This window comes from Lemur catta, chromosome 6 (assembly GCF_020740605.2).
Source record: "Lemur catta isolate mLemCat1 chromosome 6, mLemCat1.pri, whole genome shotgun sequence".
In the NCBI taxonomy this organism is placed as follows: domain Eukaryota; kingdom Metazoa; phylum Chordata; class Mammalia; order Primates; family Lemuridae; genus Lemur; species Lemur catta.
In genome coordinates this window covers 96,873,508-96,995,403 of record NC_059133.1, presented here as the reverse complement: position 1 = coordinate 96,995,403, position 121,896 = coordinate 96,873,508, and the positions used below count along the sequence as shown (strand labels likewise).

Here is a 121,896-nt window from a genome sequence, read left to right as displayed (position 1 = left end):
TAACAACCTGTTCATGATATATTTATTCAGCAATGTTTATGGAGCATATCTGATGCACTCAACTAGCTACCTCTGGCGAGGAGGACACTAAGATGAATACGGTTGCAGTTTTGTAGGAGTGTTTAAGCACACACACACACACACACACACACACACACATATCTATAATTCAAAGTAGAAAGTGATAAATAAATACCATGGAAGAAGTAATAGAATATGCTATGAGATTGGAAGAGAAATAAATATAGAGTTAACAATAGTAATCATCCTTTATTGAGCATTTGCCATGTGCTTGGCACAGTTAGCTTAATCATGATTCTTAATTTTCAGGATTTTGCATCATAAGATAGACAAAAATTCAACTGATAACTTACTAAGTACTGTATGCATCAATGGGTAAAGCATTGTGTTTGGCACTCTCTCAGATGCAAAGATGATTAAGACAAGCCTTATCCTCTACAAACTCTTAATATAAATAGGAAAATATATGAATAGGTGGCCAGCAGAACAAATTGCTGCGTAGATAAGGAAAAATCTGTTCTCATTCTCTCCTGGCCAGAGATAGGCACCTCTTGGGAGTGAAAGGGAAGGTAAACCTCTACTTGTGCTTGGAACCTTCCAGTCATGGCGTCTGGTCACAGCAGCACTACTCTAGGTAGTAGTGTCTGGAGGAGAAACTATGGCCTTGTCTGCGGTGACTTGGTGCCTGGAGGTCAGGTGCCTGAGGAAAGTGGCAGAGAAGGAGAAGCAGGGGTTACACCCTCAGCATGAAATAGCCCCAGGTGGGGAATTGTGCAGTGACACCAAGGAAAAACCACCACGCAGCCCACCCCGCAGTGGGGCGAGGGGAGTGGAGGAAGGGTTGATGAAAGTGACAAAATGTGTAAAGAGGGGCTCTTAACAAGGCCAGGCTCGTTCTCCCCCGCCGCGCCAACGAGGGGGTGGGTAGGGCAATTCCCTGCCCTTCCAGGTTGTGTGGCCGCAGAGAGGCGGCGCTACTGCTGGGCAAGAGGCCGCGGGAACCCTGATGTTGGGACTTAAAAATCGGAAGGGAGGGGGGGAGAGGTTTGAAAACACTGGCGGAGGGGGAGGTGCGCTGAGACTAGCAAAAACAGGCACAGACGAGCAGGGAGCGCCCGCCGCGTCTCAGGAGCTGTGCGCGCGCCGTCGCACCTGACTCCCGGCGGCGGGTGGGCTCGTGGGAGGACCCGGCTTCCGGGCGGACCTGCTCCCGCGCCAGCCAGCCCCGCGGGCCCGGGCCGCCCGGCCGCCTCCCGGGTTGAGGGTGGCTGCAGTCGGCTGAGCCCCACCGAGGCCTTTCCCGCCGGGCCAACTGGTGATGGCGGCGGCGGAGAGCGAAAGTTTGGGGAGGCATGAACAATTTGTCTCCGCGTTTGTATGTCGCTTTCCCGGGCAGATGGAGTTGTGAAGCCTGATCTCACAGGGCGTGCGCTGAGAACCCGTGCACGCGCGCTCCGGCGACAGCGTCGCTCCCCGGCCGGCGCCAAGGAAACCCGCCGCGTGCGCCCGCCGCAGGGGGGCACCGGGAAGACGCGCGCCCGAGACCGGAGCTGCCGGTGGGCGGGGACGAGCCATTGTGACCTGCCGGGTCCCTCCCCTCCCCGGCACTGTGATGCTGCAGGGCAGCTGCTGGCCCAGCATGTCTGTCCCCGGCCCCCTCCCTCCCAGCGTGTCACAACAGCGGAGGCGGCTGTATCTGGAGCAGTTGGGGTGGGCAGGCCCGGCGGCGAGGCGAGCGGGCGAGGAGAGCGGCCGCGATGGTGAGGCTTCCCGGGTCGGGCCGGGGCGGGGACGCGCGCCCAGCGGAGGGCGCGTCTACGCGGGGGGCGAGCCGATCCCCCGCTCGGGTGCCGCAGAGCTGGAAGTCTCCGGGGGCGGGGCGCAGGGGTGGCAGTGCAGGGTCAAGAGGTCCGCACCCTCGTGCGGGGAACACCTGCTGCCAGTACCCTCTAACGCAAGGGGAAAGTAGAGACCGGGGCGAGTCGCCCCTTAAAGGGACCCGAGGGGGATCTGCGCACGCCAGCGAGGGGAGGCCGGCACGGGGGCCGGTGGAGAAGCGGGCGAGATGCCGAGGCTCCCCAGGGGGGCAGCTTGTGGGCCGGAGTGGGAAGAAGGGGGGAGTCCAAGGATTCCAGTCGGTGGTCTGTGCCGGGTTGGATCCCTTGAGCTCCGGGGTCCGGGACCAGCCTGAGCAAGAGCGAGACGCCGTCTCTAAGAAAAACAAGAGAAGGGCCTGGTGAGTTCCAGTGGGAACCTCCAAGCTCGGGTCAGGCCTGTGCAGAGCTGGCGGTGGGACTGGGGTTAATGCTGTTGTTGAGGTGTCCTTTCTGAGCGGCTCCTGAGTGGCCCTCAAAGGGAGACGAAAAGTTAAAAATAATTTTTGAGGAGGAAATAGGGGGTGGATGCAAGGCCAGCGAGGGCGGTTGGGTGGGAGGATGTGCCCCTCCGGGAGGGGGGGACGGGAAGCGCCTGCTCCTTCACGTGGCCCAGGGGACCCACTGTCCTATCTGTGGCCTTTGTGGCTGGCATTTCCCCTGTCAGTGTCTTCCTGTTAGAATTTCTCCCCGATGATAAGCTGTGGAAGAGAACAGGAAACGGAGCAGGCCCTGTGTGCGTGGGATTAAACTCAGCTCTCTCCAGCACCCACCCCCAGTGTCAGCCATAGCCCAAAGCCTTTTGACAATACAGCTCTGTCACACCGGGAGCCTCCTCACCAGACAGACACCCCAGCATTCCCAGAGTCGGTCCTATGTGAACCCCATGGCTGCCCTAACTGCAGCACCTGTCATGGGGCCCTTTCCTGGGTGACCTTCACTGGCTAATGTTGATGTAGGTCGACGCTTTATTTTTGCTGTTCTGGCTTGCTCCCTCGTCCTTGTCTGAGCGATTCCAAATGTGTATGCCCTCCTGCTGAAGGCTTCCGAGCAGAGCTAATGTGAGATAAGGCAAACAACCTCCCGTGAATCACGTTTGTTCTTACTTTAATTACCCCTCTGTAACACTGGGTCTGCTGTTCACTTGCCACCCCTGACCTAGACGTGTGATGTATTATTTCAGCCTGACAGCTAGAAATAATCTGGTGTAATAATATGCTTCCTGAAAGCAACTGTGTGGCATTTGAGTACACAGGGAGCAAGGGAACGTGGACCGGTCTCAGGCTTTCACACAGGGTACGCTGTGGCCTGCGCCACCTCCTTTCTTAGTAACACGCCAGTTTTACTGTCTTGTGAGACTTCAAAATAATTTTTTTTAATAGAGACAGGGTCTTGCTCTGTCACCCAGGCTGGAGTGCAGTGGCATGATCATAGCTCACTGTAGCCTTGAACTCTTGGGCTCAAGTGACCCTCTTACCTCAGCCTCCTGAATAGCTGGGATTATAGGCTTGTGCCACCACACCTGGCTGATTTTTTAATTTTTAATTTTGTAGAGACAGGGTCTTGCTATGTTGCCCTGGCTGGCCTTGAACTCCTGGCATTGAGTGATCCTCCTGCCTCAGCCTCCCAAAGTGCTGGGATTACAGATGTGAATCACTGTGCCTGGCCTGAAATGATGTTTAAAGCTTCAAAGCCTCCTTTCTACTGAGGGTAGTGATTGGCTTATCTTGGTCCTCTGAGAACAAAGCAAAAGGAAATGACTAATATAAAAATAGAAAGAATATAAGATTGACATAAGAAAGGGTTTCTTGAAGTGGAACTACAAAAGGGCTGTAAAGTTCTAGAATGTCCTTTTTTGATCTTCTGCAAAACATAGGCTGTCCTTCCCAGGGAGGATGGCCACAGGGGGCCTGGAGGTCTCGTCCTTCCTGCCCTTTGTGAGCCTACACTCCAGACAAACCTGGCAGTTTGTGGGACCTGCCCCAAATTTTCCTGCTTCTTGTTCACACTGCTCCTACGTCCACCTACAGTGCCCCCAGGTCATCTTGGCATGTCTACGTTCTTCAGGGTCCCTGTGAGTATTCCTCTTTTAGGAAGCCAACCTAGAAGTTGTCTTCTTCCTTTGAACTCCCATTGCATTTGATCCTACACTTTCGGCCCTGGCCCCATCCTTGCTGAGTGGCCTGCGAGCCCCTCGGGGAGGGTTCTCATTCTCATCATTGCTGTATGTACTGGGCGCCTGCCTCATTCAAGCCTGGGCTCGGTGCTGAGTGTTCAGTGAGGAACAAAGGTTCCTTTCCCTCCCAGAGCCTATGTTCTCTACTAGGAAGGTAGAAAACTGAACAAGTAACTTTAATTCGGTGCAATAAATGCAATGATTGGGGTGAAGGGGACTATGGAAGCAGACGGCAGGGGCCCTCGGCTGGCTTGGGGTTCTCCAGGTTCCCTGTAGGAAGTGACGTCTAACTTGAGAGCCGAAGGATTGAGTAGCAATTAGTCCAGTACCTCTCAATGCCTTCTTGCACATAATAATTCCAAAAATCTTTGTTATGGGAAAAAAACAGAGTAGGCAACCTTGGTATTCATCTCAGCACAAGGTCTGTGTGACGGGTGTCATACTGATCTTAAGGAAAGGAACTCCCAGGTCTCTCCATCTCCCTCATCCTCACCCCCTAGACAGTTGGGCAGTGAGGCTTCAGCAGCACATGGGGGACCCCTCACACCTCACAGGACCCAGGAGAACAGAAATGGTCTGAGCTCCTCAAGCCCAGATTCAAAATAGAACTGAGAGACAGAAACAGTGTGAGAGAGAAAGCATGAGCTCTGGTTGGCTAGAGAGGGGAATCTGAAATATGAGTTTGGAACAAACGTAGGACTTAAATATCCTCTGCTGGGTCAGTTTACCCTTTGCCCCAACCCCCCAGCCCCACCCCCAGCTGCACACGCTGGTCCTGAGAAACAGACTCCTGGTTCTATCAGAGAAGCATGACCCATTTTCAAAGAGCCATGAGCCATTCACAGCTTCCCTCTGCCCTGGAGCTCTTACCTGTTTGGAGTTTTGCTGTATAAGGTTGGTCTTGCGCTGATGTAGATGTGGGCACACCCAGGGCCTTAGAAGTGCAGGAGCAAGTGGGGCAGGAAGTTGTGTCGTGTGAGGAAAGAGCTCAGGCCAGGGTCAGAAGCCCTGGATTCCAGTGCAGGCTCTTTTGCTACAGAGCTGTGGAATCTTGAATTTGTCCCTTAACCTCTCTGAGCCTCAGCTTTTTCATCTGTAAAATAATGGAGAGGGAATCCTATTAGGTGATCCCTGTGGCCAGTCCAGCTCTAGTATCCTGAATATTTGGAGCCAATGTATTAGAACATCCCTGGCTGTGATATGATAGATGGATGGCCTTTCCTAGGGGCCCTGGGCCCACTCTGGGCTTGTCTGGGTGGGCCTTCCAGGCGGGAGGATGGGCATGGTGACCAGGCAGAGTGGCCGGAGAAGGCCAGCGCAGTGCCTGAGCCAGGGGAGCTCCACAGAGGAGCTTCGGGCTGCGCCTAGTTCCCTCCAGGAGCAGGTGCAAAAGGCCCAGCCAGTGCTGCAGACGTGCGCACACCTCAGAGCTCCATGAGGCCTCATGTCACTTTTAATTTCACTGTGCTTTTTTTTTTTTTTTTTTTTACCCCACACCCCTTCACTGTGCTTTGTTCATGTAACTTTAAAATCCTTACTTGCCCTCACAAATTAGGTGCTTAGTAAATGATAGTTGAATAAGTGACTACACGCACTGGGCCCTTGAGAAAAGACAATTACGCTGCGTGGGGTCCCTGCTCCTGCTCTGTTTTGTTATTATGTTTTGCTTTTTATGAAAAAAATTATGATAAATTTCAAACCTTTTGCAAAGTAGAGTAGTATAATGCTGCCCATATATCTATCACCCAGATTTAATATTATAGTAAGAATTTTTTCCCCATATTTACTTTGTGTGGTGGGAAAGTATCTTAAAGTACAGACATGACATTTTACCCCTAAATAGCTTCAGCTGCAACCCTAAAAAAAAAGATATTTTCATACTTAACCACATTTTTATAATGCTTAACAAAATCAATCAGTTTCTCTATTTGTCTCCGAAATATTTGGATTTGTTCAAACCAGAATTCAGTCAAGGTCCACATAACACACACGGCTGTTATGTGTCTCAGGTTTCTTTTGTTATGGAACAGCCCCTCTCACCACCTTTATGTTTCATGAATTAAACAGATTGGACCAGTTGCCCTGTAGAATGTCCCAGCTTCTGGATTTATTTTGTTTCTCTGATATCACTTATCTTATCCCTCTGATCCCTGTGTTTTCTGTGACATAGAAGCTAAATCTAAAGGGTTTAGTAGATTAAGCCTAAGTATTTTTGACAAGAATTCCTCCTGGGTGGTGGAGTGTGTGTCACATTGCATCACATCAGGAGGTCTTCCATGTCAGGTCGTCTCACTATTAGTGACGTTCAAATTGATCAGTGTCAGATACTTCCCCCTGCGGCTGGAACAGTGATTCCTGGGCTCTGAATATCCAGCTCCCTGTCAACCCTTCATCTGATGGTGTCGGCATCCTCCTCCAAATCAGTTACATGATTAGAAACTATAATATGGCAATTTTTCATAATCTACATCTACATTGATCAGCGGACCTTCTTCTGTTAAATAAAACAGATTTCCCTAATTAACAGGGCCTTTTGGATGGGGACAAATGGGTTTTTCTCTGGGGTTTTCTTTTAGGACTTGTGGATTTTTATATATATACATCCTGTTTCAATCATTACTGTCATCATTCTTTCTGATGCTCAGACTGTCTCATCTTTGGCAGCGAGAGCCTCTTCAAGTGGGCTTAGACATCATCCCGGTCTTTGTGAGCTTCTGTGCCTTCAGGCACTGTGAGATGTTCCAGGCTCATCTTGTACATTCCCTGCCCCAGACCTGGGAACTTCCGTTTCTCCAAGGAACCCTGGGTCCTGTTAGTGGGGAATGGTATTCAGAGACCTTCCTTTCTCTTGATTGTTGCAGCTGCATGCACAGAAGCGGTCTGGGTGGATGGATAACACGCTGGTTGTGGGGTGGCTGCTGGATGTAGGACGCTGCTTTTCTTAGGCCTGAATTGAGTCCTAAGATGGAGGCAGATAATAGACCCCACAATAAAGGAGAGAGGAATGGGGACCTAAGATCTTGAACTTCCTATGTGCACTTCTTCCCAGTGGAGAAAAAGGCTACGAGGTAGCATCATAATGAAAATGATAAATGGTAAAGGCAACAACAAAAACAATCGTGGCTAACTTATTATTTTCAGATGAGGGAGGTTAAGTAACTCCGCCAAGGTCACACAGCACAGCAAGTAAATGGAGAAGACAAGATTTGAACCCTGGGGTGGGGATAACTGTGGGAGTGAAGGCTTTTCCTGGCCACCAGGCTCACGCAGCTCAGCTGGGCTGCACTCCGTGTTGGGCTGTGTTACACACAGGCTGCGGTGCTTACCTGGGCTCCGTCCTCCCCGGAGACAAGGGCCATCGCTCAGCTCCAGCACAGAGACAGGCGTAGAGTAGGGCTCAGCTGTAAAACTGAATCAGGTTAGCAACAGGTCCTGATGCTTCTGACCCCTCGAGATGCTGCTCAGGGCAGCTGCCCTGCTCTCCATGCCTGGGGACTCTTCCCCGTTCCCAGGAGCCCTGCACTTTGATGTGGACTCTACTTGCTTCCGTGCCCGGCCATGCTCTCGGGAGGCTCTGCTCCTGGCTTGGGTTACCCAGAGCTGGAAAATGCCAAGTCAGCTCATGGATAAGAATAGAAGCCCACAGACCAGGCACATGCTTCCCTGCCGGGCTCTGGCGGGCACCACGGGCACAGAGCCACCTCATGGGGCCACTGCCTTGCACAGGCTGGGGGTGGGGTAAGGGTGATGGGGTCCATCTTCCCAGCAAAACTTCATGGTGGTCTTCTACACACACACACACACACACACACACACACACACACACACACAAACACACACACATGCATGTGCACTTACAGACACACACAACTCCCCATCTGGAGCTGTTAGCACTAGGATGAATCAGGTAATTGTGGCTTCGCATCAGAGTACTACAGAGATAAGGACACTCCAAGGGTTACCTTTATTTAACACTTGGCCGGACGTAGGCAAGAGGACAGGTTAAGGCAGCTAAAATTCCTCAGCATTCAGAAGGGCCTCATTTATACCCTCCTAATCCTCCCTTGACGATGTACCAATCCTTTCTCATGTCTACCTTAGTAGCCGTGACACTAGGGACATCCATGATGTGTACTTCCAAAGCACATTCTTTTCACAGGTGTTCCTCTGCTCTAGGATATTCTGACTCTGTGTGTGTGCGTGTGCATGTGTGTGTGATGTCTTGGAAAGTCAGAGTTTAGGAATGCATGTGAATGCTGCCCACTGTGTGTGGTGGTAAGTTGAGGGATAGATTCCGCCATTATCACGGGTTCTTCCTTGGTCCTTCTTCACCAGAACAGGAATGGCTTGGAATTAGCCCCTTGCTTCATCTCTGCAGATGCCCTTTTTTTTTGTTTTTCTGGTACAAAGGATTAACCCTGAGAAGCAATCGTTAAAGCAAACTGCAAAACAACTGTGTCTTCTTTGGAGCCAAGTCCTGGTTCCACTGTGATGGTGCCTAGGCACCTGCCACCTCGGAGCCTACCTGGTGATGGGGGTGGCATGGCTGGAGGGATAGAGGCCCTGCAAGGTGAATGCCAGTGAGACAAGCCCTCAGATGTGAGGGACACAGGGAAAGGCACGGCTGGGGCCCTGAGACGCTCTGACCTGGGTGCTGCCCTCTCCCCGCAGCGGGAATGCATATCTGTCCACGTGGGCCAGGCGGGAGTTCAGATTGGCAACGCCTGCTGGGAGCTCTTCTGCCTGGAGCACGGCATCCAAGCAGATGGCACCTTTGGCACCCAAGCCAGCAAGATCAATGATGACGACTCCTTTACCACCTTCTTCAGCGAGACTGGCAACGGCAAGCACGTGCCCCGGGCCGTCATGATAGACCTGGAGCCCACTGTAGTAGGTGAGTGCTGGCCGAGCCCCTCTCCACAGAAAACAACGCGGCACTGCAGGGGCTCTGGGTCCTGACGCTGAGGAGGCAGGGGGGCCTCACAGTCCAGTCAAGAATCTATGGTGGGCCGGGTGCGGTGGCTCATGCCTGTAATCCTAGCACTCTGGGAGGCTGAGGCGGGGGTGGGGGTGGGGGGGGATCATTTGAGCTCAGGAGTTCGAGAGCAGCCTGAGCAAGAGTGAGACCCCGTCTCTACTAAAAATAGAAAGAAATTACCTGGACAACTAAAAATATATAGAAAAAATTAGCCGGGCATGGTGGCGCATGCCTGTAGTCCCAGCTACTGGGGAGGCTGAGGCAGGAGGATCGCTTGAGCCCAGGAGTCTGAGGTTGCTGTGAGTGAGGCTGATGCCACGGCACTCTAGCTCAGGTGACAGAGTGAGACTCCGTCTTAAAAAATATATATAAAAAAAAAGAATCTGTGGTGAACAAATTGCCCCCTCCTTGAACCCCGTCAACCTGCTGAAACAGACCGAAATTGTTGATTGTTACTAAATACTAAGTATGAAAACCCCAAATGATTTTAGAAATTATTAGAAGCTCCTAAATAGTCATTTCCCCAAAGTGTAGGTTTCTGATTCTATAATGATTGCAATCTGTCCTCACCATCTGGCGTGACCTTGCGGTACCTCCCGCACAAAGCCGTGTAACAGCAGACACAATTCTCCACAGCAGGAGTGCTGGAATTCTAGAAGGAAGCTCTTTTGGGTCTAGGAGAACAGAGAAATTCTGACTTGTGTCAGGGCAGGTTCCTTAATGCTCAACCCCGTCTTCCTACCCCCTTCCCCCCATTCCCAGGAGTGCCACTTCCCCTGGGTCTGACCCTTGGGTCAGTTTTCTATTAGCCACCAGGATTTCCTCAGCTTCAAGCCTGGCCTGTCAAGCACAAAGGGGACAATCCCCGGGATGTCTGGGCAAATGACCGTAATGCCTGAACACTGATTTCCAGGGGCGACAGAGAGCAGCCTCTCCACAGCCAGGTGCTTTGTACAAATGCAAAGTGCAGGGTACCCTCCCAGGCCACTGCACACGTGGATGATTTCCCTGGGGGGAGTAGAGGAACCCCGAAGAGAAGAGGTGATGTAGTTGTGCTTGGTGCACCTTGATCTGCTCTATGTCCACTTTGGGTGGACCCCTGGAGGTGAGCAGAGCCCCCTTGGAAGCCTCTCTGGGACTCCTGCTCCTCTAGCACCTGGAACATAACTTTGCTTCCAAGTCATTCTAAAACATGTCCAAAGCCTGACATTTATCAATGCTACCTTGAGGTGGAGGTGAGGGGGTGAGACAATTACTGGGAGGACCTAGGATCTGGGCAGATCACCCTGACTCTCTTTCCGTGTCCCTAGAACATTCTAATGCAAATTAAGTTAAATTATTGGCATTAAGGATAACCTTGCAGCATGAAAGAAAAAACAAAAGGTTAGCTTTCAGGGGGCAAGGTGGAAGGAAGGGGCTGCAATCAACTTTGGTGTCTGGGGAGCTTTGTAAACCTAAGGTTTTTCAAGTTCCAGCCAGCACAGCAATTGCCTGCCTGAGCCACAGGCCCTGGCTCTGTCAGTACCTGCGTTACCCAGGAATGAATTCTCTTAGCCTTTTGCAGATTTATCATTGGGCTGTGTGGTTTTACCTCAGTGGGGTTTTATATTAATAGGTAGAGGAAACTAGAGGAGTATCACATGGTAATCTAATGGGGAGGTAGGCTTCCCCTTGGGGACCAGGTAGTAAGACCTAATGGCCTCCCTCTCTTGGCAGATGAGGTTCGGGCAGGAACCTACCGCCAGCTCTTCCATCCAGAGCAGCTGATCACAGGAAAGGAGGATGCAGCTAACAACTATGCCCGGGGCCACTATACAGTGGGCAAGGAGAGCATCGACCTGGTGCTGGACCGCATACGGAAGCTGGTAGGTGTAGGCAAGAGCAGGGGTTGGTGAGTCCAGGCAGAGTGGACAGGCATGGCCTCGCACCTCTTTAATGAGGATGGGTAGAGGTACATGACCTCTGACTACAGGATACAGCTCCAAAGGTTTGGGAATTTCCACTTAGGTTCTGTAAGACGCATTCACAGGGATGATGCCCATTCTCTACCCTGGCATCATGGACTATGCTACAGGCTGATGCCCTTTTAATACTTACTGTTACCCTAAGGCAGTATCTGGGGAAGATTCCAGGTATAAGGCGGGTCTTTGCTTGTTGGAAGCATAGGTTACCAAAGCATTTAACTTGGAAGCGGAGAGGGAGAGACTGTTGATACGTTTGAGCACTTAAAAATGCCATTACAAATGTCGAACACATTCCTTCATTTAGTCCTTAATAATGACACCAAGGAGGTCTCTTCCCTGTACTTTACAGATGAAGAAATCGAGCGCCAAAGTGGTTCAATACCTTAGCCTGGGTAGAAAAGGGCAAGTTAGGGTTTGAACCAGGTTGGTTTAATTTCAAAGCTCTGAGTGGTAGGCTGAGCGCTTTGTCTATTTAAGCTCCCACTTGCTTATCTGTACAATGGAAAAGGTTGTTCCTGATCTCACGTTCTTACTTGGGAGTTAAGAATGCCAAATTTTTGTATATGTTCACTTTTTCTGTCTAAAGGAGGGCTCATAGGAGTCATCAGTCTCAAAGCCATCTGTGGTCCCTAAATGTTTAAATCATACCTGATGGGAAAATTCTGTGAATTCTGACAAGACCTAGCATTGAGTGCTTGCTACACGCCTGGTCCTTGCTCAGCACGTTATTCTATCACATTTAATTACCACAATAACCTTGTAAGGTGAAGATTTTTTATGTCCCAACTTTAAATAAGAAGGAACATAAGTTTGGAAAGGTTCGATTACCTGCTCAAGTTTTTACAACTGGAAAATGGCAAGTTGATATTAAAACTCAGGTTCTCTGCTCCGTACCCCAAGTCACCTTCCAAGGCTGGGTTGAGATGTGTAGTAGCAGTTCCCACAAAGTCAAATGACAAGGGCAGGGGAAGCGGGCAAGGAGTTGGGGCTCTCAAAGGACAGTCACTAATGTGGCTCTGAAGCTCTCGTTCCTGGTCAGCCAGGCTGCGGGGCTGGAACCTTCCTGTACGGAGAGGCGAGAGGAGCGCAAGAGCAGTCCGCCAGCCCGTGTTCCCGCCACGCCCCCAAGATCAGTACAGCTCCTTTGTTTGTTCCTTACTCCTTCAAGGCTGTTTTGATTTCACCCCACGAAGTGTTGAGGGGCAGGGTAGGGCAGACAGAGCAGGGTGCCTGGCTTTGTCCACTTGGGGGTGTTCCCAGAGACTTGTCTGTCCTCATGGTTTCTTCTCCTGTCCTTCTCTCCCCAGACAGATGCTTGCTCTGGCTTGCAGGGCTTCCTGATTTTCCACAGTTTTGGTGGGGGCACTGGCTCTGGCTTCACTTCTCTGCTGATGGAACGCCTCTCTCTGGATTATGGCAAGAAGTCCAAGCTCGAGTTTGCTATCTACCCAGCCCCCCAGGTCTCCACAGCAGTGGTCGAGCCCTACAACTCTATCCTGACCACCCACACCACCCTGGAACATTCAGACTGTGCTTTCATGGTGGATAATGAAGCCATCTATGACATCTGCCGCAGGAACCTAGACATCGAGTGCCCCACCTACACCAACCTTAACCGCCTTATCAGCCAGATCGTGTCCTCAATCACTGCTTCTCTCCGCTTCGATGGGGCCCTCAACGTGGACCTCACTGAGTTCCAGACCAACCTGGTGCCCTACCCCCGCATCCACTTCCCACTGGTCACCTACGCACCCATCATCTCTGCCGAGAAAGCCTATCACGAACAGCTCTCCGTGGCTGAGATAACCAGCTCTTGCTTTGAGCCCAACAGCCAGATGGTGAAGTGTGACCCGAGACACGGCAAGTACATGGCCTGCTGCATGCTCTACCGGGGGGACGTGGTGCCCAAGGATGTGAATGTCGCCATTGCCGCCATCAAGACCAAGAGGAGCATCCAGTTTGTGGACTGGTGTCCCACAGGTTTCAAGGTAAGAGCTGATGACTCGAGGGGATAGAAAACTGGAGGAGCAGAGGGAGATTACCCACGACGGGGAGAACAATGTCCGGGACTGACCGACAATTCCATGGGTGCTTCTGGCTTGATGTGACGATGTGGGGAGAGGGACCTAAATTAAATTCACATTAATTTAATTCAGCTTTGGTTGAGACACAAAAGCTGTCATGTTTTGTCTGCTTAAGGCATTTTAGAAAATGTGTGATTTTGATGCTATTCTAAATTGGTTAACCACTTATGATTGTGTGTACTGAGGAATAAGTAATGACTGGGTATTGACTTGAATCTATTGGCCTGCATCACAGTGAGTTTCGGGTTCATAATTCAGTTCAATTTGCCTAAAGCTAGTTTTAATGGATATTTTACACTTCCTGATACATGATGGTTTTGTGGCCATGTAACTTTAGAGTTAACCAAATTATTCAAGTTGCCAGAGAAGTATAATTCCCTCCTCAAACAAAAGATTTGTGCTCCCAATTTATTTTGAAAAATTAAACGTCCTGCAAGTTTTAATTTGGAGCAACAGTAGGAGGATTTTATAGTTATCATATGATTGTGAGTCACATATACTGTGAAACCCTGATGTTTCCCGTTACCAGTAGCCAGGACTAAGTAAAAATCGAGGAAGCTGTCACAGTTTAGGTGTCTGCAGTCTGGAAGATGCCAGATCCTGAGAGTCGGTGGGGGGGTAACAGAATAGCCAGGGAAGACCCCCGGGTTCCAGGACCAGGCAATGTTGAAGCCACCCCTTCAACATTCTGGCCGGGCCCGCAGCCTGGCTGTGCGTGTGAACAGCGTGACCACATTGTCCTGTGTTCCCATGGTCTTTTGTCAGATTCCACCACCATTCACATTAGTACCCTCTTGTCATGCCTTTATTAAGCCAAAGGTTTACTGAGCGCCTGTTATGTACCAGGGGTCGTACCAGTTGCCGGAGACAGGGACAAGCATGTCTCAGTCCTTCCTTGGTGGCAATTACAAAAGTGAGGCACCGCAGGCTGGCCTTGTGGCTGGCTTATCCGCACGCGAGGCTTTGACCTAGCCGTTCTCCTGCGTAAGGCAGTGTGGCTTTCCTTCTTACTGCTCTACTCCTAGCTACATGTATTATCTTTTTTTCCCCAGACTATGCCTATTTTTATGTGGCAGTTTGGCAAAAACAGTCAAGGTCTTCCAAAAAATGGAGTTCTTTTTTCTTTTTCAAAAGAAACAAACAGCAAGCTAGTAGAATGAATGGGAAAAAAGAAAAGATGAGAGATGGCGGGGGAGGGGTGGAGAAATAAAAAAAAAAAAGAGATGCCCCTCATTCTCTCTCATTTATCTTAATCTGATGCTCTGGGGTTATGTCCAGAAAGATAAGTAAGGCAGTATTAGCATAAACTTCAGCTGCTTTTCAGAAAAGGCCACGCCATGGGAATGGGTGTGGCTAGACTTTGTCCTCTGGCATTCTCCCCAAGGGTATTGTCCCCACCTCACTCAGGTCAAGGGTTGTTTCTGTTTGGCAGACAGGAGAGTGGGCTCCAGGCACAAGATTTATGCTGCTCAGGGCCAGATGTAGCCAGATATGCAGGGTGGCAGAGTTCACATTCGTTCCTATCTCAGCATCGCCTCCACCACCACAATGCCACCTGTGTCTAAGAGGCGTGACAGACCACTGTGGGTTCACCTCAGGGTGACCCGCTTTCACTGCACAGCCCCCTGCACTCCCACCCTGCCCGTCAAGAGGACTCGCAGTTTGAAGCTATGAATCTAAGAGACTGGCAATTAAAGCATGGGGAGGAGAGGTGGTTTTGGACCTCACTGTGGTTCTCAGTGTCCCATAAATAATATCACAGTTTGTCACCTTGGACTTCTTCCAGTTTCCTACAGTTCCTGGGCTTGGCTTTGGTTTGGGATATGTGTGTGGGGAGAAGAGAGATTTCTAGGTCAGTAGCCCCACCATAAGACTGGGCTGAGATTAGATTGGAGGACCATGATATGTTACCAGAAGTTGGGGAGTTGGCTCATGCAGCCAAGGTCTTTAACTTTGATTGGAATCCCTGCTTTTCTTCTAAAAAGCCCCATTTCCCAGAAACTTAAAGCCCAGTTAACACTAACACCATCCCTCTGGACCTCTGATCTTTTTATTTACTGCTCTGGAATATCCCCGTGACCTCTTAAACAGCCCGTCACTCTTGACAGAGAAACTTCCCTAAATCCATTTGCAACCCAACTAAGGAACTTCAGATGACCATCTGGGAAGAATAAACTTTATAGTAACTTCAAGTTAGGGAATTGCTTTGCCTGTCAAAGGAAGTACATTTCTCTTTTAGGGACTAACATGAGCTAGACACTTCCCACCTGCTGATGATTCCGTTCATCACTCTCACATGCCTGCTCGCTACGCTCCACTAACAGGTCTCCCCGAAAGGCAGGAGCCCTGCTCTTTCCTTCTCCCGCCTCGATTCCCAGCCCTTCCCCTTGAGCTTGCCTGTCTCTGACCCCGCTGGCCTTCACCACCCCCTCAGCACTCAGCTCTCGCGGCCTGCCCGCTTCCCCAGCTCCTGGTTCCTGCCTATGCCTCCCTGCAGGCACGCTCCCACCCACAGCCGTGTCCCTAGGACGCCCAACTTGAGTTATCCTTTGGCTGACTTCCAGCTTCTTCTGTTGCCCCTCCTCTTTCTCTGTTCCGCAGGTGGGCATCAACTACCAGCCGCCCACTGTGGTGCCAGGAGGGGACCTGGCCAAAGTGCAGCGGGCCGTCTGCATGCTGAGCAACACCACGGCGATCGCGGAGGCCTGGGCCCGCCTCGACCACAAGTTTGACCTCATGTATGCCAAGCGGGCCTTTGTGCATTGGTATGTCGGAGAGGGAATGGAAGAAGGAGAATTTTCTGAGGCCAGGGAGGACCTGGCTGCCCTGGAGAAGGATTATGAAGAAGTGGGGACTGATTCATTTGAAGAAGAAAATGAAGGGGAGGAATTTTAAATATACACCTGCCCCTTGGCCGTGTCTCTTTATTTACGCCGCTTCACTCAAAGTACATTAATTGTTCAAGAGTAACAGACCCCAACCCAACCCCAGTCCCAACCCAGCCCGATTCCTGCCTTGCACAGGAGGGGCTGCCTGACGCCGGTACCCAGGGGTGACGTGACTAGGCCAAAAGTGGACGCTGAGCTCGGGTCAGAGCAGCTTCATGTCACTAAAGAAGATGAGTGTCACTGTCTCTGGGTGAGGGGAAGCCAAGTCACGTGTGAGGAGGCCTAATCAGGAGTTTTCCTTCTAGATCAGGCTGGGTCCAACCCCAAAACACGGCCTGATGTCTGGGGAATGGGGAAACACTGGAGAAAGAAAGATCTGGGCATTGGGGAGATTCCCGGGAGGGAGTGGGCAGAAGTTCCCATTAATGGGTCTGTAGCATGCTCCGGCATCACCGAGAATTATCACACACTCACCCATCCATCGAACGTCTGAACACACACTGGCTAAGAGCCAGACACATTTCCTGCCCCCATAAACACGTGAGTAAATGAACGAGATCTTGCTAGCGGGTGCTGACAGTGATGAGAGGAAGTATCTGCAACTGTCCTGGGCACGGGGTGCTCAGACCAGGCCTCACTTGGACCTGGACGACCTGAGGCTCTGGAGCAAGAGGATGCCAGGTGTGGGGACAAGCAAGTGCAAAAACACAGACGTGGGACGAGCTGGGGGCATCTGCAGAGCAGAAAGGAGATCGGCGTGCCTGGAGCATGGCGAGAGGTGCAAGATGAAGAGAGGTGGGTGCCCGAGTGCATCCAGCCTCACAGGCCGTGGGAAGGACTTTAGATTTGTTCTCAGTGAAGCAGGAGCATGGCAGGTTTTAAGCAAGATATGCACTAAACCGTGCCTCCATACACACACAGCGCTTACCTCCCATCCTCTCAGCAGTCTCAGCATGGACATTCTGCTCATTTCAGAGACGAGGAAATTGAGAGTTAGAGGGTTCAGGTGCTGGAGACAGTAAGAGATGGCCGGACCCACAAACTCTCGTCTGCCCTGCACTGTTGCCGCCCCTTGGTGTGTGCGCCATGCTCCAGTGGCTCCTCGTAAAATGATGGATGGGGAGAAAGAAAAGTCTGTATCATTTACAAAGGAGAGGATGAGTAAATGCATCTCTTCCCTGAAGTTGGCAGCTCTGGTAGAATTTCAGGAATCATCAAAAGGCTGCTCCTACTAACCAGCCAGTAAGACACCCAGGACTGGGCCTATGGTTCAACACACACCTCCTTACCTGTGGACTTGTCCTGAGTGTTTTCATCCTATATTCCTTGGAAGCCCTGAGAAAATAAAATAAAATATTCCAAGAAAGGGAGACTGCGTAGAAGGGATCCTAATCACTTCTAGAGGATTGTTTTCAGAGAGCCCTCACTCTCTTGCTCTTCTGTGAAGGAAATCATGGTGCCAAAAGGGGAGGTCAGATCTGTTGTCCATGGTGACCTCTCCTGCTGGAGATCACGGCTGCACCAAGTCCCACGGCACAGACTGAGCTGTGGCAGGGAACTGGGCCCGCACTGTCAGCCCCATCTCAGGAAGAGGCAAATTCTCTCTTGAAAAGGTGAGAGACCTACTCATGAATTTCAGACAAGCTTTAAGGACTTCCTGAGTGTAGGAGTATGACCTAATTAGGGACAGTATAACACACCCCTAGGCCAGGATTTAGGGCTGGGGCAAATAACATTTGATGTAATCCTTTCCTTGAGATTTATGTGAATTAGGTTAAAATAAACATGAATGGCAAACTCACAAAAGTGATGCCTAAGAGGTATGAGTACAGGGAGGTGGGCTTCAGGAAAGCGTGGGGGTGACGTATAAGGGCTTTGGACATATCCTCCCACACCGGCCAGTTTACCCTGTTCTATTTTTCCTCATTTGGGTGAGCCCCTGTGCAACCACGGCGGTGGGTTCCTCTAGCCCGGCTCAGCTTTCACAGCTCTGCTCACAAAGTAGGAGTATTGAGCTTTAGAACTGGAGATAAGGGTCCCTAGAAAGAGGGTGAGTAGAAAAGTGGGTGACCTACCGTTCCCCAGGATAGGTAGCTTGGTAAGTCTCTCCCCAGCACAGGTGCGGCTGGAGACCTCTCCCGACTGACCCTGAAGCGAGGCTGGCGAGCCATGGCCGAAGGCTGGCGTCGGAACAGAGCTGTGTGGCAGCCTTGGGCAGGTGGCTTGCTTAGCTCACTGGGCCGAACAGCTAGATAACCCAGTCTCTCCAATCCCAATGACAGCTCTCTTGAAGCGATGCCCCACGTCATATTTACTTGTCAGGAAAAAAGTTATTCTTACTTTTTTATACTTTACCCCTGGAATAAGAGAATCCATAGTTAACATAATATCCAGTGAAATCCTCTTTCAGATGTACTCGGTTCTCTCTTCTCTCTGGTCTGGGCCCATGGGTACTCCTCTGTACCCGCCACTGCCGTGTTTTCAGTCCTGAGTTCTTGGCCAGAGGGACACACCTCCAGCCTTTTGATAGAAATCAGCTTAGGTTCCACAATGAACCTACTGAGGGAGAAGACAGGATGTGTATTTTCTCTGAACTTGCTGGTTCTATCAGCAATTTGATCTAGCCCCACCATTGTGAGTTTTTAAGTGTCCCTGGGTTGAGTCCGGTGGCGCTGTCTTTCCTATTGCAATGCAAATTGAAAGGGCGGCCTCGCTGAAAGAACAGGAAAATATCTAATCCCGCAATTTTCAATTTTCTAACAACAGCTAAGATGTACCTATGAGCTCTCTCTCTCCCACACTGGCCGGCTCCCTGCAGGGACTCTGTTTTCACAAACATCTGAAAGGAGCCCAAAAGACAGAAAGGAAATGCAAGTCTTTCTCTTTACATTTGCCAGAAATTTGTTTCACAGCTTCCAGGTGTTCCTGAGAAGCTCCTGGATGGACAGCCTCAGGTTCCTGCCCAAAACCTTATCTCAGGGGCAAAATCACTTCCCTGCCATAAACCTGACTACATTTCAGAGATAACCAAGTCTCCAGGAACAGAGAGAAAGAAAGAAAGTTGGACAATCTGCCATCTCACACCTGCCTGCTAATTACTCCATCTGCGCTTCTGTTTCAACTGACAATAATCACTATTTTTTCCTTTCTCTTTCCGCATAAAATCAGCAAGCCACTTGGCCTCCTGCTGGCATCTGTTCTCTTTCTTTGGAATGCCAAGCTGTCTCTCTGCTTTCTCTCTCTTTCCTCTCTCTCTCATTCTCTCTGTCCTTCTAAAAGATAAAATAAACTTTTAAACTTTTATATCTTGATTTCTGTCTGAGAAATCTTTCCCCATCCACACCGTAATCACCTACCAGACTTTCCACCCTAACACAAATATGCTAAAGGGATTGAAAACTCCCCTTTTTGTATTGTGAGTCCAAACTGTCCACAATTTTTTAAAAAGTGCCATTATTAGCTTTTTTTAGGTTGTCGAGGGAAAAGAAGCCAAACTGTAAAATAATTTAAAGAGGTTTATTCTGAGTCAAATTTGAGGACCATGACAGAGAGCCACACCCAAGAAGCCTTGAGCAAGTGGATTCGCTGTGGCTGGGTTACTGTTTGGTTTTATACATTTTAGGGAGACAGGGGTTACAGGAAAAGTCATAAATCAATACGTGGGAGGAATACATTGGTTTGCCCAAAAAGGTGGGACATCTCAAAGTGGGGGGGGGTGGCTTACAGGTTATATATAGGTGGGTGTAAAGATTCTTTGACTTATAATTGGTTGAAGACATGAAGCTTTGTCTAAAGGCTTGGAATGCTTTAAGACAAGGAAGTCTGTTAATCAGAGACAAGCTACCAGACATATTTGTTGTGTAAACTGAGGACCTTCAGGTGTGTCTTGCATATGCTTAGGCCTGTTAATGGGTTACAAAGGATGTCCCCAAGAAGGGAGGGGCATGATGAGGCACATCTGACCTCCCTCCTCCTGGCAGGGAGTTTTAGGATATCCCCCTGGCCAGGGGCAGGTATAGTCTTCAGCCAGCAGGGAAGCCTTAAGATTTTATTTTAGTTCACAGGTCTTGTGGCAAATTTATGTTGGCCATTTAGGGATGATGGGAGTGAGTGGGGCAAAACGAGGGTCTGGCAATACTGAGAGTAATCAAAGTTTGCAGTGTTTAGAATAACCTTCTTCCCTTATGCAGCAGAATCTGCAAGGTTAAAGGTGAGTTCTCACATATTCAAATCTTTTTTTCATGAATATGCAGCATGGAACCCCTTATGGGACCTTCTATACACTGTATTTGAGGCTTAGAAACTGAAGTCTAAAATTAAGACTGCTTGTTAGGCTCATGGTTAATGAGACAGAACATGGTCTCTTTAAGCAGGTTCCATTATCCTGCAGTGGGGGGAAATAAAAATACATAACATGGTTCTCCTTATAAATGTCCATGCGAAAATCATTAGTAAAATGTTAACAAACAGAACCCATACCACATTGGAAAAATACAGCACAACCAAGAAGAATTTATTCTAGGAATTCAACCATGGTTCAATGTTTGAAATTCCATCTGTCTTAAAGCCACCATCTTAGTTGGAGAAATGCTAGAGACATCACTTTAAGGTCAGAATTAAGGCAAGGGTGAAAGATGCCTAGAATTTAAATACTACTATTTAAATTCTACTGGAAGTATTAGCTAATGCAATTACATAAAAAATAGTTAAAAGAATAATTAGAAACGAAAGTGAAAACCTATTTGTAGATGATGATCATATTCTATGGAATCAATGAGAAGACTAGAAGACAAACTCAAACAAAATATAGCCTTCGTTTTATACACATAATAACCAGTTAGGATGCGGTAGAAGAGAAAACCTCCATTAACAATAGCAACGAAAAAGTTAAATACTAAGGAATAACAATTGAGGAAATGTTAGAAGCCTTTACACTTCTAACTTTAAACTCAATGACACAAAAGTAGATGAACAAATTTAAAGACATTCCTTCTAACTGGATAGTATCTCTCAAGAAAATAAACATGTAATTCTCTCTAAGGTAATTTACAAATTTAATGCAACCCAGTAAAAATGCCCACAACTTTAAAAATCTCTCATTGTGGAATCATTATAGATCCATAGGAAGTTGCAAAAATAGAGAGATTGAGAGTACCCTTAGCCCAGTTTTCTCCAATGATTATATTTTATATATTACCAAAATCAAGAAAGTAACGTTGACACAATGTGTGTGTGTACCTCTGTGATGTTTTATCACATGTGAGGACTGAACTCTGATCTTTCTCTTTGCCCCTCTAATTCCTTTCTAAGAGGGCCTGGTGAATCATGCCTACAAATGATAAAATCTCAGTAAACAGGTTTTAACCATGTGGTTTACTTCCTGACCTGATTCCTGTATAGCATTACCTGAAGGATTTCCCTTATCTTAACTCAAGCATTCCCCTGGTCTTTGGACAAAGCCTAACTCTTTCAGGTAATTGTCAACTAAAGAATCCCAAAACCCACCTATGTCCTGTAAGCCCCAGCTTTGAGATGTCTCACCTTTTCGTGCCAAACCAATGTATGTATATCCTCCACATATTGATTTATGACTTTACCTGTAATCTCTGTCTCCCTAAAATGTATAAAACCAAACGGTAACCCAGCCACAGTGAGTCCACTTGCTCAAGGCTTCTTGGGCATGGCTCCGGGCCATCGTCCTTAAATTTGGCTCAGAATAAACCTGCTTAAATTATTTTACAGTTTATCTTATTTTCCATTGACACGTGTAGATTTGTGCAACCACTGCACCAGTCAAGACAAAGGTCTCCCTCTGCTGCCCCTCTGTATGCACACTCAGCATTCCCTCTCCTGCCATCCCTACCCAGTGGCAACCATTAATCTGTTTTCTATCTCCACAGTTTTGTCACTTTAAAAGTGTTATAAAGATGAAATCATACAATATATAAGTTACTCTCTATTCCTAGTTTTCCAAGAGTTTTAAATCATGAGCGGTAATGAATTTTTCCAGATGCTTTCTTTTCACATCAGTTGATATGATCATGTAATTTTCTTCTTTAGCCTGATAATACATTGGATTACACTGATTTTTGAATACTGAACCAGCCTTGCATCCTTGGAATAAACTCTACTTGTTCAAGGCGTATAATTCTTTTTACATATTGTTGAATTCTATTTGCTAAATTTTGTGAAGGATTTTTATGTCTATATTCATGAGGGATGTTGGTCTGTAGTTTCCTTTTTTGTATTGTCTCTGATTTTGGCATTAGGGTAATATTGGTGTCATAAAGTGAGTTGGGAAGTGTTCCTTCCTCTTCTGTTTTCTGAAAGTGTAGAATCGATGTTAATTCTTAAAGCATTTGTTAGAAATCTCCAGTGAAATCAACCGGACCTGGGAATTTCTTTTTTGGGAGTTTTAAAAATTAAAAGTTCAATTTCTATAATAGTTATAGCGCTATTCAAATGATCCTTTCATATTGGTAAGTTGTAGAAGTTTGTGCTTTTCAAGGAACTGGTCCAGTGCAAATAAGTTGTCAAATTTATGTGTGCAGAGTTATGTGTAGAATTTCTTTATTATGTTTTTGTGTCTACTGGGTCTGTAATACTAACCTGTTTTATCTCTGACACTGGTAATTTGTATCTTCTCTCTTTTCTTCTTTGTCAGTCTTGCTAGCTGGAGGTCTGTCAATTTTGCTGATCTTTTCAAAGAATAAGCTTTCTGTTTCATTTATTTTTCAATATTGTGTATCTGTTTTCAATTTCATTGATTTATGCTTTTATTTTTATTGTTTCCTTCCTTCTGCTTGCTTTGGGTTTATTTTGCTTTTTCTTAGAGTGGGAACTTAAACCATTGAGACTTTTTCTTTTCTAACATAAACATTTAGTGCTGTCAATCTGTAAATTTCTCAGCACTGCTTTAGCGATGCCAAATTTTGACATGTTGCATATCAGTGGTCTGATATGGTCTATCTTGGTAAACATTCTATGCATACTTGAAAAGAACATGTATCCTGCTGTTGCTGGATAAATTGTTGTATAAATATCAGTTATATCCTGTTGGTTGATGGCATTGTTGAATTCTCCTACTATCCTTGCTGATTTTTTGTCTAACTGGTCTATCAATTGTTGGGAGAAGGGTGTAGAACTCTCCAACTATAAATGTGGATTTGTCTATTTCTCCTTTTAGTTCTATCAGTTTTTGCTTCATCTATTTGGCATCGTGCTATCATAAACATTTATGACATTATGTACATATATTCTGTCTTCTTGGTGGATTGATACTTTTATCATTATATAATATCCTTTGCAATTTTCTTCTCTCTGAAATCTACTCTATCTCATACCAACACGGCCACTGCTCCTGGTTTTTGATTAATGCTTGATTGGCATATCTTTTTCCAGTTTTACCATAAACTTACCTCTATCTTTATATTTGAAGTTTCTTATAGACAGCTTATAGTTGGTTCTTTTTTTTGTAAATCCACTCTGCCAATCTGTCTTTTTATTAGCGTACTTAGACCTTTCACATTTAATGTAACTATTGGTATATTAAGGCTTAGGTCTGCTATGTAATTTTTTTGTTATCTCTTTGTTCCCTCTGTTCTTTGTTTCTGTTTTCTTTCCTGCCTTCTTTTCTTTCTGTTTTCTTTCTGTTCCTACCTTCCTTTGGGTTACTTGTACTTTTAGAATCCTGTTTTGATTGAGCTATAGTGATTTTGAGTGTATATCTCTTTGTGTAAATTCTTTAGTGGTTGTTCTGCATATTACATTATACTGATATCTTAGTCTACTGGTGTTGACCTTTACCAGTTTGACTGAAGTGTAGAAACATTACAATTCCATTATGTCTTTTTACCCTCCCTCACTTATAATTGTCTTAATAATTCTTCCACATACTTTGAGAATTACGTTAGACAATGTTACAATTTTTGCTTCAACAATCAAAGATACTCTGGAAAATTCAAGAAGAGAAGGAAAGTTTACTGTATTTACCTATATTTTTATTTTATCTATTTTTACCCTTCTTGTTGTTTTATGTTCCTCTCTGATGTTCTAAGGTTCTTTCTTTTATCATTTCCTTTCCATTTCAAGGACTTCTTTTAACCATTCTTCTAGGGAAGGTCTGCTGGTGACAAATTCTTAATTTTCCTTCATCTGAGAATGTCTTGATATCCCTTTCATTTCTGAAGGATATTTTCACCAGATAATAGAATTCTGGATTGATAGTACTTTTCTTGCTGCACTTGGAAAATACAGTGCCACTTCCTTCTGGCTTCTATAATTCTAGAGAAGAAGTATGCTGTCATTTTAAAATTGTTTTTCCCTTATAGATATAGTGTAAATTCTGTCTTGCTGTTTTCAGGATTTTTTTTGTTGCCTTTAGTTTTCAGAAGTTTGATTATGATGTATATTTCTTTGCACTTATCTTATTAGAAGTCCATTCAGCTTTTTGAATCTGTAGGTTTATGTCTTTTGCCACTTTTGGAAAATTTTGAGTCATCATATCTTCAAATATTTTTCAGCTTCACACTTTTTTTTTCTCTTTTTGTGATTTTGATGACATGATATTGTATCTTTCATTATCTTTTTTTTTTTTTTTTTTTGGAGACAGAGTCTCACTCTGTTGCCTGGGCTACAGTGCCGTGGCATCAGCCTAGCTCACAGCAACCTCAAACTCCTGGGCTCAAGCAATCCTTTTGCCTCAGCTTCCCGAGTAGCTGGGACTACAGGCATGCGCCACCATGACCTGCTAATTTTTTCTATATATTTTTAGTTGTCTAGTTAATTTCTTTCTATTTTTAGTAGAGAGGGGGTCTCGCTCTTGCTGAGGCTGGTCTTGAACTCCTGACCTCGAGCTATCCTCCCACCTCGGCCTCCCAGAGTGCTAGGATTACAGGTGTGAGCCACTGCGCCTGGCCTGGATCTTTCACTATAGTCCTACAAGTCACTGAGGGTCTGTTAATTTTTTTAGTCTATTTTCTCTCTGCTGTTAATATTGGGTAATTCCAATTGCTCAATTTTCAAGTTTACTGAATCTTTCTTCTGTTATTTCCATTCTGTCAACCTCACCTAGTAGTCTTTTTCCTCTTAAATCTTTGGCCTGACCTAACAACGTTTTCTTTTTTAATAAGCTTTTTTTGTGCTGGTTTTAAATACAGTTTTTATTTAGTACATTGCATTTTCCATTTACAATGCATTGCTAATAAATGGCAATCTTATTTCCTTTCCCTGTTCACATATTCTATATTCAAATAATGAGAATACCCAGTAATTTAATATAGTAGCTCAACTTTAAACTGTCACTGAATTTGCAATAAAGGAACAATTTTTTTTTTACTGTGGAACAATGCTAAGGTACCTATGCTGAGGTTGGCTTAGTTAACCTCTTCAGTGGTGGGCCCAGCAGAGGTACCACCAAATGGAGGACTCCATCACCTGGGAAGCCTCAGGTATTCTTCCTGGCATGCTGCCTGCACTCCAGTACAGCTCGATAATGATGAGTTACAGATTTTCTCCAGCTCTTTCTCTTGATGTTCAAATTCTTTTTTCTCTGCAATCTGATTCTTATTGAGCCAGTTGACAATTTCATTACACTTGTCAAGAATCTTCTAAACTTCTGCATAGCAAAGGAAACAATTAACAGAATGAAGAGACAACCTACAGAATGGGAGAAAATATCTGCAAACTATCCATCAAGGGATTCATAAGCAAAATATATAAAGAACTCAAACAACTCAATAGCAAGAAAACAAATAATCTGATTAAAAATGGGCAAATGATCTGAATAGGCATTTCTCAAAAGAAGACATACAAAGGGCCAAAGGTACACATATAAATGCTAAACATCACTAAGTATCAGGGAAATGCAAATCAAAATCACAATAAGCTGTCATCTCACCCCAGTTAAAATGGCTATTATCAAAAAGACAGAAAATAGCAAATGCTGATGAGGATGGGAAGAAAAGGGAACACCTGCACACTGCTGGAGGTAATGTAACTTAGTACAGTTATTATGGAAAACAGCATGAAGTTTCCTCAAAAAACTTAAAAACAGGACTAGCATATGATCTAGCAATCCCACAGCTGTGTATACATCCAAAAGAAAGAAAATCAATATGTGGAAGTGATAGCGTCACTCTGATGTTTACTGCAGCACTGTTCACAATAGCCAAGATACGGAATCAACCTAAGGGTCCATCAGTAGATGAATGGATAAAGCAAATGTGGTGTCTATACACAATAGAATATTATTCAGTCATGAAAAAAATAAAAGAAATTCTGTTTTTTGCTGCAACACAGATGAAACTAGAGGCCGTTATGTTAAGTGAAATAAACCAGGCATAGAAAGATACATATCCCATGTTCTTACTTATATGTGGGCACTAAAACACTTGATCTCATGGAGGCAGAGTAGAATGACAATTACCAGAGGCAGAGGAGAGTAACGAGGTTGGGGTGGAAATGAAAAGAGGTTGATTTTGTGTACAAATATATAGTTAGAAAGAATGCTGTTCAATAGTACAGTAGGGTGACAACAGCTAATAATAACTAATTTATTGTATACTTCAAAATAGCCAGAAGAGAAGACTTAGAGTGCTCCTGACACAAAGAAATGATAAATGTTTGAGGTGATGAAAATCTTAATGATCTTAATGACAATCATTACACATTGTATGCATGTATCAAAATATCATATGTACTCCATAAATATGTGCAATTATTATGTATTAATAAAATAAAATAAATTTTAAAAAAGAGAGGAAAAAGTTGCTGTAAAACAATATTGAGATGATTGGCAAAATTTAAATGTTGAGTGTATATATTAGAAAATTATATTGCATCAATATTAAATTTCTTGAATCTGATAATAATTGCACTGATGTTATATAAGAAAATATATTTGATCCTAGAAAATTCATATTGAATTATTTACAGCTGAAGAATCTTTTTTTTGGAGTCTCATTCTGTTGCCCGGGCTGGAGTGCCCTGGCGTCAGCCTAGCTCACAGCAACCTCAAACTCCTGGGCTCAAATGATCCTTCTGCCTCAGCCTCCCGAGTAGCTGGGACTACAAGGCATGCGCCACCATGCCTGGCTAATATTTTTATATATATTTTTTTCAGTTGTCCCGCTAATTTCTTTCTATTTTTAGTAGAGACGGGGTCTAGCTCTTGCTCTTGCTCAGGCTGGTCTCGAACTCCTGAGCTCAAACGATCTGCCCACCTCGGCCTCCCAGAGTGTTAGGATTACAGGCGTGAGCCACCGCGCCTGGCCAAGAGCTAAAGAATCTTGACCTCAGCAATTTACTCTCAGTCCAGCAAAAAGAAAAAAGTGATTGTGTACATATATATGTATCTATACACACATAGGGTACATCGGGTCATTGTAATATTTTTATAACTTTTCTCTATGTTTAAAATTTATTTTCTAAAATAAAACATTTAAATAAAAAAGGTCCCCCATTAAGGCAACAATTTGTTGGAAGATAGGGAATGACTGGGAAAGGTAACGGGTGCCAAGTCATAGTCCGTTTCAGTTGCACCCTTAAGACTACATCAGGAAAAAGAAATTGAGAGTTCTGTTTGCTTCGGTTTACCACCACCCTCTCCTTCTTAGGAGAACATGTTTACCCAAATGCATACTGTGAGGGAGATGCAATTTATGCATCTTAAAAACAAATTTATTACTTATTTTTAGAAGCATGCAAAATACACTAAAATTTCAAATAAAAAAAATCTTGACAAAATGCAGAGAGGAAAAAGCACTGTGGAGAGGGAATGAGCAAAGAAGTCACATGAAACCACATGTGTTTCTAGAGAACTGAGTTTTGCAAAGAAGTACTGATGCTTTATTAGTCATTGGTTCTTTTTTCCTTTCATTTCTTTTTTTTTTAAACATCACTTGCTCTTACCCAATGCAACAAACCTTATCCTTTCCCCAAAAAGAAAATTAGCATCAGTTTCTATAAATTGTTCCTCACATTGGGCAAATAGCTTTTTCCTAAAGTAGCTTTGCACTGTGGGAACTATTAATAGACGATTCCATTAAAGTCAGCCAACCTCTTCCTCTGTGACCAAGTTTGTGGGCAGAATTTTCAAGTGGTTAGGTGTGGCCTCTTGCCTCATAGTTTAAATTTTTTTTAAAAAAGGAAAAAAGTAAGACATTCAGCTGATGAGAATTTCAGTGACACTGAAAATATCCCAAGTTGGCAGCAATACTGTGCAAGCGATATAAAGTGTTTCTCTGGGCCCAAATTTTCTTCTGAAGTAAGTATTATGCAGTTTCAATTTAAACTCGTTCCTGTGTGGTTTTGAGAAATCTTTCAACCAGTGCTTCCAAAATGCACAATCTTGTAAATAGTCTTCAGAAAAAAACTACCACCCCATAATATTTTTTACATTTTAAAATTTTGAAACAATATTAAGCCTACAGAAAAGTCGCAAGTATAACAAAGAACCTTTTTCTTGAACTATTTGAGAGTAAGTTTTCCATGTAGCATTTCATTTCTTTCTAATACCTTAGTGTGAAGTTACTATTACCTCAGACCCCATTCAAGTTTCATCAGTTGTCCCAATATTGTCCTTTATAGCAAATGGATCACATTCAGGATTTCCTGTTGCATCTACTTATAAAGATCTCTTTGGTCTCTGCCATTCTGGAACAGTTCCTCAAACCTTTCTTTTATTTCCATGACCTTGACACTTTTGAAGGTTACCAGGCCAGCTATTTTGTAGAACGGCCCTCAGTTTGGGTCACTCAGCTGTTTCCTCATGAATGGGTTCAGGTTATTATTCATCTTTGACCGGAATATCACAGAAGTGATGCCGTGTTCTTTTCATTTTGACAATGTTCAACTGTCAGCATACAATTTCAATTTTTCCATCACTGATGATGTCCACTGCTACCATGAAGGTAATTATTTCTCCCTTTGTAATTAATATTTACATATTATTAGTAATTAATAAAGTGTTTTGTGGGAAAGTACTTTGAAACTGTATAAATATCCTATTCCTCATCAAACTTTTAATTTATTCAATTACTTACTTTCATTGGTATGAAGCATGTTTTCCTATTTTATTTAATGGGTTATACTGTTACTAGCATGATTTATTTTGATGCTCAAGTTTTCCAGATTTGGCCACTGGGAGCACCTTGGAGCTGGCTTCTGTGTCCTTTTGACACACATCCCCTTCGTTCTTTCAGCATTTCCTTCCTTTCTGTCAGAACAAGATGTCCTAGGCAGGCTCATCTTGTACTTTCTCTGCCCTAACCCTGGAAACTGCCATTTCTCTAAGCAACACTGGTTCCTTTTATTAGTGAATGGTAATTAGAAGCCAAGGTCTGGGTGCAAGATGTGCTGTTGGGGTGTCACTGCTCCCAGGTCCTCTCAGTGGACCAAGTTAGGGAACATATGCATGTGTATGTATGTTTGCCTCTATATGAACGTCTTTATCTATTTGTCTGTACACACTGAAAATCCTGGGTCCACACTCCAGTTCCAATTCAACACTGCAGGGTTCATTTTCTCTTTCCTTATCTGCAACTCCCTTCTCTGACAGTTTCAAACCTGGCTCTAATTATCCTTAATATAGTCACTTATTTGATCATACCCCTGTATGTGACCAATCTCTCTTCTCCACCAGCATCCTCCCCTCCATGGACACCTTTCTGACCTTGTCTGTGCTCCAACACCACACACTGTGCCAGCCTGACACATAAAAGCCATCCTCAAATCACCTGGGCTCTGATAGCCAGGCCAGCTGCACCTGCCCCGGTTTAGACTCTGACATCCGTGCTGGGCAGCCCTCCTCACCCTGCTCCAGGTCTAACACCCTGCCCAGGCCACTGTGGAACCCCAGTGCATAGATGCCCCCTTGCATAACACACCTCCCAGCGTTAGCACTGAATAGCTCAGGAAGCTAAGGCAAAGAAAGGGAGGGGAGGAAGAGCCCCCATAGTGCCTGCAATGGACCCCACAGTCTCCAGTCCCAGGCCTGGCCCTTCTGCACTCTGTGCCGGGCAGCTGTGCCCATTACTTTGCTCCACTTAACTACCAAGGTTCAAACAGGGTAAATGAAGTGCTCATAAATAGCTGTATGCTAATCATCACTGGAAGCAAATACATGTTGCTCCCTAGACTTCTACTTACTTGAAACATTTGGCAAACTGTCAAATTTTGTAACATCCTAATCTCATTTCCCTCACTGCAGAGTTTTGGAGGAGTTTCTCAACAAGGCTTAACACACACGTGAGCTAGCAAATATACCGAGGGCCTACTCTGTGCTTACCCTTGTGTCCTGTGTCAACAGTACGTTGTACACACTCACCAGTGTTCCAGAGAGAACGCGCTGTGCTGTGTACTACGCTGCCTTCCGTTCCAGTGGCAAAGAAGGGGAGTCTTAGCTTATCATAGACATACAGGTATAGCACTTGTATATACGTACATGTTTATGCTTCTAATGCACATCCACGAATATTATGCACACGTTTACATACCTTCATGCCATGGTATTTTGTACCTCACTGTAGACCCTACTGGTGCCTCAGTGAGGTCCCAGCAGCTCTGGGGTTTTGGAGCCCCTTACTCTCACATTTGTCCAGGGCTGGGTGGATGGATTTCAGAAAGAATGAGCACTTTCTTGGAGCTTTCATTCTGCTTTTCTGCGCAGATTCAGCAGCCAGAATTTGAGGCCCCTGCAGATAACCCTCTGCTCCCCCACCCCGTGAGTCTACAAGGATGGAATACATTCCTAAAGAGGTAACAAGCCCTCCACGCGTGCATGTTGTAGATCCTTTAGCCTTATGTGTAGACTGTGCCCGACTTACTGTAGTTACGTTTATGATTTTTTGGCTTTGTGGTGGCTTCATTGCCATGTAACCCCATCCTAAGTTGAGGGATATCTGTATCCGCATGCCTACCGGAGAGCCCCTAATTACATTGACCCCTTATTTAATGTGAAGGGGTGAAATTAAAGTCAGAGGTGGCGGCAGTGGCGGTTAAGACTGAAGGTTCTGGAGTCAGACCCCTTTTAGAATCTTGGCTGCACCACTTAGAATCCTGTGAACTTGGGCAGGTCACTCAACCTCCTCGAAATTTAAATATTAAAAACAGGACCTACCTCAAGGCACTGTTGTATAGATTAAATTAGGTTTAGAGGGTAATGGAGACACCAGCAGGGACCCAGCAAATGTCAGGCCCAGGAGTCAGACCTCACCGCGACAGACGCGGACGAGAAGGAACCGCTCACCACTCCGCTTCTGCTCCGCCACTCGCCACGTGGGCGCTCCTTTGGTGGCTCCGCAGAGCAGCAGAACAGCAGAATAATGATTTTACACCTATGTGTCATATTTAAACCAATCTACAAGCCACCGATTTTAAGATACACGACTTAAGAAATTATATTATAGCATTAAGAAAAACAATGCTGCCACGTATGCTACGAAACACCAAAAGACTGTAGGAAGCATGCTAATTGCCAGATCATAAAACGTCACCTAAAAAGACGCGTGCATTCTCGGAACCGACGACCAATGGCAGCGACTGAACACACGTGCACGTCTTAAAGTGCCGGGATGCGGTGTGCGGATGCCCAGTTCCGCTCGGGATCCGCGGGGGCGGCTCGGGCCGGTCCGGGCGCAGCCCCTCCCCCGGCTGAGTTTCGCTTTCCATTCGGAGAGAAACGAAAGCGGGTGCGCGGGCGGGGCGGCGCGGGCCCCTGCGGGCGGACGGCGGTGCCTGGCGCGCCCGCGCGGCCGCGACTCGCTCTGCAGCCTCCCCGGACGCGCTCGGGACCGCGGCGAAGCCAGCGGCGGACGCCTGTCGCCCGCGTGGCTCTGGAGGCAGGTTTGGTGCTAATTCTGGAAGTTTTGTTTCTAGGACTGACCTCGAACGGAGCTCTGCTCATAAGCCAGCTGGATAATTGAGGAATTTATCTGAGCTCTGCAAATTAGGGTAATGATCTGTGTTTGTTACATGCATATATTGGGCCAATAACATTTTTTTCTAAGCTGGTATATTTATTCGGACTTTTTGCACGACTTTGTGTTTAATTTAAAAAAAAATTATAGAAGTGTTGCAAGCTTGTAAGAAAAAATTTAAGCAACGCAAATGTGTCTCTCAGTCCTCCTCAGTATCACTTTTGTTTCTACCTTATCAGAAATTTTTCTGTGTACAAGTCTTTAAAATTGTTTTGTAACTTGATTTTTCCACGTCACAATATATTATGGACATCTTTTCATGGCGGGACATACAGACATGTTCATGGCGTTTTTAAAACTGATGCATAATATGGGAAGTACATTATCTGTTTAGACAATGCATGGACATTTAGGTTGTTTCCAGTTTTTGCTGGTATAGATGATACAGCAATGAATATCATTTTATGTACACGTTCATGCAAATATATAAATATTTGTGGAAAATTCCTAGTAGTGGAATTGCTGGGTCAGTGCACATATGTACTGAGCAATTTGAAAGATGTTCTTGTAACTGTGCAAACCAGAGTATTTTAGTCTTAACCCCTCTTCGCTCTCCCTCCTCTTTTTCCTGGAAGAAAGCTAAATTTAGACCTTTAAAGGTAAAACTTCATATTAAGATCCCTGAAAATCTGGGTTCAAAGTGTTTGAAAATTAAAGCAGAGGCTTTAATTTCGTACTTAACAATATTGAGGTAGTTATAGTTTGAAGATGTTCCAGAAAACAGGGCAAATAATTTTTTTGAAGTTTAAAACGTTTCATATAAAGTTTTCTTTCTGGTGTTATAGTGTGCAGAGCGAGGGTAAGTTAATGTAGGGTATCTAAAGTGTTTTCAGGAACAAAATGGGGAGGAGAGTATCACAGGTGTGCAGCTCCGCTTTAATTTATTAAAGTACTAAAAAAAGGCTTTTTTAGGGTTTTGGATTTTTCTTATTTACTTTAAAAAAAGTGTTGTGCAGCTTTGGCACTTTCACACAATGGTGGGCTTACAAAGGGGGAAATGTTTAAGGTAAACGTAGCCTCAGAGAAGGTAAGTCCTAAATCTTCCCCATGGGCTGTTCTTTTGGAGGGAGTAGCTCCAAGGTTCCTATTATTTGGAGTTTCATCTGAAGTGTTCTGATCTGTGTCTGGCATATTACCATTACTCAAGAAATGAAAGATAATGTGAACAAACCATTGAGAATGAAGTCTAAATTTGTTATCGTGGTGATGGTGACACTGCTTGAATCATGTTTCTGGCATGTTAATTTTGTTCCTCTCAGGGCATTTGAAGTTGGAGTCAGTTTTCCTCACAGTGAGTCTAGCTGTGAGTGAAGCGCAGGGCAGGGCCCCGGACCCTCCCAGATTTTCTGTCCCACGCCCTTGGCTCTTTTGCTGGTTCTCTGAAGACCGTGGCTGATTCTGTGGCCACTGTGGTGGTGGGCCTACGCCAGCCACTTCCATCATTCCCATCTGCCTCTCGTTTGAAAGATAAAAATTTCAGGAAGAGTGGGAGCTAAGTCACTTTAGTACCTTGGGGCCAATTTTTTGAGTCAAGGGTTGAGTCACCTTCTTTGGAACATGTCCGTGCTCTTTTCTCTGATGGGTGCTCAAAGCCACCGCTTACCTCAGCTCTGTCCTCTCTGCCCCCTCTTGTTCTGCATCCTCCTCAGCTAACTCAGCTTCACTTTCCTTTCCTTTGTTGCCCCACCTACTTGTCTCCCCTCTGTGGTCAGCCCTAAAAGGTTCCTGCGTGTTTCTGTCGCCCTTTGGGACCTGGAGTGCCAGCCTGCCCGAGTGATCTACTCCCCTGGGTTTTACTGCTGTGTTTTACTGAAGTCAGTCGGAGGTCTTGGCACAGTGCAGGACAGTGTCTCTGGAAAACGCAGGCTGGAACTTTCTACTCTGTTTCATCGCTTTCCCTCAATGATGATCTCAAAATCCTCTTTCCTGATAATGGAATTTTTTTTTTTTGTTTTTGAGACAGGGTCTCTCTCTGTCACCCAGGCGAGAGTGAAGTGGTGTCATCATAGTTCACTGCAACCTCCAACTCCTGGGCTTAAGTGATCCTCTTGCCTCAGCCTCCCAAGTAGCTGGAACTACAGGTGTGCACCACCACGCCTGGCTAATTTTTCGATTTTTTGTGAAGACAGGGTCTTGCTATGTTGTCCAGACTGGTCTCAAATTCCTGACTTCAAGTGATCCTCTGCCTTGGCCTCCCAAAGTGCTGGGATTACAGGTGTGAGCCACTGCGTCTGGCCTTGATAATGGAGTTAATTGCCTTCTGTCATCATTACTCTTTCAGTTTAACTTTCCTAGGCTGAGTCTCATAAGAGGAACAACTGTTTATAACCATTGAAAATAAATATTACTAGGAAAAAGAGGTTGCTTGTTATATGAGCTGTTTAACATGAATTTAATAATATATTCTACTCATATTTAGTTGTTTTCCAGCTTCGGATGTTTTCCTTTATTTCTGCCCTGTATTTCTGCTTAAAGTCAGGATGGTGTTCTTTCCTTTTCTTCTCATTTTGCAAGAGTTAAGAAAAAAACAAATGCTAACACTTCTTTATTTCAATTCATTAATTTTTTTGATCTCAGAATAGAACACTATTGCCAACAAAAGTTTCCTTAAGTTAGTTGCAATAGCTCACACCTATAATCCCAGCATTTTGGGAGACTGAGGTGGGAGGATCACTTGAGCCCAGGAGTTCAAGACCAGACTGAGCAACATAGCGAGACCCTGTCTCTAGAAAAAAACTTAAAACTTAGCCAGGCGTGTGGCACGTACTTGCAGTCCCAGCTACTCGGGAGGCTGGGGCAGGAGGATCGCTTGAGCCCAGGAGTTGGAGGTTGCAGTGAGCTATGATGCCACTGCACTCTAGCCTGGGCGACAGAGCAAGACCCTGTCACGAAAAACAGAAAACAAAAAAATAAAACCACAAAAGTTTTCTTAAAATATATTAAATCTATCTCCTAAATGAATTATTGCACATTTTAAAATTACATCTTAGTTACAGGAAATTTGGAAATTAAAAGAAATATTAAGAAAAAGGTAAAAATTATCTATAATCCCATCAAGAGTTACCCATTAATGACAATTTTAGTATATTTCCTCCCAGTTTTCCCCTGATCCCCGTACATATGAGTTATAAATATATTTATGTTTTATAAAGTAAGGTTCATACAATATGATTTCTTTATAATTTCTTTTTTATTCTGTAAAATAGCATTGTAATTTTCCCTGTCTTTATTAAACAGTCTAAAATGATTTTAATGCCACCATAGTTTTCCATTTTATAAATGTGTCAAAATTTTTTGAACCCTATTGTTGCATTTCCATTTTTTTTGCCATTATAAATATTACTACAGCTGAAATGATACTTTTTTGGGGTAGCTGATAACAACCAAAAAATCCCCTTAACAATCACCAAGTTTTTGGCCGGGTGCTGTGGTTCATGCCTATATAATCTTAGCATTCTGGGAGGCCAAGGTGGGAGGATCGCTTGAGGTCAGGACTTTGAGAGCAGCCTGAACAAGAGCAAGACCCTGTCTCTACTAAAAATAGAAAAAATTAGCTGGGTGTGGTGGTGCATACCTGCAGTCCCAGCTACTCAGAAGGCTGAGGCAAGGGGATCACTTGAGCCCAAGAGTTTGAGGTTGCAGTGAGCTATGATCATGCCATTGCACTCTAACCAGGAGGGACAGAGTGAGACTTTGTCTCAAAAAAAAAAATCACCAAGTTTTAAAAAAATACGTATATATTACTTTAATTGACAAATTATAATTGTATTACATCTATGGAGTACAATGTGATGTTTGATATGTGTAAACCAGCAGACAGAAAAAAGATTTGTGAACTGGGTAGCACTTAGAACCAAAGTGGTTCAGAAAACTCTGCTCTACAAGTGGGCAGAGAATATTTATATAGCCAGAAAAGGTAAGTGATTTACCTAAATAGTCTGATTGGTTACAGTTCTGCATTTGCCTTATTTGAACATGTTCTGGAAGTTTTCAGCTTGTGATTGACTGCAAGCTGAGCTGCTATGATTGGCCAAGATTTGGCTATTTATTACATACAGCAATATACTCTAAAATTAGGTTGTATTAATAGTTTGTTCACTTATTAGGTTATAGTGTGCTACAGATGGAGGCTAAATTTAATCTAACAGGACAACATGGAGTGATTAAATCAAGCTGATAACATACCCCCCATCATCTCACTTGACTTTTTTTTTGGTGTGATACATTTGAAATTTACTCTTCTTAGTTATCTTGAAATACACAATATATTACTATTGACGATAGTCACCCTGCTGTGCAAAAGATTTCAAAATGTAGTCCTCCTGTCTAGCTTAAGCTTTGTGCCTTTCAACCAGGAACCTGCCATTCCCTTGTACCCCAGCCTCTGGTAACCATCATTCTACTCTCTATTTCTATGAATTCAACTGTTTAAAGATTTCACATGAATCTTAAAGTGTGATTATGTGGATTTGTCTTTCTGTGCCTGGTTTATTCACTTAGTGTAATTCCTCTAGATTCATCCATGTTGTCCCAAATGACAGAATTTTTTTTTAAAGGCTGAATAGTATTCTAGTATGTATACATACCACATTTTCCTTATTCATTTATCTGTTGCTGGACACTTAGGTTGATTCTACATTTTGACTATTGTTAAACAGTACTGTAATGTGCTTGGGAGTACAGATATCCTTTGGACATATTGATTTTGATTCCTTTGGTTATATTCCCAGAGATAGGATTGCTGGCTTGTATGGTAGATCTATTTTTAGCTTTTTTTGAAGGAACCTCCATACTGTTTTCCATCATGACTGTACTAATTCACATTCCCACCAACAGTATACAAGGATTCCCCTCGCTCCACATCTTTGCCAACACTCTGCTTACTTACATCTTTTTGATAAAAGTCTTTCTTACAGGTGTGAGATGGTATCTCACCATGGTTTTATTTAATTTAATAAATGAATGAATGAATTTTTTTTGAAATGAGGTTGCCTAGGCTGGAATGCAATGGCGTGATCATAGCTCACTGCAGCCTGGAACTCCTGGGCTGACGTGATCCTCCTGCCTCAGCCTCCTGAAGGCTGGGACTACAGGCGCAGGCTACCACAAAATTAGCTACCACCTAGCTAATTTTTAAAACAATTTTTTGCAGAGATGGGTCTCGCTATGTTGCCCAGGCTGGTCTCAAACTGCTGGCTTCAAGTGATTCTCCCACCTCGGCCTCCCAAAGAGCTGGGATTACAGGCATGAGACACTGCACACCCTCCCTGTGGTTTTAATTTGCATTTTTTTAAAGATTAGTGATGCTGAGAATTTTTTTCTTGAACCTGTTGGCTTTTTGATGTCTTCTTTTGAGAAATGTCTGTTCAGTTTCCTTGCCAGTTCTTCAATTGCTTTTTTTCTTTTTTTGCTACTGAGTTGTTTGAGTTCCTTATGTATTTTTGATATTAGCCCCTTATCAGATATATGGTTTGCATATAGTTTCTCCCATGCTGTAGGTTGCTCTTCACTTTGTTGTTTGTTTCTTTTGCTGTGCAGAAGCTTTTTGGTTTGATACCATGCCATTTGTCTATTTTTGCTTTTATTGCCTGTGTTTTGGGGGACATATCCAAAAAATCATTGCCCAGACCAATGTCATGAAGCTTTTCCTCTGTGCTTTCTTCTAGTAGTTTTACAGGTTCAGGTCTTATGTTTGCATCTTTAATCTATTGTGAGTAGATTTTTGGGCATTCTGTGAGATAAGGGTCTAATTTCATTCTTTTGCAGGTGGATAACCAGTTTCCCCATCACCATTTATTGAATAGACTGTTTTTTTCCCTTTGTTTGTTATTTGTCCCTTTGTCAAAAGTCAAAAGATAATAAATCTGTGGGTTTATTTCTGGGCTTTCTATCCTGTTCCATTGGTCTATTTTATGCCAGTACCATGCTGTTTTGATTAAAATTACTTTATAATATATTTTGAAGTCAGTTAGTAGTATGCCTCCAGCTTTATTCTTTTTGCTTAACACAGTCTTGGCTATTCATGGTCTTTTGTAGTTCTATATGAATTTTAGGATTTTTAACAAATTTCTGTGAGGAATGCCATTGGTACTGTATTGAATCTGTAGATCACTTTGGGTAGCAAGGACATTTTAACAATATTAATTTTTCCAATCCATGAACAGGGGATATATCTTTCATTTATTTGTGTTTTCTTCAATTTCTTTCATCAGTGTTTTGTAGTTTTTGCTATACAAGGCTATCATCATCTCCTTAGTTAAATTTACACATAAACATTTAATATCTTTTGCTGCTATTGTAAATGGTATTGTTTTCTTAATTTCCTTTTTGGATAGCCTGTTATTAGTGTATGGAAATACTGATTTGTATGTTGATTTTGTATTCTGCAACTTTACTGAATTTTTTTATCAGTTCTAAGAATTTTTGGTAGAGTCTTTAGGATTTTCTATATATAAGATCACATTATCAGCAAACAGACAATTTCACTTCTTCCTTCCCAATTTGAATGCCTTGTTTTCCTTATGCCTAATTTCTCTGGGTAACACTTCTAGAACTATGTTGAAAAGAAGTGTTGAAAGTGGATATCTTTGTCTTGTTCCTATCTTAGAGGAAAAGCTTTCAACTTTTCCTCATTCAGTATGATGTTAGCTGTGCATTTGTTATATGTGGTTTTTATTATGTTGAGCTACAATCCCTCTGCACTTATTCTGTTGAGAGTTTTTTTTATCATAAAAGGGTATTGAGTTTTTTCAAATGCTTTTTTATGCATCTGTTGAGATAATCATATGACTTTTATTCTTAATTTTGTTAATGTGGTGGATTATATTTATTGATTTGCCTGATCTTGAACCATCCTTGCATCACTGGGATAAATCCCTCTTGATCACGGTGAATGTGAGTGATTCTTTTAATATGTTGTTGAATTCAGTTTATTAGTATTTTGTTGAGGATTTTTGCATCTATGTCATCAGAAATATTGACCTTAATTTTCTTTTCTTATAGTGTCCTTCTCTGCCTTTGATAGCAGGATAATGCTGGCCTCATAAAATGAATTTGGAAGTATTCTTTCTTTTCCAATTTTTTGGAACAATTTGAGAAGGATTGGTGTTAGTTATTCTTTAAATGTTTGGTAGAATTCAGCTGTGAAGCCATCTGGTCCTGGGCTCTTCTTTGATTAGAGACTATTACTGATTCAATTTCTTTACTCATTGTTGTGATCAGATTTTCTATTTCTTTATGATTCAGTTTTGGTAGGTTGTATTTGTGTAGAAGTTTATCTGTTTCTTCTAGATTATATAATTTTTTGGTATATAGCAGTTTCTTATGAACCTTTGTATTTCTGTGGTATCAGTTGTAACATCTCCATTTTAATTTCTGATTTTATTCATTTTCTCTTTTTTTCCCTAGTTAATCTACCTGAAGATTTGATTCTGTCCATCTTTAAAAAAAAATACAACTCTTAGTTTAATTGATATATTTCTATTTTTCAAGTCTCTTATTTATTTATGTTCTGGTCTTTGTTATTTCCTTCCTTCTGCTAACTTTCGGCTTACTGTGTTTCTTTTGTTCTAGTTCCTTGAGGTGTAACGTTTATTTCCAATCTTTCTTCTTCATTTTTTCTTTTAGTTTAAGTTCATATGTAGTAATTGTACATATTTGTAGGATACAGAGTGATATTTTGTATGTGCATACTATGTATAGTGAGAAAAAAGGATTATTAGCATATCCATCACCTCAAACATTTATCATTTCTTTATTTTCTTCCTTCCTTCCTTCCTTCCTTCCTTCCTTCCTTCCTTCCTTCCTTCCTTCCTTCCTTCCTTCCTTCCTTCCTCCCTCCCTCCCTCCCTTCCTTCCTTCCTTCCTTCCTTCCTTTTTTTTTGAGACAGAGTCTCGCTTTGTTGCCCGGGCTAGAGTGAGTGCCATGGCATCAGCCTAGCTCACAGCAACCTCAAACTCCTGGGCTCAAGCAATCCTACTGCCTCAGCCTCCCCAGTAGCTGGGACTATAGGCATGCACCACCATACCCGGCTAATTTTTTCTATATATATTTTTAGTTGACCAGATAATTTCTTTCTGTTTTTAGTAGAGACGGGGTCTCGCTCTTGCTCAGGCTGGTCTCGAACTCCTGAGCTCAAGCAATCCACCTGCCTCAGCCTCCCAGAGTGCTAGGATTACAGGTGTGAGCCACCGTGCCCGGCCTTATCATTTCTTTATGTTTTGAACATTTCTTTATGTTCTAGCTTTTGAAAAATATACACTAAATTATAGTTAACCTTATCCTGTAGTGCTATGGAACATCAGAACTAATTTCTCCTCTATAGCTGTAATTTTGTATCCATTATCCAACCTCTCCCGATCTCCCTCTCCCATTCCCATCTTCGAAACCCACAATTCTAGCTCTGCTTCTGTGAGCTTAAATGTTTTTTTAGGTTCCACATATGAGAACATACAGTAGTTATCTTTTTATGCCTGACTTATTTTACTTAACATAATGTCTTCCAGGCTCATCCATGTTGCCTCAAATGACAGGATTTCATTCTGTTTATGGCAGAATAATATTCCATTGTGTATATACCACATTTTCTTTTTTCTTTCATCCACTGATGGACACTTACCTTAGCTATTGTGAATAGTGCTGTAATAAACATGGGGGTGCAGATATCCCTTTGATATATTGATTTCCTTTCCCTTGGAATAAATAACAGGTAGTGGGATTCCTGGATAGAATGGTATACCTATTTGTAGGGTTTTTTTTTAAAGAATACTCCATACTGTTTTCCATAATGTCTATACTAATTTACATTCCTATCAGCAGCATATAAGAGTTCCCTTTTCTCTGTATCTTTGTTATTTTTTGTCTTTTTGATAATAACCATTCTAATTGGGGTAAGATGATATCTCGTTGTGGTTTTGATTTGCATTTCCCTGATAATTAGTGATGTTGAGCATTTTTTCATATACCTGTTGGCCATTAGTATGTCTTCTTTTGAGAAACATCTATTTATATCCTTACCCACTTTTTAATTGGATTTTTTTTTCTGTTGAGTTCAGTTACTTGTATATTCTGGATGTTAGTCTTTTGTCAGATGAATTATTTGCAAATATTTTCTCCCATTCCACAGGTTGTCTCCTTACTCTGTTAATTGTTTCCTTTGCTGTGCAGAAACTTTTTAGTTTGATGTAATGCCACTTGCCTATTTTTGTTTTAGTTGCCTGTGCTTTTGAAGCAAAATATTTGTCTAGACCAATGCCCTGAAGTGTTTCCTCTGTGTTTTCTCCCAGTAGTTTTATAGTTTCAGGTTTTATGTTTAAGGCTTTAATCCATTTTGAGGTGATTTTGTCTATGGTGAGAGAAGGGGGTCTAATTTCCTTCTCCCACGTATGGATGTCCTGTTTTCCCAGCAACATTTATTAAAGAGGGTGTCCTTTCCCCAATGTATGTTCTTGGCACCTTTGTTGAAAATCAGTTGGCTGTAAATGTGTGGATTTATTTCTTGGTTCTCTATTCTGTTCCATTGGTTTATGTATCTGTTTTTATGCCAGTACAATGCTGTTTTGATTACCATAATTTTGCAATATATTTTTAAGTTAGGTTGTGTGATGCCTCCAGCTTTGTTCTTTTTGCTAAGGATTGCTTTGGCTACTTGGAGTCTTTTGTGGTTCTATATGAATGTTAGGATTGTTTTTTCTATTTCTGTGAAGAATGTTGTTGGTATTTTGACAGGGATTGCATTGAATTTGTATATTGCTTTGGGTAGTAGGACCATTTTAATGATATATTAAGTCTTCTGATCCTTGAACATGGGGTGTCTTTCCATTTTTGGGGTGTTCTCTTCAGTTTCTTTCGTCGGTATTTTATATTGTTTATTGTAGAGATCTTTCAGCTGCTTGTTTGGTTTTATTCCTAGGTACAGTGTTTTTAGCTCTTACAGTAGAGATAAAATTGCTTTACATACCCCCAGTGTTAGAGTATTCTGAATATGACTATTTATTACTTATACCATTGAGATTTTTACCTTTGTATTTTAAAAACATTATTTTTTTTTTAGGGCTAAGATCTTGCTCTGTCGCCCAGTCTGGAGTGCAGTGGTGCTATCATATCTCATGGGGGCCTTAAAATCCAGGCCTCAGGCAATCTTCCCACCTCAGCCTCCCAAGTAGCCAGGACTATAGGTGTGTGTGATCATGCTGGCTAATTTAAAAAAATTTTTTGTAGAAACTGGGTCTCACTACATGTACATTTTTTTATGTTAATAGTCCACAGCATTTTATTTAAACTTAAAGACCTTGCTTTAGGCTCATGGTGGCTCACCCCTGTAATCCAAGCACTTTGGGAGGTTGAGGCAGGAGGATTGCTTGAGGTCAGGAGTTCAAGACTAGCCTGGTCAACACAGCAAGACCGTCTCTAAAAAATAAAATGAAATAAAACAATTAGGTGGGCATGGTGGTATACACCTGTAGTCCCAGCTATTTGGGAGGCTGAGGCAGGAAGATTGCTTGAGCCCAGGAGTTTGTGAGCTATGATTATGCGACTGCACTGCAGCCTGGGTGACAGAGTGAAACCCTGTCTCAAGAAAAGAAAAAAAGAAGAACTCGTTTTAGCAATTCCTGTAGAGTGGACCTAGTGGTGATAAGCATCTTTAGCTTTCATTTGTCTGGAAGAGTTTTAATTTCTCCCTCATTTCTGAAGGACAGATTTGATGGAGGTAAAGTATTCTTGATTGGCAGTTTTTTTCACCTCATCACTTTGAGCATATCATCCCACTCTTTCATGGCCTTCAAGGTTTCTGCTGAGAAATCCATTAATAGCCATTTTAAAACTCCCTTGAATGTGGTGTGTTTCTTATCTTTTGCCACTTTTAGTACTATTTCTTTGTCTTAGATTATTATTATTATTTTTTTTTTTGAGACAGAGTCTCGCTCTGTTGCCCAGGCTAGAGTGAGTGTGTCTTAGATTATTGATAATTTGATTATAATGTGTCTTGGTGAATTTATCTGTGGGTTGGAATTTGATTGGAGATTGCTCAGCTTCCTGTACCTAGATCTGGTCATATTTCCCAAGATTTGGGAAATTTTCAGCCATTCTATTATTACTTTAAATATGCTTCTGTGCCCTTCTCTCTCCCTGCTTCAGGAACTCCTATTATGCATAGGTTGGTCCTCTTGGTGGTGTCCCATAAATCTTGTAGGCCTTCTTTATTCTTTTTCATTCTTTTTGCTCCTCTGACTGGATAATTTCAAATGTCCTATCTTTGAGCATACTGATTCTTTCTTCTGGTTGATCAAGTCTGCTGTTGAAGCTTTGTATTGAATTTTCCATTTCAGTTACTGTATTCTTTATCTCTAGGATTTCTATTATTTGAAATTATTTTTGTTTCTCTGTTAAACTTCTAGTTTTGTTCATTGTTTTCCAAATTTCATTTAATTTTGTATCCATATTTTCTTATAGTTTCCTGAACTTCTATAAAACGATTATTCTGAATTCTTTGTTAGTCATTTCATAGGTCTCCAGTTCTTCAGGTCCATTATTGGAGCTTTATTAGTTTCTTTTGGTGCTGTCATATTTCCTTGATCTTTCATAATTGTTTTGCCCTTGCATTGATGCTTGTGCATTTGAGGGATGGGCAACTCCTCTAGCTTTTGCTGGTGTTCTTTGGCAGTGGTAGACCTTCATTATTTAGTCTAGCATGGAATTCTGGTTAGGGAAGTTGGTGGTGACCCTGGACAGGTATACCTTGCTGTCATGTTCTCTAGTTGGGGTGAGCTGTTAACTGTGCTCTGGGGTTGAGTGGAACTACTGGCTGTGCTCTGTGGTCTGATGAGACTACTGGCTGGACTCTGCAGTAAGGCAGAGCTGCTGGTTGGGCTCTGTGATCACCTCTGATAAAGCAATGTTGTAGGCTGTCATCTCCGGCCGGCCAGTTCTGCAGCTTGGGTTTTGTGGTTGTTCAGGACCATGTACTTGGCTCTGAGGCTGAGCAAGTTCTCTGGGGTTGCTGCTAAGCCACATGGGGTGAGCAGGGCCAGAGGCTATGCTCCACAGATATGCATGTACATGGGCTTGCCTCCCATCCTAGTGTAGCCTTAAGCAGAACACTGAGGCTTGGTGTATTAGCCATTTGGCAGCTGGGACTGTGTGGGGTCAGATACTTTATTTGTGGCACTAACCTGCCCCCTATCTCATAGCCTAGGGAAGTTTCAAGGAGAGCACCAGGGCTGGATGTGGAAGCCAGTGAGGAATTCAAGCCCGGGAAACCCGTTGACTGTACTTCCTGCAGAGTGATGCTGTTGGCTGGCCGCTCTGGTGGTGATCCTCTGCCGGAAAGAATGCAGATCAACTACTAAGGTCACTGTGAGCTACACCCGTGTTGTTTGTTTCTAATTGACCTTGGGTTGTCTAGCTCTGCAGATACCCGCAATGTTTCCTATGGGGTGAGACAAGAGAGCGCCTTGTGCGAAGGGTCCCAGACTAGTGGGAAAGGTGAATGTTCACCTTGAACTCTCTCCTCCCTCCATGAAAACCATGAGTCCTGGGGAATTCTCTGTGCGTGGTGCTATGCTGTCTTGGGGGAGGACTAACACAGTCAAAAGGAAACTGTTCCTCTTACCCATTGTTTGTGACTGTTCTGAGTTCTGTGGTCCCATGGAGTGTCTCAGGCTCACTGCCAAGTTCTGAGACATTCGTGAGGGTATTCTCATCTGTGGATAGTTGCTAGTTGGATTTCTGTGGTGGGGAATAGAGCCAGAGTATATTCTTACACCACCTTCTTGCTGATGTCACTCTCCCATCTAATGTTATTTAATTGGAGGAACAAAAGATCTTTAAAAGAATGAACATTTTAATATATGAGACTGGAATTATTTCATCACAAACTCCTAACTGCCATAATTTTTCTTATCAATATTCCATTTTACTTTGTTTGTAAAATACATGAAGAAAATAGGTCACCATAAAAATGAATTTTGGGCTGGGCGCGGTGGCCTGTAATCCTAGCCCTCTGGGAGGCCGAGGCGGGTGGATCGCTCGAGGTCAGGAGTTCGAGACCAGCCTGAGCAAGACCCCGTCTCTAGTAAAAATAGAAATAAATTATCTGGCCAACTAAAAAAATATATATAGAAAAAATTAGCTGGGCATGGTGGCACATGCCTGTAGTCCCAGCTACCCGGGAGGCTGAGGCAGTAGGATCGCTTAAGCCCAGGAGTTTGAGGTTGCTGTGAGCTAGGCTGATGCCATGGCACTCACTCTAGCCCGGGCAACAGAGTGAGACTCTGTCTCAAAAAAATAAAAAAATAAAAAATAATAATGAATTTTGGTAAACAATCTCTTATGTGGATCTTTGTGTATCCCTCTGATTATTTCCTTCAGATAGAGTCCTAGAAGTAGATTCGGGATTATCAGTATTCTTTCAGCTACAACTGATAGGAACCCATTTTGAACTAATTTTGAAAACAGGGAAGAGGACTGAATGGAGAAGTCTGGTGGGCAGGCAGCTGGAGGCACTGTTGGATGCAGACGTGGCCTCAGGATTCTCTTTCTGTCTTTCTCCATCTCTTGCCTCTGTTTCCTTTCTTTTTTTTTTTTTTTTTTGCCTGATGAGTTTTCTTCCTGTGGTGGAAAAGATGTTCTGATTTATATTCTTCCAGCTTAAAACCCCATCTAAGAAGTGTAGGGGCTGATTACAAGCAACCTTAATTGGGTCACATGCCCATTGCCAAAACAGTCACTGTGGACACTAAGAGGCCAATCCTGGGTCATGTAACCATTCCTCAATCCAGGGACTGGGTGTGGGGTTGAGCTCCACCCAATCCTCATGCTCTGAAAATGGCGGTTTCTGAAAAGAAAAGGTGAGTCTGTTCCCAAAAGGAGGGACACTGGGCTGGCAGAAATGACAGCTGTCCACTATGATTGTTTGCAGAGTTGACACATATTGTCAAATTGGCGTGCAGGTTGGCTGGAGCGGCGAGTACCCCCAGTGGCAGTGTGTGGGATGCTTGGACAGTGGGCTTAATAGGAGAAGCTGACTGCTGCTAACTAAACCTGGACAGAGAGATTTCTATCTTCCATAACTACACGAAGGAAGCAACGAGAAGTTTTCACTAATGATTTCCTTAAATGGAAATAAAACAACCAGGAAATCATGCACCTTTAGGGAGGCTAACACTGAGAGCAATCTTCATGAAACTAACTGAAGGTAGTTGCTCTGCATTAAAACTTACACGTCACTCGTCAGCCCTCAGCAGCTAGAGTTTCCTCGGTACTCTTTGTCTAGAATAGCTTCTCTAACTTTAATGTGCATATGGATCACCTAGGAATCTTGTCAAAACGTAGCTTCCAGTTCAGTAGGTTTGCAATGGGGCCTAATATTTTGCCTTTTTAACAAGCTCCCAGGTAATACAGTTGTGGCTGGTCCAATGAACTGCCTTTGTTACCAAGGTGTTAGACCAGTGCTTCCCAACCTTTTAGCAAAACAAAACAAAAAAATTCAGGACCCCATTCTCCTCAAGATAATGGTACTCTTAGTATGCATTAGTTGAGAAAACACTGAAAGTTACCATGCATTCAGAAAAGATTTTACATGAACTTTTGTTTTTATAGTTACGACAACATCTGTCTACATTTTGGCACCTTTTGCAGAATACCAAAGGGCTGAGTGTTAAAATCAATATTTAGTCCGCGTTGAGGCCCTCTGCCTCTCACTTTTCCTTACATGCATGCCAATTTCTGCATTTTCACCGGAATTGAAGGACAGGAGGGCCTCTACAGCAGGTACCACATGAGAAATATTTGGATTCTTAGAACGATTTTTAGTTTGTTTACTAAAACTTCTTCAGCAGGTTCCAGTGAATAAACTGCAGGTATTAAGTTCTGCAAATTATAGAATTAAGGCTTTTGTGGTTGTTACTGTTCGAGTACTCTTTTAAGCATACAATGTCTGCTCTTTCATAGTGTTTGAACATCTTGTAAAAGTACCTGACAAGGCAATTCCACAACCTCTTTGGTGTCATGTAGTGTGCTCTTGACTGATGAAGAATGATGGAACTGGCCCACTCTTTTTTCTGTGGTAGAGATTTCTGTTACATGCTATTGTGCTGTAATTACCTCCTGAATACATATCTGAAGAATGTGAACAAATTTCTCTATACAGGGTAGCCTACATAATTTGTGAGTACCATGGCAAAATAAGAACATGGGGCCTTGGGTTAAAAAACAATGTTAAGAATTTCAATTTGGGAACAGAAGAGCATTAAATGAAGCCTGGGCTCTCGTGGGTCCTGTGCCATGGCACAGATCCCATGCTTATGGAGCCAGCCCTGACTCCATCCATGTCAGTGATTCTTAAACCATTCATAGCCTTCACCTTCTTTGATACATTGTCAATGACAATTGTATGGCATTGATATTTTAAAAACTGGTTTTCCAGTCTGTAAATATTTCTTCAATCAGATTTCCTAGCAGAGAATCCTGACTCAGTTCATCATTAATTTACCATGCTGTTAAATTTAAAAGAGACTGTGGTTATTTCTGCCTGTTCAAATGCCTGAAATACACCATATAGAAGTAGCACACTTAAAGCTAATGTTTTTTTGGTGCATGGCAGAATATAATTTAGGAAAATTATCTTTAGGAACATGTTTTCCAGAAGTAATGTTCTTCCTGCTATTCATAGTGTGGGCAAGTCTCAAAAGTTGAGAGTTTTATCCTCAACTATTAAATTGAGTGACAATCTAAAGCAATCATTTGGACAACAGTTTGTAGCTTCTATAAATTGACTAAACATTGTGTTCTCGATTCATTTGTTCACTCTGTGATTTTTGAAGTTTGATTAGTTAGATAAAACTGTACCTTGTTTTTCTCTAGACCTTTTCTTTTTTCCCCAGCTTTTTAATATTTTTAGTATATCTAGATTGAATGATGATTGATTATTGATTTTGTAGTATACATGGAGTTTTTCTTTCTTTTTATTTCAAAATATTAAGGGAGTAAAGATGTTTTAGGTTACATGGATCGCTTTTGTAATGCTTGAGTCTGTCTATAGGTGTGTCCGTTACCCAAATAGTGTTCATTGTACCTACCCATGAGATAGATTTTTGCTCCTCCCCTCCTCCCTTATATGATATTTGCTCTCTCTCTCTCTCTTTTTTTTTTTTGGCTGCTTCAGGATTCTCTGTCTTTGATCTTTTTGACAGTTTGCTTGTAAATCGTGGGGTTGTGTTATTTAGATTGAATCTGATTGAGACTTTTGACTTTCCTGGTCCTGGATATTTACATTTCTCCCAGGTTTGGAAATCTTCCTGTTATTATTATTTCTTTATGCTTTCTCCGCCTTGTTCTTTTTTTACTTCCTCTTGAACACCAGTGAACCATACATTTGGTTTCAAATATTATGCTATAAATTCCATAGCTTTCTTTATTCCTTTTCATTCCTTTTTCTTTTTTTGCTTCCAAGTTTATATTTTCAATTAATCTATCTTTGAATTCACAGATTCTTTCCTCTGCTTGATCAGTTCTGCTGTTGATGTTGTATATTGCATTTTGCATTTATTTCATTATATTTTTTGGTTCCAGGATTTTTTATTTTTGAGACAGCGTCTCACTCTGTTGCTGGGGCTAGAGTGCCGTGGCGTCAGCCTACCTCACAGCAACCTCAAACTCCTGGGCTCAAGCAATCCTACTGCCTCAGCCTCCCGAGTAGCTGGGACTACAGGCATGCACCACCATGCCCGGCTAATTTTTTCTGTATATTTTAGTTGTCCAGCTAATTTCTTTCTATTTTTTAGTAGAGACGGGGTCTGGCTCTTGCTCAGGCTGGTCTTGAACTCCTGAGCTCAAACAATCCTCCCGCCTTGGCCTTGCACAGTGCTAGGATTACAGGCATCAGCCACAGTGCCTGGCCTCAGGATTTTTTTATTTTTAAAATTATTTTAAGTTTTCTGTTAAATTCTTCTGATAAATTTCTGAATTCTTTCTTTGTATTTTCTTGCATTTCATGAAGCTTCATTAAAACGGCTTTTTAAAACTTTTTGTCTGGCAGTTTTTTCATCTCCGTATCTTTAGGGTCAGTAATTGGCACTTTAATTTGTTCATTTAGTGATGTCATGTTTCTTTGATGGATCTTTATCCCCGTGGCTGTGCACTGATGTCTGTGCATTGACATAGGTACTTAATCCAGTCTTCACAGTCTGGCTGTTTGAAATCTTCTTTCATCAGTAAACCTATCTAAGATTAAGGCGCGGCTGACTGGTGAGAACTCTAAGCTTGTGACTGCTTCATCTGTTGCAGTGCTAGGGGGAACCCTAAGCCCAGATCACTGTGGTTGGAATCCTTTGGCTGCTGAGACTGAAGCAGCACTGGATCACACCTGCAGCTCGTAGCTGCTGAGACCAGCACAGCACTGGGGCATGGCCAAGGCCCATGGCTGCTGTGGCTGGCCTGCTGCTGAGGTTTATTCAGAGCCCAAGAACACTGTAGTTGGCTGGCAGTGAAATGGGCCAGATCCCGAGTCTGTCTTGCTAGGGCTGCAAGTTACTGTCTGGCACTGGGGTGGGTTGAGAGTGGGCTATGGGTACTGGCCTAGTGTCAAGGGAGATTGGATTCTCCCTGGTACTGGGTTTTACTGTAGTAAGCTCAGTACTGGGTTCCAAGGAAAAATCCTGTGCTTGCTTCCTTTGCCCCACAAGCAAACAGTGTCTCTCTTCATGCCGCTCTGCCTGGGGTTGGGGGAGTGGTGACAAAGGCAATCCCGAGGCCACTGAGGTTGACACAATATTGGGTCATACCCAAAGCCCCCTGTCAGTGAGACCATCCAAACACTGGGGTGTGTCTCCTGCCTGTGGGTGCTACAGCCTGCCTGCTGCTGAGGTTTATTTGAGGCCCAAGGCTGCAGTAGTCATCAAGCAGTGATGCAGCCCAGAATACAAGTCTGTCCTGCCAGGCTGCAGGTTCCCATCTGGGGCCGAGTGGGTTGAGAGGCTCCCTCTGTGGGTACCAGCCTGGTGTCAGAGGCTGAGGGCTTCTGCCCATGCTGGGTTTTACTGAGGTGTGCACAGTACTGGGTTGCAAAGCAAAGTCCTATGCTTACTTCCCTCTCCTTCCCCAAGAGGATGTTCAGTGCTAGGATATGGCGGTGTACTCTGAGGAAGAACAAATGGCAATGTGTGGGACCACGGGTAGGGAATGTCTAGCCTCGTTGCCATTTCCAGCCTACAGCTTTATGAGTCAATGTCCCCAAACATTTATTTCGCTCTAAGACTTGGCTCTTTGTAATCATAACTGACTACATGAATACACTTTCCCCTTTCTCTAACCCTTACCTACCTGCGTTGTATATTCACAGAGGTCCTGCTGTGCCTGGCTCATGTGAGCTCTTCCTGGAAGTGAAGTCGTGCAGTCCTGAACACGGGCCAGGCAGCCTTGGCCTGGGGATTTTGGAGTGATCACTAAGGGGCAAGGTGTTTGGGTTTCTGAGGAAAACCTGCCAGTCAATCCTGGCCGAGTCTCAGTTCCCAGTAGAACCTGTTGAGAAGAAGGACAAGAACGACAACATGAAGAGGGACAGAGAGCAGCTGAGAGAACATCTCAGTGCCTGGGACTACCCGCACGGTCATTAGCGCCTTCCCATTTTCTCTGACTGCACATGAGCGCTTTGCCTGCCCGCTGTGCTCTGAGGCAGTAGAGCTTTGTGGTTAATGGCTCCTGACCTCTCGTTCCTCCGTTTCTGCGTGTTTAAAATGAGGATTATAATAGTACCATGCATGCAGGGTTGTTGGGAGGATCATGTGGGGTAATCTGTGGAAACAACTTTGAACCAATGCTTGGCATAACGTAGCACTCAGCATTAGTTCCTGTCTCCACCGTTACCTTTGTACAAGTCTGTCCAGGAGCAATGTGCTCCTGCTGATTTGGGAGCAAAAGGCTGTGATCATCTGCTCCCCCCAGATTTTTACTTTCTTATTGTCCTATCTCATATATGCCAAAGCCCTTCCCCAGGAATTCTGAGATTAGTAGTACTCCGTCCCTCTTAAATTGCTCCCTTATGTGGTCACTGAGCTTAAGGCTGGGTTGGAAAAGAGGAAGCTGGTTGCTAGGGGTCAGGAGAAATGAGACCTTTTGTTTTCTCATATTCTTGTAAGTTTCTTCTGGCTTTCAACCTCTCAAGGTGAGTTTAGATTAGGTGCATCTTCCCTACAGCTGTTTTCTGATTTCCTCCATCTGTGGTGGACACTGGGCAGGGGCATCTACCCTGGAGTCCCTCACAGACTATCTGGGGAGTTACTCTTATCCCTGAATTCTATAGATGCCCATTCTGACTCCGCTCTGTGGAGAACAATTTCAGAAGAACCTGTAATTCTCCCAGTTGTGCTTTATGTAATGATCCTGTCTTTTGCTTTTCTCTTCCAACAATTGCTGTACTCATTTAGCAATGAGTCAGATATTTTTTTGGGTAACATCTCTCTTTTTCTAATGGACTATTAAAACTTTTCTTGTTATTTAACTTTTTAAAGGTTCATGCTTGGTATCTCCTCTTCAGTTTGTTTGCAAGCTCCTTAATGAATTCCTTGTACCTCCTAGAGTACTTTACAGGCTTTTATGTCCTTAGTAGATTCTAGAAGAGCATTTGATTTTTAGTTATCTTCTTGCCCTCAGAATTTTATTCTCTTCCTTTTATAGGTCTGGTGGGTTTACACAACATTGGACAGACGTGCTGCCTCAACTCGCTGCTTCAGGTGTTCATAATGAACAGGGGCTTCACCAAGATACTGAAGAGGTAGGACTATTATTCCAGCTGGTGAGCATGAATACTATTTTATGTTTATAAATATTCAGTTATTCACAGTGACTTGGACTTTTAGAGGTCTTTCAAATCTTTTTCTGCATATTCTGGACTACATGTTAGAATCATCTAAGAAGTTTTAAAAATACATTTTAATAACACTTGGTCTCACTCTCAGTTATCTGGTTTCAGTTGGTCTGGGGTGGGGTCCAGGCATGGGTACTTTTTAAAAGACTCCTCAGATGATTTTTAAAGTGCAGCCAGGACTGTCAGCCACTGATTTGATTAAAAGGGAGTTGGGACTAAACCGATGTCAGAGAAGTAGTCAGTCAATGGTGTCCCCAGTACACACACACACACATTTACTCTTTACCGCTCATTTTTTTTAGGGACTAATACTTTATCACTCATTCTTTTCTGGCCTGTACTTTCTCCTTTTTCCCGTCTATTAACATGGGCAAATTTCTTGATTTCTCAATGCCTGTAATTAAATGAATCATGCCAGAATGCACCAACATGCTCTATGTTGCCCTTTCTTCCCAGGACCTAACTGAGTACTAGATATTTCAGTCTGGGGTGCTTCAGGCCGGACATTTGCTGCTTGTCCTGGATGTGGACCCAGGACCTAGTGCATCTGCCTTCGTTCCGGTGTGACCGGCGGGCAGGGTGGGGAGGGGTGAGGCAGCAGCTGTGCTGATCCTCCTCTCTGGAGGGCGCCCTGTCCAGCTCGCTCACTGACGTGGGGGCTCTCAACTGTGGCTACACATTGAAATAGGCTGGGGAGCTTAAAAGTTCGAATAACTGAGCGCCACTCCCAGAATTCAGATTTAGTTTGTTCGGGGAGTGGCCTGGATATGGAGATTTAAAAAAATTCCTCATGCAATTCCAGTGTGCACCCAGCTTCCGGAACTGTGGGTGTGAGGTGGTTTCTGGCTGTTCTTATTTGGCAGGATAACAGTGCCAAGGGGAGCGGAAGAGCAGAGGAGAAGTGTCCCTTTCCAGCTGCTTTTGCTGCTAGAGAAGATGCAGGACAGCCGGCAGAAAGCAGTGCGCCCCCTGGAGCTCGCCTACTGCCTCCAAAAGTACAAAGTGCCCTGTGAGTCTCCCAGCTCTGCGGACCTGAGGGCGGGAGCTGGAGAGAGACAGAAAGGAGAGCGGGGCTGATGGGCAGTGAATCACCGCGAGGAAGTTAGGGGGACTCTGGACCTCTTGCATCGCAGGCATTGTGTAGATCTGAAACATTCTTAAGAGTCACACGTCTTTACAGGTGCAGAATTGATAATATTTATGAACATGCTACTTTCAGACTCACCCTTTTTCTGCTTCTCAGTAGAGTAATTAACCCTAAGAATCTCCTCAAAGTTCATTCAGCCACAGGTAAGGAATCCCAGGAAAACATTAAAGGGATAAAAAGGAGAAACCATGTTTTGAAAAAGAATTCATAAATAGGTTAGTTTTTTAAAAAAAAACTACAGCTTTATTGAGATGTATGTCACATACTGTAAAATTCCCCTGTTCAAAAATGTACAACTCAGAGGTTTCTAGTTTATTCACAGAGTTGTGCATCCATCATCACAATCTAATTTTCTAACATTTTCATCACACTCCAAAGAAACCCACACTTTTTAGGAGTTACTCCCTTATCCTTTGTTTTATTCTAAGTTTTGTACTTTTAGTTCTTGCATTCAGGTCTATGTTTCATTTAGCGATAAATTTCGTGTGGTGTGAGTAGAGGTCCAACTGATTCTTTTGCATGTGAACATCCAGTTGGTCAACCATTTGTCGAAAAGACTATTCTTTCCCCGTTGAATTGTTTTGGTGCTCTTGTCAAAAATAATGTTCAGCATGAGTACTACAGTTAATAATATTGTATTGTATACTGGAAATTTGCTGACACAGTAGATCTTAGGTACTTTTACCACACACAAAAAGATCACTATGTGAGATGATGGATATGTTAATTTGCTTGACTGTAGTAATCATTTTGCTGTGTATATGTACATAAAAACATTATGGTATACACCTTAAATATGTACAAGAAAATAAATGTACAGGAGATATTTAATAAACTGATAGTTATAGTTAATAACAATGTACTGTATTCTTAAAAATTGTTGGCTGGGCACGGTGGCTCACACCTGTAATCCTAGCACTCTGGGAGGCCGAGGCGGGCGGATCACTCGAGGTCAGGAGTTCGAGACCAGCCTGAGCAAGAGCGAGACCCCGTCTGTACTAAAAATAGAAACAAATTATCTGGCCAACTAAAAATATATATAGAAAAAATTAGCCAGGCATCGTGGCACATGCCTGTAGTCCCAGCTACTCGGGAGGCTGAGGCAGTAGGATCGCTTAAGCCCAGGAGTTTGAGGTTGCTGTGAGCTAGGCTGATGCCACGGCACTCACTCTAGCCCGGGCAACAGAGCAAGACTCTGTCTCAAAAAAAAAAAAAAAAAAGAAAGAAAAAAAATTGTTGACAGTAGATTTTATATGTTCTCATCACAAAAAATGATAAGTATTGAGGTATCACATACATTAATTAGCTCAATTGGCAATTATGCAAAGTATAAATATTTTAAAACATCATGTTGTACACAATAGATACATACAATTTTTGTCAATTAAAAAAATTAAAAAGAAAGACAGAAGAACCACCCAATATTTGTAGCCTTTGAAAAATGAAAATTAATTGACCATAAAAGTAGGTATTTATTTCTGGACTTTCAGTTCTATTCAGTTGATCTTTATCCTTTTTTTTCTTTTTCTTTTTCTTTTCTTTTCTTTTTTTTTTTGAGACAGTCTCACTCTGTTGCCCAGGCTAGAGTGAGTGTTATGGCGTCAGCCTCACAGCAACCTCAAACTCCTGGGCTCAAGCAATCCTCCTGCCTCAGCCTCCTGAGTAGCTGGGACTACAAGCGTTCACCACCATGCCCAGCTAATTTTTTCTATATATATTTTTAGTTGTCCATATAATTTCTTTCTATTTTTAGTAGAGACGCGTCTCGCTCTTGCTCAGGCTGGTCTCGAACTCCTGAGCTCAAATGATCTGCCTGCCTCGGCCTCCCAGAGTGCTAGGATTACAGGCGTGAGCCACCGCGCCCGGCCTTGATCTTTAACCTTACGCCAGTACCACACTGTCTTGATTACTGTAGCTTTGTAGTAAGTTTTGATATTGGAAAATGGGAGTCCTCCAATTTTGTTGTTTTTCAATATCATTGTGGCTATTTAGAGCCCCCTACATTTCCATACAAATATTAGGATCACCTTATCAATGTACTCAAAAAAAGCCAGCTGGAATTTCGATAGGGATCATGTTGAATCCGTAGCTCAGTTTGGGGAGTATTACCATCTTAGCAATATTAGGTCTTCAGAACCATAAACATAGGATGCCTTTCCATTTATTTAGGTCTTCTTTAATTTCTTTCAAAAATGTTTTGTAGTTTCATTGTATGAGTTTTATACTTTTTTGGTTAAATTTATTCCTAAGTATTTTATTTTTTAAAATTCTATTGTAAGTGGAACTCTTTGACTAATTTTATTTTGAACTGCTCAATGCCAATGTATAAAAAATATATTTGATTTTGTTTATTGACCTTGTCTCTTGCAATTTTTTTTTAGTAGATTCCTTAGGGTTTTCCTTACCCAAGATCATGTCATCTACAAATGGAGATAGTTTTGCTTCTTCCTTTCCAGTCTGGATGCGTTTTATTTATTTATCTTGCCTAATTCCCCTGGCTAGGACCTCCAGTATACTGTTGAGTAGCAGTGGCAAGAACAGATATCCTTGTGTTGTTCCTGGTCTTAGGGAAAAGCATTGAGCATTTCGTAAGTTTTTGGTTTTTTTCATAGATGGCTCAGGTTGAGGAGGTTCCATTATATTCCTATTTTGTTGAGTGTTTTTATTATGAAAGGATGTTGGGGTTTTTCAGATGCTTTTCTGCATCAGTTGAGATGGTCATGTGGTGTTTTTCTTTTTTAATGCTGTATTACATTGATTTCTGTATGTTCACTAACTATGCATTTCTGGAATAGATCCCAGTTGGTCATGGTGTACAATCCTTTCTATGCTGTTATATTTAGTTTGTTAGCATTTTTTGAATTTTTTGGTCTATATTTATAAGGGATATGGTCTGTAGGTGACTTTTCTTGTGATGTCTTTGTCTAATTTTAGTATTAGGATAATACTAGCCTCAAAGAATTAGTCAGGAATGTACCCTTCTTCTATTTTTTGCAAGTTTTCAAAGGGATAGCTGTTAATTTTTTTAAATGTTTGGTAGAATTTACCAGTTATGCCATCCAGGCCTGGATTTTTTGTGTGTGTGTGAGAAGTTTTAAAATTACTGATTTAATGTCTTTCCTTGTTACAGGTCTATTCAGATATTCTATTTCTTCTTTATTTAATTTGTTCTATTGTCATACAAATTGTGTATTTATATATTATAAACATGTCAACATAGTTTTATGATTATTGCTTTATGTAGTTGTCTTTTAAATCCGATATGAGAAAACAAGAGTTACAAGCAAAAATAAGTTTATATTATCTTTTAGATTCTCCTCTGTAGTTATCTTTACCAGTACTTGTAATTTCTTGATGTGCATTCAGGTTACCATCTAGTGTCCTTTTATTTTAGCTAAAAGGACTCTGTTTAGTGTTTCTTGTAGGGCAACTCTGTTATGAACATTCTCAGTTTTTGTTTAACTCAGAATGTCTTAATTTCTCCTTCATTTTTGAAGGAGAGTTTTGCTGATTATAGAATATAGAGTTCTTGGTTAACAGCGTTTCCCTGTCCCCTATACTTTGAATGTGTCATTCACTTGTTTCTGGCCTCCATGTTTTTGATGAGAAGTCAGCTGTTAGTCTTATAGAAGATCTGATATATGTGATGACTCATTTTTCTCTTGCTGCTTTCAAGAGTCTGTCTTTATCTAATTTTGGTATTAAGCATTTGACAGTTTGGCTTTTGGTATTTGACTAGGATGTATCTAGGTGTGGATCTCTTTGAGTTTATTGTATTTGGGGTTTGTAGGGATTCTTGGGTATACAGATTAATGTTTTTTCAACAAATTTGGGAGGTTTGGGGCCATTATTTCTACAAATATTCTTTTTGGCTTTTGTCTCTCTGGTCCTTCTGGGAACCCCATTTTGCCTATGTTGGCATGCTAAATGGTGTCCAATAGGTCCCTGAAGTTCTGTTCATTTTTAAAAATAGGCTTTTTTAAGAGCAATTTTAGGTTCTCAGTAACATTAAGTGTGAGGTCCAGAGGTTTCCCATATACTCCCTGGCTCCTCCCCACCAACCTCCCTCACTATCAACATCTCACAGCAGAGTCGTATATTTGTTATAATCAAGCCTCACAAAGTCCATATTTTACATTAGGGTTCACTCTTGGTGCTGTACATTCTGTGGCTTTTGGCAAACGTATCTGCCATTATAGTACCATACAGAGCCGTTCCGCTGCTCTAAGAGTCCTGTGTACTCCACCTACTCATTCTCCTCTGCCCCCAACCTCTGGCAACCACTGACACTTTTACTGCCTCCATAGTTTTGTCTTTTTCAGAATGTCATATAGTTGGAATCTTAAAGTATGTAGCCTTTTCAGATTGGCTTCTTTCACTTTGGTAATACTAATTCAAGGTTCCCCCATGTGTTTTCATGGTTTGATAGCTCATTTCTTTTTGCATGAGCATTGTATTATCTGGATGTATCACAGCTTATGTATCCATTCACCTACTGAGGGACAACTTGGCTGCTCCCAAGTTTTAACAATTGTGAATAAAACTTCTATAAACACCTGTGTGCAGGTTTTTGTGTGGATATACATTTTCAACTCATTTTGGTAAATACTAATTGCTGGATTATATGGTAAGAGTATGTTCAGTTTTTTAAAAGAACTGCCAAACCATCTTCCATAGTGGCTGTAACATTTTGCATTCCCACTGGCAATGAATGAGAAGTCCTGTTGCTTCATACCCTTGCCAGCATTTTGTGTCATTGGTGTTTTGGATCTTGGCTATTATAATGGGCGTATAATAGTATCTCATTATTTTAATTTGAAATTCCCTAATTACATATGATATTGAGTATCTTTTCATATGCTTATTTGCCATCTGTATATCTTCTTTGTTGAAGGGTATATGCAGGTATTTTGCCTGTTTTATAATTGGGTTGCTAATTTGTTTTTTGTTTAGAGATGGGGTCTCCCTCTTGCTCAGGCTGGTCTCAAACTCCTGAGCTCAAGCAATCGTCCCGCCTTGGTCTGTCAGAGTTCTAGGATTACAGGTGTGAGCCACCGCACCCAACCAAGGGTTGCTCATTTTATTATTATTGATTTTAAAGAGTTCTTTGTATATTTTTGATAATCTTTCTTACCAGATATGTCTTCTGGAAATATTTTTTCCTAATCTGTGGCATGTCTTCTTATTCTCTAGAAAATTTCCTTCTCAGAGCAGAAATTTTAAATGTTAATGAAATCCAAGTTATCAATTCTTTTTTTTTTGAGATGTCAAAAGTTTTTAATGCTTTTTATTTTACTGCAAGGGATTCCCTTGGGCTCAAGACCTATTGACTTTTAAAAATCAATATATAATATTTGTATGTATTTATGGGGATACATGTGATATTTTGTTACATGCATAGAAAGTGTAATGATAAAGTCAGGATATTTAGGATATTTATCACCTCAAGCATTTATCATTTCTTTGTGTTGAAAACATCTCAAGACTTCTCTTCTAGCTTTTTTGAAATATACAATACATTGTTTTTAACTATAGGCACCTACTCAAAGGAATACTATTCAGTCAATTCTTTCTTTTCTTTTTAATGGATCATGCCTTTGGTGTTTATCTAAAAAGTCATCACCATACCCAAGACCATCTAAATTTTCTTCTGTGTTATCTTCTGGAAGGTTTATAGTTTTTCACTTCACATTTAGAACATTTTCAGTTAATTTTTATGAAGGATGTAAGGTCTGTGTCTAGACTTTTTTTTTTTTTTTTTGCATGTCTGTGTCTAGTTCTTTCTGCATCATTTGTTGAAACGATTATCTTTGCTCTATGGCATTGCCTTTGCTTTTTTGTGGAAGGTAAACTGATTCAATTTATGTGGGTTACTTTTGCCCTTTCTGTTGATCTATTTGTTTATAATTTTGCCAATACCACACTGTCTTGATTACTATAGCTTTAAAGTAAGTCTTATAGTTAGGTAGTGTCAGTCCTTTGATTATATTCTTCTCCTTCAATATGATGTTGGCTATTCTTGATATTTTGCCTGTCAATACTAACTTTAGAATCAGTTTGTCAATATCCACAAAATGATTTGCTGGATGTAAAAAATTATTTTTAAATCGACACATTGTAAATGTGTATATGGGGTACAATTTGATGTTTCAATTATCTGTGTTGCATAATAATGAAATCAGGATATGTAGCATGACCATCACCTCATTCATTTATCATTTCTTTGTGGTGAGAACATTTGAAAATCTCTCTTGTAGCTATTTGTAATATACTATACCTCATTATTAACCATCATCACCCTACTGTGTAATAGAATGCCATAACTTATTCTTCCTGTCTAAGCATCACTTTGTGTGCATTGACCAATCTCTCCCCATCCTTCCCCTAAAACCCCTCTCCAGTCTGTGGTAACTATTCTACTCTCTGATTCCATGATATCAACTTTTTATAAACAAAATTCTGTATCTCAGTGAGATCATGCGGTATTGGTCTTTCTGTGCCTGGTTTATTTCAGTTGACATAATGTCCTCCAGGTCCATCCATGTTGTTGCAAATGACAATATTTCATTCTTTTTAATGGCTAAATAGTATTCCATTGTGCATGTGTATTACATTTTCTTTATTCATTCATCCATTGTTGAACGCCTGAGTTGATTCCACATTGTGGCTATTGTAAATAGGGCTGCAATAAACATGAGAGTGCAGGTAACTCTTTAGCATACTGATTTCAATTCTTTTGGATATGTACCCAGTAGTGGAGTTGCTGGATCATATGGTAGTTCTAATTGTAATTTTTTGAGGAAGCTTCATACAGTTTTCCATAATGGGTGTACTAATTTACACTCCTACATCCTTGCCAATGCTTGTTTTCTATTGTATTCTTTCTGATAGTCAATCTAATGGGAGTGAAGTGGTATCTCATTGTGGTTTTGATTTGTATTTTTCTGAGAATTAGTAGTATTGAGCATTTTTCCATGTACCTGTTGGACATTAGAATGTCTTCTTTTTATTTTTATGTTTTTAGAGATTGGGTCTCACTCTGTCACCCAGGTTGGAGTGCAGTTATGTTTTCATAGCTCACTGCAGCCTCAAACTCCTGGTCTCAAAGAGATCCTCCTCCCTCAGGTTCCCATGTAGCTGGGACTGCAAGTATGTGCCACCACACCCAGCTAATTAAAAAAAATTTTTTGTAGCTATGGAGTCTTGCTTTGTTGCCCAGCTGGTCTCGAACTCCTGGCTTCAAGCAATCCTCCTGCTTTGGCTTCCCAGAGTGCTGGGATTACAGACATGAGCCACTGCACCCAGCCCTGAATGTCTTCTTTTTGAGAAATGTCTATTGTGGTCATGTTATTTGTGGGTGTTTTTGTTTTGTTTTGTTTTTTGCTATTGAGTTAAGTTCTTAATATATTCTTCATATTAACCTTATGTCAGATGTGTAATTTGCAAATATTTTCTCCAATTCTGTAGGTTATCTTTCCACTCTGTTGTTTCCTTTGTCGTGCAAAGCATTTTAGTTTGATGCAGTCCCATTTGTCTATTTTTGCTTTTGTTGACTGTGCTTTTGAAATATTATTTAAAAAGTTCTTGCCCAGCCCAATGTCATAAAACATTTCATTCATGCTTTCTTCTAGTAGTTTTATAGTTTGGGGTTCTAAATATAAGTCTTTAATCCATTTTAGTTGATTTTCGTATATGGTGAGAGGTAGGGGTCTAGCCTCATTCTTCTGCATGTGAAGATCCAATTTTCCCAGCACCATTTATTGAAGTAGCTGTCTTTTCCTCAGTGTATGTTTTTGGTACCTTTGTCAAAAATCGGTTGGCTGTAGGTGTGTGAATTTATTGCTGGGTTCTCTATTCTGTTTCTTTGGTCTATGTGTCTATTTTTATGCCACTACCATGCTGCTTTGGTTATGATAGCTTTGTAGTATATATATTAAACATATATATATATATATATATTTTTTTTTTTTTTTTGAGAGACAGAGAGAGAGGGACAGTGAGTTTTGCCTCTGTTGCCCTGGCTAGAGTGCTGTGGCATCAGCCTAGCTCACAGCAATCTTAAATTCCTGAGCTCAAGTAATCCTCCTGCCTCAGCCTCCCAAGTAGCTGAAATTACAGGTGTGTGTCACCACGCCCAGCTAATTTTTTCTATTTTTGGTAGATAGGGTCTCATTCTTACCCAGACTGGTCTTGAACAGAGTGCTAGGATTATGGACATGTGTCACTGCACCTGGCCCTATAGTATATTTGGAAGTCAGGTAATGTGATACGTCTAGCTTTGTTATTTATGCTCAGGACTACTTTGGCTATTTGGCATTATTTGTGGTTTCATATTAATTTTAGGATTGTATTTTCTATTTCATTTGGTATTTTGATAAGGATTGAATGAAATCTGTAGATAGCTTTGGGTGGTATGGTAATTTTAACAATATTAATTCTTCCAATCCATGAACATGGGATATCTTTCCATTTATTTGTGTCCTCTTCAATTTCTTTCATCAATGTTTTATAATTTTCAATGTAGAGATCTTTTACCTCCTTGGTTAAGTTTATTCCTAGGTATTTTATTTTGTTGGCAGCTGCTGTACATGGAATTTTTTTCTTGACTTGTTTTTCAGATCATTTGCTATTAGCATATAGAAACACTACTGATATTTATATGTTGATTTTGTACCCTGTAACTTTACCAGATTTGTCCTTCAGTTCTAACAGATTTTTGGTGGGGTCTTTAGGGTTCTCTATATAAAATATCATGTCATTTGAAAACAGGGACAATTTGACTTTCTCCTTTCTAATTTGGATGTCTTTTATTTCTTTTTTAAATTTATTTTTTATTGAGGTAAAAATACATATATAATTTACCATTTTCAGTGTACAGTTTAGTGGTAATGAATACATTTATATTCTTTTTCTCCCTTCATCAATCCCTTCTTCCTCACCTTCCTAGCCTCTGGTAACCACCAGTCTACTCTCTATCTTCATGAGATCCACTTTTTCAGCTCCCAGATATGAGTGAGAATATGGAATATTTGAATTTCTGTACTTGGCTTATTTCGCTTAACATAATGGCCTCCAGTTCCATCCATGTTGCTGTAAATGACAGAGCTTCGTTCTTTTTATGGTGGAATAATATTCCATTGTGTATATGTGCCGTATTTTCTTCATCCATTTATTTGTTGATGGACACTTAGGTTGATTCCATATTTTGCCTGTAGTGAATATTGCTGCAATAAGTGTGAGAATACAGATCTTTCTTTGATATATTGATTTCCTTTCTTTTGGATATATACCCTGCAGTGGAATTGCTGGATCATATAGCAGTTCTATTTTTAGTTTTTTGAGGAACCTCCATGCTGTTCCCTGTAGTGGTTGTACTAATTTACATTCCCACCAACAATGTACCACTAGGGTTCCCCTTTCTCCATGTCCTCACCGATACCTGTTATTGCCTGTCTGTTTAATATAAGCCATTTTAAGTGGGGTGGGTTGATATTGCATTGTGGTTTTGATTTGCATTTCAGTGATGATTAGTAATGTTGAGTATTTTTTTCATATACCTGTTGGCCATTGTATGTCTTCTTTTGAGAAATGTCTGTTCACATCTTTTACCCATTTAAAAACAAGATTTTTGGTGTTTTTGTATTGAGTTGTTTGAGGTCTTTGTATTTTCTGGTTATTAATCCCTCGTCAGATGGATAGTTTGCAAATATTTCTCCCATTCTGTGGGTTGTCTCTTCACTTTGTTGATTGTTTCCTTTGCTGTAGAAGCTTTTTAGCTTGATGTAATTTCAGTTGTCTGTTTTTGCTTTGGTTATCTGTGCTTTTGCGATTTTACACACACGAAAAATCCTTGCCAATACCAATATCCTGGAGCATTTCCCCAATGCTTTCTTCTAGTGGTTTCATAGTTCAGGTCATAGATTTCAGTCTTTAATCCATTTTGATTTGATTTTTGTGTATGGTGAGAGATAGAGATCCAGTTTCATTCTTCTGCATACAGTTATCCAGTTTTCCCAGCACCATTTATTGAAAAGACTTTCCTTTCCCCATTGTAAATTCTTGACTCCTTTGTCAAAGATGAGCTGGTTGTAGGCCAGGCGCAGTGGCTCATACCTGTAATCCTAGCACTTTGGGAGGTTGAGGAGGACTGCTTGAGGCCAGGAGTTTGAGACCAGCCTGTGCAACATGAGACCCCTGCAAAATAATAAGAAGAAGAAGAAAAAGGAGAAGAAAAGATGAGTTGGTTGTAATGTGTGTATTTATATCTGGGTTTCCTATTCTGTTCCATTGGTGTATGTACCTGTATTTATGCCAGTACCATGCTTTAGTGGTTACTATAACTTTGTAGTAAATTTTGAAGTCAGGTGGCATGATACCTCCTGCTTTGTTCTTTTTGCTCAGAATTGCTTTGGCTGTTCAGGGTCTTTTGTGATTCCATATAAATTTTAGGAGTTTTTTTTCTATTTCTGTGAAGAATGTCATTCATATTTTGGTAGAGATTGCATTGGATCTGTAGATTAGTTTGGGTGGTATTTTAACAATACCAATTTTTGCAATCCATGAGCAGGAATAGCTTTCCTTTTTTTTCTTTTCTATTTCTTTCATCAAATTTTATGGGCTTACTTGTATAGATCTTTCACTTCTTTGGCTAGATTGATTACTAGGTATTTTATATTTTTTGTAGCTCTAGTAAATGGAATTGCTTTCATGATTTATTTTTCAAATTGTTCAGTGTTGGTGTATATAAATGCTAATGATTTTTTATGTTGATTTTTGTATCCTGCAACTTTACTGAATTCTTTTATCAGTTCTAACAGTTTTCTCATGGAATCTTTAGGTTTTTTTTGGTATGGGAGCATGTTGTATGTGAACAAGGCTAATGTGTACTCTTCCTTTCCAAGTTGGATGCCCTTTATTTCTTTGTGTTGCCTAATTCCTCTGGCCAGGACTCTGTGTCTTGTTTCAGTCTTTAGAGGAAAAGCCTTCAATTTTTCTCCATTCAGTACAATGTTTGCCGTGGGTTTGTCATATATGGCCTTTATTATTAATATTTTGAGGTATGTTCCTTCTATACCCAGTTTGATGAAGGTTTTTATCATAAAGGGATATTGAATTTTGTCAAATGCTTTTTCTGCATCTATTAAAATGATCATATAGATTTTGTCTTTCTTTTTGTTAATGTAATGTATTACATTTATTGATTTGCATATGTTGAATCATCCTTGCTTGATCATTGTGAATGATCTTTTTGATGTGCTATTGAATTCTGCTTGCTAGTATCTTGTTGAGTATTTTTTCATCTATATTATTCAGGGATATTGGCCTGTAGTTTTCTTTTTTTTCCTTTCTTTTCTTTTTTTTTTTATTTAGAGCAGAGAAATGTAGTTTTCTTTTTGTGTTTTGTAGTTACCTGGTTTTGGAATCTTGGTAATTCTGGCCTGCCTCATAAAATGAATTTGGAAATATCCTTCCTTCTAAATTTTCTGGAATAGTTTGGGGAGACTTGTTAGTAGTTCTTCTTCTTCCTCCTCTTTTTTTTTTTTTTTTTTTTTTTGGAGATAGACTCTTGCTCTGCCATCTTGGGTAGAATGTAATGGCATGATCATAGCTCACTACAACCTCAAACTCCTGGGCTCAAATGATCCTCCTGCCTCAGCCTCCCAAGTAGCTGGGACTGCAGGTGTGTGCCACCATATCCAGCTAATTTTTTTCTTTTTTGATAGAGACAGGGGCTCGCTTTTGTTCAGGCTGGTCTCAAACTCCTGACCTCAAGTGATCCTCACGCCTTGGCTTCCCAGAGTGCTAGGATTACAGGCATGAGCCACCACACCTGGCCTAGTTCTTCTTTAAATGTCTGGTAGAATTCAACAGTGAAGTTCTCGGGTCCTGACCTTTTTGTTAATGGAAGACTGTTTATTAGTGATTCAATTTGCTCACTCATTATGGTCTGTTCAAGTTTTCTATCTCTTTGTAATTTAATCTTGGTAGGTTGTATTTGTCCAGGAATTTATCAGTTTCTTCTGTGTTCTCAAATCTGTTAGCGTACAGTTGTTCATAATACTCTCTTATGATCTTTTGTATTTCTGCAGTTGTAATGTCTCTTTTTCATTTCTGATTTTACTTATTTGGGTCTTTTCTCTATTTTTCTTGGTTAGTCCAACTAAAGATTTGTTGATTTTGTTTATCTTTTCATAAAATTATCTCTTTGCTTCACTGATATATTGAATTTTTTTAGTCTCTATTTTCTTTATTTCCACTCTGAGGCTTATTGTTTCTTTCCTTCTATAAGTTTTGGGTTTGGTTTCTTCTTGTTTTTCTACTTCCTTGAGCTGCACGGTCTCATGGTCTATTAGAAATCTTTCTTTTTTGATGTAGGCCTTTACTGCTATGAACTTCTCTCTTAGAATTGCTTTCACTGTGTCCCACAGGTTTTTGTATGATGTATTTAGGTCATTAAATATGAAGTGTCCAATTTTGAATCAAAAATTTAGTTTATCATATCTCAAACAAGAAGCAGTGCAATTAATCAAAGTATGTGCCTAGTGACACAGCTTTGCCATCTTAATGGTAGCTTAATGGTAGCCAGCAGCAAAAAAGCCTGGAGAGCAAATGGCGATGAAATCACAAAAAGCATTTTCCACAGCTGTTTGAGAATTGAGTATTTTCTCTTGGAAGAAGTGGTCCAAAGCCTGGAAGAAGTGGTAGTCAGTCGGTGCAAGGTCTGGTGAATATGGTGGATGATAGAGAGTTTCCAAGTTCAGCTTCTGTAGTTTGAGCAGCGTTGTTTGTGATGTGGTCTTGCAAGAGGATTGGCCTGTCTCTGTTGACCAATCTTGGCTGCTTAATCACAAGCATCCTCATCATTTTGTCCAGTTGGTTGCAGCAGACATCTGCTGTAATCAATTGACCAGGTTTCATGAAGCTGTAGTGGACAACAGCAGCGCTGGACCACCAAACAGCAACCATTAGTTTTTTTTTTTATGAATATTCAGTACTGGACTGTGATCTGGCACTTCATCTGTAACTAACCATTGTGCCAAACACTTGCGATTGTCAAGAAGAACCCATTTTTCATCACATGTAACAATTTGGTGTAGAAATGGTTCACCTTTATGTCATGACAGCAAAGAAAGGCAAGCTTCAAGATGATTTCTTTTTTGATACTCATTTAATTCATGCAGTACCTACCCATCTATCCAGCTTCTTTACCTTACTGACTTGTTGGAATAGTAAGCTTTTAGATGGAATGTTCTGAAAATATCTGTTAGGTCCATTTGGTCTATGGTGCATTTTATGTCTGTTTCCTGATTGATTTTCTGTCCAGATGATCTGTCCATTGTTAAGACTGGTGTGTTGAAGTCCCCTACTATTATTGTATTGCAGTATATTTCTCCCTTTAGATATAATAACATTTGCTTAATATATTGGGGTCCTCCAGTGTTGGGTGCATATATATTTACAATTGTTATATCCTCTTGTTGAATTGATCATTTTATTATTATATTATGACCTCTTTGTCTCTTTTTATAGTTCTGACTTAAAGTCTACTTTATTTGGAATAAGTATCTCTATTCCTCTTTGCTTTTGGTTCCTATTTGTGTAGAATATATTTTCCCATCCCTTCACTTTCAGTCTATGTTTGTCTTTTTTTTTTTTTTTGAGACAGAGTCTCGCTCTGTTGCCCAGGCTAGAGTGAGTGCCGTGGCATCAGCCTAGCTCACAGCAACCTCAAACTCCTGGGCTTAAGTGATCCTACTGCCTCAGCCTCCCGAGTAGCTGGGACTACAGGCATGCGCCACCATGCCCAGCTAATTTTTTCTATATATATTTTTAGTTGGCCAGATAATTTGTTTCTATTTTTAGTACAGACGGGGTCTCACTCTTGCTCAGGCTGGTCTCAAACTCCTGACCTCGAGCGATCTGCCCGCCTCAGCCTCCCAGAGTGCTAGGATTACAGGTGTGAGCCACCGCGCCCGGCCTTATGTTTGTCTTTAACAGTGAGTTGAATCTCTTATAGGCAACCTATAGTTGAGTGTTTTTTTTTAATCCATTCAGCCACTCTACATCTTTTAATTGGAGAATTTAACTCCTTTACATTCAAGATTATTATTGACAGATAAAGATTTGCTCCTGCCAGTTTGTCACATGTTTTCTGATTGTTGTTGCTGGAGTTTTGATTGGGATTACATTGAATCTATAGATCAAGTTGGGGAGAACTTGAACATGTTGACGATATTGAGTCTTCCTGTCCATGAACATGGAATATCTCTCCATTTATTTAGTTCTTTAATTTCTTTCATAAGAGTTTTGTAGTTTTCTTCATATAGATCTTGTACTTATTTTGCTAGATTTATACCAAAATATTTCATTTTCTTGAGTGCTAATGAAAATGAAACTGTGCTTAAATTTCAGATTCCACTTGTTCATTGCTGTTATATATAGAGGAAATTGACTTTTGCATATCAACCTTGTATTCTGAAACCTTGCTATCATCTAAGTTATTAGTTCTAGGAATTTTTTGGTTGATTTTTTTCAGATTTTCTATATAGATTATCCTGTCATCTGTGAACAGAGACAGTTTTATTTCTTTCTTACCAATCAGTATACATTTTATTCTTTTCTTGTCTTATTGCCTTAGCTAGGACTTCTATTATGATATGGAAAGGAGTTGTGAGAGGAAACTTTTTTGTTTCTCACTACCAAATATGATGTCAGCTGAAGGTTTTTTGTTGATGTTTCTTATCAAGCTAGGGAAGTTCTCTATTCCTAGTTTGGTAACAGATTTTATTGTAAATTGATGTTAGATTATGTCAAATGAATTTTCTGCATCTATTGATATGAATAGGTGAATTTTGTTCTTTAGTCTGTTGATGTGATGGGTAACATTAGTTAGTTCCCAAAAGTTGAACTAGCCTTGTATACCTGTGATAAATCCCATTTGGTCATGGTGTATAATTCTTTTTATTTTCAAATTTTAAAAATAAAATGTATATTTTTAAGGTTTACAACATGATGTTTTGATGTACGTGTACATATACATATAGTGGAATGATTACTTCAGTCAAGCTAGTTAGCATATCCATCTTTTCACATAATTATCTTTTTCTTGGTGGTGAGAGCCCCTGAAATCTCTCTTAGCTAATTTCCAGTATATGTTATTATTAACTATAGTCATGCTGTACATTAGATCTCTAGACTTTTAAAAATCATAGATAACTATAACCTTATACCTTTTGACCAACATCTCACTATTTTCCTCACCTCTCATCCTGGTAAACAACATTCTACTCCTTGTTTCTATGTGTTTGACTTCTTTAGATTCCACATATAAACAAGAACATGCAGTATTTTTCTTCTGTATCTGGCTTATTTTACTTAGCATAATGTCCCCCTAGTTCATTTATGTTGTCACAAATGTCAGGGTCTCCTTTTTAAAGGCTGAATAATATTCCAGTATATTTACACACCCTAGTTTCTTTATCCATTCATCCATTGATGGTCACTTAGGTTTTTTCCGTATCTTGTGTATTGTTAGTAGTGCTACAAAGAACATGGGAGTGCATTATCTCTAAGAGGCGCAGATTTAATCTCCTTTGGATATATACCCAGAAGAGGGCTTGCTGAGTCATATGGTATTTTTATTTTTAATTTTTTGAGGAACCTTCATACTGTTTTCCATCATGGCAGAACCAGCTTACATTTCACCAGGGTTTTACAAAGCTTTCCTTTTCTCCATACCCTGACCAATACTTGTTATCTCTTGTCTTTTTGATAATAACCATCTAACAGGTATGAGGTGAGATGATACTTCGCTGTGGTTTTGATTTGCATTTCCCTGGTGATTAGTGATGTTGAGCACCTTTTTGTATACCTGTTGAGCATTTGTTTATCTTCTTTAGAGAAGTGTCTATTCAGGTTCTTTTCCCATTTTAATTGGGTTGTTTTAGCTATTGAGTTATGTGAGTTCCTTATATATTTTAGATATTAACCCCTTATCAGATGTATGGTTTGCAAATATTTTCTCCCAATCCATAGGGTGAATTTTCATGTTGTTGATTATTTCTTTTACTGTTGAGAAGCTTTCTAGTTTGATGTAAACTCACTTATTTATTTTTGCTTTTGTTGCCTGGGATTTTGGTGCCATATCCAAGAAATCATGCCCAGTCCAATGCCTAGAAGCTTTTCCCTAATGTCTCCTCTAGGAGTTTTATGGTTTCAGATCTTATGTTAGGTATTTAATTCATTTTGAGCTCATTTTTGTGTATGGTGTAAGATAAAGGTCCAATTTCATTCTTTTGCATGTGGATATCTAGTTTTCTCCACACCATTTATTGAAGAGACTGTCCTTTCCCCATTTTGCCTTTTTTCTGGTGCCCTTATTGAAAATTGGTTGATTGTATATGCTTGGATTTATATCTGGGCTCTTTATTCTCTTCCATTCATCCATCTGTCTGTTTTTATGCCAGTGCCATATTGTTTTGATTACTATACTTTTGTCATATAATTTGAAATAAGGTAGTGGTATGCCTCCAACTTTGTTTTTCTTTCTCAGGATTGCTTTGGCTATTCAGGCCCTTTTGTGGTTCCACACAAATTTTAGAATAATTTTTTTCCTACTTCTGTGAAAAAAATGCCATTGGATTTTGGTAGGGATTGCATTGAATCTGCATATCACTTTGGGTAGTAAGGAACTTTTAACAATATTAATTCTTCCAATCCATGAACATGGGATATCTTTGCATTTATTTTCATCAAGGTTTTATAGTTTTCTGTGTATACCTTTTTCATCTTCCTGGTTAAATATTACTTGTGATCCTATGAGAAATGAGATTATTTTCTTTATTTCTTTTTTGGATGTATCATTATTGGTATAAATAAATTCAGCTGATTTTTTTATGTTGATTTTGTATCTTGAAACTTTCCTGAATTCATTTATTGGTTCTAACAGCTTTTTTTTGGTGGAGTCTTTTGGGTTTTCTATATATAGGATCATGCCATCTACAAAGGATGGTTTTACTTCTTCCTCCCTGATTTGTTTGCCTTTTACTTATTTTTGTTGTCTGATATTCTTGTTAGTATGTCCATACTATGTTGAATAGACATGGTTAGAGTAGACATCCTTCCCTTGTACCAGGTCTTGGAGGAAAAGTTTTCAGATTTGCCCCACTGATTATGATATTAGCTATGGGCTTTTTATAAATGGTCTTTATAATGCTGAGGAAATTTCCTTCCATACCTAATTTCTTGAGGTTTTTTTTTTTCATCATGAAAGGATGTTGAACTTGTCAAATGCTTTTTCTGCATCTATTGAGATGATCATGTGGTTTTTATTTTTCATTCTGTTAATGTGGTATATCCCATTAATTGATTTACATATGTTAAACCAACCTTGCATCCCAGGGATAAATCCCACTTGGTCATGCTATATAATCTTTTTGACGCCTTGTTGAATTTGGTTTGCTAGTATTTATTGAGGATTTTAGCATCTAGGTTCATCAGAGATGTTGGCCTGTATCGTTTTGTTTTGTTTTGTTTTGTTTTGTTTGTTTGTTTTGGTGGTGGTGGTGGTGGTGGTGGTGGTGTTTTCTTATGGTATCTTTGTCTGGCTTTGGTATCAAGGTAATGCTTGCCTCATTAAATGAGTTTCAAAATATTACCTTTAGTTCTATATTTTTGGAATAGTTTAAGAAGGATTGGTTTTAATTCTCCTTTGAATGTTTGGTAGAATTCAGCCCTGAAGCCATCTGGATGGACTTTTCTTTGTTGGGAAGTTTGTGAGTACTGATTTTCTTTATTCATTATTGGTCTGTTCAGACCTTATATTTTTTTATTGATTCAGTCATGATAGATTGTATGTTTCTAGGAATTTATCATTTCCTCCAGGTTATCCAATTTGTTGGCATCTGACTGTTCATGATAATTTCTTATAATCCTTTTTAATTCTGAGGTGCCAATTGTAATTGCTTGTCTTTCATATCTGCTTTTATTTAGTGATTAGTTTCTTTTTTATTAGTTATTCTGGCTGAGGGATTGTTGATTTTATTTTTTTGAAAAACTAACTCTTAATTTTGTTCAGTTTTATAGTTTTTCTGTTTTCTATTTGATTTGCTTCAACTCTAATATTTATTATTTCCTTCCTTCTGCAAACCTTGGGTTTAGTTTGTTCTTCTTTTTCTAGTTCATTAACAAGTAAAGTTATGTTGTATATTTGAGGTCTTTTTAATGTAGGCATTCATCACTATAAAATTCTCCCTTAGTACTGGTTTTTCTGCATCCCATAAGTTTAGGTGAGTTGTGTTTTCATTTTTATTCATCTCAAAATATTTTTTAAATTTCCTTTCAGTTTTCTCTCTGACCCAGTGGTTGTTCTTGAGTGTGTTATTTAGCTTCCACATATTTGTAAATTTTCCAGTTTTATTGCTGTTATTGATTTCTAGTTTCATTCCATTGTGGTTGGAAAAGATACTTGAAATGATTTTGTTCTTAAATTTGCCAAGACTTGTTTTATGACCTAACATGAGATCTATCCTGGAGATGTTCTGTGTGCACTTGAGGTAAATCTGTATTCTCTGTTGGATGGAAAGTTCTGTATATGTCTCTTAGGTCCATTTGGTCTTAAGTGTTGTTCAAGTCCACTATTTCTCTGTCAGTTTTCTGTTTTATATTCTATTGTTGAAAGTGATATATTGAAGTCTCCTACTATTAATATTATTGTATTGTTGTCAATTTGTCCTTTCAGATCTGTCAATATTTACTTTTTATACTTACGCACTCTTTTATTGGTTGCAGATTTATTTACATTTGTTATATTTTCCTGTTGGATTGACCCTTTTATCATTACGTAATAATTTTCTTTGTCATTAGTCACAGTTATTGACTTAAAAACTACTTTGTCTGATATAAGTATATCTAGTCCTGTATTTTTTGGGTTACCATTTGCATGGGATATATTTTTCCATCCCTTCACCTTTAGCCTATGTGCATCCTTGAATCTAAAATGAGTTTCTTGTAGACAGCATATAGTTGAATCTTGTTTTTTCATTTAGCCACTCTGTATCTTTTCACTAGGGAGTCTAATCCATTTACATTTAGAGTAATTATTGATAAGTAAGGATTTACTATTACCTTTTTGTTAACTGTGATTTGTAGTTCTTTTATCCCTCTTTTTTTTAACATCTTCTTGTCTTTTATTTATTTTTTGTATTGATAAATTTGGGTTCCTTTTTTTTTTTTTTTTGCTTTTGTGTAAGTTCTAGAGGTATTTTCTTTTTATTTACCAAACAGCTTACATAAAGTATCTTATAACAGTCTATTTTGAGTTGATAATAATTTAATTTCCCTTAAATCAAAGTGGAAGAACTCTCCACTTTTACCTCTCCTTCCTCCACATTATATGCTATTGAGGTCACAATAGATACCAATTTATATTATGCAAGCATTAAGATAATTTAATTATATTTAATGCTTCTATCTTTTAACTTTGAAGTTAGAATTAAAATCGATTTACCCACCACCATTATAGTAGTACCATATTCACTTTTTGTCTATATATTTATCTTTGTCAATGAGTTTCATACTTTCTTATGCTCTTGTGATACAGTTCAGTGTCCTTTTGTTTTACTTTGAATAAATCCCATTAACATTTTTTGGTAAGATAGGTCTAATGGTGATAAACTCCCTCAGTTTTTGTTTATCTGAGAAAGTCTTTAGCTCACCTTCATTTTTGGAGGACACATTTGCCAGGTATAGTATTCTTGGTTGACAGTTGTTGTCCTATATCATGACACTCCCTTTTGGCCTGCAAAGTTTTTGCTGAAAAAATCTGCTTATGTATTTATGGAGCTTCCTTTGTATATAACAAGGTGCCTTTCTCTTGCTGCTCTCTTGAACTTTTGATAATTGATTATGATGTGTCTTGGTGTGGGTCTCTTTAGATTAATCTTATTGGTGTCCTTTGGGATTCCTGGCTCTGGATTTCTACTTCCTTCCTAGGTTGGGATGATTTCAGTCATTATAGTACTGCATCATTAAACAATGGAGATATGTTCTGAGAAATGTGTTGATGGGTGATTTCATAATCACCCAAACAAAAAATTATGTGAACATCATAGCATATACTTACACAAACCTAGATGATATAGCCTGCTGTACATCTAGGCTATATGATATAGCTACTGTTGATTATGTGGTTTGTCATTGACTGAAATGCCATTATGCAGCTCATGACTATTACTTCTTTGTATAAGCTTTTTGTCTCTTCTCTCTCTCCTCTTTCTGGCACCCTGATAATGCATATATTGGTCTGCTTGATGTTATTCCATAACTTTCTTAAGCTGTCTTCACTCTTTTTCATACTTTTTTGTTTGTTTGTTTGTTTTGTTTTTGAGACAGAATCTCACTCTGTTGTCCGGGCTAGAGTGCTGTGGCGTCAGCCTAGCTGACAGCAACCTCAAACTCCTGGGCTCAAGCGATCCTCCTGCCTCAGCCTCCAGAGTAGCTGGGACTACAGGCATGCGCCACCATGCCCGGCTAATTTTTTCTATATATATTTTTAGCTGTCCATATAATTTCTTTCTATTTTTAGTAGAGACGGGGTCTTGCTCTTGCTCAGGCTGGTCTCGAACTCCTGAGCTCAAACAATCCACCTGCCTTGGCCTCTCAGAGTGCTAGGATTACAGGTGTGAGCCACGATCCCCGGCCTCTCTTTTTCATTGTTTTTGTGCTCCTTTGAATGGATGATTTCTAATGACCCGTCATCTAATATACTAATCTTTTATTCTGCTTGATCTAGTCTGTTGCTGAGCTTCTCTATTGAATTTTTATTTCAGTTATTATATTCTTCAGCTTATGATTTCTGTTTGGTGCTTTTACATTTTTTTTGTCTCTTTGTTAAAATTCTCACTTGTTCTTATATTATTCTCCTGGCTTTGGTGAGCATCCTTATAATAATAATTATTATTATTTTCAGCTTATTATGGGGGTACAGAAGTTCAGGTTATATATATTGCCCATGCCCCCCCATCCCCCCGAGTCTGAGCTTCAAGCGTGTCTATTCTCCAGACAGTGCACATCGCACTCATCATGTAGGTATACACCCATCCCCTCCCCCCACCCCATCCCCCCGAGTCAGAACTTCAAGCACGTCTATTCCCCAGACAGTGCGCATCGCACTCATCATTTAGGTAATACACCCATCCCCTCCCCCTACTCCCCACCTGTGTGCGATACCCAATTGGTGTTATTCCCAAGTGTGCACTTAGGTGATGGTCAGGGAAACCAATTTGCTGGTGAGTACATGTGGTGCTTATTTTTCCATTCTTGGGATACTTCACTTAATAGAATGGGTTCCAGCTCTCTCCAGGAGAACAAAAGAGATGCCATATCACCGTTATTTCTTGTAGCTGAGTAATACTCCATGGTGTACATATACCACATTTTACTAATCCATTCATGAATTGGTGGGCATTTGGGTTGTTTCCACATCTTTGCAATTGTGAACTGTGCTGCTATAAACATTCGGGTGCAGGTGTCTTTTTTATAGAATGACTTTTGTTCTTCTGGGTAGATGCCCAATAATGGGATTGCTGGATCGAATGGTAGGTCTACTGCTATCTGTTTAAGGTATCTCCATACACAGGGACTGCACTAGTTTACAGTCCCACCACCAGTGTATGAGTGTTCCTGTGTCTCCACATCCACTCCAACATGTATTGTTTTGGGAATTTTTGATAAAGGCCATTCTCACTGGAGTTAAGTGATATCTCATTGTGGTTTTGATTTGCATTTCCTTGAGGATTAGAGATGTTGAACATTTTTTCATATGTTTGTTAGCCATTCTTATATCTTCTTTTGAAAAGTTTCTATTCATGTCCTTTGCCCACTTTTTGATAGGGTTGTTCGATTTTTTCTTACTGATTTTCCTAAGTTCTAAATAGATTCTTGTTATCAGTCCTTTATCTGATGTGTACACCCCACTGACAGTACAGGACAGATCCTCCAAATAGAAAATAAACAAAGAAATAATGTACTTAAATAGAATGCTAGAACAAATGGGCCTGATTGACATCTACAGGACATTCTACCCAAAATCCACTGAATATACATTCTTCTCATCAGCTCATGGGACATTCTCTAAGATTGGCCATATCCTAGGACATAAAGCATGTCCTTTCTTAAAAATTTAAAAAAGTAGAAATTATACCATGCATCTTCTCAGATCATAGCAGAATAAAGGTAGAAATTAACACTAACAGAAATTCTCATTCCTACTCAAAGTCATGGAAGTCAAACAACCTTCTCCTGAATGATTATTTTATAAATGAAGAAATCAAGACAGAAATAAAAAGATTCTTTGAATTAAACCACAAAGGAGACACAACTTATCAAAATCTGTGGGATGCAGCTAAAGCAGTCCTGAGAGGAAAATTCATTTCCATAAATGCCTATATCAAAAAGACAGAAAACTTACAAATAGACAACCTAATGAATAGATTCTAAGAGCTGGAGAAAGAAGAACAGACCAACCCCAAACCCAGCAGAAGGTGAGAAATTATTAAGATCAAATCAGAACTAAATGAAAAGGACAACAAAAAAACCTTAAGGGAGATTAATAACACAAAAAGTTGGTTCTTTGAAACGATAAACAAAATAGACACACCTCTGGCTAGACTAACCAAGAGCAGAAAAGAAAAATCTCTAATAACCTCCATCAGGAACATGAAAGGAGAAATCACAATGGATGCCACAGAGATACATGATATCATCTATGAATTCTATAAAAATCTTTGTGCACACAAACTGGAAAATGTGGAGGAAATGGACAAATTTTTAGAAACACATAGCCTTCCCAGGCTCAACCAGGAAGAAATAGAATTCCTGAATAGACCAATATCTAGATCTGAAATCGAAACAGCAATAAAAAACCTTCCCCAAAAGAAAAGCCCTGGTCCAGATGGGTTCACACCTGAATTTTACCATACCTACAAAGAAGAACTGGTGCCCATCCTACATAAACTATTCTCCAATATCGAGAAGGACGGAATTCTCCCTAGCACGTTTTACCAAGCCAACATAACATTGATACCAAAACCAGGAAAGGATGCAACAAAAAAAGAAAACTACAGACCAATATCTCTTATGACTATAGATGCAAAACTTCTCAATAAAATCCTAGCAAATCGAATCCACCTGCTTATCAAAAAAATCCATCATGACCAAGTGGGCTTCATCCCAGAGATGCAGGGATGGTTTAACATATGCAAATCTATAAATGTAATTCACTACATAAATAGAAGCAAAAATAAAGACCATATGATCCTCTCAATAGATGCAGAAAAAGCATTTGACAAAATTCAACACCCTTTTATGATAAGAACACTTAACAAAATAGGCATAGATGGGACCTACCTAAAAATGATGCAAGCCATATATGACAAACCCACAGCCAACATCATACTGAATGGGGGAAAATTGAAAGCATTCCCACCTATAACTGGAACCAGACAAGGCTGCCCACTGTCCCCATTACTTTTCAACATAGTATTGGAAGTCCTTGCGAGAGCTATCAGGCAAGAGAGCAGAATCAAGAGAGTCCAAATAGGGAAAGAAGAGATAAAACTCTCAGTCTTTGCTGATGATATGATGTTATATTTGGAAAACCCCAAGGATTCAACCAAGAGACTCCTGGAATTGATCAATGAATTCAGTAAAGTCTCAGGTTACAAAATCAATACACACAAATCAGAGGCATTCATATATGCCAATAACAGTCAAATGGAGAACAAAATTAAGGACTCAATACCCTTCACAATAGCAACAAAGAAAATAAAATACCTAGGAATATATTTAACTGAAGAGGTAAAGGACCTCTATAGGGAGAACGATGAAACACTGAGGAAGGAAATCGCAGAGCATGTAAATAGGTGGAAAACCATACCATGCTCGTGGATCGGAAGAATCAACATTGTTAAAATGTCTATACTACCCAAAGTGATCTACAGATTCAATGCAATCCCTATTAAATTACCAACATCATTTTTCACAGATACAGAAAAAATAATTTTACACTTTGTATGAAATCAGAGAAGACCCCATGTAGCAAAAGCAATTTTAAGTAATAAAATAAAAATGGGAGATATTAATTTGCCAGACTTCAAACTATACTATAAGGCTGTGGTTCTTAAAACTGCTTGGTATTGGCACAAGTGCAGGGACAGACCAGTGGAACAGAACAGAAAATCCAAATATAAAACCATCCTCATATAGCCATCTAATCTTTGACAAAGCAGACAAAACCGTACTCTGGGGAAAAGATTCCTTACTCAATAAATGGTGCTGGGAAAACTGGATAGCCACATGTAGAAGACTGAAACAGGACCCACAGCTTTCACCTCTCACAAAAATCAAATCACGGTGGATAACAGACTTAAACCTTAGGTGTGAAACTATTAGAATTCTAGAAGAAAATGTAGGAAAGACTCTTACAGACATTGGCCTAGGCAAAGAATTTATGAAGAAGAGCCCTAAGGCAATCACAGCAACAACAAAAATAAATAAATGGGACCTGATTAAATTAAAAAGCTTCTGCACGGCCAAAGAAACAGTCACGAGAGTAAACAGACAACCTACAGAATGGGTAATTATTATTTTGAATTGTCTGTAAGGTAAATCGCTTATCCCCATTTCATTAGGGGCAGTTTCTGGAGATTTATCTTGTTATTTTGTTTGGAACATATTTCTTTGTTTCTTCATTTTTCTTGATTCTCTGTTGTTTTCTGTGCATTAAGTAAAAAAGAACTTGTGCTGGGCATGGTGGCTCATGCCTGTAATGCCACACTTTGGAAGGCCAAGGTAGGAGGATCCTTTGAGGCCAGGAGTTTGAGCCCAGCCTGGGCAAGATAGTGAGACCCCATCTCTACAAAAAGTTTTTAAAAATTAGTCGGGCATGGTGGCATACATCTGTAGTCCTAGTTACTCAGGATGCTGAAGTGGGAGGACTCTGTGAGCCCAGAAGTTCAAGGTTGCAATGAGCTATGATTGCACCACTGCACTCTAGTCAGGGTGACAGAAACCCTGTCTCTTAAAAAAAAAAAAAGAAAGAAAAACACTTCTCCCAGTCTTATTATACTGGCGTTATGTAGGAGCTGAACCTATTAATAAGCCTGGCCACAGAATCAGGGTACCTCTTGAACTTTTGAGCTTGCCTAAACTGCCATCTATGGTCAGGCAAGGTGGCTCACGCCTGTCATCCTAGTACTCTGGGAGGCCAAGGCTGGAGGATCGCTTGAACACAGGAGTTTGAGACCAGCCTGAGCAAGAGTGAGATCCTGTCTCTACTAAAAACAGTAAAAATTATCTGGGTGTGGTGGCGCATGCCTGTAGTCCCAGCTATTCGAGAGACTGAGGCAGAAGGATGGCTTGAGCCCACCAGGAGTCTGGGGTTGCTGTGAGCTAGACTGACTCTATGGCACTCTAGCCAGGGTGATAGAGTGAGACACTCTCAAAAAAAAAAAAAAAAACCCAGAAAACCTACCATCTATGTTCTTAGTGGATCTCAGGAGATTAGAACTTGTCAAGTCCCACGACAGGGGAGATATTAACTAGTCCTTTGAGATGCAGCTGGAGAAGCTGGGGTATGAAATGTGTATTCCAGTTTTTTCTATTCTCAGGGAAAATCTGGAAGCTACAGTTTATCTCCCACTTGCTCTGCAATAAGCTGGAGAGAGGACCTGTGGCAAATTGCCTACACTCTTGTCTAAACTGAAGTCTTTCAACCCATGGTTTTACTCTTTGTCACCCCAGGGGCCTAGCAAATACTGGCTCCTGTCTGCCTTCGGAGACAAACCAATTAGCTGGGGGCTTGCTCTATCTCTAGAGCAAACCCTTGGGAAGAGAGATGGAAAGTACCCACATACCCGTCCAGGCTCTCAGAGGACTGCTGATTGCCTGCTCTGTCAGTTCCAGGCGGATAGAAGCCCTAGGACAGCGGCTGAAAATGTGCAAACTCCTTCCAGGGAGAAACTGGGAGCTGGGCATTTTTGCCTATTTTCTCCGCACTGAGCCTGATCCACTCAGTGGATAGACGCTGCTTGCATGCCCATTTGAAACCTATTCTTTGGTATTTGTGCTCCTGGGGCACTCATGAATGAGGAGCCCCATCAGCTCCCAAAGCTAGGTGAGTTTAGGAGCTAGTCCTTTGTGTGAGAGCTATAAAAGTTGTGTGCTTGATGTGTGGACAAACTGCGTCCAAGCAGAAGTTGGAGACCTGATTTTATTCCAGAGCAAGCCATGGGGGAGGAGATATGGGAAGAGCCCACATGCCTGTTCAGGTTCCTGGAAATCTATTATTGACTTGCCCCACTAGCTTGTAGGTGCAGGCTAGTTAGAAGCCCATTCTCAGACAGCAGATGGAAAAGTGTGCAGACAAACCCCTTCTAGGGAAGAAACTGGAAGAAGCTGGGAGCCTGTTTCCTCTATGCTGAGCTCAGGGGTATAGCTGTGTGAAGGGCTCACATGCCCATCCCATTTATTTTTATTTATTTTTTTTTTTGAGACAGAGTGTCACTTTGTTGCCCGGGCTAGAGTGAGTGCCGTGGCATCAGCCTAGCTCACAGCAACCTCAGACTCCTGGGCTTAAGCGATCCTACTGCCTCAGCCTCCCTGGTAGCTGGGACTACAGGCATGAGCCACCATGCCCGGCTAATTTTTTTGTATATATATTTTTAGTTGGCCAGATAATTTCTTTCTATTTTTAGTAGAGACGGGGTCTCACTCTTGCTCAGGCTGGTCTCGAACTCCTGACCTCGAGCGATCCACCCGCCTCGGCCTCCCAGAGCTAGGATTACAGGCGTGAGCCACCGCGCCCGGCCGCCCATCCCATTTAAAACTGCATCTTTGCTGTCTGTGGCCTCCGGGGATCTGTGAATGCTGACCCATATGTGTTCCCAGCACTCGGTGATGTAGGAGCTAAACCCTTGGTTGGGAACCATAAGAAGTTGAGCCACTCTATGTGTGACCCCAACCCTTCACCCCTCAGGAAGCTGGGGGTTGGTGATTCCCTCCTGATTGTCTAGGATGGGGTTTGTGGCATGAGTGTGTCTCAGCTTTTCTAACCCATTTTGGTGTATTTTCTTCATTACCCCATGTGTAGGATTCTCTCAACTAGTTTCTGGGATTTTTTTCTCTGAGGGAATTGATCTGTATGTGGATGTTTTTTCAGTGTGTCCATGGAAGGAGGGAACATAAGAGCCTCCTACACCACCATCTTGCTTACATCACATTCTATAATTCTTTTTGCACATAAGATGATTTGCTGGTATTTTGTTGAGGACTTTTGCATTTATGTTCATGAGAGATATTGGTTTCTAGGTTTTTTTCTTGTAATGTCTTTGTCTGGTTTTGGTATTAGGATAATGCTGGCCTCATAGAATGAGTTAGGAAGTATTCTATTCTGCTTTTATCTTCTGGAAGAGATTGTAGAGAAGTGGTGGTGAACCCATCTGGGCACTATGTTCATTTCTCCTTCCATTTCTCGGTCTGGATAATCTCAAGTGACCTATCTCCAAATTTGCTGATTCTTTATTCTACAGCTCGAATTTGCTGTTGACCTCTAGTGAATTTTTTATTTCAGCTGTTGTATTTATGAACTCAAGAATTTCTATTTGGACCTTTTAAAATAATTTTTTCTTTATTGATATTCTTTGGTGAGATATCATTTTCATACTTTCTTTTAATTCTTTTGCCATCGTTTTCTTTAGTTCTTTGGATATATTGCAATAGCTAATCTAAAGTCTTTGTCTAATAAGGCCAACATCTGGGGCTTCTCAGTGACAATTTCTACTGATTGCTTTTTTTCCTGTGTGTGGGCCATACTTTTTTGTTTCATTGTATGCCTTGTATTTTTTGTTAAAAAATGAACATTTTAGGTAATATAATGTGGCAACATTGGACATCAGAGACCCCCACACCAGGACTGGTTGTTGTTCTTGTTTTATTGTCCTTTTTGTTGTTGTTGCTCTTTGTTTGGAGACTTTCCTGAACTAATTCTGTAAAGTCTACATTCCCTCTAGTGTGTGGCCACTGAAGTCTCTGAAGTTAGGTTAGTGGTCAGATAATAACTGGTTCAAGATTTCCTTAAATGCCTTGCACCAGTAAGTCTCCCACCGTTTGCCCAGGGCCTCTCTATGTCTGCCCGGGCACACTTCCAAAGCTCAGGCAGTTTATGACTCTGTATTAGACTTCAGTTCTTTCTTGCACATGACCCCAGTGTCAGCCAGACATGAGAGACTAGGGCCCTCCCAGGTCTTTCTTGGGCATGCACGTGGACTCCTAGATCTCTAGAAACATGTCAGTGGTTTTCAAAGTCCCCTGTGGACATCTCGTTCTCCAGATCTTTCAAGTTTTTTGCCAGGTTTTTGTTTGCCCAAATGACACTGTAGCCTTAGGTAACTGCATTGGTGAACAGTTGTTACTGAGTGTTTTCCACAAATGCCCAGGGGAGAGGGATTTTCTTCTGAGTGAGCTCAGAGTCAGGCCAAACAATGACAACACCCTGGGGTTTTTCCATGGAGCTGCAAGACAGGTCAAATTATAAAAGTGCTCTTGGGATGGGACTTTTCTGAGAAACTCCAGTCCTGGTCTGACCCCTACCGTGGTTGCAAAGCTGTTGGTTCTCATAGGTTCTGTGGTTGCAGGCCTGTTGGTGTTCAAGGGTACTACAGAGCTGGGAAGAAGGGAATGGGAATAGGCCAAGTTTAAAAAGCCATAAACTCTGCTCTTTTAACTTAGGGCTCAGCAGTTTTTCTCAGATAAACATTTCTCAGATTGTTGTAAACTTTGGTTAATTTTCAGAGTTCTGAAAAAGTTGATTTGACAACTTCTGCCAGCATTCTCATTGCTTCTATGGAGGAGCAGGTCAATGGAGGCCCCTGCTCCACCATTGCAGTTGTATTCTCACCTTCGTTTAGCTTTCCGTAGCAGTTTGTATACCTTATTGTTCTTATTTTTAAAAATTCTTCTTTGCATTATGATCATTTAGATACTTGTCCTCCACTAGAATACAGGTTTCTTAAGGCCAGGAACTTTCTCTGGCATGTGCAATGCCTTGCATATAGCAGGTATTAAATAAGCTGTGGGTTGGGCAAGACCCCTGTATTTCTTAGATGAATGGGGACCCTTGGTTCTGATATGGTCAGATGATGCCAGTGTCTCCATGTGTCAAGGCTATCTGACTTCCTTCACATCCAGTGCCAGCTCAGTGACAGGCAGCCTTCTGTGTACAATTCCCTAGAGAACATCACCTTAACCCTGCTCCTAGAATGTCATTGAGTTCAGGGTTCATTATCTTGGAATGTAGATTAATCTATTCAACCAGTATATAGTATTCACCAATTATGTGCCAGGTGTTATAGATAAGGAACAAAGCTGACGGTCTTTGCCTACGTGGAGCTTACGGTTTAGAGGAGAGACAGAACAAAACCAAAACCAAAACAAAATCAGACCCCCAAAATGTTCAGTACAAATTGTGATAAGTATCATGAAGGAAAGAAAATGGTGTTGAGATGGCAGCTTTAGCACATTTACAATAACCACCCTTTCTTGCAACATCTTTGCATTTTATCACTCACCTTTCGTTTTATAAAATAGTTCTCAGTGTGTTTTCCATTTCTTTGGCTTCCCAGGTTTCTTTAAACTCAACATTTCAAAATTCATTTATTCTGTTCACAACACTGTCACCCTTACATTTACCTGTATGACATATGCACAATTCAGTGTTTAACTCCAGCTTCCTCTTAGCCGACATCAGCTGATACTGAGATGGTTCCTTCCGTTTTAGCTTTCCTGGATACCTCTGGGAAAAACCTGGGTCAGATATGAGTATTGGGAAACTGCTCAATTTTTAGGAGGGTGAATAAAGAAAATACATAAAGGGGCTGAGGACTGGATGGCCATGGGAGTTAGAGTATTGACATCAGTGATTTGATACAGACATAGAGGAAAATCCACTATTGACAATTGGTTCTATCTGGCTGGGCCCCCAGTAGGGGCCAGTAGGGGTGGCTGCTAAGTGAGAGGACAGGACCCTTGTGTAATACAGTGGGACTGGAGCATCAGTTTTAAGAGGAGCTCTCAAAAATCAAATACAAGCTTATTTTTCACTTATGGATCCCTAATATTTAGTGCAAACAGCCTATCTGGGGGGTAGGAGGCTAGGAGAAGACAAAGTGATGAGTATTCATGTGCTTCTACGTAGCTATGGCACAAGGGCATGAGGAGTGTCTCTGGTGGCCTCACTAACTGGGCTGTTACTTTTCTCTTTGGCCAGTGTTTGTCCAGCATGATGCTGCTCAACTCTACCTCACAATCTGGAACCTAATTAAGGACCAAATCACTGACGTGGACTTGGTAAGAACCTAGAACCAGGGAACTCAGAAGTTTAAGATGCTGCTCATTGAACTCATTCAACTATTGTTTATGTGTAGAGAGGAATAAAAGCGTTAATTCCCATAAAATGCTTATCACGTTCCATAATATGGTTATTGTTGGTCCATAATATTTTGCACCTTTATGTGTAAAGCGCATTAGTGGCTACCATTTTGGAGCTTCTGTCCATCGGCTCCAACTTCTGAAAACTGGCCTAACCTGGTTTATGGATTTATTCATCTTACCTCTCTGCTCCTCCCTCCTGCAGGTGGAGAGGCTGCAGGCCCTGTCCGTGATCCAGATGAAGGAGTCCCTGGTTTGCCTCGACTGCGCCGCGGAGCGGAGCAGAAACAGCAGCATGCTGACACTCCCCCTTTCTCTTTTCGATGCGGATTCAAAGCCCCTGAAAACACTGGTGAGGGGTTTCTCTTGGTGGATTTGCTGCTCCCATACGTCTCTTTTCCGTTGTTGTAACTGAATGCCTGAGGCTGAGTGGTTTCTGAAGAAAAGGCATTTGTTTCTTACAGTCCTGGAGGCTGGAAAGTGCAAGGTTGAGGGGCTGCATCTAGAGAGAGGCTTCTCGCTGTGGAGCCTGGCTGCAGAGTCCCAGGACGGTGCAGGACATCACATGCAAGGAGGCTGGGCGTGCTGCTCGGATCTGTCTTCCTTTCTTACAAAGCCTCCAGTCCCATTCCCACGACAACCCGCCAGTCCAGTAGCCCATTAATCCATGAATGGCTTAGTTCATTCATGAGGGCAGAGCCCTATGACCCAGTGACCTGTAAAGCACCCCCCGCCCCCGTGCTGCCACACGGGTCGTCAAGTTTCAACATGAGTTTTTGGGAGGACAAACATTCAAAACATAGCACTGTACAACCCAACGTTGCCAAATCCCCCTTGCTTTTTTTTTTTTTTTTAATCTACCCATGGCTTTTAAAAAGTCACTTTTTATTACATTCGCATGACTCTAGCCAATTTTCCTTTTGTTTTGGCAAAAAACCATTTTTTTCCTCCTACTTCCACTTTCCTCACACTGCTCCCCTAACAAACGCCCCTCCTGCTCTGTGCCTTCCATCAGCACGTGCTTTTGGAGATCCTGCCGAGTGCACCACACCAGGCCAGACGTTAAGGGGGAACGAAGAGAACCAGGAAAAAAGCTTAAATCGCCACCTGCAGGGTGTGGGGAGGTTGTGCTCTACGTGGGAAATACCAACCCTGCTTTTTTCTGTTCTCCTGGGTGGGACAGGAAGATGCCCTGCACTGTTTCCTGCAGCCCAGGGAGCTGTCGAGCACAAGCAAGTGCTTCTGTGAGAACTGTGGGAAGAAGACGCGAGGGAAACAGGTACTCACTCCCTAAAATCAGACAGTCATCCCTTGGCATACACGGGGCTTGGTTCCAGGACCCTGGCTTTTACCAAAATCCGGGCATACTCAAATCTCACAGTCTGTCCTGTGGAACCCACGTATATGAAAAGTTGGCCCTCCCTATATGCCGGTTTCACGTCCCACAAACACTGTATTTTTGGTCGGTGTCTGGTGGCAGATATGGAGGAGGGCTGACTGTATTTACTGAAAAAAGAAATCCACATGTAAGTGGACCCACCCTCCAGTTCAAATCCGTGTGGTCAAGGGTCAGCTGTGCTTCACTGGTCTGCGGTTGCCGCTAGTGGATTCCTGATAGAGTCTTCAGAGGCCCCGGCAGCTCCTCATGGTAGTTGAGGGAGGGAGTGTGGGTCAGGCTGGTATCTGGGATCCTGGGGTCTCTGATTTCCAGAGCTGTGCACGTGGCTTCTCAGATCACATCACTGAGGGGGACAGAGCCTTTTAAGGACAAGAGGAGAAGGTCCGAGAGCAGTGGGCAGGGTTTTTTCCCTCAGCTTCCTAGGGCAGACTCCATAGTTCCCCTGGGTTCTGGGACGTGTGCAGAGCCCCAGGGCTGCTTGTGCCTTTTGTGGGAGACGTGCAGTAGTGTTGCAGTAGTCAAGTGCCGGATCATTCTTAGTGGCCCTCGCCAGATTCAGCAAATGAGAGCCATTAACTCTGTTATCTCATTCTGCTCTGATCTTTTTGGGAAGAACATACCACCAGCCCTGAAATTTCTCCGAATCTACCCATTTCAGGTGCCTTAGGACTTTATCACCACAGTGATTTTGCTTTTTCAGGTCTTGAAGCTGACCTGTTTGCCCCAGACCTTGACCTTCCACCTCATGCGATTCTGCATCAGGAATTCACAGACAAAAAAGATCTGCCACTCGCTGTATTTCCCCCAGAACCTGGATTTCAGTCAGGTCCTTCCGACAGAGCAAGGCCTGTCCAGCAGCGAGGCCCAGGTGAGGCTCCTCCCACCCTGCGTCTTGTCACACACGTGCCCCTCAGATGGGCCCTTAGCCCTAGACTGCTGGAAGTCACCCATTCATCAGATGGCATTGTCAGGTGTCTCCTCTGTGTCATTCTGTCTTCTAAGGAATCACGTCCTCTGCTGACCACGCCTGGGATACACAGAGCAAGGGAAACCAGAGCTTGGAGAGATTCACAGAAGCATATTCGTATATTCAAAAACACTTATATTTTAAACAGTATTTTAATGATGGAAATCTGTGTGTTCTTGAAGAACAATAGGTTATCACCATCAGTGCTATTTGTAGTTGCTTTTCTTTTAAGCTTCAAAAGACCTTGTTTCTATTAATAAATACCGGGTTTGTGCTCAGATGCCTCACAGCACTGAGGGAAGGAGCCCACAATTCAGTATTTTCCTTTCGAAATAACATGTGGAATACTTTCAAATGCACAGGCAAACAGGACATGTTGTGTTCTGAGTACCAACCATGTCCTTATTAAACAACTTGTGCCCACTTTGAGGATAAAATGGTAAAGTCGTCAGTTGACTGGGCCAAATTTAATCAAAGTGAAGTTGAATTCAATTTTCCTGAGATGATAACTTACCAGGAGATTCTGACGGGAAAAAAATGACACAAATGTCTTTTCCCCATAGGTTTGAAATGCTACATGGCAGATGTTTTATTCCCAATATTATGGATCTGTTTTTGGACTGTGTTCTATTTTATGGATCTCTTTTCTATTTATGCTCTAGAACCATGGTACTTAAAAAATTAAGGCCTGATAATATGTTATAATAGCTCCTGTTAAAACAGAATTTCTTTACCTATTTAGGGCATATACATTTCACAGGATTCTCATTTTCTGTCCTTCTAGTTTTCCTTATTTCTGCCTGCACAATCTGCCTGATGAGGTATATTTAAAATTGTCTTCTACTTAAAAGACTTTGTTATGGAAATTTTCAAATATATACCAGAGTAATGAAGACTTATACAACGAATCCCCATCTATCCATCAAACAGCTCTAACAGTTACCAAAACTCATGGCCAGCCTTGCTCTCTCTATACCCCAGCCTCTACTGGATTATTCTGAAGCAAATCCCAGACATCATACTATTTCATCTGTAAATAATTCATTATGTCTCTCTAAAGAATAACCATTCTTTTTTCTAAACATAACCAACTCCATCTCGATTTCTTAGTACCATCAGATATCCAGCCAATATTCAGATTTCTCTGACTATTCTATACTCTATGTGGTTTGTTTTAAAATAGATCCTAACAAGGCCTACACTTGAATTTGGTTAAGTTTCTTTCTTTTTTTGGTTAAGTGGTTTTTTTTTTTTTTTTTTTTTTTTCAGTTTTCCACACCTTTTCTTTTCCTTGCAGTTTATTTGGTTGAAGAGTTTTTTTTATATTCCAGAATTGGCTGGTTGGTGTCATTTAATATATTCCTCTAACCCCTTTATTTCTTACAAACTAACAGTTAGGGCCGGGCGCGGTGGCTCACGCCTGTAATCCTAGCACTCTGGGAGGCCGAGGCGGGAGGATCGCTCAAGGTCAGGAGTTCGAGACCAGCCTGAGCAATAGTGAGACCTCGTCTCTACTAAAAAATAGAAATTATCTGGCCAACTAAAAATATATATAGAAAAAAATTAGCCGGGCATGGTGGCGCATGCCTGTAGTCCCAACTACTCGGGAGGCTGAGGCAGTAGGATCGCTTAAGCCCGGGAGTTTGAGGTTGCTGTGAGCTAGGCTGACGCCACGGCACTCACTCTAGCCTGGGCAACAGAGCGAGACTCTGTCTCAAAAAAAAACAAAAAAACAAAAAAAACAAAAAAAAACTAACAGTTAGATGCAGATATTGCCCTACATTTTTTCCAGTCCAGCATAAAGTCCTCAAATGAAAACAGAATAATTTGGACCCTCCATTCCAGGTGACTTAGCTTCGCTTGCACTACCCTCACTACCCTTGCACTACCCTCTGTCTCTGCTCCCTGATCCTGTTCCCAGAGTCTCAGGTTCGGGGCATTATTGGACTGGGGGAGAAACCAAACTGTGTTCTGCTGGCTCTTCACCACTCGTGGGAGAAAGTGCTAATTCTTGCCTTGGTCTTTGTGGCCCATCACTCGTGACCTCCCAGCACCTTCCTGCCTTCCACATCCTCAGCATGCTCGGCTCTGTCGTGCTGCTGAGCCTTTGCAATCTCTGGATCCACATGCAAGAACACTCCCTTCCCGTAACTTGTCTGCCAATTGTGTTCATCCTTTAAGGTCACTTCAAGCATGTTTTCTCTGGGGTGTGTTCCCCAGCTCTTTAGACCTTCCTTAGCTGGTTGTTCTATGTCTATTTGGGGGCAGAATTGGGTCTTCCTAAATTACCTGTAAAGATATCTGATATAAAACATGCCATTATAATTCTGGTTTATCTATTTCTTTTTCAGTTAGTTGTGAGATTCCTGAGGTTAAGGACTGTTTTCTAGTAGCCTTGAAGTACCACTACCTGGCATAGAGGAGGGAATGTATAAATGTGTGATGAAATAATATGTCTTTTTAATTCAAGACTAGGGCTAGAAAAAGAAGACTTGTAGGTGAATCATTTTGTGCCTTGCCTCCTTCCAATCCCAACAGTATGAACTCTTTGCTGTGATCGCCCATGTTGGAATGGCCAGCTGTGGTCATTACTGTGCCTACATCCGGAATTCTGTGGATGGAAAATGGTTCTGCTTCAATGACTCCAATGTTTGCTGGGTGAGACACATCATCCAAAACATTGCCTCTTGCCCTGGATTAGCCACCTTTAATAAAGTGTGAGCCCAAGACTGCATGGTCCTCAGGATCAAGACACACTGTGGTCCTGTTCTCTTGTGGGGCCTTTCGTGAGGTATTTGCCCTTTTCTGCATGAAGCCCCCATCAGGTTCACAGCTCTGTAAGAGTCCACTTACCTCAGTTTCTAGGTTTTTGGTGTTCTAGGCTGGGTGCCCTACAGACTCATGCTTTGTGGGAAACTTCTGGAAAGTAAGAAGAGTTAGAAATATATAAGTTAGGACTTTGCGATAAACAATGAAGTTTAAACAGAGGGACAAGGTACTAAAAAGACTTTATTATACATAACATCCTATCTCTAGATGCTCCAGGTTCTTGGGAGTTACTGAGAGTGGGCTTGTCTGGAGGAGGCAGAGAGGGAAAATTATAGCACCCCGTACTGTGTGGATGCTGACTAAATGCCAGCTGGATGTTTGACTGCATTTGTGTGTGTACTTCCAGGTGTCCTGGGAAGACATCCAGTGTACCTACGGAAATCCTAACTACCACTGGTAAGAAAAGTGCTTGGGTCATGGAAACCTGAGGAGCTTACACAGGGTTCTAGGACCTGTATAAAATGTTGATGGATTCAGTTGTCACTATGATGCTGATGACTCCCCAGTGTCTAACTGTACCATGCTTTTCTCACAACTTAGACTCCAGTCATACTGAAGGATAAGTCGCTCTCCAAACAAGCAGGGCCTCCCTCTTCCCCCTGCCGCTGTGCACATGTGGCTCCTGGCCTGGACTACCCTCTCCTAATCTGCCATCTGGGCAAATCCCACTCATGTTTTAACACTCATGGCCTTCTGCTCTGTGCCACCTTCACTGATCGACCCTGGCAGATTTGTAGGGCCTTCGCATGTGCTCTCACTGCGTTTTGAGCATACCTCCTTTGCAGCAAGGGTCACGTTGCGTTTCAGTGGTTTGCCTGCATAACTTGCTTTCACAGGAGAACATGAACTCTTTGGGGGGAAGGATCCCTTTTTTCATCTTCCTTTGTCTGGTTTGCATTTAGTGAGTGTGAATAAACATTTTTTAAAAATCAGTAGCTACAGAGACGAAGCTGGAGGAACGAAATCTGGATGAAGTTAAAGCAGAGAGACTTTGTAAATTTTTTCAGCTAAGTTTCCAGATTGTATACTAGATGGTATTTGAGGTGATTTTCAGCTGCAGAAGTAGACCCAATCACTTGAACAATAGCGAATTAGATGAAACTTTGCCTGAAATGCTCCTTCTACTTTCTTTTTTTTTTTCTATCTTTCTTTTTTGTTTCTTCTAAGCATCTCTCCTAGATGCCCAATCTTTGGCACTTGCTGCTTGTCACTGATTCTCACTATTTAGATCAGAGCATGGCACATTTTCTCTGGAAAGGGCCAGAGGGAAAATATTTTGGGCTTTGTGGCCCATCTGGTCTCTGTTGCAACCACTTCCCTGCCCCGTAGCACAAAAGCAGCCATAGATAGTGCGTGAATGAATGAGCATGGCTGTGTTCCAGTTAAATTCATTTGTAAAAACAGGGTTGGATTTGGCTCATGGGCTCATGGTTTGTCAAATTCTGATTTAAATATTAACTCATAGAAGCTTAGTGGTTATTTTCCCAAGTCACCCATTTTGTGTCCCTCTGAGGTGATGGATAGATGAAGACCGTCCAGCAACCTGGAAGTTTGCTGATGCTTCTTGTCCTTACATGAATTACTAATGTATCATTTCATGATGAATGTTTCATTTTGCTATGCTGATGCATGTTCTCTTCTTTCTAGGCAGGAAACTGCATATCTTCTCCTTTACATGAAGACTGAGTCCTAATAGGTATACCCTAAACCTTCAGAGACTGACAAACCATCATTTTCCTTTCCTATTCCTGAATCTACCTAGTCTAAGAGGTTTTGCAATGAGGAGAAGCATCATTTTTAAACTGTATAAATAAACCTTATTTATAATCAGAGGTAATTATCAAAATATTTAACAATGACTGGACAGGTCCTGATGAGTCAGATAGATACTTCTACCAGTGGCCCCTGGCCACATAGCTAGGTCAGGGTTCTGAGTGTTCCCTGCTGTGCGAGGCGCTAACTCTTTAGTTAGGAGATTATGGGGTGTCCAGGTGCTCCCAGGGAGGAGAGCAGTGGTAGTGGGAGGCATTTAGGTGGCAAGGGTCAGTGGTAGGAAAGCGTTTCAATATTTTACAACTCATGTGACCATACTGATATGTACTGGCTAAATATCAGTCCTGTTTATTTTATTTTTAGAACCCATATAAATTCCATATAAATCAAATGTTTTATATTTGTTACTCATTTATTCAGTATTTATTGATCACCTATTCTCCATAAGATAGTGTACTAGGTACAATAATGAATAAACTTCTTTCTCTCAAAAGGAGTTTGCTGTGTAATGGGGGAGGGTAATTAAAACACATAACATCACAAGGGTTTGTGCTATAGGAACTCAAAGGCAAGGTAAATCACCTCTGTTGTGGGGCCCCGGGGGAAGGCTTCAGGCTGGAAGAGGTTAGGTTGGAGGACAACAATTTACAGGGAAAAGCATACTCAATGGCATGGACGAAAAAGGCAATGCTCAGTGTTCAAAGACAATCCACAAATGTGGCTTTTCTAACCAAGGAAGCAAGTGATGAGGGATAAGGATGGGAAGAGCCAATTTGACAAGTCATGAGGAGCAATGAAAGGGTTCGAAAGGAGAGGAACACTTGGTTGCGTTCTGGTTAAACTAATCTGGGGGCCAGGGACACGGGTTAGAGACAAAGGTGGTGGTGGGAATGGAAAGCCATTCACGGTCACCAGAGCCATTTTGGAGGAAGAATGGATGTGGATGGCGAGAGAACAGGGGCCCAGGGAGGTGAGCCAGGTAGGTGTTAACATCCCCTTTTACAGATGAAGCTATTGAGACATTCAGATGTTTAATGATTTAACATTTCATACTTGATAAGTGGCAGACCGAAACTTCCAACATAAAATGTGGGTAATTTCTTTATTATTTTATTTTTATTGGCTAAAAATGATTAGCCATGCAAGAATAAATTCTTACTGTAAAACCGTCAAACAATATAGAAATACATAGAATCCCTTCCTCAGAGTTTACCATCATTAAGCAAGTGTGTATTGGTTTCCTAGAGCTGCCATAACAAACTACCACAAACTGGGCTGCTTAAAACAACAGAAACTTACTATCTCACATTCAGGAGGCCAGAAGCCCAAAAGCAAGGCATCCAAAGGGTTGGTTCCTTCTAGAGGTTCTGGGGGAGAGTCTGTTCCGTGCCTCTCTCAGCTCCTGGTGGTTGCCAGCAATTCTTGTCATTCATCGGCTTATAGCTGGGTCATTCCACTCCTGCCTCCCTCTTCACATGGCCTTCTCTGAGTGTCTTCACATGGTCTTCTTACAAAGACACTAGTCATTCCATTTAGGGCCCATCCTAATCTATTAGGGCCCCATTTTCACTTAACTAATTACATCTACAAAGACCTTATTTCCAAATATGATCACATTCTGTGGACATAGCTGGACATAAATTTTTTGAAGATACTATTCAATGCAGCACAAGGTGTGTATCCTTCTAGGTCTTTTTCTATATATTTGTGTGTGTGTGTGTGTGTGTGTGTGTATATATGTATATATATATATATCACAGATACAGATATCTTTTAAACATAAATTATACTGTAAAAATTATTCTTGTTGCTTTTTTCAATTAACAGTGTCTTAGAAAATTTTCCAATTCTGTATATAGGTGGATAATATTCTTTTAAAATGTTGCATTTGATTCCATAGATAGATATACTATAATTTATTTTCCTACTTTCATGCTGGTAAATATTTAGGGCATTTCTGTTTTTTTCAAATACTTCAAAATACAGAGTCAACACTTTTATATATTTTTTGTGCACACTTGTGAATATTTTTGTAGGTACTGAGAAATGAAATTACTAGGTCAAAGGGCATGGGTGTCTGAAAATTGTGATTGGTACTGCTAAATTAACTCCAATTAACACCAATTACTTTTTGAATTTTTTATTACTAATATTATTTTTGATTGGCAAATCATAATTATCTATATTTATGTGATACATTGTGATGTTTTGATGTATATATACGGTGTGGAATGATCAAATCAAGCTAACTAATGTATCCTTCACTTAAATTAGCTATCATTTATTATGGTAAGACATTTGAAATTTACTCTATTTTGAAATATACATTATTATTGACTCTAGTCACCCTCAAAATCTATTCCTCCTAGCTAAAACTTTGTATCCTTTGTATCCTTTGATCACTAACTCTTCAGTCGCTCCCCATCCATCCACCCAGCCTCTGGTAACCATCATTCTATTCTCTATTTCAATGAGTTCAGCTTTATTAGATTCCACATATAAGTGAGATCATGAGGTATTTGTTTTTCTGTGCCTGGCTTATTTCACTTAGCATAATGTCCTCTAGATTCATCCATGTTGTCACTCTTTTTAAGGCTGAATAGTATTCCATTGTGTATATATACCACTTTTTTTAATCCATTCATCATTTGATGGACACTTAGGTTGAATTGATTCCATATCTTGGTTATTGTGAATAATGCTGCAAAAACTGTAGGAATGGAGATAGTCCATCAACGTGTTGATTTCAATTCCTTTGAATATATATCCGGAAGTGGGATTAATGGATCATATGGTAGTTCTGATTCAGTTTTTTGAGGAACCTCCATACTGTTTTCCATAGTAACTGTACCAATTTACACTCCCACCAAGAATGCATGAATGTGCCCTTTTTCGTGCATCTTTGTCAACACTTATCTTTCATCTTTGTGATAAAAGTCATTCTAACAGATGTGAAATATTATCTCATTGTGGTTTTAATTTGCATTTCCCTATTGATTAGTGCAATTGAGCATTTTTTTCATGTACCTATTGGCCATTTGTATGTCTTCCTTGGAGAAATGCCTGCTCAAGTTCTTTACCCATTTTTAATTGAGTTATTTTCTTGCCATTGAGTTGTTGGAGTCTCTCAAATATTTACCCCTTATCAGATACATGGTTTGCAAATATTTTCTACCATTCTGTGGTTGTCTCTTTACTTTGTTAATTGTTTCTTTTGCTGTGAAGAAGCTTTTTAGTTTGATGCCATCTTATTTGTCTGTTGTTGCCTTTGTTTTCTATGCTTTTGGGGTCATATTAAAAAAATCATTGCCCAGACCAATTTGTAGAGCTTCTCCTCTTTGTTTTCTTCTACTAGTTTTATAGTTTCAGGTTTTATATTTAAGCCTTTAATACAGTTTTATTTGATTTTTATATATAGTATAATGTAAGGATCTAATTTTATTCTTCTGCATCTGGGTATCCACTTGTCCCAGCATCATTTATTGAACAGACTGTCCTTTCCCCATTGTGTCATTTTGACACCTATGTGAAAATTCAATTGACCATAAGTGTGTGGGTTTATTTCTGGGCTTTCTATTCTATTCTTTTCCATTTGTTGATGAGTCTGTTTTTATACCAGTACCATGGTGTTTTGATTATAATTTTTTTATAATATGTTTTGAACTCAGAGTGTGTGATGCCTCCAGCTTTGTTCATTTTGCTGAAGACTATTTTGGCTATTGAGGGTCTTTTGTAGTTCCATATGAATTTAAACATTGTTTTTTCTATTTCTGTGAAAAATGACATTAGAATTTTAATAGAGATTGCATTGAATCTGTAGAATGCTTTAGGTAGCCATTTGCACAATATTAATTCTTTCAATCCATAAACAATGGATAACCACTTATTTGTGTTTTCTTCATTTTTTAAATCAATGTTTTACAGTTTCCAGTAAGGCATTTTACCTCGTTGGTTAAACTTATACCTAAATATTCAATATTTTTATTGCTATTGTAAATTGAGATTGTTTTCTTAATTTCTTTTTCAGATAGTTCATTGTTAATATATAGAAAAGCTACTGATTTTTGTATACTGATTTTATATCCTGTAATATTACTGAATTTGTTCACCAGATGTAACAGTTTTTTGGTGGAAATTTTAGGGTTTTCTATATATAAGATCATGTCATCATCAAATAGAGGCAATTTTACTTCTTCCTTTTCTATTAGAATGCTATTTTTATTTCATTATTTAGAACTTCCAGTATTATGTTTAAAAAAAAAACGTGGTGAGAATGGACGTCCTTATCTTGTCCCTGATCTTAGAGGAAAAGCTTTCAACTTTTCACTGTTTGAATAAGGATAGCTGTGGGTTTGTCATATATGGCTTTTATTGTGTTGAGATATCTATAAGTGTCCTGTTGAGAGTTTTTATTATAAAAGGTTGTTGAATTTTGTTAAATGCTTTCCCTGTATCTATTGAGATGATCATACGATTTTTGTCATTCATTTTGTAAATATATTACATTTATTGATTTCCATATTTCCACCATCCTTGTATTACAGTGATAGATACCACTTGGTCATGGTGAATGATACTTTTAATATTATGTTAGCCCATATTGAGTTGATATAAAGGAATATCTGAGACTGGATGATTTATAAAGAACTAAGGTTTATTTGGCCCATGATGCTGACATCTGGAAAAGTTAAAGATGGGGCATCTGGTAAAGGCCTCAGTCTGCTTCCACTCATGGAGAAGGTGAAGGGGAGCCAGCACGTGCAGAGATCACATGGTGAGAGAGGAAGCAGGATAAAAAAGGAGCTAAAGGTATTTCTTTAAGTTGAAAGGAATGGCTGCTAACCCCCAAGGAAGGGTATTAATTTCTTCATGAGGGATCCACCCCCATGACCCAAACACCTCCCATTAGGCCCAGCACCAACATTGTGATCAAATTTCAACATGAGGTTGGGGAGTGGGGACAAACATCTAAACCATAGCAAATATGTTCTTGAATTCCATGTACTAATATTTTGTAGAGGATTTTTGCATCTATGTTCATCAGGGATGTTAGCCTGTAATTTACTTTTTATGTAGCATCTTTATCTGGCTTTGGTATTAGGATAATGCTGGTTTCATAAAGTGAGTTTATGAAAAGTATTATCCAGCGTTTTATTAATTAGGAGCCAGTCCTTTCAGATTAAAGAAATACCCTTAGCAATTCCTGTAAAGGAGGCCTACTGGTGATGAACTCCTTTAGCTTTGAAGGACATATCTAAAGAATAGATTTGCTGGGTAAAGTATTCTCAATTGGGAATCTTCTCCCTTCAGCACTTTAACTATATCATCCCCTTCTATCCTGGCCTGCTAGGAAATCTGTTGGGCTTGCCTGAATGTGATGTGTTTCTTATCACTTGCTGTTTTCAGTATTCTCTCTTTGTCTTTTATTTTGATAGTTTGAGTATGATGTATCTTGGTGAACTCCTCTTTGTGTTGAATTTGATTAAGAACTTCTTTGCTTCCTGTACCTGAATGCTTGTTTCTTTCCCCAGACATGGGAAGTTTTTAGCCATGGTTTTCTTTTTTCTTTTTCTTTTTCTTTTCTTTTTTTTTTTGAGACAGAGTCTCACTCTGTTGCCCAGGCTAGAATGCTGTGGCGTCAGCCTAGCTCACAGCAACATCAAACTTCTGGGCTCAAGAAATCCTCTTGCCTCAGCCTCCTGAGTAGCTGGGACTACAGGCATGTGCCACCATGCCTGGCTAATTTTTTCTGTATATATTTTTAGTTGTCCATATAATTTATTTTTATTTTTAGTAGAGATGGGCTCTCACTCTTGCTTTGGCTGGTCTCGAACTTCTGAGCTCAAATAATCCACCTTAGCCTCCCAGAGTGCTAGGATTACAGGCATGAGCCACTGTGCCTAGCCCATGGTTTTCTTAAATGTGATTTATGGGCATTTTTCTCTTTCTTATCCTTCAGGAAATCTTATAATGTGAAGGTTAGTTCACTCGATGGTGTCCTGTAACTCCAATGTGTGGTCTTTATCCTTTCCTTTTTTGCTCCTCTTATTAGATAATTTCACATGTTCTATCTTTGAGCTCACTGATTCTTTCTTCTGCCTATCATGTCTACTGTTAATGCTTTGTACTGGATTTTTCAGTTCAGTTATTGTATTCGTTATATCCAGGATTTTTTTTTTTTACTTTTTAAATTTCTTTTTCAAACTTCTCATTTTGTTCACAAATTGTTTTCCAAATTTCATTTAATTGTTCTTGTTGTTCCCTGAACTTCAATAGTATTATTAATATTATGAATTCTGTGTTAATCATTTTATAGATTTCCATTTCTTCTAGGTCCATTTTAGAACCTCCTTCTACACCCTGTTCAGCATTCTCACTCCCCCAGGAAGGGTCCCTTGCTCAGTTCTTCCTTGCTTATGTTTTCCCTGCATTTCCAGATGCCACTTGTCTGCTATTGACTTGAATGAATCTTCTGTTGTTTTCACCGGAGCACAACTGTCCACCTCATGTTTGACCTAGTGGACTCGGAGTTCCCTGACATGCAGCTCCGCCAACCCCTCCATTCCCCACTCCCTAAGTTGTGCGCATTATGAGGCTTTGCTCCCAGGGAGTGCTGTGGTCAGTAGCAATGACTGGGAGGCTGGCTGGCCCCAGGGAAGAAAGAGGGCTGGCCTGGCCATCTGTAGGCAACTGATTCACAAAGAGCAGGAGAGTGCCCTTCTCCCTCTCACCCTTGTGTGAACTGTGTAGCTCTGCCCAGCAGTAGTATGTATTATGGCCTTTAAGCCAAAATCTTATAAGGAAAGTAAGTGATCTGCCTGCAAGGGCTCCTACAAGATAGTCATGGGTCTCTAAACTGACAAAAAGGAAAGGCAGTTCCCTGTGGAATAAAGTGCTCCAAAGATTTCCACCTCCAGAGTAAAACCATTCCTCCTGAGCAGTGGGAATTCCCAGCCCTGTTCAAATGCCCTCAGTTCCCAACCAGAACTACACCAAGGAAGGCCTCAGGGGGACACTACTGGAGGAAACTCCCCTCAGCTCTCTTTAGATGTAACAGCCTTTCCTTGTTAATGCAGATAAATATGAACTGACAAAGAAGGATTGCCAGATGTTTGATGGAAAGAAGGCCCAAGATAAACAATCCAGCTTACCCCAGGAAACCAAACTAGTTCAGTAAATGGTAGAAAACACTGTTCCAAAAAATTCTTGTTAATATCCTCAGAGAAGTTCAAGTGACTATGGCATTCATAAAATGAGAACAACCAGTCAAGAGAAAGGAAGAGAGAACATGAAAGAGTGCCTTGGAATGAAGCATAAGAATTCAAATGTAAATATTGAATCCCTTTTCCCTCCCTCAAGGAAACACCTGGGCCCTGTAGGAAGTGGACTCAGATTTCCTACTCCTGGGACTCCCTGAAGGCCTGTATCCATGGGCCTTGAGTAAAATCACTGTTGAACCTTCCAGACTGGTTTCAATTGTGTGACAGTTATAAAGGGGAAGAACTGAGTGTCCACTTTTGGGCCAGAATATTCAAGGAGTAGCAGTGGCCATCAATGAATGTCCCCAAGGAGGGCATCAATCTCACGGGTAGAGGTCAGACTGCCTGACCTAACAACCCCTCGTCCTAGGATGAACAATTGTTTCTGTTAAAGATGGTGGAAGATTCTCCCATAAAACTGCGAAACCTAGACTTCCTACCCTCTCAAAAACAAACAATAAAAACAAAGTGGCAACCATCAGGCAGCTCCTGACCATGTCAGCCCGGCCCTCCATGGGATTGGACGCCTCCTCCTGCAGGCCCTCTGAGGGGCAGGCAGAGCACACCCTTGCAGCATGTGAGCAGGAGCTCTGCTCGGCTGTCTGACTCCAAGACCAGCTCGAGCTTCCTAAGGTCCAGGGTGAAGCAGAGTGACCAGAGAGCAGTGGCCAGCAACGACAGTTGAGGAAAGGCAGACCAGTGGTGCAGAGAGAGATGGTGGAGCCAGAGCGGTAGGCACAGCAAGAACCAGGTACACACGAGAGGAAAAGGGAACTGACAGAGGAAAAGGGAGGAAACAACAACCAAGGGCAAAAGGACCAGGGAGTGGAAAGGAAGGAGCTAAGCGAGAGCAGGCGCTGCAACTAGAGCAAGGGCTCCTGGGGTTTGGGGTGACATATTGCTTTCGGGTTCCCCAGATATCTGGACGGAATGGGAGGCAGGGATGGACACAGAAGGGTCAAGTTGGAACAGCCCTGGAAGCAGAAGGAAGCCTGAGGCAGAGGGGACAGCGAGGCCCTGCAAGACGAGAGAGTCACGCTCTGCCAGGTGCTCATGAAATCCCACCCACAAAATCTGGACAAAAGAAAGGGCAGACATTGTCTAGTAGACGTCTGCTACTGCCTGGGGACTCTTATACTAGAAACCAAAGCAGAAAATGAGACGTGGGGAGAGAGCGGGGAGTAGAGAGGAAATCAAGCCACAGCAAGGGAGACAGAGTGGGTGGCACGTTGCTAGCTGAAGTCGCTGAGGGTATTCATTGCCTTCTGCCTGATGGGGCTGGAGATGCAGCCCCGTGATGCCTCCCTCTTAGCTCCTGTGACACCCCCGCCTCGGAGACCGGGAGGACCATGAACAGGTTTTTCTCACCTCCCTCCCTCTCCTGCCACCCCAGGACCTGCTCACAAGAAGGTAGGACATAAAATCTTCAGGGACTTCTAATGAGCAGGCTCAGGACAGGACCCCCCACTCCCACCACCCCTGCTCCACAGTACTCACCCCTAGCTTGGGGACAGGAAAGGGAGAACTACGGCAGGAAAAGGAGACTGGAAAATCTGGGCTTCTCTCCTCCAGGCCTAGCCTAGGAGCCCTGCTGAGGGTTTCCATGGGGACCACCTGCCCTCCCTTCTGCTCTCTAGCCTTCCTCCCGAGTGGTACGTAACCACCATGGAGGTTACAATGTCATTTGTGGGGAACCTTGCATGGCAAGGGGATGGGCTGGTTGCTCAGAGTGCTTGTCATCTGGGTCAGGGAGTCCAGCCTCCGACTCGTGTCCTGAACCAACCAGTGTGCTCAGAGTCCTGCGAGGGCCAGAATGACCCTGGGCCGGAGACATCCACCTACATGCCATCTGGGGGAGGAGGAGCTGAGCCTCCCAAGGGCTTCCCTAGTCCGAGGCCCTGCATCTTCCCTATGAGTGCAGCTAAGGAACAAGGACAGCATGTGGCAGCCCTGCAGGGGCAGGGGCCACCCCTCTCCTCAGCACCGTCAGGGGCTCCCCTCCACGGAGCTCTGACATGGGGTGGGAATAGCCTCCTTGTCTCTCGAGATAGCATCTCCCACTGAGCACATTCTACCCTGAGTGTGGCCAGCTGGGTGGCAGGTGGACAGGGAGTGGGAAGGGAGGCTCCCCCTGCCCTAGGGACATGCGCTCTGGACAAGCAGCAAAGGCAGGAAAGGAGTTCAGGGCTCCCTTGTTTCCCCTGAATGCTTCTCCCTATGGACGATTTAGGAAACTTCGGCATTGCTCCTTGCTCCCTAGGAGCCCAAGGCAGGGCACGGAGCATGCCAAGGGGAAGGAGACACTTTCGACAGACCTCAAGTTACTGCGCCCCTCGGGCCAGTCAGAGGATCAGTGCGGCAGGACTAAGGCACTGAGGACTGAGGTGTTGGAGAGGACAGACCTGCGAGAGCCCTGCCCCGAGCTGCAATCCAGGCCGGGCATCTTTCCCACGGAGGGAAGAGGGGGTGCGGGCAGGGCTGGGGTGTGGCCGAAGCAGAGTAAACAGGAAGTACCTTTTCCACAATCCAGTTGCAGTAGTGACTGATCAACACTAAACTCACTGACAAGGACATGTCATCCATCCTCAAACTGACGAAGGTGACGGCATTCCCGGGAGTACTGCCAGCATCCCCTCACCGCAGCCTCCACGGTTCTCCGAGGCCTTTGACTCCCCCAGAAAACCTCCTCTCTCCCTCTGATTCAGTCCCTGCTGCCTGCCCTGTCCTGGCTCCCTTGTGCCCAGGTTTCAGGTCCCACTGTCACCAGCTCACCCACCCCTGAAAAATCATTCCCCATCCACAGCCCACCTTCCCTTTCAGCCCTCTGGGCAGTCTTCTCCTCTCTGCGCCTCCATGCCCCATCAGGCAAGGAGGATGAGGAAGAAGGCAAATTTCCCCCTCCCCCTATAGGAACTTCAGCAAAGGGAGTGGGGCTGGTCTGTAGCACTAGAGTCCCAACCCACGACCAGGGACATTACCAGTCTGTGGCCCGTTAGGAACCAGGCTGCACAGCAGGAGATGAGCAGCAGTGAGCAAATGAGGCTTCGTCAGCATTTACAGCCGCTCCCTGTCACTCACATCACTGTCTGAGCCCTGCCTCCTGTCAGATCAGCCCTGGCATTAGATTCTCATAGGAGCGCAAACCCTACTGTAAACTGCGCAGGCGAGGGATCTAGGTTGCGGCTCCTTGTGAGAATCCAATGCCTGATGATATGAGGTGGAGCTGAGGCGGTGATGCCAGTGCTGGGGAGCAGCTGCAAATACAGATTGTCATTAGCAGAGAGGTTTGACTGCACAATAAATGTAATGCACTTGAATCATCCCAAAACCACCACCTCCTCCCCACCCCTGTCCATGGAAAAATTGTCTTCCATGAAACTGGTCCCTGGTGCCAAAAAGGTTGGGGACCTCTGCTGTAACACCATGTGCTTAAGCTATAGCAGGATGGTTTCAGGGACGCAGGGCGCCCTCTCAAGGCATCTGGATGCCATCCTGAGCATGGAGCTAAAGCAGTGCCCATGGCAGAGATGCAGGCACTGGCTGTTTGCCACCAGAGAGCGTCGTCTTCTCCCTGTGGGAGGGGCCGCCATGAAGACTGCAGCAGGAGGCAGCGTGGGGACAGTGGGGACAGCAACAGTGGCCCAAGACGTAGGTCCTCAGGAGAGGAGAGGTGCTCCTGGGACTCCTAGACTTTCGGACTCCAAGTAGATCAGGGAAGGCTTTGCCTGGTTAGGAAGCAAGGACTAGTGGAATGTCACTAGGGCTTCTATTCTGTCCATCCTCTCGTGCCCACCTTAGCCACGGGCTTCCACTCAGCACGGTCGTCACCATCATAACTCGGCACGTTAGTGCTGGCTTTGCGCCACCTTTGCACATATTATCTCAGTCCTCACACTAAAGCTTTGGGGAGATATTTTCATCTCCATGTCACAGACAGTGAAAATATAACGGTTCCCAAGCCTATACGTCCACCCCGATCTGAGCCCCACATGGTGATGGACCTGGCTGTCCTAGGGGGCCCCAGCCCCTCCTAACCAAAGCTGAAGCCATCATCTTCCTGCCCCCTTTTCTCCTGGATCCCCTGTCTCAGGAAAGACACGACTGTCCTCCCACAGAGCACGGGAGACCCAGGCCCATCCTGGAGCCTCCTCCCTCTTGTCTCTCTTCCTGTGTGCAGTCTGTCCCCAGGTGCCGGCAGAGGGGATGCTGGGACTTCCCTGGTGCAGAACTCTGCATGCCAGTCCAAGCAGCCCACGGACTGTTCCCTAGGCACACCCCAAAGGTTCCTGCTCCTCAGTCTTGGCTCAGAAGGTCACTGTCACATGGTACCTGTTTCCCTCCTTCTCCTACACTAGCCCAGACCAGCCCAGGCAGCTCTGCATCTCAGTGACCCCCCTGGAGCCTTCAGTGAGACTCTTCTATGCAGTGAGGGGTTTCCCTCCTGTCCATGGCTTGTCTCCCCAGTGACACTGTCTGCTCCCCCAGGACAGAGCTGGTGATAGCCTGATGGTGAGGGGGTGCCTTGGGGGACAAGAAGACACAGAAAGGACAGATGTTCTACAAAACAAATGGCCTCAACTTTAAAATGTCAAGATGATGAAAGATGAAGACTGAGGAACTGTTCCAGGTTTAAAATGAGTAAAGTGAAATGACAACTAAATGCACTATTTGACTGTAAATTAGATCTTGGACCAGAAAAATCATTTGTTTGCTCTAAAGAACATTGCTTGGATAATTGGCAATTTTTGAATCAGGTTTATAAATTAGACAAGAGCACTGTAGCAACGTTAATGTCCTGATTTTGGTTACTGTCCTGAGGTTACATGGGGGAATACTTTGTTTTTAGGTAATACCCACGGATGAATTGAGAGGTAAATGAGTAGCATGGCTGCAACTTCCTGGAATGAGTCACAGAAGAAAATAACAACATGGATATATGTGGAGAGGGAGGATGATGCAGTCATGGGAACATGTTAAGATTTGGGGAATCTGGGAGAAGGGGTACAGACATTCTTTGTATTGTTTTTTTGCTTTTATTTTTTGCGTGCAACTTTTCTGTAAGTGTGACATTATTTAAAAATAAAATCTTTTCAAAAATACTCTATGAGGAAGGTCCCATAGCTTCATTTTATAGCAGAGGAAACAGAGGCACACACAGGTTCAGTAACACCCCAAACGGTGCACACAGAGTAAATAGCAGAGCTGAGATTCCGGCCCAGGGGGTCTGCCTTGCCAGGTCCCAGCTCTTGGCCGCCTGGCCATCCTGCCTCTAGAACACAGAGCGACCCCTTTGCCAGGGCCCTCCGCCTCACCTCTCTCTCCTGCAGCCCCTCGTGGGAGGTGTTTAGCACAGCAGACAGCATCCTCTGCACCAGGTCCGGATTCCTGGAGGTCCGCAGGGTGAAGCCAAAGAATTTGAACAGGAAAGCCTAGGGTGGTGGGAGGGCAAGTTCAGGCTCAGTGTGGAATGAGGCCAGGGCAGCCAAGGCGACGGCCCCTCAGAGACCATACCTGTCAGCCCCCACGTTCCCAGGGTCCCGTCCTCCCCGCCGGCCCACCTGTTCTCCATGGGGGCTCTGGATAAGACACGATTTGACAGCAGGGCTCCAAGCTAGAGGGAGGGGAGGACTGCATTCCTCACTCCTCAGCCTCTTAGGGGAGGGCTCCCACCATCAGGAACCTTCCCTGCTCTACTCCGCCCACTTCCAGCAGGAAGGGACACAGTCCCTCACATTTGCAGAACGTGAAAATCCCAACCGCATCGTCGCACAAGTGCATCTCCCACCTCCCCTGTCTCCCTCCTCTGAGTGTCATGGCTTCTGTCCCTGCTGACCTTGCACTACCTACAGGTGTGTGCTCGCCCAAGCACGAGCCTCAGGGCCTTGGCGTTTCCCATTTTCTCTAACTGCTTCTCTCCTCCCTGGGCCCGCAAAATGCAGTGTCACTCTCACACTTCAGACGCTGCCTCGTGAGCCTTCCCTGAGCTCCTAAGCTCCTCTCCAGCGCGCCGCACAGTCCTTTCCTGCAGACTTCACCGCGGGCGCTGAGACCTTCCTTGTGTCTGTCAGGTGAGCGCCTGGCTCTCCCCACCTCCACTTCTCTGAGCAGAGTAGAGCTGGGGGCACCGTCTGTCCTGTCTGTCGCCAGTGCCTTGGGCAGGGCTGACACAGAGGCTCACAGAACATGCCAGTGGGTGGCTGGATGTCTTTCCTGCTCTCAGCTCCCCGCTGAGGCCCCTGTCTGCCAGCACCTTTCCCCTCTCTGGCAGACGCTGCTGCCGCCCTGTCCGGACCTGAGGGAGCCTCCCTCTGACTGCTGCCGCCTTCCCCAGAGCACTGCCCCAGGCTCACGGCCTCCTTTCCTGGAAGTACGTGCCCCAGGCCAGCCGTGGAAGCCAGTGACAGACAGGTGGGGCGAGGGGGCAGGTCCCGAGGCCCCCTACTGGGCTTGAGGCGGGAGAGGCTGCAGCGCAATGTCCCTGCGGAGCTCAGGAGCTCCGAAGGGATCAGACCGGTCCTGGCTTAGCGTCTCCCCTCTCCTCTCTCCTGCTTCCTGGGCTCTACTCCAGCCTCTCTGCGGGCGCGGCCTTGGAAATCACTCACAGGGATCTCCACCTCCCCTGAGAATTCACGTGCATAAGATTCTCTGCCTTGGGCTCTGCAGCTGCAAATCTGACCTAAGGCACCTACTTCTCTGCTTGGCTGGCCAATTCCTGCTCATCTTCCCAGACAGACTCACTCCTCGGCAGGGGCCCATCTTCCCAGTTTACCCAGGACTGAGGGTTGCCCAGAACTAGACTTTCAGCGCTGAAGCCAGGACCGTCTTCGGGAAACCAAGGTGGCCGAGCGCCTCTAGGAAAGCTTCTCTGTCCAGCCCCACAGAGAGACCAAGGAACAGCCCCCGTGGCCATTTATGTATCTGCTCACTCAGGCGCACAAGGGCCTCCTGAGGGCAGGGTCTGGTCTCTCACATGCTACCCAGAGCCCAGCACTGTGCCTGTTATTTTTAATAACTGAATTTTTAGATAAGAATTCCTGTTTGCTTTATCTTGTATTTCTAATCGACCCTCCACAAAGGCCTGCACATAGTGGGTGCTCACAGATACTTGTCAATAATTGGAGAGCAAATAATCAGTCCTAGAAATGAGGCCTCTTTTCTCCTAAGCCCAAATAAAATATTGTTCAGTGACAGGAAAACAAGCTTGGAAACCAAGAAACGTAGATCCCAGTGCTAAGACTCTAAATTCCCCCGGATTCCGTTTTTTTCACCATTGAGATAAAGCCATAACAGCGACAGGGTCATTTAGCCTTTGACCTTACAAACACCCGCACGGGGATCCTTTTGTTTCGTCGTCATCCATTCTCCTGGGATGGAGAAGCTGTTGCTGCCACTTCCCAAGGGAGGCCACTGGGATCTCCCAGACCTTAAGACACTTGCCACGGGGTGCACTTGGAACAGCTGGGGAAGGACCCAGGCCTGCCCCACCACAGGCCTTGAGCTCTGGGAGGGAGGCCCCCACTTCTTACTCAGCCCTGGATCCCCCGCAACACCACACGGGGGTGATGCCCTCAAATATTGCGGGAGTTAACTTGCTCGAAGGGCAGTCACCTTTCCACGGCACCCAAGCACCAGCTCCCCTCTGTCCCACACAGCCGGGGGCCCAACTAGGACAACAGATGGCAACGTGCTTGAAGAAGCCCAAACGCCACGCACATGTCACACACTCGATCTTTCTGCTCCTGGTGACCCCACCACTCGCTGACCTCCCGTCCCTCAGTTCCTCAGGGCCTAGGGACACTGGAGTGCTCTGGCCCCCGCGGCCTGTCCTCATGAGCGTGTCCACAGCCCTTCCCCCCAGGCCCCTCCACCACCACCCTCCCCCCAACCGCCCCCTCCCCTCCCCAGCACACGCACAGACGCACCTTCTGCTTCTCGTCACTGCCACCGTTTGTCCTCTCCAGGGTGCCCACGGTGCGTTGCTCCCACCTGCTGTCACCATTGACAGTGGCTGGCTGGAAAACTGAGGAAGAGGAAGGGAGAAGAGGACCACAGAACCGTGGAGGAGCTTTCTGCCCGTGGAAGTGGGGAAGAAAGCGGCAAGCGACAGGGGTGCTGTCTGGAAACAGGGAGAAAGCTGCAGAAATGGGAAGATGGAAATACACGGAGAGGAGTGGTCAGGACAGAGAATGACAACCGGTGACGAGGAAGGTAATGCCACCTGCACGTGGGGAGAGGCTCTTTCCGGCTGGCGAGCCGTCTCCCATATCACCCTCTTTGCTTCTGCGTGGTAGGTGCAAGCATCCCCACTTTACAGACAGGGAAGCTGAGGCCTGGAAAGGCGAAAGCGCTTGCCCAAGGACACCCAGCCCGGCTCCTCCCCTCACTCTCCACGGAGGGAGGGGCCTTGGGAGTGTGCACGGGGATTGGGGCTGAGGACAGAGTCCCAGACTCTGGCGCAGGGACCAGGAGGCCCGGGTACCCAGAGGGAGGTTCCCATGGTCAGGGAGGTTCCTTGATGGTGGCCTCAGCCACTGGGGGCCGGGGGCCTCTCCTCCCTAAGGGGCCTGAGGAGAGAGCCACACTAGGGGGTCAGGGGTCCCCAAGAGGGCTCACCAGGAGCAGCCTGCCCTCCCACTTGTCCCATGTGATCTGGGTCAGGAGAGAGCATGGGGACCACCAGACCAGGGGGCCCAGCGGGGAAAGAGCCCACGTTGGAACACTACGCTCGGGCCGCAAGCACAGCATCTCGTCTCATTCTCACCACAATCCTGCAACAGAACTGCTGTCCCACTTCACAGAGGCTCTAGGGCGTGCGCGACAATCACAGGGCAAACACACACAGCCGGTCAGTGTCTGAACACGGATTCGAAGCTGGGTCTGTCTGGTCCCAAGGCCCACACTCCCCCTGGTTCTCCAGCACAGGGACGGGGGGCAGTCGGTCTGGGAACTCTGGAGCCACAGAGCTCTGGCCTGCGCATGTGCTCCGGGCACAGCACGGCCCCACTGCGCACACCCTTCCAGACAGCACCCAGAGGGACACACAGGCCCGACCCAGTGCTCCTCGCCCCAGGAAGTCCCACCCGAACCCTCAGGACTCCAGCCCCCCAGAGTCAGCCCCACTGCCCAGCTCCCTTCCTCCGGCTCCTGCAGCCCCTCACCATGCAGCGTCTGCAACAACTGGGGGTCTCCTTGCACCACAACCGGCCCACGTGTGTGCTGATGATGGGGTGCAGGGAGGTGATGGAGTGCAGGGCAGGGAGTAGCTCAGGGAGCTGACTCCAAATGCGTCTTCTCTGCAGGGCTTCAGGGCACACAACCGAGAGGCAAGAGAAGCCACAGGATGTGAGGAGAAGAATTTAAGGGAAGGGAAGGGAGAACATTAGGACAAACCCGTAGGAACAGTAGAGCCCCAGCTTAGCCCTCCGGTTCTCTTCCACCTGTTGAACATGTTCCTGAAATGCCTGAGACAGCCCCTCCTCTGTGACGCCGTCCGTGACTGCGGGAGGCCATGTTAGCCATTGCTTTGCTGACACCCTCCTTTCCCCCATGGGTTCCTCTGCTAGTGCACTCGTCACACGTCACTCTGGGTGGCGAGGTCATCCCCAGGGTCACCTCCCTCACTGACACTGCACACCTCAAGGGAAGGTACAAGGGTGGTCTATACCTTGTCTGTCCACGTGTTCATAATGTCCATCACAGCACTGGGCAAATAGAGAAACTGAAAACGTACTTGCTGAAAAGATGAGGTCCAGAAAGGCACGGGGACTTGTCCAAGTTGACAGAGAGAAGCTCACAAGGAGGCCACACAGGAGACGGCCGGGCCTTCCCCATCTCCCATCTCCCCCAGGCTCCAGGCCCCACCACCTGTGCCCAGTTCCCTCCTCCAAACCCTGTGGCCTGGGCTGCCCCTCCCCGGGGCCTCCAAGATCCTTGGCCCCAACTGCTCATTCTGTACCCAGGGTGATGCCTGGGACAGAGCGCGACTCTGCTGTTGTGGAATGATCAGGTAGATGGACAGATGGATGGAGATGTCCATCCCAGACTTGCTTACCACCAGATGGGTCAGGAGTTTCTCTAGGGAGACAAACTCAGAGCCGACATCGAAGAGAAGATAAAGCAATGGGGCAGTGCAAGCCCTTGGGGCCCCCATCTCCAGCCCCCACCAGCAGGCCACCTTCAGGACTGCAGAGGAGCGGGGGGGGGGGGGGGGGGGGGGGAGGAGGAGCAGAAGCAAAGTGGAGAAGGCACAACTGTGCAGTGCCGGGGCCTGGGACATTGCCACTCGGCCTAGAACACAAACCACTGCCGTTCCAGCTTACAGAAGAAGCAAGTGCCTAGTCAGTGCAGAATGGACACCCCATCCCTCGCCCTGCTGGGACGAGAGGTCAGGGGGGTGGGCAAGTGCAGATCGAGGCCAGAGTTGGGGCAGAGGAGGAACCAGGGACGGGACAGTCTGTGTGTCCATGACGTGGTGATTCCCACCCGTTTGAAAATGTTCCACTCCAGGGTTTGAAAATGAGAAGCGAAGGCCAGGGGACCTGGGTGTGGGGCTGCTCTCCTCCAGGCGAGGCTCCCTCCCATTCGCGCTGCGGCCCTGACCCTTCGTCTTCCTCCCCCGTCCGGGCCAGGTGCGGTCTGCAGCCTCACCACACTGCAGACCCCCGCACCCCCGCATCCCCGCACCCCGCAGGGTCTCAGCCTGCACCCACCCCTCCCACGCCTGGAGCAGCTGGAGGGCTCCCCTCCCCCGCACTCACTGGTGAGGTGGAAGCAGCTGGGGCAGGGGCTGGCCAGGGCCCAGGCCCTCGGAGCCCCCTCCGGGGTGCTCTCACTCAGGACCGCGACGGCCGAGGTGTTGCTGGGCTGACACACCAAGCTCACCAGTTTGGGCAAGGATGCCTGGCAGGGGACGTGCCAGGGCTTCAGTACCAACCCCAAATCAGCCCCAGCACGCATGCTCGGATGCCTTTCCTGGAGGGCCTGTGAGGCCTGTAGACACAACCCCTCTCCCCCAGGCATTCCTATCATCTCTGTCTCTCTCCCCTCTCACCCCATATGGTAAGATGGCACCGTGGTCCTTATTTAAATGACACCAGAAAGGACTTGATCAGGTAGAGGGGTGTCCTGAAATTTGGAATGGTGTGACTGATCATGGCCTTCACTGGGGAACATGCCAGAGGCAGAAGAAATGCGAGAGCTCAGGAGACAGGGCTTGTTGCGGGGAGAGCGGCTGCATGCAGAGGGGCGAGGACCTCCAAGCTGCGCCCTCCCACTGCCCTCCTGCCCACTCCACAGCATGCCAGCTCCCAGGAGCTCCGGGAACCCTTGGAGGCTGCTGTGAGCAGGCAGGGGACATCACGTCCCCCTTTCGTGCAGAAGGAGAGAGTGCAGCCCACAGAGCAATTTACTCAAGATGTCACAGCCAGACGTTGGCAGAGGGTCTCCGGCTCTGGCCTCCAGATTCACCACCCAGTGACCCTCGTGTGCTCCCTTAGCCCCTCCTCAGAGGGGCCCCAGGCCCTGGAGTGGGAAGAGACAGAGGTGGGGAGGGTGGAAGACACAGGACAGGGGAGATGGAGGGGAGGGAGGAGGAGGCAGTCTAGGGGTCAGAGGAGTGAGTGCGCTGGGAGCCAGGGGAGGGGGAGGGGGAGAGGCCTCCGTGACCTCAGCTATTTGTACCGTCTGTAGGATTCTGGAGCACATGGGATGGATGTCCTCTTTATTCCAGATGAACAAAGAAAGAACTAAAATGTGAAAGCAACACCGGCTGACTCTCTTGGTCAAGGCCTCCCCTGGTCCAGGCCCACCAACCAGGGCTGGGAAGGTCAAACCGCACCCGACCTCCAAGTCCTGCCATCCGGTCTCCTGCCTCCCCTCTGCTCCTTACCCTGCCCTTTCTCTCTGCCCTCCCCTGAGCTGGCTTACTTCCTCGGGTCCCCCTCAGGGCTGGCCCTGCTCACTGAGGGGTCCGACTTGCTGAGCTTGATGACATAGTTGATGATGACGCTGCCCTGGGGAAGGCTCAAGTAGTCATGGCAGCCCAGCACCTCAGGGAAGCTTAGGAAGCCATGTGCACCTGTGGGATCACAGACCATCACATGCAAGACAGCAAGGGACCTCAGGGAGGCCATCTGACCCCTTGATTTCCAGGTGAAGACAGAGTGCCTCAGCAAGTTAGGGAGGTCTTCAAGGAACTTGGACCTCCCGATTCCAAGTCTGCTGTGACTCTTCAGTGGACTCTGTAACCATGGCACAGCACCAGTCGCCGATCGTGACCACTTCTAGACCACTGCCCTGAAGTTCTGACTGATAGCATCTCCCACCATCCTCCTAGTGAATGCTCAGCACTGGGCTTGCCCACACCGCTTGTCCCCAGAGGCATCTGGGTAGGGGACAATCTGAGTCCAGGAAAGGCCCCATGTTCTAGCCTTCACAGGTCAAGCCAGTGACAAATCCTGCAAGTCCCGAGGGCCCATCCCTCAAGAGCTCAGGCTCTTCGTGAGCCTTCTGGGGACTTGGGCCCTTGTCTTTCAGGATGATGCCATTGTCCTATATTTGATGCTAAAGACACTGTGCCCTGTTCTCACCATCCCAACACTCTGTCCTGCACCATCCAAAGCTGGGAGTCTCTGCTGCCTCCAGCCCTGGTTGCAGAGCTTGTTCAAAATACAGCTGCTCAGACCCCAGCCCAGATATGTCTGAGACTTTCCCTCCCTCGGCAAACTGTGAGTTCTGGGATGCTGATCGGTGTCATCTGGAGCTCCATGGCTCCCTGCGGACATCACAGTGCTGCCCAGAGCAAAGGAGGCAGGTAAGAACCACCTGTCTGCTTCTCCAACTCTTCTCAGGCTTTGAAAAACCCAAATGTATTCCAAGGGCAGGGTCCTGAAGCCAGAATTGGCCGGGGCAAGGGGGCCCTCCGGGGCCCCTCCCTTCCTCCTTCTTCACCATCCCGGCCCCATGAGCAAGACCTCAAGGTCTCAGAAAGCACTTGCTCTCCCAGCACAAGCATGCAGCCCTCTGGTCACTGGTCTGTGGTCCTCCTGTGTCACCGCAATAGCAGAATCATCACCTGTGTCTTCTCTATCTCTGTCTGGGACACTAGACAAAACATAGACGTGCAGCTCAAGGTCAGTTTCCTCCCTCCTCTGCTATTGCTTCAGGAGACAGAAGACAGGTAGATGGGAGGAGTTCCAGGTGCAGTCCTGGTGTTCAAAGACCAGGTGGCATCTCCAAAGGTGTGTTAGCCACTCCTCTGCCTCCCAACTGCACTGAGATCCACAGCCTAGAAGGAAAAGTGCCCTGAAACAGTCCTGGCATCAAGCTGGCGTTGGAGCCCCAGCCCTTGCCAGTCTCTTGTGGCTGCCCACACAACCCCCTCTCCAGCCAAGCTGTGCTCCCACCCTCTGTGCATCTCGGCCTGCAGACCTTGTCCCCTGCCCTTCTTCACTGTGAGCTTCTCTCCTAGCCCACAGTGACACCTTCCTTCCCTGCCTTTGGTCGGTCTCCTCCATGAAGCCCGTCCCAGACCCTGAGGGATTACTCCCTGCATTCCTGCCGACAGCACCGTGCACCGGTTTCAGCAACTTAGTGCACAGCCTGGCGTCATTTCCCCACAGGAACAGCCTCACCTTCCTGCCCACCAGCGAGCTCGTTGAGAGCAGACCTGAGTCTTCCTCACGTGTGTCTCAGTGCCCAGCACTGCGCCGCGCACTCTGTGTGCGTGTTTAACACAAGCACGTGACTGCAGGCGAGCCTGCTCCTCAAGGCGACAGTCACAGATAAACTTCCGTAAAACCACCTGCATCACAGGCGCTGTTCCAAGCATACCAGGTACATGTCTGCTCATGGAATCCTCGCTAAAACCCCTACAGGTAGGTAATACTTTTACCTCCATTTTTCAAATGAGGAGACAGAGGCACAGAAATGGGTGGATTTGCCCAAGGTTGCACAGATAGTAGGAGGCAAAGCCAGGATTTGAACCCACTGGGTTTACTTTGAGTTTAAAACAGTGCTTTTAACTACTGGCCTGGACCATCTCCAAGAGAAAGGAGATCACCTAGGAAAGAGCAAGTCCTGGAGCCCCAGGCCTCACCCATCCCACTCACCTCCACAGACCCCCCGCCCCAAGGCCTCAAAGGCTGACGTGGCTGTTGCTTTATCCTCAGGTTTTATCATTTCTTTAAGTAGGTGGAATATGAGATACTTGCATAACTTGCCCGTCAAAAGGGTGTGTAGGCAAGAGAATCACGGGTGTGTGTGTGTAATAAGCAGGAGTGAATCATGCCCACAGCCACTGACGCCAGGGGCTGGAGACATCGGGGTCCTTCAGGACGGAGAGAGGAAGGAGGAAGGCAGAGAACCAGTATGTGTCCAGCATTTGACATGGGCCAGACATGGTGCCACAGGCTTTTCCTGAGGTAGACCTTGGCCCTCCCCTACCCCCGCATATCCTGTCCTAGGCCAGCACACCGTGCTTGTCAGTGCTGTAGTGACATTATCTCCTTTCTGAGCTGGGGGTCCCCACAGAAGAAAGGGAAGGCAGTCCCAGGCTAAGTGAGTGGACATCAAAGGGGCGGGGCGGCCAATGCCTGTGGCCTTGCAGATCCATTTCACTGCAGGCAGAGCCCTCCTGAACTACTTTGTGTCTTCTCTACAAGCAAGGAAGCCCCACCACCACCATGGGAACTTAGCCCCCTCCAGTCCAGGGAGACAAAAATGGTCCTGAGTACACACAGACACACACCCACACTCACACCTGGGGCTAGGGAAAGGTGCTCACTTAGGAGATAAAAAGCCCTCAGGGCAAAGGTGTGGCTCCCAACAGAGAGAGGATGTGACTGGCTGACTCTGTCACTCATCTGTAGGGAGACCAAGGCCATCAGACCTGGGAGGACTGAAACCAGGGCCCCTAGGCATGGCTGGGGAAACTGAGGCATGAAGCCATGACAAGGGTGGTGCTTGGCTATAAGGGAAACAGGAAGATAGAAGCCAGGAACTCACATCCCCTCTCCAGTGGGAGACAGTGGCCAACAAATTAAACACAAGGAAGATATCACGCTTTTGCACAGTGTCAATGGTCTTCTTCCTACTCCACACCACAGAAGTCCTGGCATTTCCCACAAGCTGATGGAGAGGCATGAACCTTCTGTCCTTTTCCCAGAGTTTAGGGGAGCAACAAAGGCCTTTCACCCCAGGAAACATACAAGATGTGTCCAGTTGACCTCATGGGATCCCACTCTGCACCCAGAAGCCAGGCATGTGCCTGTTCCAGGGAAGCCTTAGCTGTGTACAGCTAAGGTCATCGTGTGAAAGATGCCTGTGCTATGTGGAGGTGGTGACCCACCTGGCCTGGGGAAGCTGTCACCTCCAAAGCAGAGAGAAAGGGCAAGCCCAGGATGCGTCTAGCCCCACGGCAGTCACCTGCTTGAATAGCATACCTGTGATCTCATACAGCTGGGATTCCAAGCTCACACCTCACAGACCCTGAGGGCCAGAGCATTCAGGACAGGGCAGATACACTGTGTGCCTAAGGACAGTCAGGATAAGGCTTCCCCAACCCCTCTGCAGCCTTAAGGAAAATACTCTGCAATCTACTTTTTCTGATATGAATATAGCCAATACAGGCTTTTGTTTGAGAATTGTTAGCATGTATATCTTTTTCTACCCTTTTACTTTTAACCTATTTGTGTTTTTACCTTTTAAGAGCATTTCTTGTAGGTATCTGTTTGCCAGTCACTGCCTTTTAATTGGGATATTTAGATCATTGACATCTAACGTGATTATTTATGTGGCTAAGTTTAAGCCTACCATCTTGCTATTTGTTTTCCATTTGCCTCAATTCTTTGTTCCCCTTTCCCTCTTTTTCAGTCTTTTAAAAAATTATTGAATATTTTTAATAATTCTACTTTATATCCTTCATTGGTTTATTTGCTATAGCTCTTAGTGATAGCACATATCTTTAACTTATCCAAGTCAACCTTCAAGGGATACTATACTACCTTATGGATAGTAAGAATAGGCATGCTTATACTATAAGGATACTTTGTGCTATTGTCATACATTTTACTTCTACATGTTAAAAACTCCACAATACGTTGTTATGTTTGTTGTTTAGTTTTCTGTTTTTTTGGTTTTTTTTTTTTCTGTTTTTGAGACAGGGTCTCACTATGTTGCCCAGGCTGGCCTAGAACTCCTGGGCTCAAGCCATTTTCCCACCTAAGCCTCCTGAGTAGTGGGACTACAGGCATGTGTCACCACACCTGGCTTAATTTTTGTTTAAACACTTATCTTTTAGAGAGATTTTAAAAATAAGAAAAGATATTTATCCACATAGGTACCATTTCTGCTTCTCTTCCTTCTTTTGTATAAGACTGTATATTATTTCCAACTGGTATCATTTTCCTTCTGCCCGAAGCACTTCCTTTAACATTTAGAATGTGAATCTACTGACTATCAATTCTCTCAGCTTTCGTATGTCTGAAAACGTTTTTATTTCCAATTCATTTCTGAAAGATATTTTCACTGGGTATAGAATTCTAGGAGACAGGACAGGGACCTAATGGTGAGCTAGAAGCAGCCTGCACACACTGCTGTCAAGGAGAGGATCGAATGTTGCAAGTAAATGCCCACCTAACATGGACCTTCTCGAAGACAGCATTGTAAATCATCAGAGAAGTGATGGGAGACACTCAGAGTGAAGGAGTCCGGAATGGGGAGACCCACCTGCCAAGACTGGAAGGTACCTGGGGGAGACACCTACACCTGGGGAAGGGATAAAGGAGAGCACCCCAGGACCCCAGGCTCTATGCATAGACACTGTGACTTGAGCTGTTTGGGGCCCCTCAGCACCAACATGGGCCTCCATACTGACCAGGGAACTGGTTGGAAACTGGATAGCAAAGTTGCATCAGAGAGCTAGCTCTGCAGGGACCTGCTGGCCTCTGTTCCTGGGTTAGCTGAAACCACTTTGAGCTCTTGGGTCTGGAGAACCCAGTCTACACAAGTATCAGCTTTGCTGCAGTTTCCCCTGCATTGCCACTTGCCAGGACGGGGAGGGAGCAGGAAGAGCACATGCTGTCACATGCATGTGACTGGGAACCAAGCACACTACCCACCAGGGAACTCAGATGGAGTGTGCCATGCCGCCACTTGAGAGGTCCACAGTTGCAGCCCCAGTGGGATGTGTATGAGGAGAGGCCCAGGTGTCCAGTCACCTAGTCCACACAGCCCCATGTGCCAACCAGCACAACAGGCCCCCCAACCCTGTGTGCCATGGTGCTGAAATCCACAGCCCCAAGAACTTGTGTGCCGTGTGGAGGTCCAAGCCCCCGGGGACCTGTGTGCTGACCTAAGGAGCAAGCCCTGTGGCCCTGCATGCCATGCTGAGGTACACACCCCCGTGCACCTGCACACCCACCCACCATGGGGCAAGCCACAAACCCATTGACCCATGTGCCACACGGGCATCCACACCCCTGTGGATCAGCCTGCCAGCCCTCTGGCCATGTCCCTGCAGCACCACACTATGCCACACCTGTGGTCCAGCTCTCCACCACAGATTCACTAGCCATAAGCCACTCTCCAGTGCATACCACCATTGTACCTAGACCTGAGTGGAATGAACACCCACACCCTTGACAACTGTGGCCACTGCCTAGATAGCCTCACCAAGCAGCCACTGCCACTGCTGTGGGGGGACACAGGTGGAGCAATGTCCAGCAATGCCCACCTCTGTGGAGAGGGACTCACCCAGACCCCTGCCCAGGCTTCCAACAATGGCCTAGGGACAAACCCACCACTCCACACAAAGATCCTGTGACAACCACAGGGGAATAGGACAACATAGAAAAGCTACGTTACAAAATCATAGTTTAGCCATCCCTGTCCTACTGAATCAACATTCTGGAATAGGACGCAGAGGTGCCATCTGGCGACCTTGCCTCCTTCTCACTAAACAGGAGAGTCTCAGCAAAGGAGAACAGGAGCACTCCAATCCTATCTGTCCTGAACTGAGAGAAGAGGTTTCAGATGAAAAGAAACCAGCAAAAGAATTTACAACATGAAAAAACAAGCTAATTCAACACCCTCAAAGGATCATAATAGACCTATAGCAACAGACCCCAATCAAAAGGAAATTGTCAAAATGCCAGAAATAGAATTCAGAATATGCATGGCAAATAAGATGAATGGGATTGAATAGAAAGTTGAAAGCCAACACAAAGCTAAAAAAATATTTCAGAACATGAATGGAAAAAATGAAAAAGTCACTATAGAGATAGACCCATAAGAAATGATATAGCAGAGCTTTAAAAAATAAAGGAATCACTTAAGGAACTTCAAAATACAGCAGAAAGCTTCAACAACAGACTAGAGTCTAGGCCAAGCAGAAGAAAGAATTTCAGATCTTGAAGATGAGGCTTTCAAACAAACCCAGTCAGGCAAAGATACAGAAAAAAGAATTAAAAAGAATGAACAATCACTCAAAGAAATATAGGATTATGTAAAGCAAATCAATTTACAAATTATAGGTGTCACTGAGAGAGAAGAAAAAGCAAAAAGCATGGAAAACCTGTTCAAGGGAATTATTGAAGAAAACTTCCCTGGTATTGCCAAAATTCAGGTATCTAGATACAAGATGGTCATTGAACACCAGGAAGATTCATAGCAAAGAGGACATCTCCAAGACACCTGAGCATCAACCTGGCCAAGTCAAAATGTAGGAGAAAATTCTACAAGACGAAAGTCACAACCAATCTGCAAAGGAAAACCCATCAGGCTAACAGCAGACCTCTCAGTGGAGACCTTACAAGCCGGAAGGGATTGGGGCCCCATTTTTAATCTTCTTAAACAGAACAACTGCCAGCCAAGAATTTTGTATCCTGAAAAACTAAGTTTCATAGGTGATGGAGAAACTTATGAAAGACTCTTTCCGTACAAACACTAAGGGAATTTGTCACACCAGACCTGCCCTACAGGCAATACTAAATAGTGCATTATACATGGATCAGCACAAAAGACACCCACCGGTGTAAAAACACTAAAAATTAAAGTTCACAGCTCTTATAAAACAATAGCAAAGGAGGGAAAATAAAACAAAAAGGTATTATTCAACATGACAAACAGAACAGTAACCCATAAATCAACACTAATGCTGAATGTGAACAGTCTTTTTTTTTTTTTTTTTTTGAGACAGAGTCTCGCTCTGTTGCCCGGGCTAGAGTGAGTGCCGTGGCATCAGCCTGGCTCACAGCAACCTCAGACTCCTGGGCTTAAGCGATCCTACTGCCTCAGCCTCCCGAGTAGCTGGGACTACAGGCATGAGCCACCATGCCCGGCTAATTTTTTGTATATATATTTTTAGTTGGCCAGATAATTTCTTTCTATTTTTAGTAGAGACGGGGTCTCACTCTTGCTCAGGCTGGTCTCGAACTCCTGACCTCGAGCGATCCACCCGCCTCGGCCTCCCAAAGCTAGGATTACAGGCGTGAGCCACCTCGCCCGGCCTGAATGTGAACAGTCTTAATGCTACAATTAAAAGACATAAACTGGATGAAAAAATCATTACCCAAATACATGTTGTCTCCAAGAAACCCATCTAACTCTCGGGGATACCATGTATCTTCTCAGACCACAGTGGAATCAAACTAGAAAACAATTCCAAGAGAAACTCTAAAATCCACACACAGTCATGGAAATTAAAAAACCTACTGCTGAATGAGCCTTGAGTTAATGATGAAAGTAAGATGGAAATCAAAATTTCTTTGAACTGAATGAGAGGGGACACAAACTTTCAAAATAGATGGGATACAACAAAAGCAGTGTTAAGGAAGAAATTCATAGCCTTAAATGCTTACATCAAAAAGACAGAAAGATCACAAATTATCAACCTGATATCACATCTCCAGAAACTAGAATAAGAAGAACAAATCAAACCCAAAGCCAGGAGAAGAAAAGAAATAACAAAAACTCAGAGTGTAACTGGCTCCTTAAGCAGGAAAACATTTTTTATAGGTTTTTTTTCTTATAGTTCTCTTATGTTTCAAGTTCCCAAGTCCATAAGATTTACTGACCAGAAATTTGCAACTTTCTGTTGTATCGATGCATTCTCTTTTGACTTTCTTTCCCAGAAACTGCAGAATCTCCTTACAGCCAGAAGAAAACTAAAAAGCTTCATATCACCTGTCTGTCCAGAGGAGAAAATATAAGTGATACTCCACGACAGATTATGCCCAATGACCCACTGAGCCTGACACAAGACTCAAAGAAAGACCAATATTAACCCCTAACTCATCATAATACTAAAATCCCCACCCTGGGAGGGACTTATCTGCAATTTTTGGATCATGCGTTGTATGTACTAGCATGATCTCTCACTGCACTTGCATGCCCTGCACTCCACCCCAGACACATGATGATGCTAACTCCCCTCATGCATTACTCATTTTATCTCCAGAAAACCTCTTGACCCTGTTGGGAGGCAAATTTCAGGCACTACATGCCTCCCCCTCCAGGTAGATGAATATCCACTATAATAAAACTTTCCTTCCATGACAATCCTCATTGTTTTAGTTATTGGCTTCCTGTGTGGGCCAGCAATGGTGAACCCCCCTTTGTGGGTTAGTTAACAAGAGTAGACTAAATGAAAGAAGAAAAAAAAGTACAAAATATGAATGAAACAAAAAGTTGATCTTTAGGCTGGGCGTGGGTAGCTCACACCTGTAATCCTAGCATACTGGGAAGCCAAGTGGGGGGACCCCTTGAGATGATGAGTTCCAGACCAGCCTGAGAAAGAGTGATGGAAGGGTCGGGGACATGCCACCAGTGTGGCAGAGGTGATGGAGGGCAACAATGTATTGGTGGGAGGGTCTGGGAAGGCAGATGGAGACTGCGCAGGACGGAGACTTGGAAAGAGACAGGGACCATGACTGAGGGGCACAGCCTCCACGTCCTCTCTCGGGACCCATTTGGGCAGAGGTCTGGGTGGGTTCCCAGCTCCCAGTGGAGAGCCAGCGTCAGGAACAGAGGCAAACATGCTGGTCCCTCCTCCTGGGATCTGAGCTGCCATGAAACACTGGGGAGAGGTTGGGCGGCCATGGCGATGGAAAAAAGCCTGGTGAGTGGGCATGGGGCCTATAGGGCAAAGGGAGTTACCTAAGGCCCTGAGGGAAGGTGCCAGGTAACAGTTCACCAATTTAGGTGTCCAGTGCCTCCATCGGAACTGAGTCCCCCAACTGCTGTTCTGGTCTTAATCGCCAGAGGCTGCTGCCTGTCCCTACTGTTCTTCAGGGTAGGCGGAAAGGCAGAGCCATGCAAGTTCCAGGGATGAGAAGAGAGGTGGGGGCAAGGTGTCTGTCTACAAGCTGGCACCCAGGCAGGAGAAAGCGCTGCCAACCGCCAAGGGGATGCTACCTAGGATGGCTGAGCTAGCCAGAAATGCCCCTGTGGAGGGACAGAGGGTAACCCACGGTAGTCCCTGCTTCTCCGCCATCCGGCCTCAGTCAGAGAAGGTAGGCGAGACGGTAGGTAGGGCAGGAGGCCGAAGGGTGGTAGAATCTGTTTCCTGGTCTTCTCTGCACTCCTCTCCCTCGCAGGCAGAGTTCCCGGTGAGGTGGCGGTGGTCGTCGGCTTGGATGTCGTCCTCTTTGGATGGCAAGGGTGGCTGACCTCCTGTCCGTGAGGTGGTTCCTACACTTGGAGGTCTCAGGTGGCGCCCTCCCCCACGAAGGAACCAGACCATGCCACCCCCAAGAAGAAATCCGGCAGCAAACGAAGGGCACTTCGGCCCCACTGTCCGAGCGGAACTGCGCCGAGGGGCTCACCACCAGGAAAGGGGACTTGAAGAGGCCCCGAGGCCCTCGGGGCAGACGAGTTCTTCCCAGCAGCCAACACACATACACCCACTCGCACTCTCTGTCTGTGTCTCTTTCCCTAACAAGCCACAGGCACCCGAGCAGGTCCTCAGACTGTGGGGCTCGGTGGCCGTGGAGGAAGGACCCCTAAGTACAGAGGGGCAAACGGGTACACGGGCAGTCCACGCTTCTGGATCAGGGCACTACGACTTTGGACTCTCGGGGACACTCACGTACACAGCCAGCAGGCGGGCATGAGGCGGCGAGGGCTGACCCGTCCATGGATCCCGGGCTGCTTCCTGGACGCTGCGATGGCGGCTTCTTCAGCCCGCTGGGCCCTCCTCCTCCGCTCCTAGGAACCGCGGACGATCCCCTGGCTGGCATGGTAGTGGAGTCGGCAGGCCAGAGCCAGACAGGGACGCGCCTGCCCCGGCGGCAGAGGGTTCCAGCCAAGCAACGCGCATCTAGGAAACCGTCGCTGACAGGGACTGGCGCATGCATAGTTGTAATGTCGGGCTGCGCGCCCGGCAAAGCTGTCAGGGGGCTGTCTTGCAGGCTATGGCGACTTTGGCGGCCAGATCTGGAGATCCGGGCGGCCGGGGACATGCCAGAGCGGCGGCCAGGGAGATGGAGAGCAAGAATGCAGTGGCTGGGGTGTCTGGGAGGGCGGAAGGAGGCTGCGTGCGAACGGGTCCCAGACCGGGACCCAGACCCCGACCGGGACCGGGACCGGGACCGGAACCGAGAGGCACAGCCTCCCTGTCCTCTTCTCGGAAACCCTTTGGGCAGACGTCTGGGTCGGTTCCCAGCTCCCCTTGGGGAGCCAGCCTACGCAACAGAGGCGAACATACCGGTCCCTCCTCCTGGGATCTGAGCTGTCATGAAACACTGGGGACAGGCTAGGCTGCCAGGGCACCCGGGATGCAGCCCGGTGAGCGGGCATGGGGCCTACGGGGCACAGGGAGTTACCTAAGGCCCCGTGGGAAGGTACCAGGTAAGAGGTCACCGACTTAGGTGTCCCGTGCCTCCATCGGACCCGGGCCACTCAGATACTGCTCCGGTCTTAATCGCCAGAGGCTGCTCCTGTCCCCACTGTTCTAGGGGGTAGGCCGAAGGAGGAGTAACGCAAGTCCCAGGGACAGCAAATGTGACCAGAGAGGTGCCTGGCTAAGACCTGACGTGCCAGCAGGGCGCTGGGAGGGAGAGAGCTTTTTCGCGAAGGGGATCGGCCCACTGCAAGACCAAACCCGAGCAGAAGGCGTCCTTTCCAGGGGCCCTGAGAGCCCCAGGGGTTTTCGGGGAAAGCGGAGCCTACCTAGGACCACATGCACAGGCCCCGTTCTGTAGGCCTGGGCGACACTGGGCATTCTTGCCAGAAGAGAACAGGGTTATCCCAGGAAGGGCACTCGACCCCCACCAACCTTAGCCAAGCAAAACGATGCCACCACCCCGCCTGCACTCACACGAACCGCAGTCCCTCCTCCTCCTCCCCGACCCCCTCACTGCAAACAGTGGCAGGCAATGGGTCCTGCCATCCCCGCCCCAGTCCCACACATCCCCAGGAACCTGCCAAGCTTGTACCCCCCCTACACTAAAAAAAACAAAAGAAAAAAAAGAAAAAACAGGGGAAGTGGAAGCAAAGTGAAAAAGCGTCTTCCTTTGAAGGCAAAGGCCAAGCAAGGTGTGCTACCGACCCGGCACTGACACCAAGGTTTGCTTTCCTTACTGGAAAAGAAATGGCTGGTCGGATGGGCACGGACACGAGGCCAATCCAGTCAGGAAGAAGCCACTGTGGAGAAGGAAAGCCGCACGAAATGGATGCCCCACAATGCTGTCCTGACGGAGAGAGAAAGTTTTCTGGCGCATGAGGTTCATCAAGAAGAAGAAAGGTCCAGGCCCTAGGAAACCATGGAGGAGGAGAAGACAGGCGGGGGAAAGATGTCGGGGTACAAGCTGGCACCCAGGCAGGAGAAAGCGCTGCCAACCGCCAAGGGGATGCTACCTAGGATGGCTGAGCTAGCCAGAAATGCCCCTGTGGAGCGACAGCAGAGTGTAACCCACGGTAGTCCCTGCTTCTCCGCCATCCGGCCTCAGTCAGAGAGGGTAGGCGTGACGGTGGGTAGGGCAGGAGGCCGAAGGGTGATAGAATCTGTTTCCTGGTCTTCTCTGCACTCCTCTCCCTCGCAAGCCGAGTTCCTAGTGAGGTGGTGATGGTCTTCAGCTTGGATGTCTTCCTATTCGGATGGCAAGGGTGGCTGACCGCCTGTCGGCGAGGTGGTTCCTACACTTGGAGGTCTCAGGTGGTGCCCTCCCCCACGACCGAACCAGACCGTGCCACACCCAAGCGGGAACCACGGGGCAAAC

At 43.8% G+C, this 121,896-nt stretch overlaps 2 protein-coding genes and 1 long non-coding RNA gene across 4 annotated transcripts; 2 read left to right on the top strand and 1 right to left on the bottom strand.

Annotated features, from left to right (window-relative positions):
- Positions 1 to 1,600: 1,600 nt before the first annotated feature.
- Positions 1,601 to 16,010, top strand: TUBA8 (tubulin alpha 8). The gene is made up of 5 exons (XM_045554597.1): positions 1,601 to 1,781; positions 8,743 to 8,965; positions 10,766 to 10,914; positions 12,321 to 13,001; positions 15,699 to 16,010. Exons 1-5 carry the CDS (start codon positions 1,779 to 1,781, stop codon positions 15,990 to 15,992), a joined length of 1,350 nt encoding a protein of 449 aa, XP_045410553.1. The 5' UTR covers positions 1,601 to 1,778; the 3' UTR covers positions 15,993 to 16,010.
- Positions 16,009 to 31,571, bottom strand: LOC123640171. The gene is made up of 3 exons (XR_006735893.1): positions 31,480 to 31,571; positions 18,061 to 18,342; positions 16,009 to 17,320 (listed from the first exon to the last, which is right to left on the bottom strand). It is a non-coding gene; the product is annotated as an uncharacterized LOC123640171 (long non-coding RNA).
- Positions 31,572 to 31,719: 148 nt separating this feature from the next.
- USP18 (ubiquitin specific peptidase 18) lies at positions 31,720 to 90,813 on the top strand. Of its 2 annotated transcripts, XM_045554598.1 has the most exons (12): positions 31,720 to 31,936; positions 44,152 to 44,311; positions 50,301 to 50,566; positions 51,635 to 51,731; positions 52,688 to 52,833; positions 83,294 to 83,373; positions 83,660 to 83,806; positions 84,638 to 84,733; positions 85,554 to 85,721; positions 88,359 to 88,478; positions 88,996 to 89,045; positions 90,297 to 90,813. In XM_045554598.1, exons 3-12 carry the CDS (start codon positions 50,509 to 50,511, stop codon positions 90,340 to 90,342), a joined length of 1,008 nt encoding a protein of 335 aa, XP_045410554.1. In that variant the 5' UTR covers positions 31,720 to 31,936; positions 44,152 to 44,311; positions 50,301 to 50,508; the 3' UTR covers positions 90,343 to 90,813. The 2 variants fall into 2 exon arrangements, with proteins under 2 accessions (XP_045410554.1, XP_045410556.1); XM_045554600.1 differs by lacking the exon at positions 44,152 to 44,311.
- The last annotated feature ends 31,083 nt before the right edge of the window (positions 90,814 to 121,896 follow it).

Coding starts and splice junctions, on each gene's coding strand:
- TUBA8 (XM_045554597.1), top strand. Junction 8,966..10,765: donor CCTGGAGCCCACTGTAGTAG/GTGAGTGCTGGC, acceptor CTCTCTTGGCAG/ATGAGGTTCGGGCAGGAACC. Junction 13,002..15,698: donor GGTGTCCCACAGGTTTCAAG/GTAAGAGCTGAT, acceptor TCTGTTCCGCAG/GTGGGCATCAACTACCAGCC.
- USP18 (XM_045554600.1), top strand. CDS start 50,509: ATGAAGAGGGACAGAGAGCAGCTGAGAGAACATCTCAGTGCCTGGGAC. Junction 85,722..88,358: donor TGTCCAGCAGCGAGGCCCAG/GTGAGGCTCCTC, acceptor CAATCCCAACAG/TATGAACTCTTTGCTGTGAT. Junction 89,046..90,296: donor GGAAATCCTAACTACCACTG/GTAAGAAAAGTG, acceptor TCTTCTTTCTAG/GCAGGAAACTGCATATCTTC.